The sequence below is a fragment of the Opisthocomus hoazin genome, chromosome 5 (assembly GCF_030867145.1).
Source record: "Opisthocomus hoazin isolate bOpiHoa1 chromosome 5, bOpiHoa1.hap1, whole genome shotgun sequence".
Classification (NCBI taxonomy): Eukaryota; Metazoa; Chordata; class Aves; order Opisthocomiformes; family Opisthocomidae; genus Opisthocomus; species Opisthocomus hoazin.
Genome location: NC_134418.1, coordinates 50736360 through 50879771, shown reverse-complemented (window position 1 = coordinate 50879771; position 143412 = coordinate 50736360). Strand labels below are relative to the sequence as shown.

At 44.5% G+C, this 143412-nt stretch overlaps 4 protein-coding genes and 1 pseudogene across 5 annotated transcripts; all 5 read left to right on the top strand.

Moving 5' to 3' along the window:
- Positions 1-54345: 54345 nt before the first annotated feature.
- Positions 54346-72841, top strand: LOC104331656 (helicase POLQ-like; annotated as a pseudogene).
- Positions 72842-77570: 4729 nt separating this feature from the next.
- Positions 77571-91220, top strand: HPSE (heparanase). The gene is made up of 12 exons (XM_075421249.1): positions 77571-77773; positions 79338-79483; positions 80801-80926; positions 81317-81490; positions 81984-82155; positions 82497-82544; positions 84585-84678; positions 85266-85372; positions 86304-86418; positions 88268-88386; positions 88541-88687; positions 89289-91220. The coding sequence occupies exons 1-12, from the start codon at positions 77601-77603 to the stop codon at positions 89446-89448; spliced, it is 1581 nt and encodes a 526-aa protein (XP_075277364.1). The 5' UTR covers positions 77571-77600; the 3' UTR covers positions 89449-91220.
- A 3070-nt stretch (positions 91221-94290) lies between these two features.
- Positions 94291-101322, top strand: COQ2 (coenzyme Q2, polyprenyltransferase). The gene is given in 8 exon segments (XM_075421246.1): positions 94291-94514; positions 94799-94965; positions 95966-96087; positions 96321-96406; positions 97288-97421; positions 97871-98059; positions 100799-100907; positions 100910-101322. Coding segments are annotated over 8 exon segments (1059 nt in total). The 5' UTR covers positions 94291-94306; the 3' UTR covers positions 100954-101322.
- An 8381-nt stretch (positions 101323-109703) lies between these two features.
- On the top strand, positions 109704-114247 carry LOC142361423 (placenta-specific gene 8 protein-like). Of its 2 annotated transcripts, XM_075421248.1 has the most exons (5): positions 109708-110202; positions 111987-112115; positions 112334-112458; positions 113722-113825; positions 114088-114247. In XM_075421248.1, coding segments are annotated over exons 2-5 (345 nt in total). In that variant the 5' UTR covers positions 109708-110202; positions 111987-112000; the 3' UTR covers positions 114089-114247. The 2 variants fall into 2 exon arrangements, with proteins under 2 accessions (XP_075277362.1, XP_075277363.1); XM_075421247.1 differs by lacking the exon at positions 114088-114247 and having other exon boundaries at positions 109704-110202; positions 113722-113829.
- A 15-nt stretch (positions 114248-114262) lies between these two features.
- LOC104331589 (placenta associated 8) lies at positions 114263-119635 on the top strand. The gene is made up of 4 exons (XM_075421245.1): positions 114263-114326; positions 118641-118785; positions 119025-119149; positions 119496-119635. The coding sequence occupies exons 2-4, from the start codon at positions 118680-118682 to the stop codon at positions 119601-119603; spliced, it is 339 nt and encodes a 112-aa protein (XP_075277360.1). The 5' UTR covers positions 114263-114326; positions 118641-118679; the 3' UTR covers positions 119604-119635.
- Positions 119636-143412: the final 23777 nt, after the last annotated feature.

Here is a 143412-nt window from a genome sequence, read left to right as displayed (position 1 = left end):
TGTGCCATCATGCTACGTTCTGGTGGGGGGGAGCTGGGCGGCAGGAACTCACTCGCGGCTCGGGAGCTCGCAGCGCCGGTTCGGTCCAGGAGAACGGCTCTGTAGGTCGTGCGGTTTGTGTTGTGTTTTCTCCTTATCTGTATCATAGTTGTTCCTGTTCCCTCTGTTTGCTGTTCTGTTAAACTGCCCTTATCCCAACCCACGAGTTTCTGCCTGTTTCTTTCCATTCTCCTCCGCACCCCGGTGGGGGGAGGGGCAGCCGCGTAGCGCTTTTGTTGCCGGCCGCAACCAAACCAGAACAATAATAAAATGCCATCAGAGTTAAGCGTTCCCTTTGCTCAGTCTTATGAGGATGATTAATCTGGTAAATGCCACCCACTGCCCCAAGGGAACAGAAGGATCCTCAGGTTCTATGGCCTGCTTTAAAACAAGTCAGGCTGCACACTCATAGCAACAGTTGTTGTAATTAATTCAAACATTAGGAGCATGCTCCTTGACAGACCTGATACAGGGACAGACAGGGATGCCCCTTCCTAAAGATATGTGTGTAACAACCCTATTAACCCATTCCCTTTCATTAAAGTGTGTCCAGGGGAACTATTATAACCAAAAATCCCAGACCTGTGGCTCGACACATTTTTCAGTGTGCTCTGTGGCAGCACAACCGCAGCAGCCATTCTGGTTGCAAATGATGGAGGAAAAAATAGTTTCAGAAGAGAAAGTCAGGCAGCTGTGAACTTATACAAAATGTGCTGCTGCACAGCTTGCTTGTGTGTTTCCATGCCCATGACATAAAAGACTATGGGCTTATAAATCATAGTGCTGTGGTATGTTTTAGTGTAAAGCCAATGCCAAAGAGAAAGGCTTTTTTGATGCATGAAGTTTCTAGAAGCTTAAGAAAATGCTGAAATTCCATCTTAAAAAATGTCTTCCAAGTTACTACACCCTGTAAAAACTACTTAAGTGCAAAGCACATGCTGAAAGGTTTCCTCAGCCAGAAATCACCAACTGATCCAACGCACAGCCAAGTCTACCAAAAAATTTCCTGATGAACGAGTGGATGCCACATTCAACCCAAAGAAAGGCAAATGGAAGCAGAATTCCTCTGTGGTAGAGGTCTTGGCCTTTGTCTTCCTTTTTGAACACATGGTGTGCAAAGGACCCCAAGGCATGTCAGAGGGCACCCCTCAGGGCTGAGAGATCACTTGACAAGCTTAACTTAGCAGACAGGAGGAGGAAGAAAGAGGCAATAATCCCGCAAATGTCTGCTTCACCACAGCTACAAGACAGAGCTCTCCAACTCATCTAAGGACCCGTTTGCTCAAGGCTAACAGCAGATATGTGTCATATCTTCCTAATAGAAGAAAGGCTTTCCACCTGCATGGGGTGGAGAGACAAGCGTCAACTCAGTTCTACTCAATTGCAACCATGTACAGAGGAGACTTAACTGGCCAAAACTGAGCAAGGGAGGAGGCTTTTGACATTGTCTGTAAAGACAGGAAGAAAGACAAGTGTTATGGTTTGGCCCCACTCCCAGCAAAGGACCACGGGGCCACTCTATCACCCCTCCCCTCAGTGGGGTGGGGAAGAGAATGGGAAGAAAAAGGCAGAATTCCTGGGCTGGAATGAAGACAAGTTTAACAGAATAGCAAAGGAATTGAACAATAATAACAGCAATACTGATAAGAAGAATATACAAAACAAGGGAATACACAGGGCAACTCTCTCACTGCCCAATGCCCAGCAGCTCCCGAGCCACGGTTCACCTCCCTCGTGGCCAGCTCTCCCCCTCAGCACCCAGCATGACAGCACATGGTACTGAATACTCCGTTTATTGGGCCAGTTTGGGTCAGCCGTCCTGGCTGTGTCCCCCCTGGCTTCATGTGAAAATTTACCCTATCCCGGCCGAGTCAGGACAACAAGTGATACGCCTGCAAGATAATTCCTGAAATGTGACTTCAGGGGCAGGCTGTTAGGAAACAGGCAGAAAAGCACTTAGGGAAATGGATATGCAGATTTAGGTGTTTTCAATGGGTAGCATGTGTTGATAGTGCTTGCCCCCACTTGGATCCATGTTGGGTTGTTCAACTTTGCGTTGTGAAAGCAACCCCTTTTCCTGCCACCATGAAGTGAAGTAGCTGACAGAAGATCTGCAGTCTGTCACCTCAGTGCTTCTCAGCTGCATGTCCAGGTGTGAAGACAACCCATATTTGGATGAAGCATGACATAAAAAGTCCCTGAGCACAGGAAGAGAAGTACAGTCTAATGCTTATGGCAAGAGGTTGAAACTCAGGCTACGTACTTCCTGTTCACTGTTACAAAACTCTTCTGAACATCAGGTGGGTCATCTGATTGCCTTGTGCAACCTTGTTCTCACTGCAAGACTGCAAGCAAGGATATCTGAAGGTGCATCCCAAAAAGGCTTTGCTTGACATCATAGATAGAAAAAGAAGGGCTGGTTTGTCCTTGTTCAAACTCTGACTTTGCTGGAACTATGCCTGATCTAAAGCACCGGTATGGAAGTCACATCACGACTGAGGACATCCCCAGATGTGTGACAGAGGCTCAGAGGCAGAAACCTGTCACCCCTTCACCGCTGAACACCTCTTTTCTCCCAGCCTGTACAACCAAACTTAAAGACTGCTCCTGCAAGAAGAGGGACTTGCATCTGCACACCAGGAATGGGTTTCCCCAACAGTGGTTGGGCTCTGCTTCTGCTGGCACCCAGCTACCATTTGTGTGGCTGCAGAAGGAGCCATTTTGTCAGGAATTTACAGCAAGTTTCATCTCTTGCCAGTCAGCCCCAGCTAGCTTTCATGTTCTGACCAGGCACCGACAAAGGTTCCCACTGGGTTCCTGGTTTCTCTGCTACATACTTGGGCAAGGTCTAACAATAATTAATAAGCAATAATTAAGAACAAATTAAAGACAGTAGTAGATAATCTGTGGTGTTTGCCTGAAGCTGCCTCCACCTCTCAGAAATGTGCTGAATTCCCATGACGAGATGTGGAGATGCCCCTTGCTTTCCCATCCATTGCACTCCTCCTCCTTGTGCTCCAATTACATCAACTGTCCTGGAAAAGCAATAATTCAGCTGCTGCACACTCAATGAATACAAAAAGCCCTCAGTGGGTGATCATTTGATCAATTCACAAGATTAATGCAAGGAATCGTATGTCGGACCAGCATGTTAAAATTTATCATCAGAATTAGAGCTAAGTTCATGGACATGTCTCTGTAAATAAATGAGAAATCAAATTACAGGCCATACAGAATATTATTATGTAATTTGTTCCTGGAACATATGTAAAAAGTTTATACCTTCTTTCTGGTGTGAGGAGAACATCTAAATGACCCAGCTCTACATCTTGCCGCCTAACTCTCCCAAGGAACAGATACTCAAATAGGTTTGAAGAGTGAAAGTGTGAAGGGGAGCAGCACTTCATTTTATTTGTTTGTTTGTTTAAAAATTAATATAGCTTGAAGGTTTGTTGAGAAACAAACAACAGGGGGAAAAAAATCAGAAAGCCAGTGAGCACATAATTTTTTCTTGTGGAGAAGCGACTAGGGGATACGATTCCTCCACTTGAAAACACAGACTCTTAGGAGCTTTCTGGTAATTTTAAATAAATCTTGAAGTCAATAAAGACAGGTTAGCTATGAAGTTAGGCTATTTTGTTCCACATCTCCTCTTATTCCTTACTTGGCCTACAGTGGTAGAGGCACTTGGCACCTTGTCAGGGATCCCCAAAGGCAACTGTATGGTCACCAGTAAACATTACCAGGTGATTCATTCTGCCACCTGTGTGGAGAGCTGGGACTATTTTGGCAAAGAAGCTCAGCAGAAACTGAGACACTTGGGTGAAAAGAGGATCAGGCTAAGGTCAGACTTCAAAGGCCTGCTACAGGTTTAACTGTTACACTAGCTAGAGAAATGTATGGGTGGAAATGGCTCTTTACTAAGAAGCCAAGGATGTGCTAAAAAGAGAGAAGGTCTTAAGCTTGTTGGGCAAGCAGGGATGAATAAGACAGGATTTTTTGCCTGAAAAAGGCCAAGGGAATCAAGCTTGGGAAGAGGAGTTCTAGGATGTGAGCTAGAAATCCCCACTTGTCTTTTGCAGATTCCTGTAGTTCCTTGGAACTTGTTTTCACCCATGTAACTTCCCTGAGATCTGGCATAGTAGATATAGTATATTTGGGGGAACATGTGTGCAGGGTCTAGAGAGCCAGATGTTTTGGGTGGGGACTATGAGAGGGGATGCTCCAATTCCTCTCTCTTTCCAGTGAGTGACCCATGGGAAGCTGGCTACTGCTAGCATCTCAGGATGGGAAGGGCTGAAGACAATTGGGCTGAAAAGGCCTAAATCAAGGGGTTAGCTCCTTCACTGTGAATATGAACAGTCAAACACATACCCTCAGAGATGGACTTGCAGGATTGGGCTTTCAGTCTGCAATACCTTACTCTTGTGACAAATGGCTCTGAGCTAGGATGGTGCTATCAAATGTCCCTCACCAGAAACACAGACAGTATCAAATCAGCATCTGAAGCAGCCACACTTTTCTGTGGTAAACATTAGAGAGAAAGGACCCAGCACCAAATAGGTGGAGGCTGGAAGCCACACACAAACTTTTAGAATAAATGTAATGGACAGAAGGAAGAGGAACAGACATGCTATGAAGTACATCTGTGTTCAGGATGCCAAAGGTTCCAGTGGCTCCATCTGTCTTCCATGCTCTGTTTCTTGTCAGTGACATTCCACCTGTGGCCAGCCCCAGGTTATTTCAACTCTAAAATTCATTCTCCCAGCTCCAAAGAGCACTGCATCACTCCTTACTCAACCAGACACTTGTAAAGGCTGCAAATGCTAATAAAAGTTGTGAACAGAGGCAGACATAACAAAACCCTGACTCAACACATGTTAAAAACCCCACAACACCATGTAAAGCAGTAATTCTAGTTTGAAACCTTCCTCAAAACTCCTGCTGAGCCAAAGGCAAACTTCTGAGCTCTGAAGAAGCACAGATTATATTTATTTGTTGCCTTAATTATTTTCACACTCCTCTGCCCTTGCTGGTTTCATCAGTCAATGGCAGCGGAAAAGCACTGCTGAAGAAAACAACACAAAAGTCTGTTTATGCCATATGTCCAGCTAGTCCAAAATAAGACATGCTAGAAATCTCTCAAGAAAGACTGATGCCACAATATTTCCATCTCTGCTTCCAGAACAGGGAAGATCACATTTCTTCTGCTTCAATATCTATGGGAGGTCAGTGTGTAAGAAAAAGGTAGCTTCAGTTTTCCGTCACAAGAGAAGTAGCACAGTGGGTGAGGGCACAGATGTGGTCTGAACAGTAACAGAGTCTGACAACATGATATGAAACAAAGCTTCCCTGAAGCAGTAGGAAAGACAAGCCCGTATGATGACTAACCCGATCACCGGAAGCAAACATAGGATCATAAGTGATGCCAAGGCTCCAGTGGACTGCCAGGAACTTTTGGTGCCCAGGTCATCTAGCAGCAACAGCCACTAGTGCAAATGCCTTCTGAATGTGGGTAAGAGTCGCTGCTGCCCCTTGGCTCCTCCAGGGGTAGTGTGATTTGAGAGAATCACACCTTAAACGAATAATGTGGGCAACATCCTGCCTACACTTCTGTATTGGGTTTGTGTGGCAAGGTTTTGGTAGTGGGGAGGCTGCAGGGATGGCTTCTGTGGGAAGACACCAGAAGCTGCCCCCACATTGAAAAGAGCCTGTTCCAGCTGGCCCCAGGCAGAGCTGCTGCTGGCCAATGCTGAGCCAACCAGAGGCAGTAGTGCCTCTGTGACATCATATTTAAGAAGGGAAAAAATCCCTGTGTAACAGGAGCTGGGAGAGAGGAGAGAAAATACATGAGAGATAATTATGCAGATACCAAGGCCAATGAAGCAGGAGGGGGAGAAGGTGTTTGAGATGCCAGAGTAGATTCCCCTGCAGCCCATGGTGAAGTCCATAGTGAGGCAGGCTGTCCCCCTGAAGCCCATGGAGGTCCACGGTGGAGCAGATCTCCACCTGCAGCCCATGGAGGACCCCACTCCAGAGCAGGTAGATGCCCAAAGGAGGCTTGATCCCATGGGAAGCCCGTGATGGAGCAGGCTCCTGGCAGGACCTGTGGACCCATGGAGAGAGGAGCCCACACTGGAGCAGGTTTTCTGGCAGGGGGACCCACACAATGGAGCAGTCAGTTCCTGAAGGACTGCAGCCTGTGGGAAGGACCCACGTTGGTGAAGTTTGTGAGAGGCTGTCTCCTGTGGGGGAGACACCACGCTGGAGCAGAGGAAGAGAGTGAGGAGGAAAGAGCGGCAGAGACAACGTGTGATGAACTGACCCCAACCCTGTTTCCTATCCCCTTGCACCATTCAGGGGAATGACATAGAGAAGTTGGGAGCGAAGCTGAGCCCAGGAAGAAGGGAGGAGTGGGGGGAAGGTGTTTTTAGATTTGTTCTTATTTCTCATTGTCCTGCTCTGACTTAGACAGGCAACAATTTAAATTCATTTCCGCAAGTCAAGTCTGGTTTGCCTGTGACAGTAATTGCTGAGTGATTTCTCTGTCCTTCATCATGACCCACAAATATTTCATCATATTTTTCTCCCCCTGTCCAGCTGAGGAGGGGGAGTGACAGAGCGGCTTGGTGGGCATCTGATGGATAGCCAAGGTCCGTCCACTAAACCTGCCCATGTCATTCAGGGGACAAGGTGTCAGAAGTCTGTCTACACTGCCAATATTTGTCAAGGGGCAGAGTGTCAACAGGCCACCATGAGGCAACCTGAAGGAGATTCCAGCCTTTCTCAAGAGAGTAGTCTATTGCATCAGTCATTTCAACATTTGCATGTTAAGAACATTTCGTTGTTCCAAAATGCTACTTCTGTGCTTGATTAAAACCTAGAACCCACTGGGAAAGTTTTGGCTAAGTTCAGGGATACTTTTACCTGAGGATTAGAAGCCCTTCTTTATGTGGGGCTGCTCTGCAGCCTCTTGTCCTCCAGTTTGTACGTATAACCAGGATTACTCTGTCCCAGGTGCAGAATCTGGCACTTGCTCTTGTTAAATTTCATACAGTTGGTGATTACCCAGTTCTCTAGTCTATGCAGATCTCTCTGTAAGACCTCTCTGCCCTTGAGGGATTCCACAGCTCCTCCTAGGTTAGTATCATTGGCTAACTTAATGTGCATTCAATTCCTGCATCCAGATCATTTAGAAAAACATTATAAATGTTAGGAACATTACCTAATTTGCTGGTGACTATTTTGGCATCAAGAAAAAACAGTAGCACAAGCCAGAGACACATACACATTTTTGGCGTGAATAACAAATACACGCCTCTCATATGTGCGCATGATGAATTTTGCTCTCTGCGAACAACACTGTCTAGGGCCCAGGTTGGGGCTGTATGAGAGCAGGTACGAGGAATTAACTTTGGGTAATAAAGAGGTACACCACAACTCCTGACTTGCTGATGAATTCTGGATGACTCTCTTTTTATAGCATAACTCCAAACTATATTACTTCATTAGACCATGAATCACAAATGCCACAATGCAAATAGTCCAAAGACTGAATAAGAACATCTGTTCTCCCATATGCAACTACAGCTCCTGGAGCTCCAGTCTGGAAGCATCTCTAATATTTAATTGCAGAGGGCTTGCTTTCTCTGAACACTGCCCAACATGGAACATTGAAGTATAAATCAGTGTTGATATTAAGCAAGCTTTGTGGGAGCAAGCCTACAGACTTTTGCATTCTTCTGGGGCAGGTGCCTCAAACACTTTGCACCAGGATTGCATCCCAAGACACTGCTTGATTTAGGTATGGAGTGCTATTGACTAATTTCACAACAGCTTTTGAGCTTGCCACAGTTACTGATGGAGTAGAAGGGACCTGCAAGCTGGAGCTAGCTGCTGCCAAATTCACACCCAGAATGCCAGGGAGAAAGCAGGGCAGGCTAAGGCTTATCAGCTTGTTTTTTAAAGCCATGCATTTTGCAGATGGTCCCCCAGCTCTGTATTTCTGCACTTGGAGTTCTCATTTTGTTAGGCTCACAAATGACTTTGGGATTTCTGAAACCTCTCTAGGCCCCAGCAGCCAGGGAAAGATGGCTAATCTGTCAACAGACATCACCTTAAATCAATCCTGCTGCTACAGGACATGTGCTGCAGAGGTTACAGAAGCTGATAGCTTTTGCTTGTTCTCTGCAGCAGATAAACAACAAAAGCATGACATCAGCAAAGTAACCTGGTTGGCTTTTGACACTCACCCTTTGTGCCAGCATTTACTGATATTAAGGTGTAGCTGTCAAAGCAAGGAACACCCTCTGCCCTGCCAAGGTTTTGCTCTTTGTTCTGTTAGCACCTGCTGCAGCAGTTGCACAAGGCCCTTCTCCAGTGGCTCTGGGTCAGATGTTCTGACATGCCATGGAATATGCCATGGGAGATGCTGCCCCGCAGCTCTGCAGGATGCTTGTTCTGCAAGGGGAGACAAAGTTATTGGGTGAGAAGATACAGCGTCCAGATTAAGCCCATGGGACAGCTGCCTTACTCTACCTTTAAAGGCAATTCCCGATCCAGCATCCATAGACAAGATGAAAAGACCTCCTGTCCCCTCTCTCTGAAGTTTTTCAGAAGTGACAGAGTCTCAGGATGTGGTTTGGGAATCCCTGGGAGCTGTGGTCAGCAAGGGGCTCAGCCCAGGGGAGAAGAGGGGCAGGATACATCCACGTCTGCTTCTCCCAAGGCACTGTGCCCTTAGCTGGGGCATCATGAAACTGAACTTCAAACTTGTAGGGGAATTCTGCCAGCTGTTTCAGCAAGGCCACATTAAGTAACTACAGTCAGATATTTGGAGATAGCTTGTTTACAAGTGTCAAAAATTGAAGCGCATCACTATTTCCAAATAGAGAGATATTAGAACTGTTTGGGAGAGGGAGGCAGGTAGCAAAGGAACATAAATCATGGCATTTCGATTTTCCTGCACTATTTGAGTGTACGCTAAATATAGTGTATATAGCGTATAGACTTTTTTTATGGGCTGGAAATTCCCTCTCTTCCTCAGCTCCATTATCAAAACGCTAAAAACATAGCCAAAAGATTTGATTCTGCAGTACATTCACACCACGGTCATTGTTCTGTCACAAAATCAATCTGATATACATGTGCCCTCTTGACTATTTGTAAGTTTGCTCTAGAAAGAAAATTTTCACTGTCCTTTTCTATTAAAAAACAAGAAGAACTTGCAGTACTATGATCTATTTCTGGGTTTCCTCTCAAAGACGAGTTGTGTGTTATACTCCAAAAGAGTATGCTTTGTATATAGAACAAGGAAAGAAGGGTTTTGGCACCCAGCTTAACTGCTGACATTTTTATTTGGTGGCTGTGTTAAGAAAACTCCCAAACACAGACTGTCAGATCCCAGTATACAGACTGTCAGATTCCAGTATACGTTACCTTCTGCTAGCAGTTCACAGATGCACTGATTTCCCATCCTAAAGAGACAACAGTCAGAGTCAGGCTGAAGAGCTTGTGTGGGATTTAATTACTGCTTTCCAGAAGTCATGTCCTAGAAGGTGTACCTGTATCCTTCCAGAGAGCCAGGGCCAAAGATGGGAAGCAGACGATCTGCACAAAGCTGGCTTAAAGCAAGTTATTTACTCCCATCTTTCCACTCACTTTGAACTGACATACTACCTATGACAAGTTATATTAGAGGAATGTTACAAGAAATGTAATTAATGTAAATAAAATCCATTTTGCAAATATATCTTCCTCAGTTGCTGCTTAGACCTTTTTTCTTTTATGATTAAGAAATGTAGTCTCTCACTCTCCCATGGAAAGACAGATTGATTATGTTTATGTTCTAAATTGTGCTGCTATACCACTTTAAAAGAGCGAAAACTCTCTCTCGTAAATCCTGTGAAATATTCTCAATTTTGCTTGCTCCTCAGAAAATAATTCTTTCCTAAAAAAATCCCTTTGTTTAAATTTTAATTGTTTCCACATCACCATCTTGACTGCAGTTGCTCTGAATGATAAAAGACGTACAGAGAAATCCATGTATGCATTATACATTCGTTCCCAACAGGGGATCTGTTCTTTCATCATGTTAATGCTAAACTGAATTATTCAATTAATTCAAACATCTCTCTGAGCTTCATTCCCCAATTTCTCTTTTGTCATATCAAGAGTCAAACCATTAATTGATTGGATGCCTTTCTCCGGCAGTTAGTAAAATAGTGTGCTTAATTGTATTTGTTAAGCATTTCCAAGCCAGGAGAATTAGCAATGAGCTGTAGTTATATAGAAGCAGGTTTAAGTTTCTCTGTGTTCAACCCAAGAGTTGAAAGAGACAACAAAATGGGAGGGGGAATAGGCATACAAAGGGAAATGTGGCCACTTGCTTCTGCATGCTTTTCATGAGCTGGACTGTCACTAACATGCATCAGACACTGGCAATAAAGACATGATCACTCCACAATGCACCATAAGATCTCTATTTTTATGAATGCAACTAATAACACAAGCCAAGTAGGGAAAGACAGAACACTCTGTTCACATCACCAGCTGATAATGCAGCCAAGTTGCAAAATCTTTGTTTTTTCCTTTTAAGTAAATGTTAAAGTTCTGCACAGGCCTTTATAGAGCAGAGCCCAGTACCGGAACGCATCTAAGATAAAGAAAAGGCAGCACTAACTTCTGCCAGAGCAAGGCCAACACATTAGACTCAGTGACAGATGAATCATTGATGAAGAGGAAGAAGTTTCCTGCTGAGTTAGCCTCCTGTCTGCCCTGGAGCTTAGTTTTCAAAGTTTCTTAACTCCAACAACACAGCCCAACATCAGTGGGAGTAAGCAGGGCTGTATAGATCTCAAGTCAGACCCAACATATTGACTTGGCAGACCTTTCTCATGTGAGCTTCAGTGAGCAAAGTGCAGCATTGCTGCTCTCCAGTCTCACAGACTAATTGCCCAACATTTCCTGCATGTTGATCAGCATCTATCAAACACAAATAAGGACTACCTCCACTGCATTCTCAAAAAGGCATGCCTCATGAAAATTGCTTTAATTCCACGATGTTTACCATGAATAGACTTTAGCAGACAGCATTAGTGTTCTGATCCTCTAATGCGTTTGCTTCAATAAACAGACTACTAAAAAAAAATTGTTAAATGGCTCTAGATCCATTAAGAAAGACATAATTTTTCAAAATTGCCATAATTCTTATAACAGTTATTTATTATTTGACATCTTGGTTGATTTAGTGGCCTGTTGTTCTTGAATGCACACATTTCTGTTCTTAAACTCTCTCGCCAATAATTTGGAGATAGGCTCCAAAAGCTCTGACAGAAGACAGATAGTGATTCTACCCTTTGACAAAACACTGTTAAGAGATCAATAGTCCAGAGAGCAACACATGCTGTGTTAAACCACATGCTCTATAATTAGCTCATGGTACAAGATGACCTCCCTCACAAACATCCTGTAACATTCTATTTCTCCTCTGCCATCTTGCCAGAATAAAAATGAGTGTGGAAAAATATGCTATGTCAGATCTCAGTGCATTGCAAGTGCTGGCAAACTCTTTCTTTCCTAGTGTACCACTGCATTCCCATCTGCAAGCAATACCAAGAAATTCACGGTTTGGTTGTGTGAAGGAAACTACAAGGGGAGCACAGATGCGCAACATAGAGAAGATGTGAGGGTGCTATAGCAGAACAATACACTGTGTTCAGTTTCTTTTATAAAATACTTGCCATAAAATTCATCCTGTGAGCATACAATAGCTGCTAGTCGTTAATTTTCTTATTCCAAAAGGTTATTATAAAATCAAACAGTAGATAAACAAGTGAGTTAGGCAAACCACATCTTACAAATATCGTCAAAGCAAGCAGGTCATGGACAATCATCTCAGTTACAAAATGAGCCACAGATAAAACTTTTCTTAATGGCTATGAACACAGCTACATTCACAGACAAATGCTCACCAATGCAAAGTCTCAAACTGCTGTTCAGCTGCACCTGTTGGATCTCCTAGTTTTAAAGTGATTCGGGAGCAGCTCATTGGACACTTCACCAGGTCCACAGTCCAGTCAATTCAACAGCACCGCAGCCCTGGATATGGACAGGGCTGCAGGTCTGAGGCCACATAGCTTCCCCCTCAGACAGGCTGGCAGCCAGCACAGTCCCTAAGAGCACGAAAGCCCCCATTTGCTGGCATGCTGAGGTCCCTTAAAATCTTGCTGACCCAAATCCTTTGCAGTTCCCTGCCTGGCAGCCTTGCTAAGCTCTAGGGACTTGTTCAGGACCCAGCACAAAAGCATTCAACAGCTCTGGCTGTGACAGTGTCTCCTACACATCAAACTTCCCCTGTTTTTCAAGGGACAGCATCCTTCCTCCTACCTGTCCCACTATTGAATTTTCTCTCTTTTTTTTTTAAATATTCCATTATTCTTCTTATTCCCTGGTGCCCACTAAGTAATTCGTAGTCCCCCTTCATGTTTACAGTCTTTCTTCAGATATGTGGAGATTAAAAGTTTCTTTCCTGTTAGATGACACGCACATAATATATCTAACTCCTTTAATCTTTCTTCAAGGAGGCAATCCATCCCAGTTCTTAATACTTTTGGGTGATCTCTGAACTTCAGCACATTTGTCTCTATCTCTCAAACACTTAAATACTCCAGAGTGAATTCAGTTATCTTGCTGAAGGAAAGTTAAATCATCCCACCTACAATTTAGACACCTGCCACTTACTGCAATTAATCTTCTCATTTGTTAATATTGGAATCACTGGAACAGCCCATCAAGAAATTACTTGCTGCTACTGAAAAACCCAGAGGGATACTAGTCAGGCAGTCCAGCAAACAAATGATGCATTATACCTATAATACAAACCAAAGATCTTCGACTACTCAGAGATTTTGGACAAAAGAAAGACAGAACTTTTAAGGTAAGAAACTTTCTATACACGTGCACACATAACAGAAATAAAAGGAGTACAGTGTATACACTGATGAGGATTAAGACAGGAGTATTTCCCTCTATCAGCTTCAAGTAGCAGTAATGGTGCAGTGAAGGACAGCAAAATCCAGGTGAGATTCTCAGTTAGGTATCAGAGTGGCAAAACTTTGCTCACTGATGCCAGTGAAGCTCCCACTAGTCACAATGTAAGTGGTTTACACTGGCACATTACAAGATCCCCACTGCCATAAAACTCACATACATGCAAGAGCTAAGATAGATGCAGTCGACCAAGATTAGGTCAGAGAGAGAGAGAGTAGCAAAACTTGAAAAATTTAGTATAACAATCTTCTCTGGATCACTCTTGTTTCAGCATTTTTTCTCATGCCCAAAGGGGGTATGAATGACAGCACAGAGCAACTACTTGTTGGCTAATAAATACAATACCTAGGTAAGACCAACCTACCTTAGCTTATCCCCTTAGCTGGGGATACTCAGCTAAGCATTAACGTACTTGCCACCCCACCCTAGATATACACTGAGTCCCCACCAAGGCATTCATCAGCCAGGAGGGGATGGCTTGGCTTCTACTGATCCTTGGAGCAAGCTGGTCCTTGATCTTTCTGAGTTGCTGTCTCCTAGCTCTCTTCATTATTTCTTTCCTTAGGATTTTATACCTTTTTGCAGCAGTATTTTTCTCTTGAGTCCCTGAGTTACTCAGTACAAGGGTTTCAACAATTCCACTTCTCTCTATGCTCGTCTTGCATGTCTTCTCTCACTTAGACCTCAACAGCAGTTTTCTCCATCCAGCTGAGACAAGCTCTTACGGCTGTGCAGCAGAGGTACGAGAAGGACTGGTAATTACGTGCATGCACAACTGACCCAGGAGGTCTTCCTAGCTGGTAAGACAGAAGGAGGGGAAAATAAAGACTGTGGGATAGTGGCTCAGTTTCAGGAATGGCAACATGGATGGCAACTCTCTCAAGCCCCATAAGAGTCCCCTGCACGCCCACATGGTTGAGGAAGAAATGAGAAATGTTCTTTTTGGGCACTTTCAAGCAAGCAGGTGGGTGGACAGGAATCAGGTTTACATGGTCTACGGTATGCCCTTTCTCCCATGCTTGATCATTCTTTCCAAAGAGTCAAGAGGGTTGATAATGGGAACTTGCCAACCTTTTTGCTATTGCCTTCAAGATAAAACCCCTGCAGTTCTCTGAAGGAAAAAAGTTTCAGTGAGATTTCCTACAAGAGTAAAAATGGTTTGGATGCACCTTGGACTGCAGTGCAGATCCTCCCCTGTTGCAGCCCCAGCCACTGCACTCCATCAGTGACATTTATCCTCACCAAGATGCCCTTCCTATGCACACATTGCAGATGGAAAACCAAAGCAATTCTAGGATGAACAATTCATTTGCAGTCTTACAGTCAGTCCAGGAGCTGAATGCAGTCTTGTGTGCCATAGCTACATGACCCTTTTTTTATGCTCACCACACACACATATAGGGAACATGCTGTGTTTTACTGCCATCCTGTGGAGGCTCACTTCTCTTTTCTCTCTCAGTAACTGAAGAACATTTTGACCTAGGGTATCTTTCAGACAGATAAGAAGCTCATTGCATGAGGCAACCTACGCATGTCTTGTCCTCCCTCCCTGGCATTACGTAGTCTATTAAAGATTGGTCTAAACCAAAAGACCACATGCAGCCAGAATGAAGGCTGGCTTCAGTACTCAAACCAAAATGGTTTAAATATTTCGTGACTGCCTGTGTGGTCCTTTCTTTCATGTAATGGTAAGCATTGCTTACAATTCACTACCTTGGCAGTGGTCTCCCTGTTTTGCCTCGTTTAGCTTAAAAATGGGTATGGCTCAGGCTTTCCTGCCCACCTCAAATGATGAGAGCCTGCCACATACTGAGCCACAGAAAAATGGGGACACAGAAGTATATTAACGAATCTTCTGTTTCTTGACTTGACACAGACATTTACTATCCCGGAGCGAGGAGGCAGAGATGCCCTAGTAGGTGCATGTTAGACCTAGTAACAAAGCATGACTGCACCAGGCTTTTTTTCTGACTTTTATGCTTCCATTGTCTTTCCACTGGAGGTAGCAGGCCACACTTACCACCAGTTAAACACCTTCTGTTTCAGCAGCATGGAGAGCAGCAGCTGGTAGTCCTTACATTTCTCTCTCCCTCCACAATCCAGAAACTCAACATACTTCCTTGGCGTATTTGTAGAATGGTCTTCAAATTTGTTGCCGTATCAGCAGCTCAGAAAGGGAATTAGCTTAATACTTACTCTGCAAGAAATTCAGCAGGACTTTCCCTTAAAACCTGGTGAATTTGATACATTAAATGATACCACTTTGACTGTCAGTGGACTTGAAAACAGATACATATATGCAGTGAAGTTACCTAAAGCAATGCATTTTAATACTACAAACAGGCTGGTTTCTCTTGTGTATATTGAATGAAAAGCTTCACTCTATTTCCTTCTGACTTTTTTTAATCCTGGGGCAACCTGAATTCCATCCTGAAAATGTTGCACATGTTAGCTAGTTACCTGATTTAATGTGCCCACCAGCAGTTCTTAAAAGAGGACAGTTCCTGAGGGAGGTATGTCTTCCATCATAAGAAAAAGATTTGGGAAGGGCAACATCCCATTCCTATTGGCCTGACATGCTAGACAATGGCTGCTATTTCTATATGTTTGTCCATATGGAGGATGGAGCAAAACTTGATTTAGTGGTCCTCTTACCTCTACTCATTTTCAGTCCTGCTCCTCAACTTATACTTTTAGGGAAATGTTAAAGCCAGGATCAAACATATTCAGAATTACAGGCTTCTGCATAATCATTCCAGCTCCCTAATGCAATTTTTACCAAATTGTTAGAATAAGCCCCTAGTGCTGAAGTTCCTTACTATAGGAGCTGTTTTGAGAGATGGATTTGTTGTTGTAATGGGATATAAACCTGCACCATTAGCTAAAGAGTTATAGAAGAAGCTCTTGTCAATCTACTGTTGTTTAGCAAAAAGGTAAGAACTGCCAACAGGAAAACCCCTACTCCTCTTATCTTCCAAGGAGACAATTTACTTCTCTTGCATGACTATCTCCATGGACTCCATAAGGATTATGCAGATGCAAAGCTGATGCATAAGGGATGAGGAGAATAAGCCCATTATCAATAATGAAATGTAGACCAAGACCTTCAGAAGAGGACATTATATTGAAATTGGAGATTCTGCCTGTCCACAGAATTTTACACTTTAGTTTTCACCAATGACAAACAAGTCAACTTAATATTTCCATATTTGCACATACTGAGACATTTGTTATCATGGAAAAGGAGATTTTTCTTTTTAAAGAAAACCACCTAAAAGAAATTTCTAGTTTCTCTGTGAAGCCAGAAAGCAGTGACAATGCACCCGGAAAAGAACATTCCTATCACAGAACAATGAGGACCTAATCTCACCAGCAACTACTTGGTCAAAAATGGATTTAAATTGATCTGAGTTCTCTCAGACACTTCCCAGCAGTCCTCTGCTTAAGAGCAGCCATTGATGTCTCCATTGACAGGACTGTTTGAAGTTTCACTGACTGGAGATTTTCTTCCAAAACCCAGTTTTGAAAAAACGCACAATCCCAATACCAGGGATTTTGTCACCAGACTCAGGTAGTGTCCAGAATTTTTAATGCACCCTGTCTCAGAGACATCCATGCTCTCCTCCCATGTCCTAAGAGATATGGCATCCCTGTAGGGCACTGTCATGTCAGATCAGCAGGTTGTTGACAGCCTCATGCCTCAGGCATGATGGGATGATCAGTGACTGTCCAGGAGTTTTGCCCATCCACAGAGCTGGTGACATTCATAGTCTGTCAGTCATGGAGCAGAGACACCCTTCATGTCGGAGGCAGAGATACCCCTCTTCTGATGAAGTCACTGGTTCTACAGAGAACAGAAGAGCAGAGGATGTCATTTACCCAGGCCTTAGCAAGACTTTTGACTCAATCTCCCATAGCATCTTTGTGGCCAAATTAGGCAGGTACAGCCTGGATGGGTAAGTGAAAAACTGGCTGGAGCACTGGGCTTAGTGGTGGTGACTGAAATGCCAAAGTCCATCCCGTAGCCAGATACCTGTAACATTCTTCAGCAGTCAGCACAGGGACTACTGCTGTGTGATGTCCTCATCAGCTGCCTGAGGAATGGAAAACAGCACACCCCCACCAGTTTGTAAATTCCACCAAATCGGGGGAGGAACAGCTGATATTCTGGAGAGTAATGCCAAGGGCCCTTAACTGAGTAGAGGGCTGAGCTGGCAAGAAACGTCATGAAGTGCTACAAAGGTAAATGCAAAGCCTGCAGCTGCAACTAAATAATCCCATGCACTAGGATATGCTGTGAGAAACTGGCTGTAGCAGCTCCGTGGAAAAGGACATGGGGATGCTGGTAAATAGCAACCTGAATATGAGCCATCATGAATGGAAGCTCCACTTGATTTGGTTCTGAAATGTGAATGAACCTCTGCTTTTGTGTTTCCAAAGAACAAAACCATGCTCCTTTCTAGTACGAGTGTGAGGTACATTGAGAATTTCCCTGGGTGTATTAGTACAGGCTGTGATCAGCTGGAGACCTCATCTCATGGTTCCCTTTTCTAGTAGGTAACCACCCCATGAGGATATCAGCTGCCAGAAGAAACAGGATTAGGGAAACTAAAGTATACACATGTGTTAAAGCACGTTACAGGGAAGATGATGCTCCATTTAAAGCATTCATCTGAGGCACGTGAATTCTAACATATCCTAGATACATGAAGTGCAGAAGTGCATTTTCCAGAGAAGGAAATTCCTTATAATTAAAGCCCAAACAGAGATGGTTGAAAAGCTTTACACTGCAGTGCTGCCTAGCACTGGTGGTTATGCTATGGGCACTTAATGATCTGGCTTTGTGCAGGCAAACCAGGGACTGATTGTCTGGAACAGAGCTTCAGCTGAGGCAGTGGGAGCACAGACACAGGAGCCAGCTTGCAAATAACCCTAGAGCTGATGGAAAAACATGTACTGGCAATCCATTCAAAGGCTGACCTGGAACTGGAAAGGCTGTAATTAAAAGCAACACTCAGCACCTTGAAGAAGGAGGGATGACAGGGCTTCTCATCAGCCCCCCTGTCAGGCTGAGAAAGCAGCGCTTGTGTAAGCCATAAAACAATGTCTGCTGTGTGCCAAACTGGCGTGTATTGCTGATGTCTCAAGCTTTGGCAAGGCACGGTACCACACTGTGCAGAAGCCCAATAGAGCATCTCTGCCTAGAGCTTCTCTGACTGCTGGTGCCTGGCAGCAGGCTCACCTAGGCATTTGCATTGGAAAGAAAAAAAGCACATCTGCAGTTATGTAAGAAATATGTCAAATTTGCATTAGAGCCTCCACAGCTCAGGACACACACACACAAGAAGAAAAACCTCATGGAAAACCAACAAACCAAAATGCCTGGCTTCTTCTAGCACACATATTGGAAACAAATACTGGAATATGTTCTTTCTTATAAAGGCCAGAGAGCATGTTGTGATCAGTAAAAGTGTTTAAAATAACAGTTCCACTTCAATGACAAATAAGCCTAAGTGTGTTAATAAAGCCCACGTGCTTTTCACTGGTGGTACGTGAAATTAAGGTAAAGACTGCCCTCTGGAGCAGATCTGGAGAAAGATCAGACCTGAAAAGTCCACTCATATGCTGCAAAAATTACCATCATTCCTATTTCTATTACAACCAAGGAGCCAGGTTGTAAGATTTTTGGTTTAATTGTTATTTTCACATCTGTTTTGCCTCTTATTAAATCATATTTTTCCATCTGCAGACCCAACAAAGTACAACTACCCTCCAGTGACGGCACTATTTAGCACTCATTATGTCAACAGTCTGGCTCACCACCATGTATGTTTTCTGCCTGTATTTCACCCAGAGCTATCACCTGTCAAGCTGCAAGACAGTCTTAGTGCTAACTCCGGTGGGCACTCCCACTACATACAAGGCAAGTGATTTTTCCTCAATCCTACCCCCAGGCTGAGAACAAATGTGTGGTGCGAGTTATAAAAAATAACTAAATTGTTGGTTCGGTTAGGTTTGAAAATGGAAACCTCAAAGACACTTTCAAGATCTGAAACAGATAAATGAAGAAAAAATGTGTTTCTGAAGACATACTTTGGTTGTTTGGCTCTCCAGAGAGCATTTAGGGTTTAATTTACTATCTTCAGTCTTCGGCTTCATAAAGCTTCCTTTTACAGACCTTGGCAGCAATATGGCTCGAGGTGTGGCTTTACATTTCTGGCCTATACATTTAGGGCTACAGCACTTCAGAGTCAGATCAGGGAATTCATCCTACTTTAAATAAAATATGAAACACTCCCTTTCCTTTGGTAATGTTTTCTTCAAGACAGGTTGGATCACTCATCCACATCAGCATGAGATTTTGGCTGTGTCACCCCAACTGCCTGGGGCCATCACAAGACCGACAGAGAAGACCCACCAGTGAGATCCTCTAGCAGTATCCCTCTCAGCTCACTCTTGGACACTGCTTTTATCTTGATGTAAACATTAACATACAGAGTCATTCACCAACTGTGTTGCAGTCAAGCCTGGGGGCCGTGGATCTTCTTGATCTGGACCCTGACCCACAGAAAGACTTCCCAACTTGACCCCAGACTTGCCCTGTCACTTCTGTGAAGGTCACGAGGCTGTATCTGACCTGGGATGCCATCACTGGTTGCAGTCCTGACTTACAGACTACACTGCTAGGTTGGCCTGGACTTGCTCATCATCACAGAGTCGTTTGATGGTCTGGGCACTTTGCTGATACTGGCTGCCATCCCCAGGCTGATCCTGCTCCCCTGACTTGGGCACTGTGGGACAGTCCCTGACTGGCAAGATTGCCCTGCTAGTCATGCTATCCCCTGTGGCTCCTGGCTCCCTGTTCCTTACAGAGCAGCCAGTCCCAGCTGCTGTTTCACAGTTGAGAAGTAACTGCAGTGCTTTCTGTGTAGATAGAAGCCAAGATCTGATACTTTCTCGGATGAAGACAGCAAATCAGACAATGATAGCAGTCCGAAATTAAGCACAGTAGGCAGGAAAATCCTGCACAGCTCTCCAGTGCTCATGCAGTTTGGACTAAATGGTAGTTCTTTCAAGTACCTGGCCTGGCCATGATATGCAGACTTTGCAAATGCCTCCAGTCCAAATTCTCTACTATGTGACACTCATTCTGTTGGAAGAGACCTTTGGAGCAACTGTTTGTGACAAAGCCATCTTTGTTCAAAGCAGACAACATGCAGTCTGCTGAACACTTCTCCATAGGATGGCAGTGAATGTACATGAATTCATGTCACAGCCCCTTGCCTTTGCACCATTTCTGATGGTTTTCAGACTATCCAGAGCTCTGAATGAGGATCCCTGTGGCGTCAAGGTAACACAAGATCTAAACAGTAGACACTCTGCAGTCCCAAAAATATTGCAGAAGACCCCAAAGACGTTGTTCGACACCAATGTTTCATGCTGCTGCCAGCAGAGACCAAAATCTGCCTCCAGGGGCACTGGATTTTACTTCATAAAAACAAAACACTCCTTGGAGAAGAAAGTACTTATTTTCATTTCAGTCCCAAAAGATGAAATATGCCATTATCTTCTAGAAAAAAAGACACAGCTCAGCTACTCTACACTTCAATTAAGCACGTTGATTGGGAAACTTCGCAAGTTTGAAAGCATTTTCATTTCAGGCAGTACTTTTGTTTTACACCGTTTTTATTAATATGATACTTGCACTCTTTGTAATTCCCTTACTTTTACTGTCTGGATGATAGGACAAAATACAACCATTATCTCTGCTTTTCTCCACCTCCATCCCTATCTTGGGAAAGGTTAGCAGAAGTAAAGAAAAGACTTCCATTATATAATAAAAAAGATAGTAGTGCAAATTGGAATAGAGTGTGATCAAGTAGCACCACTCGTAGCAGGAAACACAAAGAAAAAGTAGGGGAAAAAAAAGGCTGAACTCACTCATGCTCTTCTGGGTATATCGTTATTTCTCAGACTTGAATACATAATAAAACCCATGCATCTGGTCCATGCACCTGATTCCTTGATCTACAGCAGTTCTGGATGTCCGTGGTAGAGCTCAGAGAGACCTCTACTTCTCCCCAGAAATTAAAAGCTTGCCAAGCTGCTAAAATACATCTTGCCCAGTAAAACTGACAGAGGCCATTACTGCTTCAGTGTTTTTGCCTAAAAAACACAGCTGACTTTCTGTCCACTTGTGACCGGCCACCAATCGAATTTAACTCCATTCACCACAACTCTTGGGCTCACCCATCCAACCATTTTTTTTACCCAGAGAAAAGTATGCCCATCCAGTCCATGAGCAGCCAGTTTCTCCAGGAGAATGCTATGGGAAACAGTGTCAAAGGCTTCACTGAAGTCCAGGTAAACAACATCCACCGCCTTTCCCTCATCCACTGAGCACATCATCTTGTCATAGAAGGAGATCAGATTAGTCAAGCACGACTCTTCTTAACTTAGATTCAAATATTAGTTAGTGAAAATTAGGTGAGAGGATTCACAAGCCTTCACTGTTTGAGAGATAGGGCCAGAAGCAATGAGAGAGGCCAACAATCTTTCTGCCTCCAAAAACTCTTCAAAGACCCGCAACAGTGTTGGGTACACGCAGGACCTCACTCCAGCTGTGTAAGGTAGAAAGCACAAATCCTACCTTTGCAAGACAGAGAGAAGAGCTGGCAGTTGTTTGATGGTGGCTTTAAAATACCAAGCCTTCATATAAATAAATGGGTTTATTCTATCTGCATTCAGTTTCAGAGTTTTTTAATGCTCTTAGGTGATGCTTTATGGGTTTTTTTCTGCAGTCAGGAAACGAAAACTTTTTCCTTTTTTTTTTTTTTTAAAGTATGAAGTCCAAGAATCCCATGTAATCATGGAGACTCAGGATGCATGTTTTAGGGACATTAAATATTACTGAGGTCACAGAAATATCATGACAGTTGATGCCACTGATATTACAAACCAAAACAATATTTTTTTCAATATTTGGCATTTTACAGCGCAGTTCAGCAACAGACTCCAAGCCACACAGCCAACACAGGGTGAAATCCTGTCTTACCTTTCCCACTAGAAGAGCAAGCTCTACCTAGATTCTGCAGGTTGGCCTTGGATTCAGTGACAGACCACACCTCAAGTACAGAAGAGAATAAACACATTAAATCTTCACTTTAATTAGCTGGGCTATATCATTTTATACCTCTAATTTCATTGCAGATTTTTCTTACATGCTAAGAATCAGGTCTGGGGTTTGTATATGCTGCAATAACCATCACCTGTTTATGGCATTCAATCAATACGTCTATTTTTCCCATATGAGATTTAAATTGTTAGCTTTTAGTTTACCTTTCACTTTCTTAATTAATTTTAACTTACATTCTAAACAAGGTCTAAAGTAGTCCATTTCCTTGCTCATTTCCACCTCCAAATAAATGTTGCTTGCACTGTTTACGCAGTCTCAGCCATATAACTTAGGAGGTCTCTCTCACCCTATACAGCAAATGGAAATCCTAGGAGAACAAACAAAAATGTTCCCTGTGGTGGTGCAGCGCCCCCAGGGCTACCTGGTGATTTCAGGATAAGCCAACATTGTTTTCTTGTCTTGGTGACAAGAGCAGTAAGCTGGGATGATCAAGCACTCCATAACCATACCTGGAATTCCTGATGCCTGCCTCCATCTGGTAAGACACCAGAACTGTACAGTCTGGAAAGTACTGGAATTGTATGGTTGCTGCTAAGATACCACAATCACCTAACACAGGTTGTGGCCAGAATGGAAAAAAAGCACTGACCAAAGTCAATCATCTTGCGATCCTATAAATAGCGATCCTAAGTGAGCCCTTTTGTGCTTTCCAGAATTGCAGCAGGCTGTGACCCAGTATCTCCCCCTGAACTGGGACACCTCTCAGGGTAGATTTTGCGAGATTCAATGATCATCCTCTGGTAGATGCTGACGAAGGAGAAAAGTGAGTACTTGAGTACATTTGCACAAAAGGGAAATTTTGGTCATAGATTAACATCTCTAGCTGTGTCTGTGTCTGCCTGTGTCTGTGTGATTTGATGTGAAATCCCTGCTGTAGGTCTCATGTGAACCTTGCCATTTTCACACCTTTAACCAAGTCATTGTTTCGATTGTAACAAATTTTATTGAATCACTCTAATAATAAAATCTATTTGCAACAATTTGCTGTAGTCAGCAGGATCCTAAATTGCTCATTCGCAACACCCCCTAAACCTGGTAGTGAAAATAAGAATAGTACTCTCCTTTCCTCTCTGCTGGGAAGGCAGAGTATGCTACTGCTAGGCCACAGTCAGTGGGAACAGTTAAGCTTCCCACTTTTCTAAAACACTGTTCCTTTCACCACTTAGCACATGTGATATACTCCTTTACATGTCTGCCTATTATAACTTCAATTCCTGCTTGCAATTCACATTCTGTATTCACACTCAGGCTATTATTACATAAGGAGGGAAAAAAAGGACACATAACACAAGCACTGTAATTATGGAGAAAGAGTGGATTGTAATTCCTCTTCCCTGGATCAGCTGTTCACTTTTTAGCTCCAATAGCCTGTTAACTTCATTACACAGAGTGTTTTCATCATCAGTCACCACATATGTAACTGTGGAAGTCAATACGTAAAGCATGACAGGGACATCAGTAACGATAAGCCCTTCTCACTTCCAGCAAAGTCTTCTCCTGTAATCATGCCAAGTCTAATTTTGGGAAAAGCTGACCAGACGGTGGCAGGTCTCACCAGTATATGGGATGGATGAAGGAGGTGACATGGGAGGTACACAGATAGATGGAAGCACCAACACTTGCGCTAATGCAGTCGCCCTGGGCAGGTTTGCTTACTGTTCCACACTCTTGCAGGGAGATCATTCTTCCTCCCCTGGCAGTCCCAAGAGGCTGCCCAACACTGCAACCCCAGCAGCTCATCTAGGCATAGTCAACCCACATACCCATCAGCTGGTGACACATCTGGAATCAGAGGCAGAGAGATGTCACAGAAAGTTGTTATAGGGTTAGTGGCCTGAGGAGCCACCTGCCTCCTCTCCTCTTGAGGTGTAATGGGTCTGAAAAAGAGCAGGAGGTGTCTGAAGGTGAGCACGTAGTTGTTAGCTCCTATTACCGCAGCCTTTGCCTAGAGAAGATTAGTCCTCCCAAAAGAAAAATAAACACTTAGTAGGTTGAATGACAGGCCCAAGAACATTGCTAGCCCAGGAATTAATGCCATTTAATCAGGTACTTGACAGGGTAATTGCACTCAGCTGGTAGGCTAGGATGCCGGCGCTGTAGGCAAAAGGGAGTTTGGGCTCACAGGAGGAAGCTGACACTTCCAGCCACTTGACTCCTTAACTAAACTGATAGTATTCTGGTACAGGCTTCAAAGAAAGTAAAGGTCTAAACTGTAACCAGGCCAAGACCTTCTCTAGTTCCAATCTATTATCTGAAAAGCCACAGAGAACAGAGTGACACAATCAGCATCGATGCACACAAGCTTGGAACACTGATCATGTGATTAATGCATGCATAGCAGGTGGCTTTTCCAAGACTCATTTATCAAGGAAGAAAGAAAGTTGTGGGTACAAGAAGCCTCATGCATACCTTTTGCATTGCATGTAATTCATCTACAAGCCAACCTCTTTATTCCATAATTATGATGGCCTAAGTGGGCCTGCTTTGAACTCTGCTAAGCAACTCGCTGCATGGTGGTGATCTCCCCTTGAGCTGGGATGCCTATCAAGGTTGCTCCTCGAGGCAGAGAAACCTCTTACCAACTGCAGATGAGGTGATACAGGTAAGTGAAACAGCTAAGTGACCTATATCATGCATAACCTTGTATTGCTGTGCAGTACGATTCTGTGTTGGTAGCTTTGATTTTTGTCGGTAACCTTGATTCTGTCTTAGTAGTTCTGAATTATTGTTATATCCTTTGCGCACTAATAGAGTGAACCTTGCCATCAAACTTTGTTAAGTTGCACTTTTACAGCATCGTATTTCAATAAAAACACTTTTGCTGATACCTTTGAAGGTGGTTCTTTAAGCGGTCTAAACCAACCATTTGCAACGCCTCTTTGACAGCAGAGAAATGGTCCTGGAGGGCTGGCTTAGCCAGGGCTAGCACCACGAACTCCGTGGTATGAGATGGCATCAGTGTCTGCAAGCAAAAAAGAGCAGCATATAGTGGAGAGGAATACTTCAGCTGCTCAAAAAATTCTGGTCAATTCCTGCAAGTAATGTTTTAAAAGAAAAAGGATCCCTTCCCTCCCGCACCCCAAGTACTTTCTTTATTCATTTCATTTTCTCTTGGTTTATTTCCTCCTCCCATCAAACTTTCCCTTCAGCATGAGGAAAGCAAATAAATGAAAGAGGAGGCGTGGTTTCTCCCATCTCTCCCCCCCCCCCCCCCCCCCCCCCCAAGTTATTTGGACATTTTAAGCTTCTTCATGGAGGGGGAAGAGGAATAAAAAAAGAAAGTCTGTATTTCTGCAAATGTTTTCATTTGGCTAGAAAAAGGTCATTTTTTGATCCCTCTCCCTCTGTTACCCTCCCATTAATGAAAAGAAAAACCTCAACCACCCAGTTTCAGCCAGCTCTTTCCCCCTAATCACTTCCCTTTGAGTTTAGAGTTGAGTTATTGTTAGCAGATTGTATTGCCATGCTGTGCCTGTGCAGTGGATAAACAGGTAAAGGATGCACGGATTTCACAATGGTATCTGGAACAACCCTAAGACACTGAATACATTGCAAACAAAAAGTTTCACTTTTGCCTCATTTGATTTCTATAAACAGACAGGTGATATCTTTTATACATGTTGGGCAAAAATTTTTCTATTCACCTCTTGTCCATTTCTGAAATGTTGCTTTTGCTCTCCATGAAATAATGTTGCTGCATTTCACAGGGTCCTATCAGAACAAGTTTGGAAAGCTGCCTTTAACCCTGAAAGGTCCCAGGACTCAAAAGTGTGTTGTGGGCATATGGGGAAATGCAAGCTTAGGAGTAGAAAGAAATGTCAAGTCCAGCCCTCCCCAGCACACCTAAGTAAGGAAACTATATTAGTTTGACAAACTGTGCCCTTGAGCCTATAGCAGAAATTTTCTAACTGTAGTATAAACAGGTTAAGCAAAGGGAAAATCATATTTTTGCCATGGTAAATGATCTCTCATAGAAGGGTTAAATAACCTGACCTTTTTGCGACTTTGAATTTCCTTGTGGCAGAGGAGTGCTCTTCATCATCTCTTTTCAGTGACGGGAGACATGTCTCAGACAAACTAGGTAACTCATCCAGGATCTAGTAGGAACTCTAGGGAGGGGCAGGACTTTAACAGAGACCAAAAGGTACTTCCTAATCAATGACTCCGTCTTCTCAGCCCAGACCAGTGTCCGAGAAATGAGAAACAAACTCAGCAAAGAGGGAAAAATTGAGACAAAGCCACTCACCTCATGAGCTGCAGAAAACCCTTTGAGAGACACACAGAGATCTGCTAAAGAGATGAGGGGAAGCACAAAGTTTATGGGGCAAAGCTCCACACAGCTAAGGCTGACACTCCACTGTGGGCAAGCTACAGTAGCCCTTATGTCTCAGTCACTTGTCAAAGCACATTTTAAAGAGGACTGTGTGATACTTGCTATAACTTGTTTCCAAGGATGACTTTCATCATCGCATGTGGTAGACTGGGAACTGAAAAAAGACCCATTGTAATAGCATTGTACATTCTGTCATCCCATCCCAAACCATCATGCTGTATTTCCGTGATGTCAGCAGCTCTGAAAACTTTACTGACTTAAAAAGCACCATTCAGCTTTTCTGCACAGTATCAGCAGCAGCAACGACAAAACAACCCTGTCCAATTACTTTTTCTTCTACATAGAAACAATTTGTTAAAAGCAAAAACCTTTGTACAGTGATTTGGAGGATGAAATGAGTGAGAAGTTTTTTCTTCTCTGAAGAATCCTGTGCAATTATCTCTGATGATGAACCATTAAGAAATAGAGGAGGCACAAGATTATTCAACTGCAAGGAAAGGGAGGTTTTTCTGAGGCATGAGGGAAATAGAGGTATTTTCACCCATCATGTATGTAGCTTTGTGGAACTGCAGGAGTGATATGCCATCTTGTGGACAGATTTGATGTGAAGTTTTGCTGCTTTGTATAAGGAAAAAGATGAAATACAAGAATCAGAGCAGATGTGACACCCAGCTAACACTCTCATGAAAATGCAAAGCTGTGGGATATGCTACCGTGCACAGTAATCATCAGCAGGCAAGGTCCTTTCTCTGGTATGGCAGCTTTCCCCTGCTGCTTCTAGGAGGAAAAATAAGTGTTCTACAGCGAGGGAGGAGTCTTCAGGGAAACCATGTATCCATAAGTTGTTCACAGTAAGAAGTGAAAACTCTTATACCAGCCCTCAACATCCACCAGGAATACAAGGAAGAGTAAGAACTCCACTGCATCCTGAAAAACTTACTCAGTGGTGTTTGCTTGTGTACATATAGCCTCTCTCTCTCTCCATATGCATCTTTTTCTTTTTTTGTTCTTTGTTCTTCTTTTTTTTTTATTTTACACCAATCCAGCCACTAACAGGCTGAACAGAAGCTAGGGATAGCGACAGACCTATCAGTTAAAAAAACAAAATACCACTTGTATCATTTGGACTACAACTCCAAAACAGTATCAATTTTGAGAGCAGCCCTGGCATACAAAAAAGAGTAGGAATGGGAAAGAGTAGGCAAATTCAGAGTTAGTGGAAAGTCCTCTTGGATCATAAGAAGTTTGGGCAGATTCATTTTATATGAACGAGCTGGTAACCTGTGTGATAATCAAAGTGAAATGCAGATTACTTCTGACAATGAAAATTGAATGGATGTGACAGATAAAGGAGTGACATTTCATGCCACAGTGGATAGTGTCCTCTGTCCTGAAGACACTGACATCTATGTCCAGCTATACATCTCCAGATGATACCTTTTTTGCTTTTAGTTTATATTACTAGTAGTTAAACCTGTTCACTTGTCTCGGTGCACTTCAAAACATAGTCCTTAGGGCTGAAATGCACTGAGTGAAAGGCTATGACAGGATTAAATGTGATTATTTTAGTTATGATTGATTTAGGAGGCAAAATAATGAATTTTAGCTAGAAATCTTATTTCTTTTATCATTCCTTTTTTTCCCTCTTCAGAGACTCCAAGTGTAAAATTAAAATAGCACAGTTCTTCATATTTGACAAAATGTCTTCTGTATGCAACATGTAACGATATCTTTTACTATCTAAGAGATTAAATCTCTGAGTTAAATTTTCCAGTTACTACCTGTCTCATACAGATGCAGCAGGACCATATCAAGTATGTGAGTTTTACTGGGGAAACATAATTACAGTCTGGAAAATGATGTTGAATGCATTCCTATCACATCCTGACTAGCAGTTTATATGCTAAAAAGAAAAATGCTTAGGGCTCAATTCATAAGAGCTTTATGCTTAATTTACATTTTTCCATGGAGTTTACTTAGAAAAGTGCATAAACAATATGTGCCTTTGAAGTAACAGATTAATTTTGTTCAGCCATTCGACTTCTCACTCAATATACAGAGAGAGGCATACCTTGATCACCTGAGTCACTGAGGTAAGTATGGAAGCGCTGTCTTCCATACAAAATTCACCAAGTAAAAGCAAGACCCATGTATCATGAAAGTCCCACTTCAGATCTAACTTGTCCATAACTATCTGGACGTCATCCCCCTAGGGCTCAATGTCCCTGCAGCCAAAGTTTCCAACAGCTGTAAGAATTAGGGAGTTGAACACTGACATGATTTGGGAAGTTATATCTGTTAGGTGCCTGTAAATATTTGTGAAGCTCTCCTTACGCAGTAAAACTCAGTAACACTAAGATTAATAGAAAAAATCAACCTTTATTTTGAATGTACACTTGCCACTGCGTTGCTGGTGACAGGAGTTCAAAAATAACAACTTGCACCTCCAAAGCAATGACTGTCACTTTGCACATCAAGCCTTTGGCAGTCGAGACCATTATAGATGTGTGTATGTCTAAAAAATCCAGTATCTGCTGAGATTCTCCTGAAATACCTCCAGCAACCAGGGCTTTAGGAAAATCAACCACTATCCGAAGATTTGCAACATAAATTACAAGGCTTACAAAAAACTACAAGAGTACTAAACTTCTCATTATTTTTTGTTGGCTGTTATTTGGGGGTTTTTTTAGTCATCTTAACACTCTTTTCAACATGAGGATACTAAACAAATCCTGTAGCACCTGGAGTTCAAGGCATGTCTCAGCTTTAATAGAAGAAATTCCTAGGAAAAAAAAAACATTTAATCTGTATTCTTAAAATATTTTGTCTTAAAATTTGTAATTTTGCCCTATTTAAACAAATTAGCGTGGCCAATGAAAGTTGTAATGAATGAAAAAGATTTCAAGGTGTAGCTGTTTGGTTAGAAGGTGGTGATCTTGAAAGAAGAAAATGTCTCTCTCCACTGCAATGCTACAATGATAAATGCTATATTTATTATAGGACAATCTGCCTGAAAGTTCCCATCATAAGCCTGTTTTAAACTGTTTCCAGCTTCACCAAATATAAAGCATATGGCCAATATTTTTCAGGACAATTGTCCGAGACTGCTTATTTTGGGGAGGAAGGTGAATCATTTGGGCTGAAGTTATTAATCCATTTCCAAATACAAAGCTAAGGAAAAAAAACCTACCATTTTTTTCTCCATTTTAAGTGATGGAATCATCTGTTCCTTTGAGAAGCCTTTGTATCTCTGATGTGAAGTACAGAGAGCTTGGGACAACAGCAGAAGGACGGCACATGAAGAACATCACTCTGGAAGGGAAGATGAAGATAAACACAAAAGCATTTTTAGCACAAAACATCTCCTCTTTGCCAAAAAAGCAGGGACTTTTTGAAAACAAATTTTCTGCTAAAAAACAGCTCTGAGAGAAAGAGTTCAAGACGTCCCACAAATACAGAGCAGTGACAAAGCCAATTCTTCCTTGAGCTACGCAGAACATGTAACTCCCTTACAATTCAGCAGCACACAGTATTGACTGAATCCCGGTCGTGGAGGAAGACTTGACCATTACATCTCTCCTTTTCTATCACCACTACCTAATTTCACCAAATCTCTGTAGTGCTGCATTTAGAACAGCATCTGGAGAACAGCTAAACCAGAAGTGCTGAGTGCCTTCTAATTCGTGTGGAAATACTGGCAGACATGGCAAGGCAGCCTGCTTGGCTTGCAGCTTAGCTACTCCTCTGCAATTTTTAAAATAGGATGTTAGGCATGACAAACTACTTCTAAGTAAAATAACAGAGGCAGTATCTAGCTGAGTCTCCCAATGCCCAACACTCCATGCCTATCTCATCCAAATACAAACATTCCCATAGCTTCAGAACACCCCACTGTTAAATTACGGGATTATTAAAGCAGCTTTTCCAGATTTTCAGGGCTCCTCTTCCACTACCTAAACACAGACGTGCACAAAGTACCCCTTTTAACAAATGCGCTGTTCTTTGCCATCTAAGTTGCTGAACTGCAGTACAGCAATAGGAGCCCTCCAAAGTGTGGGTTTATAACCAGTTCTGGTAGGATCCTAACAACATCAATGTGAATGGCAGCACTAAAATTAATGGGCTTTTTTATGCATGTGTGAGCAGTGGTGATTTTTTGCAGAAGACGGATGCAAAACCAGAAACCTGCATGAGATGAGTGTTTCGGAAAGTCAAAAGGAAGATGCCAGTCTCATGTGAAAGACAAGGGAAGACCACACCAAAAAACTAATCTGTTTTAAAATGTACTTTCCACATATATCACTGAAAACACATGACGCTTACCAGACACCAAATTTCTGATTGAACTGGTGACTAGCAGAAAATACGGCACCTCCTCCTTTCTATCCCTGTTTCTCTCAAGTGTTACTTTCTCCTTCTGTCTCATGACAGTCAACGCAAGGCAGCATCAGAAAGTTGATCTCTTTGAAAAGAAATAACTAGAAAGAGAGAGGGAGAGGTTATTGAGAGAGCAAATTCACCTGGAACAGGGAAAGTCAGAGAGACCTCAACAATAACTACCACACAGGGTACTCGTCTCCACTGCCAAATGGAATAAAGCCCCATTTGATTCACAGAGGCATTTGAATAAAGATGGCTTATTTTCAAGTAATATTTTTAGATACTCTTGCCTAATTTGCCCACAGAAGCACAAAGGCTGAGGAAGATCTCAGAGCACTGTTGTTCCACATGACAGACACAGTGATTTGTTAAAGCTGCTCACCACAGGCAGTGAGTGATACTTTGGAGGGCCACCTGATAAGTGCAGGGAAGGTGAATATCATCACTCAGTGCAAAGGAACCCTGCGGAGCTACCACAGATTGTGGAGTCCTGGCTGGACGAGAGGGGACATAGTTTGGTGCGCTGAGCAACCCAGGTTCTGATCCAGAGGTGAGCCTTGGGAGCGGCTGACACGGAACCCTGCTGGGAAGGCAGAGCGACGAGCTCGGGACACTGGAGCAGGGGGAACATCACCGTTTCCTGCCACACTGTCACTTCCTTCCTGCCACGTTGCTGTTTCCTGCCACAGTACTGTTTTCACTTCGAGATGCAGCTCTGCACCAATCACAACGAGTTGCAGTAGTTTTGCCTATATATGGGTTGGGGCTTTAACCATTCAGATGCTGTAATAGTTTTGCTATATAAACCTTGTTTTGCTGACTAATAAAGCTGTACGATCATACTCATATTGGGGTCACATCGTTACAACGGTCCGTTACCCACGCCTACAACAGATAACCATCAAAGCTGAAGGAGCTTGGGGACACCTGCCTACCAAACAACTTACACTAGACCACCAGGAAGCCAGCCCACCGCTCCTGCACAGCAGAGACCTGCTTCCAGTGAGCATGCAGCAGAAGGGAAGGGAAGACGTAGTGGAGCAGAAATACAGACGTGCAACCCAGCATAGCAGCCTGGCCCCTAAAGAAGTCTCAGGGCCTGAGATACCTGCATGAAAACTGGCCTGACAGCAAAGAATTTTCTTCCTTAGCTAAACATATCAGCTTGAGGTGTAGAAGTAAAAAATTTTGACAAAAAGAAATAACTTTTTTTTCCCCCAATGGGAGCAGGTATTTTCCTTGAACATATCTTGTTTATGAATGACAAACTTGGATTTTGCCTCCTCGGTTCCACCTAAGTCCTGCCCTAGCTGGAGGTGAGTGCTTTTTATGACCGAGTCTTTGTTTCCAGGATTTATCAAGGGTCTCCAGGTACTCCATCAAGGCATATGAACTCCAGGTTTAGCAATATCAGAAAAAAAAACCAAAAATAACATGTGAGAGAACAACACTCCATCAAAAACATTCTGTTTGATTGGGCAATAATGTGTCTTTTAACAAGAAAATACAATTGTTGCCTTAATGTGTGTAGATGACTCTGTGACAGTGCTCTTCCCTTTTATTTACAGGCAGAACTGTCTACTTTTAATAATTTTCTCTCTCATTGCTCTGCCAGCTTTAGGAGTTCAATGAGGGACTATTAATGTTGTAAGCACAAACCATTCAGAAAGGCCACTGCCCAGAAGACTGGAGCTTCTTATTTTTTCTTTCTTAATTTTTTGTACTCTTTTGAACCTTCACCTTTATAGACATCAGTCTTTTCTCAGAGGTTTTCTCTAGAAAGCAAAGAGTTTGTGTATGCTCACTTGGCAAAGTATATCCAGGAGAAACAATGAACACTAGCCAGAGCATAACCCAAACCTAGGTGTAGCAGTATTATGTCTGTAGCTGGTATAATTTTATTTTCTGGATAAAGTAGCAACCAGCTTCACAGATCACTACAGAATAACGGACTGTACTGGTTTTGGCTGGGATAGAGTTAATTGTCTTCACAGTAGCTTGTATGGGGCTACGTTCTGGATTTGTGATCAAAACAACATTGATAACACACAGATGTTTTAGTTATCGCTGAACAGTGCTTAGACAGCATCAAGGCCTTTTCTGCTTCCCATACCACCCCATCAGCGAGTAGGCTGTGGGTGTACAAGTAGTTGGGAGAGGACAAAGCTGGGATGAATGGCCACCAAATGACCAAAGGGATATCCCAGACCATATGATGTCATGCTCAGCAAAAAAAGCTGGGGAAAGAAGAGAGGGGAATTCAGAATCATGGCATTTGTCTTCTGAAGTAAGTGTTACGCCTGATGGAGCCCTGCTGTCCTGGGAGTGGCTAAACATCTGCCTGTTGATAGCAAGTAGTGAATTAAATCCTTGTCTTGCTTGCTTGTGTGTACAGCTTTTTCTTTACCTATTAAATCGTCTTTATATCAACCCACAAGTTTTCTCACTTTTCCCTATCTGATTCTCTCTCCCATCCCATTGGAGGAGAGAGAGCAAGCAGTATGGTGCTTAGCTGTCTACCAGGGTTAACCCACCACACAGAATTTTGCTTGTTGGCTACAGTATGCACATAGAGATCTGTCATGCTGTTGCTCTCAGCAGATGTCTTCCAAATATTAAGCAACTTCCCAGGTTCTGAGGGTACAAATTTTTGCATTTGGGCAAAGGTAACACACAGGCATGCTGTTATCTGGTGGAAAAATAACAGCAGTGATTTCAAGCCAAGCTGGCAGCACATGAGGCTCTGGGGATGAAAGACACCCTGAATAACCATGTTAATTTCTCATCTCTTGGAAACCCTCTTGCACTGAATTTCATAACGGTTACTGTTTTATTGGAGAAAAGTACTCTTGACAGAAGGGCTTATACTGCTAAGCAACTGGTCAATGACCCGAGATCATATGATGGCGATGGAGGTGGAACTCCATCCCTTTCTCTGCATCCCTTTGCAAAGCTGAGCTACTTCGAAACCTCATTCTGTTGCAAGGTGTTTGGTAGTGCGACCGCAGGTCACCATATTCCATACAGTCAGCAACAGAAGAGGGAGAAGGAAACAGAAGAGACAGAGGGATACCCATGTTGGTATTACTAAGTGGTCTCTCCCTATCTGCCTTTGATGTAACAGATGAGAGAGGTCTCCAGAGATGAACAAGCTGGCAAAGTGTTATAGTCTTTCAGGGCTAAGTTTAAGAAGCATTAATTCAGAAGGGCACTATAAAATGTAATCTATCCCCATGGAAATGAGAGAACTGCTGTAATTTTGTACAGAATAACAACCTAGCAGCAGTTTTTACACCACCTTGTAGGATTTTATGATCTTCCATTGAATTCTAGAAGATGAGTTCAAGCCACTGAGGCAGATTATTGCATGCCCTTTTCTGTGGGCCTTTTCCGTACATGCAGGACCAAAAAGTGTGTAGAAATCAGCTACCTTTGATCTCAATTGATTAGTCATTCATGCTGCCAGCAGCAACTGAAAGACACTAAACGAATATGAATTATCCATGGAAAGCTACCAAGTATGATGGAAACTACTCCTTCACTAGTAATACTGTCTGTTGGGGTCAATGTAGTTTGAGAGTTAGCATGATTAGGCCGCTTAAGCAAAACAGTTAGCATAACTGGACAGGCCGCTGGAAAGGACAGCTAAGAATAAACATGATGTGGGTTAGCAAAAATAAGATGTGTTCAAGGACATGGAGGCGGTCTGTTGCTATTAGCGTTAGTGCATAGTTACCAATCATAAGGGAATATGGGGTGCGTGAACAGCGCATGATTTATGTCTGTAGCCTATCCGAATAAGCATGATCGCGTGTGCAGATATGAAAAATGTATATAACCACACAAGCGGACCAATAAAGGGGAATTGGCTGTGCATTGTATCAATGTGTGAGAGTCATTCCTCTCCCTGCACGGATGCTGAAACTCGGCATTGCGGTGACCCCGACGTGACACCGCAGCCGAAGAAGGCAGAGGACTGCCGGCCGGCAAGGTAAGCCGTGCTGCCCGAGAGAGGCAGGAGCGGATCCGTGGCACACCGGGGGGGCGTGAATATCGGCAGTATGGGTTCCACTGTATCAGTGTTGGAAAAGGCGGCGCAGAAAGCCTGCCGAAATTGGCAGATTGAGCCAAGGTGAAGTTACCTGAAGGAGAGATATCGGAACTATTATTGTGGTACCGCAGACGAAAGCTGATAGCAATGACAGATCGGTTGTTTGACTTGGATGTGTGGCAGAGAATCGGAGACTCTGCGCAGGTCAGCAACAAAGAGGAGCGATTATTAGCCCCTGTTTTTCGAGCTGTCAAAAGCGTGATCAGCTGAAAGGAACGAAAGCTCAATTGAAAGATTTTACAGAGAATTTTGAAAGAACAAAGTCTTGCAGTCTAAAATCCTTGAGGAAATCATTACTTGGAAATCAGTGCATACAGCTTTAAATGCTCTAAAACTCGCAGAAACTATCTTAGAAGTGGCTGCTACTCCTCCACCATTATCTCCAAAGCAAGGACAGAGCTGCAGTCTTTTGAAATTTAACTCCACATACGATGAAATTCCTAACCCAACACGAGAAATGTGGGAGGTAAATCAGCCAGAACCTGACTGTGGGGGGATGGCAAGGCTCGACCGAATTGCTTGTTGTAGAAAATCCATTTTAAGCTTAGCATGTCCTTGACAGAACAAGGAATTTAACAAATCAACTCTGCGGTTAGCAAGAATGTGAAAAACAGGATGCAGCTGGAGAAGAATGAGGGAGTATGGGCGGAGTTGACAATTAGCTGGCTAGCCAATAATGAGCTCTAACTTTGCAATATGTAGTAGCTAATTAATCACTCTATAAATTGTGTAACCAAACTGTAATAAACGAAGCTTGCTTATCACTCACATTGAGTCGGCTGCATTCTTCCGCCGCTTCTCCAGGTTCGCGACCCTCGGGGCAGGACTTAGCCGATCGCCCCGACATTTGGCGCCCAAACAGGGACCTGGAGCAGCGGCAAGGAGCGGGGCACTGGGAGCAGCGACCAGGGGGCAGAAGCGACCGAACACTGCGCTGTGGTGTGTCGACTTAGGAGCCTGACTACGCGATCTTGCGTACGCTCGCCACCGCAAGGGCTACAGGTTAAGGGCTGCAAGGATATTGCTTCGGCAGGTATATGTTTTTAATTTTTATTAAAGGATAGAGGATTATTGATAAAGGTATGGATAAGGAAGTAGCCCTAGAATTATTACAGCGCTTTTTAGAAAAGCGGGGAGTAGAGCTTGGTTGTATCAAACAGCTAGCGGGTCTAGTGGCAACCGGTAAGCTCAAAGGGTTTTTTAAGAGTCCAGATTCGGTGTTTGAGGAGAAGGAGTGGAGAGATTTTGGAGACGTGTTATGGGATATGGTTATTGATGACGATAAGATAGGTAAGAAATTAATGAAGCCGTGGCGGGAAGTTATCAATTGCATTAAGAGGTATAAGGTTGAGAAAAATCTTGCGGCCGTCGTTACTCAGAAGTTAGAAAAGATAGAGCCGTCTGCCCCCCCGCCGGAGGCGGGATGTTCCTCGTTTTCTAGTGGAACCACGCCACCTCCTGGAGACAATGCCTCATTATTTAGTACAAGTAAGGTCCTGGAGCCTCCGTGCTGGGAAAAAGTGAAGGTGACGATGGAAGGGTCTAGTAACAATCAAGAGGCTGAGGAAGAAAAGGAGTTAGGGATAGGGCGGAAGGTGGAGCAGCAAGGGATGGAGCAAGGAAAGGGGGAGCAAGGGAATAAAGAAACGGGAAAGGATAGTGGGACCTGTAGGAGACCGATGGGTATTAATTGGAGGAAGGTGGCAGACGAAGCGTCTGAGGCAGGGGAATTTCTCCCTTTGGCCTTTCCAGTAGCGTTTGAAGAAGATGCGCAAGGGGATTATCATGGTAATCATGCTCCGTTAGGCTGGAAATTGTTGTCACAGTTACGGAACACGGTGAATGAATCAGGTTTGCACGGCGAGCCATCTAAGCAGATGTTGAATTATATATGGGGGGGTGCTGTGCTTTGTCCTGAGGATATTAAGGTTATTATGCGAATGATTATGACTCAGTCGCAGTTATTGTTGTGGCAGGCCCATTGGCAGCGATATTGTGAAGCGTCCGCTCAAACGCCGCGGGAGCAGGGCGATCCGCTGCGAGGTGTAACAGTGGAACAGCTGATGGGGGCGGGTCCTTTTGTCACTATCAGGGCACAATTACAGATGGGGCCGCAGCGATGCTTGGAGGCTATGCGTACAGCTAGAGCTGCTCTTGAACACGTTAAAACCGCACAGCCCTTGCCGTCCTATATGGGCATTAAGCAAGGAAGGGAGGAAACTTTTGCTTGCTTTATTGATCGCCTCACTAGTGCCATAGAACAGTCAGATGTACCGGAATGGATGAGGGCAGCTTTGCTAAGGCAGTGTGTTATTCAGAATTCGAATACTCAAACTAGAAACATCATAAGTTCTTTACCCGCTGATGCCACAGTAGAGCTAATGTTGGATAGAATGAGTAGGGTACCGGTAGGACCACAAGCTATGTTGGTCGAGGCTATGAAACAGTTAGGAAGCGATATCCTTCAAGCCCAACAACAGGCCTTCACAGCCCAACAGCAAATCCAACAGCAAGTGTTCGCCGCTCTGCAACCCCTTCGAGTTAATGCTGCGGAGGCACGACCGAAGCCGCCACGAAACTTTAAGTGTTACCAATGTGGGCGAGAAGGACATATGAGACGTAATTGTCAAGCCACCAGGGTGTGGTGTGAGAACTGCTGTACGAACAATCACAATACTGAGATATGTCTCAAGTCGGGAAACGGACGGATGAGCGCGTCGAGCCGTCGCGCCCCGACACAAGTAGCAGCTCCAGCAGTGCAGCAAGTGACTGCCAACTTATAAACGCCCACAGCGACATCAGCAGCCAGTTACAACCAGCTGCAGCCGGCAGCCTCGGATTGGATGTGGCAACGACAGTAGCTGTCACCCTATTGGATCAAAGACCCCAACGAGTACCAAGCAATGTAAAGGGACCAGTGATTATTAATAAACAAGCATGTGAATCGTTATTACTCGGCCGCTCGTCAACAAGCCTAAAAGGTTTGACGGTCATCCCAAGACTCATTGACGCCGATTTTACCGGGACTATTAGCATCATTGTCCAGACATCGTTTCCGCCAGTACATATTCCAACAGGCAGCAAAATTGCCCAATTGGTACCGCTGCCGCACCTGACTGCGGGTATTTCCCCGAAAATCACCACCCCCCGGGAGGACCGAGGATTTGGCTCAACGGGAGCAGGAGTATTTCTGACCATGTCTATGAACCGTCGACCGACTACGATGGCTACGCTAGAGGCCCGGGGTCAACAGATCCACCTCTCGCTGCTGTTGGATACAGGTGCTGACTTAACTATTGTAGAAGAAGGGGTCTGGCCTAAAACATGGCCTACGAAACCAATGGAGCGAGGAGTTGAAGGAGTGGGAGGATACACTCCGGTACAACGGAGCGTGGACCGTATTTTGATAACGATAGACAACAGGCATGCGACAGTACCAGTCACTGTCATGCCCCTCCCGACTGGAGTGAATGGTCTAATTGGAAGAGATGTTCTTGACCAATTGGGGGTGGTGCTAACCACCGAGAAGGTTTTTCAGTAACGGTCACTGCAACCTGGGCTTTCCCGATCCCATTGCAGTGGATAACGAACGAACCAGTGTGGGTCGAGCAGTGGCCGTTAAAGCAGGAAAGCCTCGCCGCCGCTCATCAAATAGTGCAAGAACAACTAGACCAAAAACATCTGCGTTTATCGACAAGCCCTTGGAATACCCCAATTTTTGTGATCAAGAAAAAATCTGGAAAATTTAGGCTAGTACATGACTTAAGGGCAGTTAACACTCAAATGCAATCGATGGGAGCGCTGCAGCCAGGACTACCTAACCCCGCTATGTTACCAGAGCATTGGAGACTGTTGATAGTGGACTTAAAAGATTGCTTTTTTACTATTGCATTACACGAGCAAGATATGCAACGCTTCGCGTTTACTTTGCCCTCTGTTAACAAAGAGGCGCCAGCACAGCGTTTTGAATGGACAGTATTACCACAAGGAATGAAAAATAGTCCCACGCTGTGCCAGTTGTATGTGGACAATGCACTACAACCCTTAAGGAAATTATGGCCACACACGTTAATTTACCATTATATGGATGACATCCTACTTGCGCAAGAATCGGAGTTCAGTCCAGAACAAGTTCGGATATTACATACAAAGCTGAGAGAGAATGGTTTAGTAATAGCCGTGGAAAAAATTCAAACGAAAGCGCCATGGCTATACCTAGGCTGGAAGATTTCTGACTCTCAGATCCACCCACAAAAACTGCAACTCAACACGTCAATCAAGACACTGCATGACGCCCAAAGGCTGATGGGAGACATCCAATGGATCCGTCCTGTCGTCGGAATATCCAACGCACAGCTGGACAGCCTTCGACCGTTACTACGTGGGACAGACCCAACCACACCGGTGCAACTTACGTCGGAACAGCAGCGTATCCTCTCTCAAATTGCTGACCAGATTACCTCACGTTTCGTTCACCGTCGTGACCCCGACCTCCCTATTGACCTTTTGTGTATTTTTAACAAATTCTCATCTGTTAGGAGCCCTATTGCAATTTAAAAAGAAAAAGGGGGAAGTGTGGGGGGATGGCAAGGCTCGACCGAATTGCTTGTTGTAGAAAATCCATTTTAAGCTTAGCATGTCCTTGACAGAACAAGGAATTTAACAAATCAACTCTGCGGTTAGCAAGAATGTGAAAAACAGGTTGCAGCTGGAGAAGAATGAGGGAGTATGGGCGGAGTTGACAATTAGCTGGCTAGCCAATAATGAGCTCTAACTTTGCAATATGTAGTAGCTAATTAATCACTCTATAAATTGTGTAACCAAACTGTAATAAACGAAGCTTGCTTATCACTCACATTGAGTCGGCTGCATTCTTCCGCCGCTTCTCCAGGTTCGCGACCCTCGGGGCAGGACTTAGCCGATCGCCCCGACACCTGACGATCCTTTAAATCCAGAGAAATGTGAAGTGGGGTGCAAAATCCGGCACCCCGAAAGTGTACAACAGGGTCCCTCTACAGCAATTGGCATACCCGACCTGAGATCAAAGCAGGGTGAATTCCAGCATAAAACCGCGCAGTCCATCAGACATAGCACAGCCCGCAGCACCAGCAACCACCACACCAGACGGGTCAGCGAACCTCACACCTGGTGGGGCACATGGCCCCCCCCGGACAACCGGCGGCGCGGTGCAGCTCGGACGCCCCCCAGGCCCCCCCCCCCCCAATCCCAGCGCACCAGCCCGTCCCAGCCTAACCCAGAAGCAGCACGGCAAGAACCATCTTCCTGACATTCAAGGACTTGGTTGGAAAAAGTGTGTATAATTCAATTACTGCAGTAGAATTCCTTGTATCCTTATCACTGCAAACTGTTCTAGCTGATTATGATATTAATGTATGCTCATGAGTTCTCAAGAGTGCCTGCTTTCTAGGGCTCTGGGGTTAAGTTTTGGAGAGTGAATTATTTTGCTGCTTTCTAGTAATAGATTTTGGGTACCCAGGTAGGACGCTGCTCTTGAACTTCAATGGTCCGAGGGATTGCAGGACCTCCAGCCGGCACCGAGGGATTCTCGGGGAGAACCTCTGATCCCTGGACCAAAAAGTTCTGAGCAGGAACCATAAATAAGACAAAGGCATTCTTGCAGTATTGTTTCTTGTTGCCTGCCTGGTAGTCGTAGTGAAAGCTTCACAGCATTAGGCTATATCCCTGGGGAGAAGGGAAAGTGCCCTTCCTAAAACAGAATTGAAAAGAGAGTACTCTTCCTGAAACTGAGGCTTGGGAATTTGTCTGTTAAATGTTGAATGTTACTGTAAGTCCTTGTCTGTTCATAGGTCTTTGCATTGCAAAAAAAAAAAAATTAAAAAAAAAAAATCATAAGTCTTTGCAACATTTGGATTTATGTTGAAAACTTGGTGTGCTTGTGCATGTGCGGTCGTGACTATAAACGTGTGATTTTATGTGTTTGTTGTCATAGTGTTTGTATTTCTGTGTTCTGATGGATTTATTTGGTTTCTGTGTTCTAACGGATTTGTCTGGACTACGTAACTGCCTTTGCGTCTTTGGTGAGTTCTGCAGGTATTGTATATAGTTAATGAGTTATACCCTTAGATACATTGATTTTAGCCTAGGTGATTAATATGAATACAGGTTATGGTATGCACTTCACATCTATATATCTTCTTATTAGCATTTGTGTTCTTGTGTTTGTTTTTAGTATTGCACAGTAGCGGGGCTGTTACTGGACCATAAAGCCAACAGTGATGCTTAGGTGTGTCATTGTAGCACTTGCTTTAAATTCATTAAATAAAAAAGGGGGAGATGTAGAGTAAGCAGTGATTATATTGGTTCCGTGTATAATACGCATAACACAAAAGGCACTAGAGGTAGCTGTGAAAAAAATTTTTGTGATGCAGCTAACACCAATTGAGCAAATGTTTTTAAGGCAATGATAAGATAGCTTAGCTTTTTTTGAAAAGAAAAAGGGGGAGATGTTGGGGTCGATGTAGTTTGAGAGTTAGCATGACTAGGCCGCTTAAGCGAAACAGCATTGCTGGACAGGCCGCTGGAAAGGACAGCTAAGAATAAACATGATGTGGGTTAGCAAAAACAAGATGTGTTCAAGGACGTGGAGGCAGTCTGTTGCTATTAGCGTTAGTGCATAGTTACCAATCATAAGGGAATATGGGATGCATGAACAGCACATGATTTATGTCTGTAGCCTATCCGAATAAGCGTGATCGCGTGTGCAGATATGAAAAATGTATATAACCACGCAAGCGGACCAATAAAGGGGAATCGGCTGTGCATTGTTTCAATGTGTGAGTGTCATTCCTGTCCCTGCATGGATGCCGAAACTCAGCAACTGTCTTTGCAACACATTTGAAACAAGCTCTTTTGGAAACTGCAAAAAAGAGCTTCTTCCTCCCACAATTTTATGTAAGTACCACTGAAAAATTATGGAAGCCAGTCCAAGCCGGATTTACTGTTTCAATCAACAATTCTCTCTGTATACATGGCTGGTTATTGTCACTGCATGCCAGCACTAAAGAGTTGGGAAATTCCTAACGATCATGTTTTTTTATTACTTTGCTTACTTTTGCCATGGCACAGTGGAGGAAGAAGCTCAGTTCTGATCCAAAATGAAAATTAGCTGCTAATGAGATTCCAAAGAATGAATCTGATCACACTACATCTGGGAGAAACCACAGTACCTCACAGAGCTTGATTACATATTGAGCCATGTGAAGTAAATGAGTCTTGAGAAATATTAGCAGATGGCTACTTTATTTTGACATTCCCCTTTCCCTTGATGTCTGTTGGATTAGATGCATGCTTTTGTGGGAACTCACTCTTGAAATGCCTACAAGTGTCAGAATCACAAAGAAAGTCAGTAGGTGAAGATACAGTAAAATACCATGTCTTGGTTCCCAGCACGACTTTCTGACATGTTACAAAAGAGAAAAAATATTTTGTCCTACAGGGTAAGCTAGCATTTAGTTGAACTGTATGCAAATAACTTCAACCCTTCTTTTGTCTTTTCTTGGTATCTGAAAGGCAGATCTCACTGTAGATTAGCCAGGATTTACAGATTACTTAAGACGTGTTTACTTCCGTGCATGAAGTAACAGCCAACCTGATCAAGTGTCCCATTCTGCTTCCTGAAAATAACTCTTTCCAATGAGAAGAGACTTATGGCAAAGTATTTGAATCAGGTGTCCCACAGGAAAGACTGGTGAGCCTACTTATGGGGTAAATTGCCAAAGTTGAACAATTGCCTTCTCCCAACATTTTCTGGAGATATGATTTTCACAGATCACAATTCAGCAGGTTATGAGGGCAATGACCTCAGAGAATGTTTCTGAGGACACTCTCAGATGACATTACAGTGTTCTCAAAGACGCTCTCTCAGGTCATCACCTTTATCACTCCCCATTCACCTGGTCAAACATATGAATAGTCTGATTTGTACCTAATTGTGGAAGTGTGATAGGGACTGATAGATGCTTACAGCTATGGTCTTTCTGGTTTTGCATTAGAATCTGACTCATGTCACATTAGGACACTTCTCCAGACTTACAAAATTTCCTTCCTCTCTATCTCTGTTGTGTAAGTCCATCCCACTTCCACAAAAGTGTCAGAGAATCTGAGAACTCCAAGTGATAATAACACACATACAATTTAGGACAGGTCAGACAGAAGCTTTACTAATTATTATCATAGTGAGAGAACATTTGGACAACTTCTCACCCTTTGCTCCCTGTTCTAGACCAAGTGATTATAGAGATCTATACACTACTTCAGAAAAAAACAAAGAATTGAATAAAACCAATCATTTCCATGTTAACAAAGCCAGGTATAGATCACCATGAGGCATGGAGCTTGCTAACTGCCACAATTCTAAGGAATCAAACAGTAAATAAGGTGACAATATGGAGATGACTGTTGGTGGAGCCTATAGGAGTGGCACATCCAGCACTATCCCAGAAGTGAGGAGTTGGAAACTATCACAGGCTGTTAGCTTTTAGTTGAAAGGAATGTTATTTTAGTTACAATAAACTTGTTAGCCACACCTCTCAATCTTGGATGTTAAGAATTTTACCAAGAGTTTGGCCATTGCCTTTGCTAAGCGCTGAAATTTCCACCCCCACCCCCAATCAGTCTACATTAAAAGAAGCTAGCACAGACTTTTTCTAGCTTAGCTCTTTATCATCTAACCTCTGGCCTGCCATCGAGAAAGACATATTTGAAAAAGGATTTGACCAGGGAAGTTGCCTTCTTCACCCTGTTGCCACAACTGTAATCTCTGACAACCCTTACCAGAACCCAGTTTGTAAAGCAGGAATTCACTTCATTGTAGTCATGTTGACCATGTCCAAGTAGATTATGTGTACCCAAGTGTTTACTAGTTGTTCTGCCAGTTTGCCCAATACACACATCAGGCTCACGCTTGTATTTGGTAACCCCCCATGCTGAGAGCCTTTCTAAAATACTGGCATTGCGTTTGTCACCCTCTAAACATCTGATCTCAAGGCAGCATAAATCTGATGTCCTGGACTGAACACTACCTGGTTCTACCTGGTAGCATGGTACTTGCAAATTTGATGTTGAGTCTAGGTATGCTGCAGTCACTACTACAAAGCACCTATGCAACTATATAATTTTGATCTTGATCACACAACTGTTCTATGGGGCAAACCACATTTCTTTAAATGAATATTCTTTGACAACTCAATGAATTCAACCTCATAGTCGTTGCAGTTATATTCAATGATAAAACAATAAATGGTATTCAGAGATCAGCAGACTTCCTTTCTGCCAAAGAAAACACAGTCTACTTCTATACAAGAACCATAATGGAAACTCAGCACATGACAATGATTAATGATTTTTCCAGATCAGTAGTAACTAAGACTAATGATTAAAACTGTTCCATAGAGAAAAAAATAATCAGACTGCATGCTTTGCATTGGAGAGCTCAACGAGAATTTGCTAGGGAACTTGCTAGTTTTCTGATGCTAATGTCTAATAAATTTGAATTAGCATGGAATTTCCAATGAACTAAATCAGAAAAACAGGCTGTGCAAACTTCTATTAAAATAGAAAGAATCATATATAACATCCATCTTTAATAAAATAATGAGAAAAACTGACATGAAGGTTGCATGGCTAAAGAACAAATGGGTGGGAACAGGATTAATATCATTTTAACACAGTTTATAGAAAGTAGAGATGATCAGGCAGATCTAATTTGGATTTGGTAGATAAATGAAATTACACAGGTGCGTATACTTTGATCTCCCACTGAAGGACATTCTGTTACTAAAAACAGTACTGTCTAACACCAACAGAATACAATAGATAGATTAGGGACTACATAACCAATCTCAGAGGGAAGCTTTTGTAGAGGAACAGTTAACAAATGCGGACATTTCCAGCATAGCTTCACAGGGACCATCCCTAAGCATGCTTGCCTTTAATATTTCTATCAATGAAGCTGAAGTTAAAATGAAAATCACTGCTGGTACATTTTGCTGGAAAAAAAGACTGTAAAGATGAGGAAAGAGTACTTCTTCGTAATACACGTTTTAGCACTTCATGACAGAAGAACAGGCAGAATCTGTGGAGAGTGTGAATTTGAAAAGGCTGCTACGCATTGGATGACAGATTGCCCCAGGATTTTACAACAGTAGAGAAATCCTGTTGATTCATGCATGAGTAAATAGACTAGTGTAAAAGAACCATTACAGTCCACACTTCTTAAAGAATGTTAAAAAGCTGGAAAGCAGAAAGGGAGCACAAATAATCTGGTGAGTGTAGAGAAAACTCTTTACAGCAACAGACCAAAAGAGTTCATTCAGGCTTAGCATAAGATGACTAAGAGATAGATGACCCACAGAGGTCCCTTCCAACCCCTACTATTCTGTGATTCTGTGATTCTGTGATTGCAGTATCTAAATCTCTTCAGTAGGAAGAATTACACAGAACTCTACAGTCTAGCAAAGAAAGGCATGACACAAAGCAATGACTAGAAGATTGAGCCAGACAAATCCAAACTGGGAGCACTTTTAACCATTTCCAAAATCAGATATACTTAATTAATCAGTGGGGATACCTTCCCAGGAAGTCTGCTTTGGCCTAGTCCAAGTTACTCTGCTCCAAAGTTACCGGGATCAGCGCAGGATTTTCTATTACATGCTTTCCCTGTGTATCTAATACAGCCACCTTCTTGGACACAAGGTACCAGGCTACACAGTCAGGTCCTATGCAGTTGTATTTATGTCAAAACACATTAATTTATGAGTATGCCCTGTCAGTCAGTTTTGGCAGTCCTGCCCAAAGAAGCTGGTTGTGACAAGGGAGTAATTGTTCACATCTAAGTTCTTACAGATTGTGATTGGGGTCACCTCTTCACCTTCCCAAAATGCCCTCTGCTAAAACACCCTTTCCAGTATTTAGTACATGGAGACAGCAAGACTGGCCCCTGCCTTTTGCATTTAGCTTGGAAAGACCAAGGAAGGCAAAGGAGAGTGAGCCAATTAAGATGCAGAGGCTGCAAAACCACGCTCAGATGAAATGTTGATGACCGAGGCTTGGATGAAGTCTTACTACCAAACTTAGCTTCAAAACACTCCACACAGCTCTACCTGCCCCATGGCTCCCCCCATCCTCAGCATAAGAAGTCCCTATACCTGTACTCTCAGTTCAGTCCTGCCCTGAAGTTTGTCATTTGTGATACAGGCTGGACAGGCCTTATGGCACTCCTGACCTTACGAAAACAGACACTTCTCTGCTGCTGGTTTGAGTGGCCTCCAAAGAGGTAGGAGAGATAGGGCTTGATCTCTCACCAATAACAAAATATAATACATCTGTGTGAGCCTTCTACTACCTTAAGGTTACATAGATCTCTCTGTCTCTCTTCACCATGCTGAGGAAGAGGAGTGGGTTCAGAGCTATTGTTTTTATGGGGAGCTCAGAGGGTTTCAGGAGAGTCCAACCCATATTGAGAGAGCTTTTGTGAGAATACTGTGTAATCTAGCTAAATTCTGTCATCTCCAGGTTTTAGATAAATACTGTCTTGCCATGGCTTTCAGCAAGGTACAGCTGGCACTTAGGAATCCTGTTCTGAGGCACCTAGATCCTTCCAAGCCTTCTAAAAGAAATTTGGCTTCCAGTAGGAGCACTAGGTGATACTGCTTGGATCAGAAGGAGTAATATGAGCATCTGCCACAAGAACACTCATCTCTCTTTTAACACAAGTGAAGCAAATTTTTACCAAACATTGAGTGGATTTGAACCTGCTAGGAAAAAATGTAAAGAACTTCAGTGGAAATTTCTAACAAGATCAAAAACGACAAGATTTTCTGTCCAAAAACAGTGAAATCTAAAGGAAAGAAAACATTTCCATCACTGAATATAAAGCCCATCTTTAAACAACAGGAAAAACTCAGAACAAAATCTTTCCAACAATAATGTTTTGGCCCAGCCTAATAAGAACTCATTTTGCTTGGAAAGGATTTCATGTTCACCCCTCACAAGTGCAAATGATAATGCAAACTGTGATGTTGCTTTTTTCTGGTAATTTAGCAATGTCATTTTCAGCCATCTAAAATAAAAATCACTGCTTATAAGTATCAGGCCTGCATTCATACACAGTTGTTGATAGCCCAGCCTGGAGCTCACCACAATTACACCATCACCAATAACTTCAGGCGCACAACAAAATCCAGGGATAATTACTTCTAACTCCTTATCTGAGAAGCTGAGTCCAATATTGAATTTGCTAATGCTTATGCACTACTGTATTGTACTACCTCTGCATCTTTTAGGGTAATAAATACCAACCCACATGCAGCCATAAAAATTACTTGTAATGTGTTCTTCCACTCTTCAAAGGAACCAGCTACAGGAAATGTTAAAAAGGTCTACCTCACTGCTGATATAACAAGCATGTTGAGGAATTAGTCCATTTCCAAAACAAAAGGTCCAAAGCATGTTCCTTTTCAATTGTAACTGTAACATCTGCAGTGTCCTTAAAGGCGTTCTGAAAAAGTATATTACTACTGAGAACATACAGTTACAGTTGTGTCAGAATCTGATGTACCTTGACAGAGAGAAGTCACCATATTAGTTCAGTCCAACCAAGAGCAGTGTCACCACCGAGTGAAATAGCCTGAAAGCATCCATTTGCCTGGTGAAAAAGATTGGGAGACCTCCTTGATAGCCAAACCCTCTCAAGAACATCCTGGATACCATGCCACGCTGTCTTTGTTAGGGTTGAATGCCACTTTTTTTGAGACATAATTCTCCCCTGCTATCCTCTTGAGAGGTATGTGAAGGATGTGAGGGTTTTTTGACTGTATAATAGATATTGCTTTTCATCTTTACATTTCTGTCTCTTTTACTCAGTATTCATAGAACCACTCGACCTAACTCTTGACTCCCAGGCTTTAGCTGAAGCAGAGCATACATGTAAAAAGGTCATGAATATTTACTGCACGGCATAAGGAAAGAGTTTAAATGCAACTTTCTTCTATTTCAGGGACTTTCCTTTTTCACTTGAATTATGGGGATGACACTGCCTTCAACCAGCAAGGCTAAGCACTCGTTCACACGCATCTCTCTAAAGGGCTTCCATCCAAGTCTGTTGCCACTGTAACAAGTCCCTTAAATCAGTCAGATCAGAATTCTCACTGGTCTCCATTTGAACAAGACACATGCTGGCTTGAGGTTTGACTCTTGCTGATCTGACTTTGGTGTCATTTGTACTTATTCACCGATCAGCTTTCTGTCCTAAAACAAAAATGTTCTGCAGCCCAGCAGAAACCAATACAATACCACAACAAGTAGCAGGTACTGCTTTCATCAAGGCACAGCTCAATGTTTCAAAAGCTAGAAGTGCCATTCAAAATTAGAAGCTTGCCCTGAGTTACCATCATACATCATATATCATAACAGGCATGCATTTCACAGAATCACAGAATCTCAGAATAGTAGGGGTTGGAAAGGACCTCTGTGGGTCATCTAGTCCAACCCTCCTGCTGAAGCCCAGGACATCTGTCAATCAGGTCTAATTGCTCTTTTTGTGTCTTGTAGACAATGCCTCACACCCAATCAATGCCACTACTCTTTATGGCAGCACTAATATTTACTTCTTTAAAAGATTTTCTAGTCTGCACAAAACCAAGAATGGCCTTTGTCCTCTTTTTGTGTCTTGGGTTTGAGAAAAAGGGGAAAGAAGGCCTCCAGGCAGTGCTTGCCTTGTCCCACAGCCTCTGCTCCTCCTCATGGAGGAGAGTCAAATCACTCACTTGCCACGAACAAAGTCTAAGAAGACAGACAGCTAATGCATTCTGCTCTGCAGAGAAACAGTTCACTTAACATTTCAAATAGAAAGCAAGGCACCACATTGACATTTGTTGAGAGGATGGAGAACTTAATGATGTTTGTCATCTCCCTTTTCCCAGTCTAAACGTAATATGCTGTATATACCATGATATCTCATGAAGTGCACTACTTCTACCAAATCACGATTTTTTTATGCAGACGGGAATGAACATTAAAAAGGCTTTGTAGAAGTGATAAAACCAAAGAAATTTCCATCACTGAAACAGAAGTGAAAATATTTTGTAAATAGAAATATTCAGATAACAAGGGGCTGTTTCAACAGAAGCTGTAAAGAGCAGCAGCTTTATGAAAACAGTATATCTTGTGAACTTCTAACAAAGTTCACATTTTCACCATCACAAGTTCTTTAAGAACAGATTTGTAGGTACAAATCCTGACCAATATAAGAGCAGCAGCAAAAATATATTAAATCCACAGCTTGGGAAATGGAAAGTCCCACAAAACTCAGGCCACATTTTTCACTTCATTTTTTTCCTTTGTGCAAATTGTCCTCGTTGTGCCCTTGAAGAAAATTAATTTTATTCATATGCTGCAGGTCCAAAAATCAAAACCTAACAACTTTCTTATTATTTATATTTTATGGATTAAGACATTTTAGACCTCTCCGAGCTCAATGGTGTGAAATCCTGTGACAGTTCAGATATTACTATGGATTTTATCGACATGACTTTAATAACCTTTTTATGTAATCTGTAATACTATGCTTATTTACTCTTGAGTATAACACTTGACTGAAAAAAGGCTCTACACAACTGCCAGCAAAATTTCGACCCTAGAAATAGGAAGAGCGGAATTCAGGCTGCTGAAGGAACCAGTTAGTAAGGTCCCCTGCGACTCTGCTGTTGAAGGAATTGGACTCCATGAATGCTGGTTACTTTTTAAGAGCCATCTCTTAAGAGGGCAGGATCAGCCAATTCCAAAGTGTCAGCAGTCAAGCAAGCGGGGCAGAAGGCCAGCCTGGATGAGCAGGGATCTTCTTCTAGAACTTCGGTGGAAAGGGAAAGCGTACAGATATTGGAAGCAATGACAGGCAACACAGGAGGAATATGGAGATGGTGTTCACCCCTGCAGGGAGAAAATTTGTGCAGCCAAAACTTGATTAGAGTTCAAGATGGTAGAAAAGATAAGGTGATGCAAAAGTGTGAGTAAGGCACACTGAGATAAAAGGAAGTCATCAGAAAGGAGAACCTCTTTTGTATCAGTGTTAAAATGGTAAATCTGTTGGAGTCTACTAGTTTTCAGTGAACAATTTATCTCAGTGCCTGAGTCTGAATTATGAGATGCCGGGACATTAATGCCAGCTTCAGTTCAATTTTAGGTTCAAGATCTTTGTACAATAACCCAGACGTGACTGGGTTCTTATACTGAATAGCAAACTAGAAATCCCTTTAACAGGCTGGATGATGCTATGATAAAATTAAGGATAAGATTAATGTAATTAATGTTCATACAAATTCATGTTTTTCCCTAAAGGTAGTAAAAAGTTTGCATCTCTCCAGCTTTGATTCCAAATTCAGCACAGAAGACCAATGCCTACTAGAAAAAGAAGACCTACAAGTGAAATATGCAGTTCAGTGAGTGGTCACTTAGTCGCTCAAGATCAGCTTCACAAAACTTTACCTGCCTTTGACTGTAAATACCCAGCTTCTCTAGAGTAGCAGCCAGTACCATCCACGACCAGTGCACCCTCAGCAGGAATGCTACATGCTCTGCCACCCAAGATACAGCACAGAATCCTAGTGCTCTATGAAAACTAGAAATAAAACAGCAGGCTGAGCTGGACAGCAAACTCAGGGTACTTTTATTTGCATCAGCGCACAGCCATACACAACTACCTGAGACACGATCTATGCATGTGTACATGCGAACAGCTTTACCAGCTACTCCACCTCCGCCTTACACAGGATTTATCTCTTCACACAACTGTATACATGTTCAACTGTGGAGCAGAATGCCTCTGAAAAACAAAAGTTTTAAAAATAATTTACCAGGTCAGTGGCATCTGACAAAATAATAATATGCCTGAGGATTTGATCACCTGCCCCATCTTGATATGTCATAAAGTGCAGTTCTTCAAGGTTAAGTATTGCAAGGCTACATGATTCCAGTATCCCTCAGCCACAGTCATTTGGGCCTGGAGCTTTATCCTTTACAACAAAGGTCAAAGCACTGAATTGCAGGCAGTCATTCCACGTGAAAACTAATCTGACCATGCATTTTGCAAGGCTATACTGCCTTTGGAGTCCTAAGGATTTATTCTCCTTTTAAATCTCAGTTTCATGAAAGAAACAAAATGACAGTGTGATGGAAGCTCTAATTTCAAATTTAGTTTAGGACTTCCATTAAGTTTGCTGTGTCTCTCTTATGAGGAAAGGCTGAGGGAGATCGACTTGTTTAGCCTGAAGAAGAGAAGGTTGCTAGGGGACCTAATGAATGCTTATAAATATCTCAAGGGTGGGTGTCAAAAGGATGGGGCCAGACTATTTTCAGTGGTGCCCAGCAACAGGACAAGGGGCAATGGGCACAAATGGAAGCATAAGAAGTTCCATTTACACATGAGGAAGAACTTCCTTACTTTGAGGGTGACGGAGCACTCCAACAGGTTGCCCAGAGGGGTTATGGATTCTCCTTCTCTGGATATTAAAAATGCACCTGGACGAGATCCTGTGCAGCCTGCTCTACTTGACCCTGCTTTGGCAGGGGGGGTGGACTAGATGATCCCCAGAGGTCCTTTCCAACCCTTACCATTCTGTGATTCCGTGACCTGAAAAAAGATTGCAGTGGGAAAACAGGATGAGCCATCACAGCAGCAGGCCCAGTAGGTAACTTTGTTGCAGTGGTCTTCTAAATTGAGTAGAATCACATTTTATATAAAGTCTCTCAGTAACGTGTTGGAAAAATCTCTTGCAGATTAGAAATGAAAGCAAGTCTCATACCAATTTAACAATATGTTGAAAGCAAACACAAGGACTTGTTTGTCTATAATAGAGTATAAAAGAAGCATAGAGTAAAAGACATGCATCATAGCTCCAGTTATGCAGGTTAGCCTTCTTCCCTTTTTTTACTGCCAGCTCTAGCTGCTCTGCAGCCAAATTAGAAAACCAGACACCACACTAGACTACTGATATGAAACACAGCCCATGTTTAAAACAAAACACAAAGCAAGGGTGACACTGCCGAGATAATGCACATACTGCCATTACTCAGTCCACATCCACAGACCTGAGGATCAGACAGTGCATCTCCCCAGACCTCCAACAATCTCCTTCAGCATGGAAAGGCATAGGCAGTCCTCAGACATTACGATCTTCCACGAGCTCCCTGTAGCTGAGAGCAGAACACTCAGGTTTTGACCCGTTCCAGTCTTCCCCTCCCATGGCACATTTCTGCCGTTGAGGCAAGAGCTGCTAGCTAGCGGATTCAGAAACAGCCATGTGGCCACCGTTGATGCCATCAGCTGGTCCAGAGCCCACTTGATGTATTGCATATTCCAGCTCTAAAGCCCCCTTCTACTCACAGCAGCAGTAAGACAAAGGTTTCCACAGCAACTCAATCCCACTGATGCCCAAATGAAGGGCAGCAGTGCGAAGGACATCCACTAAAGAGACACACAGCTAATATGAACAGAGTCATCATAGCAAAGGTACCTTGCAAATACTGCAGGAAGAAGCTCCCAGACATGCTTATACAATTTTATGCTGAGACATCACGCACTACTGCTGGCAATGAAAATAGTTCCAGTGGGCAGAGGTGCCAGCCAATAAAGTACTCAGTATTTAAGGACTAATAATTTAAAAGACCATCTAGCACTGACACTTGAATCTGGAGCTCAAAGCAGCGTGAACTTCATGGGAATGAAACACAGAGCTCCACCAGAGAAGACATGAAAACCCATTGCAATAATATAACCAAGCATGCCCTGGGCTAAAACAGGTAAAGGGAACTGACAGCTGCAAGGGAAGACCAGAGGAAGAATCCCTGCATGGAGGGAAACAAGAATACACCCTCTTCTCCTCCAGGAAAGGGAACATCAACAAACAGGGCACTGGTAGTAGTTTGCTGCTCTCAGACCAACCTGCCTCTCCTCTTCAGCAAGGATGTACTGAAAACTGCTGGTGTACAATCTTGTAAAAACTGGCAAAGCAAATTCAAAAGAAAGTCATGAAGTTGTCAAGCAAGGCAAGTCATCAAGATATATGGTATATGCAAAAGCCATTCCTAGCTGCCATGAGAAGACGCACAGAGGTTCTGCATTTGCTTCACCTTCTAATGATCCGCTCCCTCCCTATCTCTAGTTAGAGCCCAGCTCTAATATGCAAATCATCCAGCGAGGGCTCCCACACAGAAGGTGCCAGCACTGAAATCTGTTGCTAGTCCTTAGCTTCCCATGCCAGCGTCTTGAAAGACCCAAATGCACCGGAGACCTGCTCTTCCTTAGCCACATAACCATGCCCCTCAGTCTCTCACTGTACACAGACCTCAACTTCAAACACAGAAAATGTCCAGCAAGGGCTCCCACACAGAAGGTTCAAGAACAGAACACTTCTCCTTGCCCTCACTTTCTTTTGGCCACCTCTTCAAACCTCCACCAACATCAGGGCTGTGCACTTGCTTTATCATCCTTTCAGTCTCTCATTCCAACTAGAGCCCAGCCCCAAAACAGAAATCATCCAGCAAGGGTTCCCATACAGGAGGTGCCAGCACAGGAAGCTGTTGCTGGCCTTCATGTTCCCCTGGCAGCCCTTTCATGGGCCCACCAACACTGCGGTGCCGTGCTTGCCTTGTCACGTAGATGTCCCACCACAGGACCTCTCTTTCTCTCACTCCCGCCAGAGCCCAGCTCCAAATCACAAACATCCGGTGACTGCTCCCACGCGGAAGATGACAGCACTGGAAGCTGTCGCTGGTCCCTGCCTTCCCCTGCCCGCCCTTTCACATCCCCACCCATGTGGGGCTCTGTGCTCACCTTGTTAGTCAAAGGTCCCCACAGACTCACTCCTTCTCTGACTCTCACCGGAGCCAGAGCTGGCGCTCACCTTCCCCCACCCGCCCAGAACACCAATGCGTCCCGACAGCCACGGGCACCCTGACGCTACTGCCTGTACCGCAGTGATTCGCTGGCCAGTGGGCTCGCAGCCCGCGCTGCTTGAGGCAGGCAACTGGCTGCTGCCCGGTTTATGGTCCCTGTACTTCAGCAGCTCGTTGATGGAAGTGGTGTTGGGAGAGCTCCGCTCTCCTCATGGGGGTTCAGCTGGCACTTGCCGCACTGTGCTGCGCCCATGACAGTCTCCGCACTGCTTCCTCGCAGCCCCAGTCTGCCCCGGGACGGCAGCGATGGCCAAGCCCAGCCTCGCCATGGAGAGGAAGAGCCGCCCGGCTCTGTCAGCAAGCAGAGCCAGGCCCTAGTGCGGTCTAGCGTCTTCTGCTCGCTGGTGGCTCACAAGAAACTGAGCTGTGGTGGCGAGGTGCCCCTGGTACAGGGCCGGTGGGGCACGGGCGGGCAGGCTCCCATAGCCAGGCGTAGAGGTTTGGGGGACTCAGTCTGGGAGGGTGGGTTGGCCTGGCCCTAGTCTGCTGATGCTGGTTGGGGAGGGCCTTGTTTTGTGTGAGAGGAGGTGCGTTTTGGCTTATGCTGACTCTGAAAAAGTGTGTGACTACTGAGTAGCTGCACAGGCATCATATCTACTTGCAGGTCAGGTTTCACTGAGGTAAAGCACGTGTTCCTTTGGAAGTCAAACTAAGTTGTCCTCACAAAAAACATCAGAAAAACACTTAGCTTTCTTGTTAAGTTGGGGAAGACTTAAATGACTTGCACATGATGTGTGTGCTGTACAAGTTGTGCTTCCTGCCTTGGTGTTACTTTGGAGCATTATTACTTGTTTTTACACATAGTAATGATAGTGAAGAAGAGATGTTTGGCAGCTATGACAGTTTTTATGGAAATAATTTTTTGCTAGCTCAAGTTGGTACAGAGCACAAACACCTGCAGGATAAAAATATGGATACTAAAGCACCTGGAGACATCATACTTGGAACCTTCAGTCAGAATTTCACCAGAAAAAAATAAGATAATTTTTCTACTTCAGAAAATACGGTTGTCCTTAAAGGTGACAAAGAGGATGCTTTCCATATGAATGAAACTGACCTCGTGGATAGCAACCAAGAACTGATATTGGATCTATTTTAGGTGACTTGCCATCATGACAGCTTTTGTATTTTTAGAAGATGGATGAACTTTCTTCTGGTTATAGAATATCTCCAGTCTCAGAAAGGAGGAATGAATGTGTGAATTCTTCCTTGGACAAAATCAGGAGTCCATCAACTTTTTGTCCTGATGCTGAACACAGGAACAAACCTACTGACTTTTCCTCAGACGCTCAGTGTAACTTCTTTGAAATGGAGAGTCTTAAAGATCGTCTGAAAAGTGCTATGACTGGAAATGCCAAAGCCAAGACTCTGCAGGTGTCTAAGACCAAGCAGCTTAAAGAAGCTGTTTTATTTGAAGAGATTTGTGTTGCTAGGAAAACTATTGAATCTTCTTCTGTTGATATACGCTCTTTTTATGGATTACCTAGCAAAGTTAAAGATCTATTCAGACAATTTTGGGGAATTGAAACGCTTTACGGTAATGTAACTAATGGTTTGTTGAAAAAAAAAATAAGTTGGTAGTGAAATGTTGCCTGTTCTACTGATTACACTGTAAAAATATTGAAGTTAAGGTAATATTTAACGTAAACCATGTTGGAAAGCAGATGTTTTAATAAGTGGTTATTTTTGGGTTTTAGATGAGTGAGAAAAGTTGATATGGCTTATAGAACACTTCAGAAGGCTCAATCACTGAAAGCTTTTAGTGATTTATTGAAGAAAAACTCTCAAACACTATGCTTAAAGTATTTTATATGAAACATTGGCATTTTGATATTGATTAACATGCCCCTGGCTTGTTAATAATTCTTTTTTAATTTTGCAGAATGGCAGTATGATTGCTTAATGTTAGAATCTCTATAGTAAAGAAAGAATTTAATATACTCATTACCAATCAGTGGTGGCAAAACACTTGTAGGTGAAATATTAATTCTCCAAGAACTACTCTGCAGGCAGAAAGATGTTCTGATGATCCTGCCTTATGTTGCCATTGTCCAAGAAAAGGTCTGGATACAGTGTCTCTGATACTGCTTATCTTTTCTGACATGCCTTGTTACTTGGCTGGTTTTAACACTAATTTTAGCAAACTATGGTTTTCATAAATATATGGTGGTGAGTGACTTGTCTCCTAAATGCTGCTCTGAGGTTTAGTAATTTCATAATAAAACAGACTTAAATTATGAGGTGAAGATGTTGAGCTATAAAGAGTGCTGAATTTTGAAATAATAGCTTTTTGCAATGTTATGTATAGTTCTGCAATCTTAGATCTGTACTGCCAAACTTGCTAAAGAACTGGTCTTGAAATAAAAACTGAGATTTTTTTGATATCATGGAAAAGTTAGTTTTGGAGAACAGAAGTAACCTAAGCTCAGTAATATCTGTCAACACTTTCGCTTTGCAATTAAAAGGTAGTCATCACTAATATGTTTTCACTAATTCAAACAGTTGACTGGTGTGGGTTGGTGATAAGTATGTTGAGTTCTTGAGACAGCTCTGAAATCCAAAATGAGCATGAGTTTGTTCTCTGGTTGACCTTTTTTTTTTTACAGGTTAGATCTTTATCAAGTTCTGGGATAGAATTGGGTTTGCTGGTTGAAGAATACGCAGAAAGTAAAGGAAGATTTCCACCAATCAAGAGGAGAATAAAAAAGTCTTTTTATATGGCTAGTACAGAAAAAGGACATGCTCTAGTGAATTCCTAAATTGAAACACAAAGAATTGGTGACCTCAGCCTGGTTGTAGTAGATGAGATATGCTACAAGATTTACTCAGATTTATAACGTGCGATTTTTTTATATAACGTAATTATTAGCAAAGAGCAGGTTCTTTATTACCTGTTTTTGCTCTGAGTGTTTATCATTAAATTATTACTACTTAAATAAGGTTTTTCCGCATTGGTACATAATTTTGTAATATTGTAAGTTATTTTTCTTTAATCAAAGCATTCGTTGCTACATCAGGACAATTGATTCTATATTGAGAGATCTACCAGGTTAGTGGTTGATGGTGAATTACTTTGAAATTACTTGTTAATTAGTCACCTCTAATAGATTAGAAAAATATAAATAATTTTAATTATATGGAATGTATTTCATGAATTCCAGAATTGAACTCCTAAATGTGGAATTGCAAGACTTTGTGTCTGGTATTAATAATGACTAAATGAAACATAAAAAAAGAATATTAAGTAACATTTGACTGTGAGAATTGCCCATTATTCTGCTCTTTAGACAGGTGGCTGAGTTGTGTTACTAAGGGTTGATTATGGGGTTAAATCACATGTGTAACATCTAACAGGGATGTTTAATTCACAGAATGCTTCAGACTGATTGATCTTGTTTTAATACAGTAGCTTCTAAACAGAAGGCAGTCCAAGAATTAGCTTCTACTTATTCTGGTATTAGGTAGCTGCCAGAAAATTTTTGATATTAACTTCCACTGTAAGTGTTGCTTAAAACACAGTTTGTTTAGAGTTGCTTTAGGCTGGTGAATACAAAGATATCCACACTGACTGTTTACTGTTAGGAGTTAACAGTTTGTGTCAGTTATGGTCTAGTTAAATGGAAAGTGAATCTTGTTGACTGTGTTTGCTCTGAGGTCGGTTTCTCTGTGATTCTAACATGTTGTTTCAGTGAGGCTATACTTCTGGAAGGAGCTTAGCAGTCAAAATTTACCAGAAGGGATAAAATGAGGAAGTCCAACAAAGACATTTCTGTAATATTTGTTTAGGACTACATAATTTGATTTGTTTTTTTTGTAGAAATGCTCAGCTCAGTAAAATTCTCGCATTTTCTTTTTCCTTTCTGTGCACAGTTGCATATGCTTGGTGAGGGAAGTCGTGGAGCTACGCTGGAAATTACTCTTGTGAAAATTCTTTACTCTGGTAGTAAGTCATGGCTGCAGTTAATGTTATTAAAATATTGTAGTGATGGCATCTCTAGACAGAAGTCGTACTTCTGCTTTCTGGATTTGTGGTGTTCTGGTTGCTTTTGAAAAACATGGCGTTAGTCAGTTGACCCTGTAATGATGGGCTGGTTGTTTTTGAAGCTTTTTTGATAACACTTCTCTGAGGAATCACGAGTGTTGTCAAATGTCTTCCATTTCTTTGTAGGAGCCCCTGAGCCATTGCAGTTAAATGCTTCTATAGAGAAGGATTCCTTTTTTATGTTTACATCTCAGGCAATATTTCTTAGCTATATTCCCCTTCAAACCTGCTACTTTGGCATTTAAAAAGACTAATGATGGAGAAGGTGGCTTATGAATTAAATAATGGACAGAAGTCTTAAAAATTGTGAATGTGGCAATGAATTAATCTCCACTTCTGTTTTGCAGAAAACACACAAATTATTGGAATGAGTGCAACTTAAAACTATGTTGGAGACCTGCAGAAGTTCCTGCAAGCAGACTACTATACTAGTGATTGTAGACCAGTCTGTATACACAGTACCATAAACTAGTAAAGAAGATATTTCCCTTTAAAATCATATCATATCTCTTCAGTGTCGTATCACAGCTTTCGTGCTTAATTTCTTGGTGTAATGTGTTAGAAAGCCTGCTACTGCTCGCAATTGTACTGATACAATAAATAACACTATGCCCTTATAAATGCACAAATGCTAGTACCTTATATTGTTGTGTTAAGCTATTTCTGTCATTTTAACCAAATTTCTAAATTACAGATACAGTGATAATTCATTACAGTTCATTTGATATAACTTGAATCTAGACTACTTGTACTTGAAGGCTATCATGACAATGGTTTATGAGTATTTCATGGGATACAGCATGTTTCATATTGTTTGTTATAATTAGACCCTTTCTCAAGGCAAAAATTAAAACAATTAACTTTTTAAAAAATTCTTGACGTGTGCATGTGTGCATGCAAGTATATAGATGAAATGTGATGCTTAGAAAAAAAAATTAGCCCTAGATCAGTAACAGCTTACTCTTTCGAGAGGTCTTGGTAATTTAACTAAAGTTTCTGTTTATAGCCTCTGTGTCCCTAGGTAGAATTAAAGGAATACGTAAAGGTACGAGACACCAGTTACGTAGCTGACAGCAAAAAGGAAAATGGCTTTACTTTTTCAAGTCTCCTTAATTTCAAGGTAAAACTGGAGTGCTCATAGTTTATTTGAATTATAGCTAAGAAATGTGTTACTTTATGCTGGTTTGTTTACAGAGCTTTTACAAAAAAATTACTTAAACATGATAGTTCATTTGTAATATCTATGTGGAAGAAATGGTAGGTTTGGGCAGGAAAAAGGCCTTTAGAGTACTGAACACTTATCTTGATTTTCACTCCTTTACTGCTTTTTAAGGTCGAGGTTTCTTTAGTATTTTGACATGTGAACAGCAATGGGTTTGAGCATTCCAGATACCCAGTGCTTTATGGTTTTGGGTAGATATTTTCTCAACAGTTGATCACCCTTAGATGATACTAAAAGTCATCTTTTTTGGGTTTTTTGTCAGCTTATTACTGCCTTGTAGGGAATCATTTCACTCTTTAACAAGAAAAATGTGTGTTATGGTATACTGCCAGTAGCACAAGTAACATCACTATGGTGTCACTAAAGAAAATGGAAGTATTAAGGGAAAAAAGCAAAGCATTCGATTCTTGCATCCATGTATCCCTCAGTTCAAGCTAGATGTGTTAATAAAACTCTGTCAAATGAGGGACTGGGAGAAAAGCTTATCCTACATCTTCTTGTAATTATGTCATGTTAAAGCAAACGGGAGTATTTTGGCAAAGGTTGAGAACAAATCTTGGATACTTAGTTTATGACTTAATTTCTAAGTTTAAATGTTTGTCAGCCTGTGTTTATGATGGTACTCCAGTAATCTGGCAAAGCAGATCCTGACCACAACATTGCACTTGTTTCTAGCAATCGGCTGGGCCCTGGGCGGCCTTGATGATCTTGATGGATTAGAGCCATATCTTTGAGCTAATTATTTTGTGCACCTGTGGCTGAAAAACAGGAGGAAAGGAATGAAGAAACAGGATGGGAAAATCCAACTCTTCGATAAGCGTGAAGGTCGTGTGAACGAACGCATGATGACCAATCAGAAGAACAAAGGAGCTGTATGCCAAAAGACCCTCACCGATGAGACTCTGGGGGTGGGGGACAAGGGGATATAAAAATCCTATGATTAACCATTAAAGTGCTTCTGCTTCTGCTTCTGCTTCTGCTTCTGCTTCTGCTTGCTTTTGCTTGCTTTTTCTTGCTTTGTGACTGCCGTAACTTATTGTGGCATGCTGCCACACTGGTTACTGAAGTTATTCCTGAATATTCCTGCCTTGTCTTTTTTCCCACTAAAAAGAACTGTGAAAATGTGTCTTCAATGGTGTGTAAGTTATAAATGGTGTGTAAGTCCATAAATTATATGGAATAATTGGTCAGAACTTAGGGTTTATCTTCATTAATTTGCAAGTGACTTTCCCTGGTGACCAGAAGTAAATACTTTCGGTATGGAATCATGTAAAGTTGTTAACCATGTAAATGATAGCAAACTGCTCTAAGGCTCATTAAACAAATGTTTTATCAAAAAAAAAAATCTTATTTTTTAAACAAACTAGTTGAAAAAATGGTTATTGGAGGACAAATAACGAAGAAACAAGGAAAAGCATACTAAATTAATCTAACCTTGTGTCTCTTTGGCACTGGTTTCTGCGAGCTTACAAAACAAGCATTTTCTCTCTAGCCCAATATTTGGTCAAGTGTGTTACTAGTTAATTGAGTATCTCTCTTCCATACCTACTTTGTGAATGTAAGTATTAAAATCTAAACCAGGCTTCATTAAAAAAGAAGACTTAAGTTTGGTTTCACTTAAATCTGAATTGATCAACTCATAATGGTCTAGCAATGTTTAATTTTAGGTAGGAAGAAATTACATTAAAATGGATAAAAATTCTCCCTTGATATCAAAATTAAAACCATTTTTGATGTACCTATAATCTTCACTACGAGCTGATCCTTGCCCTATTGCCTTTCTTCAGTGCATTCAGTACCCACACCCAGTTAGCATTTGATCTTTTCTGTACCTGTGCTTACAAGAAAAGAGTTCTATTGCAACTTAATCAGTCTCCTTGTGTATTATTATTTTACAGTTACTGGAAATAACTATTTCTCCAACCTAAATGTTAGAGGAATGGATAATGAACAGAAATGGACAGTGAGCATGTCTCTTGATTTTAGTTTTCTTAAAGTAGTTAGTGATTGGTCAAAGCCGAAATAAATGCTTTTCCTCCTCGAAGAGAATTTAGAGCTCACAGGGAGAAAGAGAAACAAGATCTCATCAAGAATCTAAAGAATATTGGAAGTGGAAGTGTCTGACCTGTTCTGAAGCAAATAATGACTTTTGGTATTGCCTGTCACCATAGTGGCCTTACAAATGATGAAAGAAAAAGCACAGAGGAAGCATATTCTGCAGGTGTCCTTTGTCTATTTACTTGCACAGCTACTTTAGCTGCTGGAGTCAACCTGCCAGCTAGAAGGTTAGCAACTGAAACATATTTCATTGCTGCATTGATTTTTGCTTTGTAAAAAGAGTGCTTTGACAAGTTCGAAATATCAGTGCTGTTTAACGTATGTTTCTGCTTTTACTAGCAAATTGGAAGCGCAAAGGATTTTCTGTTGAACTCGGGGCATGACTTTACATAGGAAATGTGAATCAGCAGCAAGTCCCCCAGAATGCATAGCTGAAAAGCACTTGTCTAAACGGATTAAGAAAATGTTTATAAATTGAGGAAATGCTTCAGTATTTTAGCAATGTTATCCAGACGAATAAGGAATTAGTGGTTTCTTTAGATACTGTCCTAGGAACAGTGTTTAAAACGCAAAATAAATCCTTTCTAATGAGATATCATTTGAATATAATTTAACACAAAAATGTGTTATCTTTTCTTATACAAGTGCTGATAATATGGCTGCCATACTCTGTATGACCAAAGACTGTTTGCTAAGAATCCAGTTTTGTGTGCATGTATGTTGGAATAACGCATCTATGGGGAGAAAAATATTCAGAGAGGGAAGTGTTGTCTTTCTAGCATAACTGATGTATGGTCCGTATTGCTTATGTTTGCTTCTCTCAGTGATTTTCACTCTTAAACTCAGGCCTTTGAGTAGATGTAGAGGCTAGTTCCAAAGGTTCTGCAAAACAAAATAAATATAGCTTATCATTCAATAAACCCTAAATTGTTGAATGTTTTCCTGGTTAATTTACACATCTGTTCAAACAGGTGCATTTGATTTTTATCGGTACTTAGCAAGGGGCGTATGTAAAGAACGCATCTGTAAAATTTTATTGCTGCTTTAGTAATTTTAATGTAAAGCATAGCTTACTAAAGACTTCTTTACAAGGTTATTCTAAGAGCTTCTTATATTGCTAATGACTTCCTGAAGAAGAACCAGTACAAATAAATGACTGGCAGAGCTGGTCGAGCTAGTCTTGACAGTGCTGGAGAAAGTGTTCTCATAACACAAGAAAAAGACAAGCACTTAGTAATTTTTACAAAGCTGTTGGTAATTTAAAATGTTGGATTATGCTGTTGGCTGAACTGGAGAAGCTGAGCTGCCTAGCTTAATTTTTGTTTACTTCTTAATGTTGCAAGTATTTGACTTACGTAGTAATACCTATGAACTACCATCATGTGGTTTGTTTTCAGATGTGAACTCTAAACTTTCAATGTCTACACTTATTTTCTTTATAAGCTCAATCATGTGTATCAGTATTTCGAAAAGTGTAAAACTAATGCATAAATATTTTCCCCAAACTAATATATTTCTTGCTTTTTTTAGGTTCAGGATTTAGTTAAGAGTCCTCTGGAGAACTGTTACAGCAATCTTCTGCTGGAATTGACCAAGTGAATGCAGAGCCTGTTGTCATCTTTGGTTGGACTGAAGGTATCAGTTAACTCTTCTCTCTGAGTAACTTAAGTGTTTGGGTATGCAAAGAAAATCTTATCTGTTGATAGTACAGAAAAAAGGGACTTATTAAACAGATTTGCTACAAGTTCAGGACAGCTTCTAATCAGATAAGAAGGACAAAGATTTGATTAATCTGTTTATTTAACTAGCTTCTCAAGTAATCATGGAACTTGACTATTTCTTTATATGTAAAAGTAAAAAATGTATCTACCTTATGATACATTACAGTATTAATAATATTTCCATTTCTGATGCTTGATTCAAAATACAACTAGAAACCATGGAAACAACACGATGCAGTAGCTAGAATCATAGAACAGGGGGAGAGCAGTCCCATCAGATCCATCATAGGCTGTTATCATTCTATTTGTTGTCCTGGATTTCTGTAGAAACACAGCAGCAGGATATCAAACTGCTTCTCTATTCAGTAATTTTTTTTCATATAGCTTATGAAATGTGTTATGTGAAAGGACACCTTTAAACATGTTAATGACTTGCAAAACTGATGCAGATAGCAGTTATCCATGAAGAAGTCAATGATTTTATGTGCAGTACATTTCTGGGCGTTCAGCAGCAGCTGCTGTCTAAAAAGAAGAGCCTCTCAGAAATAATGAAAGATGGGCTAGAAAATATAGTAGAAAAAGGACTTCAAAAAGGAAGAATATCTGAGAAGGACCACAATTCCAAATGTGCGCTAACAATCACACATTTGGGTAAAGCTACACAGAAAGGTAAGGCTTTTTATTTATTTCTATATAATCTTTATTTCAACAAACCCTTTCATCTCAGCCTTATCTCAGTTTGATAGGTTTTCCCATCTTCAGTCTGAAACCGCAATGAAAAAGAAGTTGTAGAGAGACAGTTTTGGTTACTAAATGACATGCTGGACTGAAAATGGGGATGAACAAGTAGTGCATGACTGAACGCGATGGGAATGAAGTGTAATAACTTTGGTCACAATGGGAGTAAAACCAGAACTGTACCCTCAAAAAAAGATTTAAAGGTTTGATTTAGTGATTGTAATCAAAATGGCTCACAACCTGGTTTTATAATTCATTGTTATGAACAGGTATTGTGAACAGGGGATTAATCAGTTTAACTTCTGATGCTTGCTCATTTAATCTGTAGTTTAAGGAGCAAAATACACAAAGAGTGTTAAGTCTTAATCTTTGTTTGACATCTGAGTCTAATGCTTAACTCCGGCCATGATTGCAACTGTGGCCATTGCCTTCCTACAGACTACTGTGCTGATGTCAGCCTTAGCAGCACAGCCCTTACGCACAGTCTTGCACATTCTGTAAGATCCACCCATAATTCAAATACTCCCTTTTCTGTAATGTGTTGTATACTAGGGGTAACACTAAAATCTGTTGAATTTTGTTAAAATGTGGCATTTGGAGATGGACAGTTACAGATAATTCAAACAAGTAGGCAAAGAAGCTGCAGATCTGACTGTGTCTAGTGACTATAATACTGGTCTAGTAACAGAGTGCTGTATAGGGATACAGAAAAACATTTTTTCGCTTTGAGAAGTAGACTTGTATTTTCTAAGAAAATATTAAGAGAACTACAGATCTGAAAATTCTTTATAAAACTCTCCTGGAGTCTGCAGAACAATTGTTAAGCTTGGAGAACAGCCTTTGATAACTATTTGGAGAGGAGTATCCAGGAGATACTTTAAAGTTGATGACATTTCTTGGAAAAAATATTTGAGCACATAGAAGTGACATGGTTCTCCAGGGTTTGCTCCAGGGTCATCTTGAATCCTAAATATACAAGTAGACATTTTTACCAAGGGATGTGAGAAACATGATGATGTGTGGGCTACACATTTATAAAAAGAAAAGCTGCATATGTATGCACACCATAAGTTTATCAGCAGAACACATGTGAAAATGTGTTTCCACACAAGTGAAATTCAAGGTGAAAAAGAATGAAAGCTTGTCATTCACAGAGCAAAAGGGAAAGCAAATTATCTGTCTGAAGGTGGTATCATCATTATACAAACTTGATGTGAATTATTTTTTTACAGTTAAATAGAGTATATTCACATTGTCTGAAGCTCTTCTGATTTATCACACTTGTAACTTCTAATGAGTTGTTAATAAATAATCTTAACTGTACTCAATCTTATTTTAATTCAATCAGCTAAGTGCAGCAGAGCAAAAAGTAGCGGATATTGTGGGAGCACCTGAAAGCTTTACTACAAAAAAGGCTTCTGGTCAAGCCATCAGAAAGGTAGGCTGGAGATTTCTTATACCTATGGTGACAGTTCAAATTCTAGATTATATTTCTGCTAGTGATTTTTACTGTTCTGCTTATTAAGGTCTTTTAACCACATTGGTTGATTTTCTTAATGTTGTTTGGTGTCTTTGGATGTAATACAGCCATGTTTTAGAGACGTGAAGGAGTAGAGATGAAAAGAATTTCCTTGTAGCACTGAGTATCTTGAATGGGATATTGGCTCTGAATTCCACTTGTTTTCTTCCTAGAATGTGGACAGTGCTGTGGTGAACAGGCTTTACCTGTCATTTGTCTTTTATACCCTACTGAAGGAGACTAATATATGGAGTCTTTCAAAGAAATTTAATATGACCCTAGGATATGTGCAAAATCATTCACCTTCTGTGTTCTACATTTCTGTGAAGTAGTGTGTTTAAATGAATTTCAATAAATTATTTGGGATTGATTTTGCAAAATCTGGAGTTTTTTTTCTTATGTTAAAACTGAACACATGTGGTGTATTTCACCTATCCTGTGCAAAACTCCATTTTTTTCACCTTTCCTGTTCAAAATTGTCTTTACTGTTCAGAAAAGCATGCTTGTACAGAGGTTATTTCTTACATTCAAAGGAAGCTTTATGCACTGTGAATGTGAAAGTATACAAACTGAACAGGGCATTGATCACTGTCAGCACTGTTGGTGAAATAACTGAGAATTTTACCTTTCTCTTGGAAATAAGGCCGTCTAGCTGTGGAATGTCATCTCAGGGAAAGAGCTGATTTGGTTTGTTCTCTTGGTTTTATTCCTCTTTTGAAATAACCCATTGCTTATCCTTCAGAACTGCCCCAACTTTGGGATGTTCAGCTGAAGAGTGCTGAACACAACTATGCAACTGGCTGCAATGATAACTAGAAATAATAGTGCTTCACATGTCTAATAGCCAAATAGATGCTTGTTGCTGTAGCAGAGCTCTTATCAGTTGTACCCCCAAATACAGAACTTAGGATCTGATTTTTAGTGATCTTTGTCTCTGCAGGAACTGGAAGAATTCTGACTTTATAAAGCCTTACTGACAGAACTTACTAAGCAGTTGACATACTGTGTTAAGACAGAACTCATCCCTCTGATGGAGGTAGCAGGGGTTCTAGAGTTTAGTAAAACTTGGCTTTGACATTTTTCCATGTAAACTTGTATGCTAAATCCTTCTGGGTCTTTCAAGTATATCTGGTAGACTAAGCTAGTGTTGTGTTGAGATTTTGGAATAGTGCAGATATCCCACAACAGTCCTGGAGGCTGGGGAAAAAGTGGTCTGATGAGGAAATGTGAGCTGCAGCCAAAAATGTTTTTCTTCTGGCTGCTGCCACAGCAACAGTGAAAATGCTGTATTTGGACAACAATGTAGCTGCATACTCAGTTGGAAAACAGAGTCCAGGTTTCCTTTGTGGTAAGGATTATTCAGTTCACGGGAATGAAGAGGAGTAAGAATTTACATATTTAGTTAAATGAGACGATCCTTATAAACATGTGAAGTCCTATTGGGAACTTAGGTTTTTATCATTGCTTTCAGTGCTGCGTGTATTTTAAGAAACTTAACTGATCTCTGAATCAAAGACTTCTGTTAAAGTAGAAAATCTTTCTGGGCTTCAAACTTGCCTGTCCAGCCTATTGTAGAATCAGTTTGTGAGCAAACTATTGAATTTAGTGGCAGTAAGGTTTTATTCTGAGAAGCTAAACAATTATGAAGACTTAGAGCGTAATGGGTTTTTTGTATATATCAAGTTTTCTGAACTGACTGTAAAAGGTACATAGTCTTTTTTTCACGGCTCACTCCATATGGGAGCACTTCTGTGTAACGGCAAAACCAGCCTGGACAGCATGATTCTGCTGAAGTTGCATTTTAAAGATGGCTCTTCATAATTCTTGCTACCACCAAGGTACTTCTGCATCGGAGTTAAAACTATACCGACAGCTGATATTTGTAGCAGGTAGACGACAATCATGAACAGAAGTAATTTGCTTAGATTTCTGTGGAGGAAACAATAAAATCAATCTTTAGGTTACTGTAGTAAAGGAGAAAATTATTTTCTGCCCCCTTACTTGTACAGTTTTCAAAGAGCCGTCTAAAACCTTTTCATGAGATCTAAATCATTAGCGGGGAGAGATTCTGCATCATCTGTCATACTGTGCATGTAACAGCCAAACAGAGTACAGAAAATATTTGCTGGCAACTAGTGGTTATTTGTGCTGAGATTAATGACACCTCTGTCACATTAATGAACCTGCATAGTCCTCAATTACTATGGAGGAAGATAATATATTGTAACCCGTTACATGTTGGATACTGTACAACCAGATGTGAGTACCTCTACGTTTGCTTTATTGACAACTCACAGTTGGGCCATCACCTTAATGAGTGGCAAAGCTCAACTTGCTAGACCAGTTTATATACATTTCTTAAACCAATTACATCAAGTGTAGAATCTTCATAAGTTTCTAAGCAACGTCCAGTTCCTTAAATGCATCATTTATTAAGTTCTCGCTATTCTTCTGTCTTAGCAGAATTCTCCCTCACTGGTTTCAGGTCCCATTGGGTTTCAGGGTCGTCTTCGGGTTGTCGTCTGTCCTTTACCTTCTTCTATGAATTCTGCTTGGTACAATTCTGAGAAAGACTTCGAGAGGCTTCAAGACGTTCTCTTAAAAATTTAGTTAAAGCAATCAATTTTCTCATACAAATAGTTTCCTTCTATACTGCGATAAACCTGATTTAGATAATCAGCATTTGTTAATATTGTCTTTGTGTGATTAGCTTGACTGGGTTTTAAGCCAGCCTTGGGTGGGTCTGTACAAGGGACACGGCTGAGAACAACATCTCAGGCCTTTCGAGCGGCATTGTGGTTGCATTTAGCGTAATACTAATTCTAACCTAAATTCTTAACCTTTTTGAGTAAATACAAAATTTTCTACAGATGCAGAGGTAATTCACCAAATGTTTGGGGGCGTAATGCTTGCTCATCAAATGGGTATTATTCTGTAACTCAGGATGCTAAAGCCTTGGGCATACTAGATTACTCTCCACTACTAGTGTAGAAATGCATTTTAATTTAAACTTTGTAAAGTTCTAGCAGTATTTGATTAGCAAAGTAGATGTTTGCCCAGAGACCCTCTATTAAGCAGATACTGCTTGGCTACCTGACATAGCAACAGGATCAAACAAGTTCAGAGCAGCTGACAATCATAGAATCATAGAATCATAGGTTGGAAAAGACTTCTAAGATCATCAAGTCCAACCATCCACCCAACACCACCATGCCTACTAAACAATGTCCCGAAGTGCCACATCTACACATTTTGTGAACACCTCCAGGGATGGTGACTCCACCACTTCCCTGGGCTGCCTATTCCAATGCCTGACCACTCTTTCAGTAAAGAAATGTTTCCTAATATCTAATCTAAACCTCCCTTGAAGCAACTTGAGGACATTGCCTCTCATCCTATTGCTGGTTAGCTGGGAGCAGGGACCAACACCTGCCTCACTACAACGTCCTTTCAGGTAGTTATAGAATGCACACTCGCTAACATCAGTGACAATCAAATGCCAGAGAATCTCTCCTGTGATGTGTTTATCATCTCCTGTATATATGAGCTCACAGCCATGACTTCGCACAAAACCAGAGAAATTAAAAAGATACTGTGATACTAAAAGAAAAAATATTTATAAGCTTGAAACAGGAAAGTATAGTCTTTTCTGGAATTTTGTGAAAGCTCTGCCTGTGAAAACTCTGTGGGCAAAAAATGAAACAGATAAAATCGGCCCTCCTTTCACTTAGACGCCTCCAAAGAACATGAGACAGTCATTCCTGTCTGTGACAATGAGTGCAGAAAACATGGTAATAGAAGAGGATGGCAGAGTTGGTATCATCCAGGCTCAGCGAAAATAATGACAAATAGGTTCCTAAGAGCTGGGTAAGATTGTATGGGGAGGTAAATCTTGGGGGTACTTTAGCACACGTGGCTAATGCAAATCCAGAAACTCTGGTCAAGATGATTGAACACTTGTCACGATGTCAAGCCAAACAAATTGTTTCATCTGCAAAGGTAAAGGAGGAGCCAAGGGAATAAAAGTACCAACTTTGGGGTTTATGCACTTAAAAGGTCGTTGCTGTTTAATGTTGTTGCAGGCTCCTTACTGCTTTTTTTACTGCTGTGTGAGCCAAAAGAAAGGGGTATATGCAGATTTCTCATCTACATCAGTGCCAAATCCAGCAATCCAGTTTACTCCCGTGCTCAGATATTAAACTGGTGGAGTTTTCTCTAGCTGGGAGGTTAGAAGAGTGCTTGCATGTGTTACGCTACATATGCTGCTGGGGGACTGTTACACAGCGACTGCCAGCAACAAACAGTTCAGGGCAGTAGATCAAACAGTTGCTAACATCAGGAGTCCCATATGTCTGATGTAAAATGCTATAGTAATCAATTTTGTGTAAAGCAAGAAATAGGCAACTTGGCAGGCACAACTTAGGAATGTTTATTCCAACATGGAAAATAAATGTTTAAGGTTAAAAATGCTTGTTAACAGTTCTAGTCAAAACTGTTTATGTTCCGTTGAATTTTGTGTATTATGTCATGGCAGAATAGAGAAAATCAGCTGTGTACTGTATGAATTTTTGTATTAGTGTTTTTTTCATATATATATATAGACTAAACAGTCAAAAATGTTGGTCTTTTGAGGCAAAGGTACTGTGGTTCTGTGAGCAGCAGCAGAAGTTTTTTACAGACCGTGTGTAAGTTCAGACACGTTGGTGTTTTAACCTGTGTAACAGTTATAGCTAATGCTTGTATTTGTTTTGTAATATTTTTTCCATTACAGATGCTGCCAGGTGAAAAAGCTGAGGCTTTACAAGAAGAAGTTGAAGAACTCTTAAAGGTGCCTACAGATATCCCAGGGACCCTACTGACCAATCGTCATAAAGAAAAATCATGAACCAAAAATCGGGTTATTTTTAAACTTTTAACTTTCATCTGTAAAGCTCCTGCAATTATAATAAATGTTTAATGTCTTTTGTATACCTCAATTTTGTGTGAGTTCTGAGTTCAGATTGTTTCCTGGAAAGTTGACTTCATTTTAAGATTTTGACTATGAACCTCTTGAGCAACAGCCTAGGATCAAAAGATGTGATCTTCATTCATTCATTCATTCATTTTTAGACATAGCCCTAGGAGTGCTTTGGGGACTGAACTAACTGGCTGGTGTGGACTTCTGCCTGGCGCTGAGGTTCATAGCTGACTTAAATAATGCCCTTACATTGGATATTCCCTTTAAGGACATATGTGTTTGAGTGAACTACTCCAAAATTCCTACTTGCAGGAATCTCTGTACTCTAGCTGTAGCTAGTGGAAGGAGAGAAATAGAGTTGCAGTTCATAACAAAGAAGTTGTCCCAGAGTTCTGTAAGAAATTGTAAATGATGTCTAGTTCAAGCTTTGTTAAAACATGCAAATATCAAATTTGTATTCAGTCTCAGGTAATTTCCTGAGAGAGAATTCTTTCTGAATCTTTGTACAGCAGTCTTCCAAACAGAAAGTTTAAATTTTTAAATGTTTTTAAATTTCATGCTTAAATGTGAAGACTAGTAAAGACGAAGGCTTGAAGAACTGATTTTTGAGAAGCCATATTAAGTTCTGAGACTCCATGGACACGTGTCAGTCACACTAGTTAAGATTTTTAAAGGTATCTGAAACTGATTTGCCCTGTCAAAAAGTTAGGCTTTAACTACTTTTTTTTGAAGACGTGTGAAACTTCTTCATTTGTGATACAGTAAACTCCTTTTTAAAGCTGGTGCATAGTACATGACAACATTAGAGCACCGCACATTAAGAAGAACTTGAAAGCTGTGACAGACTGCTGGGTTAAATCATGGTAACCAGTATACTGTCACACTTAAATATGGCTTTTCTAGGTAAAATCAGGTGTCCCTTCTCAGTAAAGGAAAAGCAATATAAACCTTAGTTAAATTGTGGTTTTTATTCAATTTATGTTAATGGTGTTAAAATTCTAGAGATAAACAGGAATGGTTTTAAATCCAGTGGGGCTGTTAGAGACTGAATACTTGGCTGAAAGGGGTTATGGTGAAAGACTGATGAAAAGGCTAGTATTTTGCTGATCATTTTGTTGTTACATTAGAGAAATCATAGGTAGCAATTGAATAAATTCTTTATTAACCCACCATTTAGCAGAAACATGCCCCTGACACCATGATGGTGATAATTCGTAGTGGCTTACAAAGTCTGGATAAGTGAAATATTTGAGTGTATTTGGTATTAAACCAGGTCAAGAATTTACAATCAGCACTTTACAGAGGCAGCATGATTCACTCCCACTGGTAGATTCAGTGCCTCCAGGGGAATCCTGTTACTGATACTTAAGTGCCTAAAGCACATATGGTTTTGGAAGCATGAGAACATCTTAAATTGGCTCTAACAATAAGGTATAATTGGCCATGACTTGAAGTTATCTAAGTGTACCTCTTAATGCCTTGCCCTTTTAACTAAGATACCTTTTTGACCAAATCATAGGTAACATGAAATTCTCTATTGGTTTGTTTGTGTTATCTTCAAAAGACAGATGATGCTCACTCCAGCATAAATGTGAGTACCTCTGTCGCACACATGTAGGAAAATTTTAGTGATGTCTTTAAGGCCTAACCAGTTGCTCTAAAGGTTTACTGGTGCTTGATGGTGTTCCTTCAAAGTTTGAAACGGTGTTGCGTGGATTTCGGGGAAAAAAGAAATGGAGCAAATTACTGTAAAATTATTCACTCTGAGTACTAAGCTATTGCAATAACTGATGTTGTGGAAATAATCCATTAATTGCTTACAGGAATAGTTAATGAGCCATTAACCTCTGTCACAATACTTCCCATGATATTTGTACTTGTACGTTAATTAAAAAAACATTACATTTTTATCTTTATATTGTGGAGGGGAACGGCAGGAAAAAAATTACTTCTGCCAGCTGTCTTTTGTCGGGTCGCTAACTACCCCTCCTCACACTTGTACACCACCATAACAACCAGCACTGTTGCAAGATCAGGTTTTGGTGAGATGCAGGTTTAGGAATGAAGTCAGCTCTTCCCTACAAATAGTAGCAAAAGCTGGCTTGAGATAAGTGGGTGGTTTCAGGTCTGCACAAAGCTGGTCTGGAAAGAAAATGAGGTTGACAATTGTCGTCTCTGCTGCCCTGTTTACACAGGCTGTGCTTTGCCAGATGGGTGAGTGCAACTCCCCCAAGGCTTTCTGTGTGACCTTGGATAACATCAGAAGTCAAATAAATGATTTGCACTAAAGCTTTGTGTTTTGGTTTCAGCTGCCTCTGGCAACAAAAGCGCCACGCAGCCGCCCCTCCCCCCGCCGGCATGCAGAGGAGAATGAAAAGAAAACAGGCAGAAAGTGGTGGGTCGGGGTAAGGGCAGTTTAACAGAACAGCAAACAGAGGGAAACAGGAACAACAACGGTACAAATAAGGAGAAAACACAACAACGAACCGCACGACCCAGACAGCCGCTCTCCCGCACAGCACCGGTGCCGCGCCCCCCAAACCGCGAGTGAGTCCCCGCCGCGCCGCCCCCCCCCCCCCCCCCCCCCCACCGGAAACCCAGCCTGACGTCACATGGTATAGAATACCGGGCTCTGTTTGGCCAGATGGGGTCAGCCCCCACCCCCCGGCTGTGCCCCTTCCTGGAGTCCGGTGAAAATTAACCCTGTCCTGGCCAAACCCAGGACACTTTGCTATATGTAGCTTGTCTTACTTTTCTGAAATCAAACTTATTGAGCAAGGCAGTACACATCGTTGATGTTGCTTTTCCTTTCTACAGTATGTATTCATGTACGATTAAATGCTCTTTGCAGAAAGCTTTCCTACCTTGGACTTTCACCTGGGCGGAAAGAGGAGAGGGGAAAAAAGTATACAACAGATGTTGGTCACAGTATTTTTGTGCTGCTGGATGATGCTGAGATGCTTCTGCGTGCAGCACAGTACTGGGCTCATAAAATGTGGTATAATGTGCAGGTGTCAGAATGGGTATAGCTTGGTTTGGTGAATGTCTGTTACGGGTGGTTGTGCTATGGCAAAGCTTGTGCTAAAGATGCCTTCGGGACATTTTTAGAAGGCAAAGATTTCTCACTTGCTTCAATAAAATGTTTATATCCTAAAACCTGTGTTGAAGGGAAAGAAGCAACAATGATCAGCTTATCCGATAGACGTGTCAAAGCTAAGGTAGGTTGTAAAAAAATGCTCTGTAGGAGGTTCCTGCCAATTTCTTCATAACCCACAGTAAACTGGGTGTGTCTAAGTCTCTTCGGGTTGCAACTAGTGCAGACTAAGTGTTCAGACCGAAAACCTCGGTGCATTTTTCTTAGTCTTTATGCATATTCACTCCACTTTCGAACTTGCCTGTGTAGACCAGTTCTGGAGTTTGTGCAGTTCCCTTCCCTTCCTTCCATCAAGTCCATAACTCTGTGCTTTCAGGAATCCCTGTACAAAACTTACTGAAAACTGTTTCTCTGGATGGACTGGTAAGAGGGTCAGGCTTAGGTTAACATTCAGCTGTTAATTCTCATTGTGTGAATGAGACCTATTGTGTTCCTGAATTCTGGAAAGCCGCTTCCACGTGAGCTAGTCCTGCCTCGGCAGCTCTCCGTACGTCCTTCCTTTGAAAGTTTTGTTTCATCTCTTCCAGCGTGGTGGTCCAGCACTGAATATTGGTTGTAATGAAAGCAAAATATTATTACTTAAAAGCTTTCTATTCTCATTGGGAGAGAGGCTGAGTGTTTTCGTGGTGCTGTGTTTGGTGTGCTGGAGCTCAGCAGCTCCTGCAGTAACTGAGTTTGTCAGCTGCAGACTCAGTGGAAACAAATTCTTCTAGCATTATCTATATAGCTGTGAGTGCTTCGAAGAGAACTGCTGAAAACAAGACCCAAAGCGTCACTGCCATCTCTGAATAAACAAAGCATGTGCCATCTGAGAGTCTCGTATTCAGCTGGGTTCAGAAACAAAACCAGCTGGGAGAGCTGAGAGCCGTGTGCTGTGTTGGGACAAGGTCTGGATGGGGGTTTGGGGACAAGGAGTAAGGACAGCTTATGAAAACACCTTGATAGGCATCTCTCTGTGGATTTACAGTTTCCAAGCTTTCTCGGTATCAGGTTTGTCTTAGTTTCATCTTCTGGAGGCTTCTTATATAGAAACATAGATTAAGTGCTACTCTGACAAAGATCAGTTCTGTTCATCCGCCCAAACACTGCCGTGTCACAACAACTACTTGCCTTTTGTGTGGATAACTCTTCCTTTCTGAATCCCTTTTTTATATGTATATTGGTGCTTTACCTGTGCATCAGCTCTTGGTTCTTGCCCAGGAACAGCGCTGGGGTCGCTGTTGGTGATAGCGTGGTGCTTCTACTGTTGGACAGTTGAAATTCCTGGGAAGTTTTATTTTTAGTTCTTCCTAGTTGCAAAACCCTAGTCGGCACAGAGTGTCTGCTAAGGGCGTCGCTGGCGTGGGAGAAGCAGAACTGCGTGACAGGAGCTGTGTGACCCAAGCATTTGAATACCACAAGGCAGGGGCTAGGCTTTCTGTGGAGCGAGGAAGCAGGATGGGGTGCTGCTATGGAGCTGGCCTCTTACAACACGCAAGTGGGTTTAGGCCTAGCCCTGGTTCTGACGCCCTCCCCTTGTAGCTCACAGGGCATCACTCAAATTCTGCCTAATTTCCACGGGAGTCCAAATACCTGTGTATTGATCTCCCTTGGTTTGCAATATTTTAAAATGGGTATAATACAACATGAAAAATGCCCAGGCAGAAGCTACCAATGCCTGTTTAATACCTGTAGCTCTTCCAGGTAGTAATGCTGGAAGGCATTATTTTCCAGCTACAAGGTTTTGTGGACTGCTAAAAGCATAACACAGGCTAGACATTTCGTACCCACACCTGCACACAGTGATTGAATCCGAAATGTGAATTCCAAAGGAAAAAAAATCATCCACAGGCTGCATCTCACCTGACGGCTATCAACATTTCCTGTACCTGTAGTAATGACCTTGGTCTGTTCTGCAGTGATACCTGTAAATGTAAAATTTCCACTTAGCAGAGTGATTGTAATTAAACTAAACTAGATCCTTGCTGTTTTGAGAAGACAGGAAAGCTTTAAGATAAAGAGGCTCCTCAATAACACTACTTAGACAAACTTGACTTGTTGTTTTGAGAAGACAGGAAAGCTCTAAGATAGAGAGGCTCCTAAATAATTCTACCCCAGACAGCTCAGCCTTGGGAGGGCAGATGCAGCAAGCCACAGAGATAAAGATGCACCAACAGGGCAACAAGACCGGAGCAAAACAACCTGGAAGGACACGGTATACGTAATCTTAGAACTGAGTCTGCGCAGAAACAAAGGTCAACCAGCGGACACTGTGATGAGAAGTATAAGCCTTCATCTTGAGACCCCCAAAGACCACCCGAGGACACTAACAGACATGCGTGAAAGACATTAACATATGCTAATTAGTTCTTGGAGAAGTCATGAATATGCTAAGCATTTCTCAGAAATATAATAAATATGTACATTTTTATTGTATTTAACCTGAAATGACAGGGTGTTTGGCGCGCATGTTTGGAGGAGAGATCCCTCATGTGCCCGGCACTGTAATAAAGAATACCTGCTTAATAGTTTTCTGACTATTGAGTCTTCAATTCCAGCTTTTCACGGCATCAGCAGCAATGTTTTGTCACACACTGAGCTGCATTCTTAAATCCTGGGTTCACTCGTGGGGCTGGGTAGCTTGCATGGCGCTCTAGTCATCTACTGATTGATAGATGAATTATTCCTCTGGCTTACAGTCACCCCAGCCCTTCCTGCGGGTGTAGGCGTATAATTGGTGGTGTACCCCCGAAATGGGAAGCCTTGCCCTGACTAAGATACTGAGACAGTCAGGAATGTCACTGATGTTTCCTTCCTGGCAGAGCCATGGATGTGTTTATCAGAACCAGGGTTAATTTGGTCTAGTTCTTCTCGTTCTGGCAGCGAGTTGCTTAATAGTGCAAAAACGTAGAGCAAGCAGGAACAGGAAGGGCCAGGCAGGCGAGCACTCAAGCCGCGCTGATTAACGTCCCGAGTTCGGTAAGCGTGGGAAGTGCGGTGCCCGAATAAGCTCACAGATAAGGGTTGGACAATTCGTGGTGTGTTCCAGCAGGCGACTGTTTTGAAAACAAACTTAATAAGAAAGATGGATGTTTCAGGAGAAAACTGATGCAGGTGGGAAACATAATGGTGATGTTAGGTATAATAGTTTAAAAACTCTGCAGATGATTAAATAGTGTGTATATTAAGCAATACCTGCCCCGTGGCTGCAGCTGGCCGTTTTCTGACAGAGCTCTGTGGCAAGTCCAGCTGTTGCTAAAGGAGGAGTATTGGCACAGGCTGGACTCTGCAGGGAGCAATGAGGGGGAGCAGACCCAGAGGGTGCTTGAGTCTTTCTCGTAACAGCAATTCCAAGTTGCATGTTGGCTGTAATTAGCAAACACCCTTGTTGCAACGGTGTCGCAGCGTGGGGAAGGTGGGTTCAGCCTGCAGCAGCACTGATCACAGGCTCGCTGCGTGCTGCTGTGACTCAGTTTCCCACAGTGGAGAATCATGCAATCATCAAGGTTGGAAGAGTCCTCTAAGATCATCAAGTCCAACCGTCAACCCAACACCACCGTGCCTGCTCAACCATGTCCTGGAGCACCATATCTACACGGCTTTTTGAACGCCTCCAGGGATGGTGACTCCACCACCCGCCCGTGGCTGGGATGTCAGGCTGACATCTCGTCTCGTCTCATCTCGTCTCGTCTCGTCTCTTCAGCAGCAGCAGCAGCAGCAGCAGCAGCAGCAGCAGCAGCAGCAGCGCTGAGCGTGCAGCAGCTTTCCAGCCCGCTGTCGTTGCACGCAGCCGCCCAGGGCAAGGCGGGCGCGTTCTGCAGCGGTCGAGGCTGCCGGGGGGTGACGCCGCGCCTCAGGTGCCGCGCGCCGGGCCGAGGGGCCGCGGGGCGGCCGGGGCTCAAGGCGCGGGGCTGCGCTACAAGGGCGCTGTCGCGGCCCGAAGCCCCCTTCAGAGGGGCAAGAGAGGGTCTCGGCGCCGGCTGCTCGCGACGCCCCCGCCCTTCGCGGAGGGGTGGGGGCAGGGGCTGCGCCCCCGCCCCTGGGCGCTGCCCGCCCTGCGCGGGGCGGTGCCGGTGCCAGTGCCGGCGGCGCGGCGGGCCGGGAGCCGAGGATGGGGCTGCTGCTGCTGCCGCTGCTGCTGCTGGCGCTGACGGGGGGGCGGCGGGCGGCCGTACTGCAGCTGGGGCTGCGGGGCAGCCCCCAAGGGGAGGTGAGCCCGGCTTTCCTCTCCCTCACCCTGGACGCCAGCCTGGCCCGGGACCCGCGCTACGTCGCCTTGCTGAGGTGAGCCGCCTCCTTCCCTCCCTTCCTCCCTCCCTCCCCGTCGGTTCCACACATAACCGAGCGGGCCCCGGAGAGGGGCTGCAGGGGGGTTTCCGGGGCAGGGGGAGAGGTCCGCAGCCGCGGAGAGGGGAGCCCGGGCATGCCGGCGGGGAGCCGGCGAAAGCTGGGGGGGCGGGGGGAGCCGAGGAGCGTGCAGCAGCTTTCCAGCCCGCTGTCGTTGCACTCTGCGACCTGGAGCGTTGCACGCAACCCCTGGAGCCGCGGCTGGGGCAGGCTGCTGCACGCCCTCTGCTCCGGGATTCGGCAGTTTCACCCCTCCGGGGCAGCGAGGCGGTACCTGCCGTTGCTGGCCGAGTCCTCGGGCAGCTTTGCAAATGTTTACTGGGGCAGTGTCAACGTAAAGTCAAATAAATGCTGAGGAAGGTCTGCTGCCATCAAAACTGAATCGAGAGATCGTAAAAACGAAGACGTTTTCCCTGCTTGGGTAACACTGAACAACTCTGGACTGCCGAGGGATGGCGTTCCCTGACTGTCCGTTTGGCTGCGACTTCTCTCTTGCCCTTTCTTCCCTGCTTTTGCTTTGGGTTTTTTTTGTGCTCTGTTCCTTTTGATTCTGCCTTTTTTGGAAGCTTAGTTCTTTCCTTTTCATCTGTGTGATCTCATGTTTTAGCCCCTCTGTATTTTTCCAGTCCTGATTTCCCTCCTCCCACCATTTTTATCTTTTCCTCCTCACCAAGGTGGGGAGAAAGGTGACACCAGCTTTACTGCAAAGAGCTGAGGTCTCAAACCTCCATCCCCAGCCGCACACCCTGGGGTTCAGTATGGGGCCAACCTTGCTGCCACGAGAGGAAGGGGAAGTACTTGGTGGCCCCTAATCTGCTGCGTGTCGCCACGGAGCAGATAGTGCTTCTGCGCCCAGCATCCTCCGATGCCTCGCGGTTTCCCCAGCCAAGACCAGGTGTCGGTGCTGCACGTCCTGCTTGGGGTGCATGCAAGTCGCAGGGGCAGAGCTTACGTTATTTCATAAACCTGCTTCACTAAAGCTAATACTTGTCCCAACATGGACTCTTAATCTCTCTTGGGTACAAAAGCGATCGCTTTGGCTGTTGTTGATGGAAATTGGGACTGATGGTGTAAAGTCAGTTTTACGTCCGTCTTCTCAAGGTACTGGTATGTTAGTTTTGTACAAAAAAAAACAAAACACCAAAAAATATAGGGGAACAGAATTTCTTGAAAAAAAAACCACCTTGTTTTGAAGTATTCCCTTATTTTGCCACCAGGATTTGACTCCCCATCTGTGAGCCTGTTTCCTGGGGCACATCTCCCCCTCGCTGCCTCACCAACGTTCTCCTGGCCTGCTTGGCCAGCAGCGTCTCTGATGCACAGTGCAGCGGGCTGGGGCGCAGGTCCAGCAAGGGGTCAGGAGTGTCCTGAGGCTGCTGGGTACACCAGATCACCTACTGCAGAACGTCCCTCCGAGCACTTGCCGTGTTTAACCTCTACACCAAAACCATAGTCTGCATGAATACAGATTTTATTCTGTTTCTTGACATCGTTTCCTCAGCAATCCCAAACTGCGTGCCCTGGCAACAGCTCTGTCCCCAGGTTTCCTGAGGTTTGGCGGCACCAAGACGGATTTTCTCATCTTTGATCCCAACAAGGATTCAACTTTGGAAGAAAAAATCCTTTGGGAACTTCAGGCCCAGCAAGGTAAAACATGTTAGACTCAAAACCATCCTGGGTTTAGGAGGTGGCTTTGATATAGGCTGGGTATGTCACAAGGGCATGGCGGCAGCCCTGGGGGTCCTCCACGGGTTCGGGATTGCTCTCCTCAATGGAGAGGAGATCTGTGGACCTTCAGCACGGTCCATGGGAGGAGCTGTGCCAGCCGTGGAAAAGCAAGGAAGGGCACGGGGGACCTCACATCCACCCCGACACCTGCTGGGACTCTCTCTTTGCCACCCCACACTCCCTGCAGCAGCCTTGGGAGCTCTCACGATGCCTGGGAGGTGGTCAAGGTCAGCTCAAAAGTTGTGGTTTCATTATGAAAATTAAGTAACGGATGGAAGAAATAATCTGATGAGAAGAGAGTGTCCATTTTCTCTACCTTGGCCAAAGCCAGAGCTAGCCTTGCTCTCTGGTCACTTTGACAAGTGCAAACCCACCGGACCACTGCCAACTGCTCAAGCTTGGTTCTGGTGCATGGGTTTCCCACTGCATCAAAGACCATTTCGTCTTAAAAATTAGCAAAAGCACATAAACCCTTCTAGAGGTGCTTCAGATTAAAAAAATCCCATCTATTCCTGTGTTACATAGCACAACAGTGCAATCATACATCACTGTCCAACCAGTGATGCTCGGTTTTGAAGTCGAGTGGTACTTTTTCCCCCGTACTGCTTTGCTAAGCTGCCACCTCCTCTTTGGGTAGCTGTGACTCTGGCCTTCCACTCTGGTTATGGCTTGTTCCTGGTTTGCATGCCAAGAAAAAATACGAGCTTTGAAGAAAAAGTGTCATGAGTCCTGCCAGCGTTGCTGTTGGAGCCGTGCGGGGCAGTCAGCGCTTTTCCCTGCACAAGACGGGCAGCACAGGAAGCATTGCCCCATATCTGCCCACAGCCATGAGCCCTGCCGTACCGCTGCACGGCGGGGTGGCTTATTGCTACTTGAGCACCACAGCCTGTGCTTTGTCAGCTCACTGGAACCAGGGTTTCTGGATGGCGCTTCAGCTAAAATAGTTTATTGGGGTGTGATCATCCTCCAGAAGCACAGCTCAGTCCCATCTCCATCACCTTACATTGGGAAATATACGTTATATATATAATACATATTTGTGCACCAAGCTAGCCCTCTTTTTCTATGTGGTTAACACTGTGAAAGTAGGGCAGCGTCTCACAGAAGTGCACGACTGGTGCTACGCCTGGCACCAAGCAGTTGTGATTCCTCCTGAGGGATGCAGCGCTTTGCAAGCTGGACCCTGGCCATGAAGACAAGGACTTTAATTGCTGTCAACCTTCTTTTGCCCTACAGAGGCTTGTGGCTCGAGGCCTGCGTTTGCTGCTGTTGAGAAGCTGCTGCTGGCCCAGTGGCCCAGCCAGGAGAAGCTGATTCTTGCAGAGCATAACTGGAAAAAGCACAAAAACACCACCATTACAAGTAAGACTTTGATGGATTTTTCTGCTAGGGTTTATAACAAGGGGGCTGCAAATCTCTGCCCTGCGCTAAAAGGGTTGTAGGCTGTTAGGAGCTAAAACCACTGAAAATTAATATTTTTCTAAGTGAGTGAAATGTTTCTAAGAAATCTTTTTCTACTGTCTGCCACCTCATATTTAATAACATTCAGCTGCTGCAGAAGTTGGGAGTATCTCAGCACCTTGCAGTATGGTATGTAGTAAGGTCTGAGCTCTTTTGCCTGACTGGGAGAGCTTGGCATATCTGCAGCACCAGGCTAAATAAATACAGGCAGTAATGATTGTCGCTTGGCCAGAGCTCAAATAGCATGCTGTAACCTTGAGATAAACATCCTCCCCTCTCTCCTCTGAGCAGGAAATACACTGGATATTCTCTACAGCTTTGCAAACTGCTCAGGTTTTCACCTGATCTTTGGGCTCAACGCATTGCTGCGGAAAGATGACTTGCAGTGGGACAGCTCGAATGCCCAGGCGCTGCTAGGCTACTGTGCCTCGCAGAGGTACAACATCTCTTGGGAGCTCGGGAACGGTAAGTGCAAAGCCTGCTTGTGGGCCAGGCCAGCAGTCACCTGGAAAGGTACCACCGCAGGTGGTAATTTTGGTGGCTGTGGCTGGCAATTTTGGATGTTTTAGATGATGGCCCGTAAAGGCAAGGTGATGTTTTAATAGGAAACATTAAGGTCTTAATTTGCAAGGAGGGATTTCATGGAAAGCCCAACAAATGAGCAAATTGAGATGATTTTGATGCTCCCACCAAGGCTCTGAGATGAGGTGAAGGATGTCTCGCGAGGTGCAGGATGTCACCTATGGGGACTGGCTGGGACAGAGTGCTGCAGAGCACCACGCTCTGTCACCCGGGCTTTCAGTTTTCGTGCTCATCGCCTTTGAACATCTCACCCATACCATGCCAAACCACGTGAAGCCATAGGGGGTTGGTACTCCCTACGTGGAACAAGCTGTGTATTTTGTGCCCCGAAACTCGAAACTGGAGCAGGGTGCTGATGCTCATGTGTCTCCCCCAGAGCCCAATAGCTTCAGAAAGAAATCTGGTGTCTACATCGACGGCTTCCAGCTGGGGCAAGATTTTATTCACTTACGCCAACTTCTGAATAACTATGTCCTCTACCGGCACGCGAAGCTCTACGGTCCCGATGTCGGGCAGCCCCGAAAGCACACGCAGAGACTACTGAGAAGGTAGGGGAGTGGGACCCCGGCGGCACCCCCCAGGGTGGGCAGGCATGGATAGTGGTGGCTCATCTGCACCCAGATGCAGGGGGCATGGGGAGGCAGCTGGGCAGGGTTTTAAGGATTTTTCTGCTCCAAATCAATAGTAAGGATGTACAAATGGATACATCCAGCCTATTTGAGCCCATTTAAAAACCATTGCAAGCATGGCCCCAAAGCAGTTCACTATCACTACTGCCAGCCAGGGGTAGAGGGGAGGGCTGTGCATGGCAGCTCACTTGTGGGCGCCTGTGACCCATCACCGGTACCTGCTAACACACTGCTCTCCACCACATCCGCTCTGGTTGCAGTTTCCTGAAATCGGGAGGGAAGGTGATTGACTCTGTTACGTGGCACCAGTAAGTACTGCTCGGATACCATCGTCACTCTGTTTATCGCTGTTTTCTTTATAAAGTGTCAATTTGAACATCTCAGCAGGAAGGAGGGCGTGAAATACCCATATTAGCAGTTCCTGTGGTGCCTTTCTGCAAACTGCTTTACTAAGAATAAGAGATGAATTGAGGGAGCATGTTACAGAAATGCACAAGGTCTCCAAAGAGGCTACTTGGTGCAGAGACCCAAAAGCAGCAGGCAGGGGTTTGTAACGTAGGCATAGGACCGGGGAATGCAGCATGTGCAAGACGGTCATCTTGCTTCCTAAATATGTGCACTGAGAAAAACAGAAGTGGGATGTGGAGAAATAGATGGAACGGATGCTTTATTTCTTAGAAGAGCATGAGGGGGTAGGTCACACTCTCCCCTGCTCGAGGAGAGTTTCTGCAGCGGTTAAGCTTTTTTGCATATGCCGTGTTTCAACATATAGTAAAAGCTAGTGAGATCTGAGCAGCAGTCCCAGTTGTCTCAAAGCTTCAAGCTGCCAACTCTTGCAAATAAAATGTACTTTCCCGTGGGAAGAAGGAGGTGTCATATACATGGAAAAGAAGGTAGCTCAGACTTACTCTGCAGAAATGCCTGTGCTGAACTTCTGCAACAGAAGAAGGTTTTTGACATAAGGTTTTAAACAACCTGTGGGTGGCTGGGCTTTGAAACAGCGTTAGTACCCCTGACATTGGTGCCCTCCTTGGCATTAGAAAGGCTGAACCGGCTTGAGTGAAAGCTTCGCTCCCTGAAAGCAAATTCAGGGAGTTACTGATGACCCTGCTGGCAAATGCACCCAGCTTCTCGTAAAAAATGCAGCAGAGGCTTTGTTGGCTGATGCGTTCCATGCTGGCTTTTTTCTCTATTAATGTCAGTTTGATATAAGTGAAAAGCCCTCCAGGTCTGGCTGACCTTTGTCCATAGAGAAGTGCTACCAGCTTCTCCTGCTCCCTCGCATTTGCTCTCCAAGTCAGTTCTGGCTGTGTGCAGGCAACCACGCTTGGGTCCCACCCGCAGTGCATACAGCACCAGCACAGTCCCAGCCCTTCGCTCTCGAGCCAGGGCTTAGAGATACAGTTTTGAAGTGTTCAGGTGGGCAGCGCGCTAAGCTGGCCCTGGGGCACAGGCCATGAACTCCACATTTCAAAGTGATTTCCATGTCAAGATGGTTTTTTTTTCCTGAGTTGAATGCAGCACGGTGACATGCAGCAGTCAGATAACAGTGGGAAAAGATGCACATGCTTATATTGTAGATATGTATGCATACATGACTTATCTATGTATTTTGAGCTGCTAGCAAGGCATACAATGCGTCCTTTCCCCTTCCTGGGCTGTTCTTGCCCTGTAGCTGCCTTTGCTTTAAATGGGCATGCATTGTTTTCTTTACTAATTTAGAATTATCAGGTTTTAGCTTCCTCTTGTGGCTGGAAGACCTCAGCTAATTCTGGCAGGACTGAGTGATAGCATGATGAAATGCAAAAAAACAGAGGGATGCCAGTATCCTGTTCTTTATTTGGACCAACAAGACTTGAAAGCTCTTCTGCTTATGGTGGAGGGCAACCTTCATCCCATAGGGATGCCTCCATCCCGTTCCTCTCCAGGTGGCCAAAATACTCCAGCTGAGAGACAGAAGCTGGCATCTGATATTTTCAACTTGATACAGTAAAGCAAGTAATGACATAGGAATGTCAGACTGCTCAGCAAGAGAAGATTTACGGAAGCTGGCTCTTATTCAGTAATATTTTCCTCATTCTAAGTAAGCAGATGCAAAAACACCCTACTACTGTTGATTAAAATTTCTGTGACATCATGCCTCCAACAAGGTAATTATACCTGATAGTCCCTTAAATACAAACAACATACCTACACATTTGGAAAAAAAAAAAAGAAGAACTAGACAGAAAAATAGCGCTGTGGATAAATGTGTCAAGCGATTGAGTACTTCTGGTGGTGTTTTGTATCAGTGGTGGTATTTTCCCTGAATTTTGGCTGTGGGTTTTGTGTTTTTTTTCCATTTCCAGTTACTATGTGAATGGACGAAGTGCAACAAGGGCGGATTTCTTGAGCCCTAAAGTGCTGGATACATTTGCCACAGCTGTACGCAAAGTCCTGGAGGTGCCTTGTCCTGTTCAATCATTCCTATGTTCAGTTTCCCAGGGGGTTAGCAGAGAATCCAGAATTAAGTACAACTTCTTACTAGCCATAAACAGGGATCCTCAAAGCTTGGGTGCTGCTGTCATTGTAAATAAAACAAAAAAAAATAGCAATGCTAATAATAAATGAGTTCCAGTAGTTTGCCATGCAGCACGCGTGATGCCAGATCCATCACAAACCTACAACATTCTCATTTATCGATGCAGTTAACTTCTTTGTATTTTAAGATACTGAGAACGGTGTAACTTAGAGTATACCACTACTCAGCATGAGAAGACTTACAGGACCTGGCTTTTAGTGATGCTTGCTTCATTCTACATATATAGATGTGATTTTTTGGGGGGGAAGGAGAGAAGTAACTTTGTTTCTAGTCCTTTTGATCAAAATTTCTGTGACATCCCGCCTCAGTAGCGGGATGTTAGCCTTTAAACATAAATGTTGTACGTAAGCATTTGGCTAAAGCACAAAATTTAGATTGCCCGTTATTTCAGTAGCCAGAAATCGTAACTGTTGTCTCTTTGTGTTCTTCCCTACATGACACCGGCCAGATTGTTGGTGGGACTGTGCCTGACAAGAAGATCTGGCTAGGAGAGACGAGCTCTGCCTATGGAGGTGGAGCTCCCAGGCTGTCCAACACTTATGTTGCTGGCTTTATGTGAGTTCTGTGTCACAGGTGTGGGGAAATTACACATTTTAGCAGCTGAAGGGGGTATATGCACCACGGGAGGAAAGTCCCCCTCAGGCTTCCCGGGAAGCACAGGCAATGGATGGGTTGAGGATCCTCGCACCCCTCCCTGCGCGCTTCTCCCATGCTTGAAGTTCAGTGTAGGCCCAGGTAACAGCAGATTCCTGTGGGAAACAAGGGATGAGAAGTGTGAGAAAGTTGTATTTCTGCCCTCAAATCTGCAATGCTCACTCTATCCTTTTGTGCGGACAGAAAGTCATTCATGAGATGGGTGTCCTTTTCCAATGTCATCCTTCAACCACCATGAAGTAGCTAACCAAAGTGAAATCTAGTCATGAAAATAATTGTCTCCAAGGACTCCAATTGTAGTATTTCATTTAAATAAAAAAATTCCGGCTTTTCTGAGCATTTTTATCAATTTGTACATTCAGGGAGATAAAGTTGCATGGGAATGTGTGGTTCACACTTTGAAAATTAACCAAAAACATGGTCGCAATGTATTTTTTTCCCTCCTGTAAGGTATGATGACCTTTTCATCAGGGTTTGGTGGGTCAGCAAGTCAAAGCTTGGTAAAGGCAGGCAACCTGGTCGTTCGTGTGATGATTTCTCTCAGCCTTCAGGCCCTTAGCCAGTTCAGCTGCCGCTCCTAGTTTCCACCACCTGCAAACAGGGGAGTGGAGCAACTGTTCCCACCAGCTTAGACCTCCATAGGTGGTCTGAAAAAAATTTTTAAGGTAATCAGTGCAAGACTTGAATTGAAATTAGTTGTGTGGTTTTAAGGAAGTCAGCATCATACTCTAATTCTTGCTTGCCTACTTCCCGAGCTGGTTGGAGAGGGGCAACAGTGTATGGTTGAGATTGGCAATTTCTTCTGCATGTTTTTTGCCTCATTTTTTGGCAGGTGGTTGGACAAACTCGGGCTTTCAGCCAGGCAGGGGATTGACGTGGTGATGAGACAGGTTTTCTTCGGGGCGGGGACCTATCACCTGGTGGATGCCAACTTTGAGCCTTTACCGGTATGTATGCAACCCTGCTAACACCGTCTGAATGCTGCGTGTATTTCTGCACAGGCAACACTGGATGTGGAGATACAAGTCAGCTATTTTGAAAAAACAAGATAGCAACAGATTTTGTAGGATAGTCATAGTTATCCTTGCACCTAAAGTTAGCTCATGTTTCATTATGGGTTCCTGTATTGTGTATATATAGATACAAGGTATTTACTGCAACTGCAGGGATGCAGCTAGTCTTTAGCACAGCAGAGACTGATTTCTGGGACATGAGGCTTTGATTTGTATGCAGATGCTTCTGGAGTTCACAAGGCTTTTCTGGATGGACTGTTTTGGTTTGAGTACTCTTCAGCTGAGTGATGAGTAGTTTTTAAAGAGAAGTGATACGAGGTATTATAATAAACAATAAAGTGAAAACCAACAGAAAGTCAAGACTCAAGCATTTCTTAGGTCATGAGCATATTTAGCCTTCAGTAGTAGCTGAAGGATAATTAAATGAAAACATGCATTTAGTATAGTTGGATTTGTTAGGAAATAACATTCTGCTGTGATGGAACATCATTATTTGAACTGTTTTTCTTGCACGTACAGAGTGTTTCTTTGTGCTAGTAGCACTTACCTTGGAGTGAGAGGATAGCATCTTTCTTTTTAGCTTTGCTCTCATTTTTCTGCTTCCAAGCTGTGATTTTCACAGGCTCATAGAGACCATCTGAGAGGAAACCCAGCACAGAGGGTTTTTCTGTCCTGCCTGTTCAGCTGGTCCCTGTACCAGGGGCTGCGTTGTCAAGCTTGTTGCGTTGGGCTTTTTATTTCCTCTATTTAAAATAGGTTTAATTTGGACCGAAAGTATGTGCCTTGGTCCTCATCTATAGGCAGTACAAACACTAATCAAGCTAATAATGTTTTAGAGGCAGGAAAATCCAAACCCAGGTCCCTCAGTTTTAGTTAGCCTGGAAATGAAGAAGCATAGCAGTGTCAGAAGGCTGCACCTTCTTGTAGAGGTGCTGAGCCTGCAAGCCGATAGGAAAAGTCACCTCCCCAGGCTCATGGAGAGTCAGGATTGAAGCACAACAGTTTTCCTTCTAGGAAAACCTCAAAGACAGACAGATGAGCTGGGAGCAGCTCTTCGAAACCCGCCAGCTGGAGCACATCCTCCCCTGGGGCTGCACTCAGAGAAGCGATGCTGCAAAATGCAGTCTGCCTGTGGCCTCCCAGCCCCAAAACACTGCTGCACAGACCATGCACTGTCTTTGGTACGGTCATGGACTTCATTGAGGAAAAGTAGCGGTCAAGATGCAAGAAAAAGCAGACCTGGAAAAAAATGAGTCTGCACTGGGCATCATCCTGGGGTGTCAGAGGATTTACTCTTGACTGGCATTCAGAAATTAATCCCGAGACCTTCCAAAAGCTCGATGTTAGTGAAAGGCATAGAGCTTGTCGGGGGCTTCTCCCCGGTGTTGTGCCTGTGGATGGGGCAGAGGCTTTCCCACAGGCAGGGCAGCTCATCCATCCCCCGCAGGCTCAGCCGTGGGTTGCTCTGCACCCTGCAGAAGGGCGTTGCCAAAACGAAAACAGTGTCTCCACCACAGAAAGAGCTCTGAGGTTTGCATATAAAGGGGAAAGTGACTCTAAGGTACCTCATAAACACAGCTGCTCTGCAGCTTGGAGGCAGGGTTTTCTCTTAGCTAATGTTGTTTGTGGGAATTTAAATAGATATGGTGAAAAACTTGGTAAAGCAACAAATTGTGGGGGGAAACATACCCTGAAGTTACCAGCAAAATGGGTGTTACATTAAGCACCGTGTGGAGTACCTGGCATGTACACAAGTGCTTACGTGTGTGTTTGTGCCTCCCAGGACTACTGGCTCTCGCTGCTCTACAAGAAGCTGGTGGGTACCAAGGTGCTGCAGGTTGGCCTGGCAGGAGCTGATGAGAAGAAGCTCCGCGTCTACCTCCACTGCACAAACACCCTCCAGTAAGCCTCCAGAAAGGGTGAAATATCCCAGAAACTGAGCCCACGGCCACCCCCAGGCCAGCAAAAGCAACGTGGGACAGCGCAAGGATGCGCGTTATTTCTCTGAAACTTCTTTCTCACCCAATCCCCACCATTATCTTCTCTTGCCTTGCAGCCCAAAGTACAGAGAAGGGGACGTGACGCTGTTTGCCTTAAACCTCTACAACATTACCCAACACTTACAGCTACCAAATTACTTATCGAGCAAGCACGTGGATCAGTACCTCTTATTGCCTCATGGCAAAGAGAATGTACTTTCCAGGTAAGCGTGCAATTCCTCCTGTCTCTGTAGAAAGGATTGTGAGTAGAGTTAGATGGCCTCTAAAACCTCACCTTATGCAATTTGCAAGGTGGGGAGATAGGTTACCATTCTGTCATCTGGGTTTTTTTTCAGTGAGGCCTGACTTCTGTCAAATTAAGTCTCCTAAAATCAGGCTGCTGAAAGCTTGCTAAGGTACAAGGACACTTGTTCAATGTTAGTTGGGAAGCTTTTTCCTAGCATGCTTCAGGGCTCTGGACCAGCTGCTAAAGTCCTTTTTCTTTTGCACAAGCACAGGTATAGTGCTTTCACAAGTGCAGGCTCCTGATTTACAGCAATACGTTCAGGCTTTGTATGGTTTCTTTTGTCATTATCGTTAATGCATTGGCATGGGAAGGATCTGCTCTGTGGGCATAGAAGTTACCTTAATATTTGCAGGAGAAAAACCAATTAAAATTTGTACTTTTCAAAGCCTATTCTGCTGTTAACCTCACTAGGGAGAGTAAGAAACATGTACTTCTTAACTTGCTTGTGCTACAGAGCTGTTTGTGCTCTATGGCAAGCAGAGCACAGCTGCCCAAAGAGTTTTTCTGTCTCTCCACAGGTCTATTGAGCTGAACGGCCATGTGCTACGGATGGTGGATGACACCACACTGCCAGAGCTTATTGAAAAACCCCTTGGTCCTGGCAGCATACTCGGCCTTCCAGCCTTCTCCTACGGCTTTTATGTTATCAAAAATGCCAAAGCTATTGCTTGCATTTAAATGGTTAATATACACACATGCAGGATAAATGTAAAGCACTTGGCTAGCAGGGAAGTTTAATCCTAGAAATTCATGTTTCTACCATGAGATTTAATTCTAGCAAGGGATGCAAATGTAGCGGCACTGGTACGATGTGTGGGCCGGGGAAGACATGAGCTCCCACTAGGTAAGATGGATGTGAAAGATGCTCATTAAGCTCCCGGGAGAATTATTCAGGTAGAGCAAGCCCAAGCAGGTCCAGCCTGGGTCACTGCTTGAGCAGGGTGTCCCAGAGCTGCGTCAGCTTCTCACACTGCCCTTGGGGCTCTGCCAGCTGGGAGCTGCAACCTCCCCTCTCGCTCCTGCAAGCATGGCTCTTGGAGCAGTTTCTTCAAAAGCTTGCCTTCAGAAAGGATGAGCAGGGTTTTCATTTTAGCTGTACAGCTGTGATTTTGCCTGCACCATGTGATGAAGCCTGAGGAGGGGTTGTGGTTGCTGAGGGCATTTTGGGGTGGAAAGCGGGGACACACAAAGCAAACCGAGGTCGGGGTGCCTGCAGGGGAAAACGCCTTGCTGAGAAACCAGGTCCTCCGTAGGATTTGGGGCAGCACCACACATTTTTCCCAAGCTAGGAAAGTTCAGTCACAAGATGGAGCTGTGGCCACATGCTTGCCAAAGATGGGTTTTCGACACACGAAATGCAGGCGGTTCCTGCAGGGTGGTCTACCTCTGCCCTCACATACTTCATCCCCGGGAAGAAAGGAGAGAACCCCACTAGCACCTCGGTAAACCCTCCGTGGTCAGTGGGCTACACAGTGAGGGCTCACAGCTCCTCAACTTTCACCACTCTGGAGGCGGTTGGGCTGGAAAGGACTTCCCTGAACCTATCTGCAGGTGAAGCTCTGCTTTACGCTCCCTAACTCGCTCAGATCTCTCCTGTCATCGAGGAAGCAGAAGAGTAAAGAGATGGAGCAAACCACCCACCCCTCAATGATCAGAGGGACGTCAGTGGCCTTACAGCATCCTGGAGACAAACCTGGCTGCCCAGGGTGACATCCCTTCTGCAGGGTAAACAGCCATTTTGGCCAGAAATCTGCAATGGCCGTGCCTTTTATCCCCGGCCGTGCCTTCCCCGTGTGCACCTTGCTGTGGTTCGGTGTGCTGCTGGCCGCTTTTCTCAGGCACATGGGCTGCCGGTCTGCAGGGCAGCAAAACGCCTCAGTGAATACCTGTGGTCTCCTACATGTGTTTATTTGCATCTACTTTTATTGAAGACACACAATCCATGCCACCGTCAACGTCTTATGACATTTTGAGCACAACAGGGCTAAACACCACCACTATTCTACTGTATTTCCCTTTCTAAGGTTTAAAGGGGTGCTACCAGCTACATGGGGTTTCAATGCAGGGCGGGGGGGGGAGAGGACCGTTTCTAATGAGAAGACTTTAAAAACAGGTACTTTTGAAGCTGTGATGAAAAATGGTGTCAAAGGAGTGTTTGCATTCACAGCACAGACGTATTCTGTGAAGGGTTATGTATCAGGGGTAATATAGATCAGAAATGAGAATAAGGAAGGCTTATCGAAGTTCAATAAAAGAAGTAAAGAGAGCATAAAGTAGAGTGGAAAGTCTTACATACGGCCAACATAAAGTTAATAATATGTTATTATTATAATAACATAAGTTACAACTAAGACATCAAAGTTATTGTTTGCCTGGTAGATTCTCTTTAGAACTTTTCTAACAGTTTTGTTTATTCCAATGCTTGTGACTTTTATATTTGAATATTTTAATTAAAGTGATTTATACTAGCTTTTGGCAATCTTCCTTTTTTGTAAGACTCCTTTTTGGCATACTGATGTCACGAAACTCCCTAGATTTCTTCTGGTCATATATCACCTGTACTTTGTATGATTCCCAGGAAGAGTATCCAAGTAAATAAAAACTGACAGAAAGCTGTCATGGTTTAACCCGGCAGCCGGCAACCAAGAACCAGACAGCCGCTCACTCACCCCTCCCTTCCCCCCCCCCCCCCAGTGAGATGGGGAGGAGAATGGACAAAAAGTAAAACTCGTGGGTTGAGATAAAGACAGTTTAATAATTAGACAACAAAGGAAACAGAAATAATAAAGAATATGCAAAACAAGCGACACACAATACCATGTTCCTCACTGCCCGACAACCAATTGCACAGCCTATCCCTGAGCAGCAACAGTGGAACTCGCGGATTTCACAGAGCTCACCAAACCCACAGAACAGCCAAACTCACGGAAAAGTTCAAACTCCTGGAAACAGGTGTTCCTGCCCTGCGGCCAGCCCCCATTTATATACTGAGCATGATGCCCATGGTATGGATTATTTCCATTGGCCAGCTTGGGCTAGCTGCCTGGCTGCGCTCCCTCCCAGCTCCTGCACACCTGCCGATTAGCCAGACATTGGAAACTGGAGAGAAGTCCTTGATTTCTCAACAACAACTAAACACAGCAGTTTATTATCAATATTCTGCTCACACTAAATCCAAAACACAGCAGCTACTGAGAAGATAATTAACTCTGTCCCAGCCGAAACCAGGACAAAAGCGTATCCAGGTTGGTGTTTCAATTGCAGTTGACCAGCAGCTCAGAAGCCCTCCACACCACTGTTTGACTCAGACACAACACACAGGGTGATGATCGGCACGCAGGAACTACTCAGAGGAGTACAGGGAAGTTTGGGCATGCAGACAGCACCTGCTCTGGCTGCACCTCCCAGTCACATCTCCTCTGAGCCTGGTTCTTTATATGGTGGTGGGAGGTATGATTTACAACTTGCGTAAACGCTTTCAACTTAAAACAGCCCCAGATGACTTCTCTTTACAAAGTGTTGTGTATTAAGATGATAGCTACTGTCAGCTCTGTACAAAGCAGGAGGGAGAGGAGTGTAGGAAACAGCATGCCGGATCCCAGCACACCGAGACAGGTACGGTCAGAACCAGAGGCGAACACCGCCTCACAGGACCTTATCTCTAGGGCTTTTTTTTCCTCCATGAATGTTGTAAACCTTGAGGTCTCGACCTTGAATGTCAAAATATATATAGAGAGAGAGAGACACACACACTTATCTGAGAGCAGGAATGACGATTATGTCTTGGGCATGTTCCAATTTATGTTTGCATTTTTGACTCTGGAGCTTGGATTACTCACCTTGGGTTTACTGTAGATTACTTCCTGGAAGGTGGAGTAGGTTGTGTCACAACACCTTTGTATAGGGAATCATTTAATGTATGTGAAAAGAAGGAAACTGATAATCTCCTTAGAATCACAGGCAATTTGACCATCAACTCGGATTTGAGTCAAACCAGACAGTGGGGTCTTAATAGCTTTTGGTGATATTTCAAAGTCTGAAATGTGCTATTCCCTAGATTTTTTTTTTTTTTTCAGTGAGGGGCCAGCCCACATATAATGAATATAAGTCACAGAATCACAGAATAGTAGGGGTTGGAAGGGACCTCTGTGGGTCATCTAGTCCAACCCTCAAATCTAGTGACAATAAATTTGCTTTTCTGCCTTACTTTCACGAGCTCCTTAAAAATTGTCTGCAGATGGTCCAGGGCTTGCTCACCACACCACACATAAAAAACCCCGCCCACAGTGTCTACACAGGAGCACCCACCCAGTGAAAATCAGCGTACTGGAGCTCCTACGGACACAGCAGGCAGGAAGGCTGTGGGCACACGTTGCCGGGGACTCACTCGCGGCCCTCCAGGATGCACTGTTGGAACACGCCTCGGGCACTTGTCCATGTACCTGAATAAACGATGACGGACCCGTCAGCCTGAAACAGAGCCAAGGTCACATAAAAATACATTGGTCAAACTTAATCAGATTTGAGTGACTGTTTCTTTTATGGTCCTGTGCATATCGTTTTACTGCTGCGGAGTACTGCTCATTAAAACAGAGAATGGAAAAATGTGAAAGTCACTTCTACATCATGTTTTTTTTACTTCCTCCTGGTAGTCAACATTCTGGGAAATTAAAACTTCAGAATGGTTTCCTCTGTTTTTCATCAGTGCGTCCGTTGCTCAAGCTGAAAGAAGTGTGGAACGAGACAGAAGTTACACACTACAGGGACACTGAATTCTCCAAGAAATGTTTCAGCAGCAAATGTGGGGACATTTTTTCACTGGTACCATGCTATGCAAGATGAAGTTTTTATGGTTCTGTCCAAAGCTCCCCTCTCTCCCCAGTTTATGCAATAAAGATGGTTCAAGAACCGAGTGAATGAGAACAGAGATCCGAAGGCCGTTTATGAAATAATAAATTTTTATTAACTACAGTCTGGAAAGCTTTGGGAGACGAGACATATGCTGACACACGAACACGCATGTCTCGACAATACACAGTCACCTACGGGATTTCAACAAACAGGACGAAGACTCTGAAGAAATTCAGCCGTGAAATCAGCACACGTGCTGCCAGCGAGGTGCCGAGGCACACTAACTAACGACCACCGCTTAAACCTGCGCACCCTGTTGTTTCGCCACCGGTCCCGCCCGGGTGCTCTGTCAGCGCTCACTGCCCGGAGCCGACGGCGTGCGCGGCTCCAGCCTCCCTCACACCCCCTGCCAGCAGGCCTGGCTGTCGCCCTCCGCTTCCACACCGCTTCCTGCCGGGCCTACGGGGAAACGCCCGCTCCAGCACCGGGGGGGGGGCTCCGCCCGGCCTGACCCGCAGTTTCGATTCCCGGGAAGCTCCAGTCCACACACGCCCCGGGGACCCGGGCGTGGGGACGCGCAGCCCCGTCCCCGGCTCCCTCGGAGGGGGAGGAGGGGAAGTAGGGGGGCGCTGCGCATGTGCGGCGCAGCGTCACACCGCGTGACACCGCCACACCCGGCGGCAAGATGGCGGCGCTCTTGGCGCGACTCTGTCGGGGCGCGCCCGGCCTCCGCGCCGCCCGCCTGCCCCTCGCTGCCCCCCCGCCGCTGCGCCACCTCTCCGCGCCGCCGGGAGCCCCGCGGCCCCTCAGCTTTTCGGCGGCCGAGCTGGTGCGCGCCGCGCCGGGCCCGCTGCGGCCCTACCTCCGCCTCATGCGGCTGCACCAGCCCGCCGGTGAGCGGGGCGGCGCGCCGCCGTGGCGACGCGGCAACCATGGCGACGCGCGGGGCTGGGGCGGCCGCTGCGGGTCAAGGTGGGCGGGTGCCAGCCCCGAGGGGCGGCCGGGGCGCGGGGGGGAGCCGGGGCCGGCGGCCGTAACTCCCCTCCCTGGCCCCCGCCGCCCTCGCCAGCGGCCCGTTCCTGCCGGGCAGTGCCGTTACTGCGCTACGAGCCGCCGCCCTGCCGCGCCGCGCCTCGCCCCCCGCCTCAGCTCGCCCGCCGGCGTTGTCTCCCCCCAGGGACGTGGCTGCTGTACCTGCCGTGCGCCTGGAGCATCGGCTTGGCGGCCGAGCCGGGCTGCCTGCCGGACTGGCGCACGCTGTCCCTGTTCGGCGTCGGCGCGGTGCTCATGCGCGGAGCCGGCTGCACGGTCAACGACATGTGGGATCGCGACTATGACAGAAAGGTAGAGAAGCCCCCGTGGGCTTGCAGAGACCCAGGGAAGTGAATTGCTGGTTAATTAACCGAGTATGTGTCCGCTGGTCTCCCAGCATCGCCAGCAGTTCCTTGCTGGCATAGCACTCCGGGTTGAGAAATTTTTTATTATTTTTTTTTTATTATTTTCAGGAGCAAGGTTTCCTAAAGTATTGTTAATCTCACCATGAGAACGGCTGTTAAGAGTATCATGCCCAACTCTGAGCTAATCCTCTTCTGTTATGTTGTATTTTTCATCTCCCTTCTGTTCAGAAGAGGGAAATAAGCAAAAGGCAGAGCCTAGTGTCAGATGTTGAAATGTGCCCAGGTGCAGGCTTGGAGGGGAGTATCCTGGCCATGCATCGCTGCTTGTGCTGTTTCCTCTGCTTAGATTGTTCCTCTGGTTTGGGGGTTTGGGTTTCGGTGATGGCAAGAGACAGGGTAATGAGCCAATCTGACGTGAAGTTCTTCTTACAGCATTGTTGTGCTGTTGGGAAGGCAATGAGTCAGTACAGGTTTGGTGGCAGCTTTGGGTGGTTTAGGGTTCGGAGATTATTAACAACTAGAGAAGCCCTGCATCTTTACAATATTTACATGGTAATCACTTTCAAGCGTTTAAGCACAGAAATGCTGCTCGAAATTGGGATAGTTAGCTCACAACTTTTTAAGTCTGATTTTTTTTTTTTCACCGAAGTAGTAAAATTCATATATAAGATGTCTGCAGTGTTTCTAATCAGCCACATTGCACACAAGTGGCACTTTATTTCTGCTCTAGTTTTTAAAGCCTGCATGCTTCTATTATAAGCGCTGCTGCTGAGGAATGCAGCTCATGTCCGTGATGATACGCTAGGTTTGCGTCATTGAAGGAACCCCGTCTCATACATTCTGTGCCCTATTTCTGTTTATTTTTCCGCATATATGCCAATTGGTGTGACTTTTAAGACATGTTGGAATGTGTTACGTTGGGTTAATACTATTATTTCCATTTTTAGGTTGCAAGGACAGCAAGTAGGCCCCTGGCAGCTGGAGATATCTCCACTTTTCAGTCCTTCGTTTTTCTTGGGGGACAGCTTAGTTTGGCACTTTGTGTGCTTCTGTGTCTGAATTACTATAGGTAATGTATAAGTTATCTTTTGTTTTTTGAAATTTGATTCCGGGTCTGGAGTCACGGTGTTACTGAGATTTTCAGTAGAAAAGGTGTTGGGGGCAGAGGGAGGAGGTTATTAGTCATGGAATTGTATCTGAAGGTAAAAGAATTAGTTCAGTACTGTGTACAGCTCCTGTAATGCTGCACCATATCTTGTGATCTAGACTGGCAAACAATAAACGTCTTGGTACCTTTTACAGTATTGTTCTGGGAGCAGCCTCTTTGTCTCTTGTGGTCACCTACCCTCTGATGAAGAGAATAACATATTGGCCACAGTTAGTTCTAGGTGAGCTGGAAATATTTTTAATATTTTTGTCTTCAGATGTAGTTTTTGGGGTGTTTTACAAATTAGTAATTGAACTTCAGCGATCTGATTTTTTTATAACTTTGTATTAAAATAAAAATACCTTATAGACAAAGTTCTGTTGTGCCAGAAGCTTCTTAAACAATTTGTAACACGTAGAAGAGTTGATATTTGGGTTTGGGGTTTTTTTTGTTAAAAATCAGTTCCTTATTTTGATGGAGTGAAGGGAGGGAGAAAATAAGTATTTGTCATTTGAGAATCAGCTTTAGGGTTATCTCGAAACATTTCTTAAACATGTAGTTGTCCTGCATTTCAGTCTTCAGCCTCTAAACTCCTGCAGAAACTGATGGTGCTTGTATTTCAGGTTGAGCAAACATATCTTTGTATTTTGGCCTTCGCATTCCAGCTGCCTTCAACTTTTTCAGCCAAAATTGTCATTTTCAGCCTTGGAGCACCATAGTTGGCTGCTGTGCACTCTTTTGCAGTCAGTTACACTGACATCTTTTGTTACACTGGCATCTAAGCATTTTAACTTCAGAGTTAAAATTTGAGTTGTTTGAGTACACTGGAATAGTTCTGTGCAAGTGCTTCCCTATGCTAATGAAATCAAGTTTTAGTTGGGGAAACATACAGGGCTACACGTATTTCTCCTTGTATGTCCAGAGTATTTAAGGTCAAATTACTTGTATTTATTACATGCCTGAAATTAAGTGGTAGAAAAACAGAGACGGCAATATTGTACAAAAAGCTGCTGATATGATATACACTTAAACAAGTAATTTTTAGTTCTGTACATGTAATTTAGATTGCTCCTGGCAACCTTGTAACTTTTTTCTGTTTTTTTACTGTCTTTATGTTTTTAGGACTTACATTTAACTGGGGAGCCCTTCTTGGCTGGTCTGCCATCAGAGGGTCATGTGAGTGGTCTGTGTGTTTGCCCTTGTACTTAGCTGGAGTAATGTGGACGCTGGTATACGATACCATTTACGCACATCAGGTAGAGTAACAGCAGGAAATTTTAGATATCTGTATATGTTTGTGTGTTTAATTTACAACTTTGTTGTCAAACAGCAGTACTAACCTGTTGCAGTTCTTCACCCTCAGCTGAGCTAAAACAGCACCAAAGAAAGCCCAACCCTTGCACTTTTTATTGCTGTTTGCAAATGTTTTCCGTGTCAGGTGGGAAGCTGAAAGTGTAATGCAGTTTGTGTGCTTATGCATTTGCACTGTGTCAATAACTTTGACATTGGTATTAGCTCTTGGCTGCTAAAGCAAGTCTAAGGAAAAGCCTTTTAATTTAAGTTTTAATGTAGGGACCTACGAATGCACTTAAACTGGGTTCCTAACAAGAAGTATTGAAAACTTAAGCAAGCCATCCCTTCTTATTTTCCTTATGAAGTGGCAGTTGGATTGTGGATTTTTTGCTAATTCATCCTTTCATTCTAGGATAAGAGGGACGACATCGTTATCGGTGTGAAGTCAACAGCACTGCAGTTCAAGGAGGATACGAAGCAGTGGCTCAGTGGCTTCAGCCTTGTAATGCTCCTGAGTTTGTGCATGACAGGAATGAATTGTAACCAGACGTTCCCATATTACTCAGCTGTGGCTGCCATAGGGGCTCACCTAGCGCACCAGGTTTGATGGATTTATTTATACTTTTTTCATGTGGAGATTCTTGATAAGACATCAGAGTGCTTTTCAACCCCGATCAATTCGCCAACTACTGAGAAAAACCCCAATTCCTGTAAAGGGAACTGAAGTCTTCAGAAAGTAAGCTTGCTCAAGAGAAGCAAGAGTACCTTTTAAAGACCTTTTGTTTGAAGAGACCTCCAGTGGTCCGCAGACTGCAGAGCGCTAGTTTTCAGTCTGTTCCTAAGCAAAAGAACTGCCTCGTGTTAAGCTGTGATCTCAAGGGAATGATTTTCTTCTCGCTTCTAGTAGCAGATGCAGCTACATCTACCTCAATATCCTGCAAGATGATGCAGTTTTTACTGTTCTGATATGTAGCTCTTCCTATGTCTGTTGCATATGATCTGAGACTGCAAATGATGTATATAATGATCATTCACTTACTTTAAAAGATCATATGGTATACAACATCAAGGACACATGCAGGCTTTATTTTTTTTGTTTTTTTATGACATGTTTTATTATGACATGCTATACAGTAGCTATATGAAAATGAATGTTGCATGTTCTGTCTCTCAGAGATGGTCAATCTTATATCTCATTATTCAGTACGGTGATCTGGAGGTTCAGTCTGGGATCTGACAGTATAACAAAATTGTCTGTGGCTTCTTCACTACCACCTGTAGCAGATGTTAATATTATACTTTTATGGTAATTGACAGTTCTAATTCACAGTTCTCTTTATAGCAGAGAACAATCCAGTTCAGTCTTGTATTAGTTTAGAAATTTTAATGACTAACAGAAAGACATTAGCTTTGTGAGTAAAGGAAGCAGATGGGATCTTGTTACCCTGTTCTTTCTGAATCCTAACAACTGTGTTGCCCATTCTTGCAGTGACGAGCCAGTCTATATGAAAATTAATTTCTGGTCTCGATAGGTGAGTGATAGCAAAGAGGTTTGTGTGTTGCAAGTAGTAAAACCATTGATGATCTGAGAAGTCTGTGGTTCCCATGAAACTTGTTAAAGCACATTAGACTTATGCTACAACTTTAATGAGGGGAGCTCATGCAGGTGATGGATATTAAACATGCCTCTGAGTAAGAGAAAACTTGTGTATTTTGGTACTTGTCAGCCACTGCTTTTCGTAGCAATTGTGCTTGGAAATCTATGAGGGAAAGAGTACTGCATTCCACTGCATAATCGTCTACAGTTTGAATTGTCAGAGAATTCTTACGTTGTAGTTTTGGCACAAATAGAAATTGCTTTCCTGCAGAGAGGGCTTTTATAAGTGAGAATGCAGACCGATTTAATGTAAGTGGTGAAGAGTGCACAACAGTAGCATAGATTGCCAAATTCACAAGAGCAGCATTGTTCTGTGTATCACAGGGTAGCTTCTTTTTGAGTGAATATTTTAGTATTAGTTCTGCCTAAACATTCTCATGCTTATCTTCTTGTTCAAGATTTCTGAACATGTGCTTAACTGAGTTTAGAAAGCTGAGTAAGCCGCATGAGGGGTACGTTTTCCTTGGTTCATTGAATGTGTGCCTGAGACAGGAGTTTGGGTCATGAAGATGTCAAACTTCTGTCCCACTCAAGAAGTTCACCGATAGAAAAACAACATCTTTTTATTTGCTTTGCATTTCTGAAGGTATATCTCATGGCTTGGCTGCTTTTGGGTTTTATTTGTCAGTTCAGTGTTTTCAGTTCCTTGTGCTGGAGGGACTGGCAGGTTTTTAAGGGTGTGGATAACACCATGTCTTAGAAATTTGTGAACAACGTTTCAGATTATTTGGTCAGAACTCAGCCCTGGCCTCTGTACAACTGCAGATGGCAGAGGAACTGGTTTCCCAGGGAAGGTTTCACTTCTTTTAGTCGGATGTGTTCTGTTTTGACTTCTTCAGACGCTGAATAGCAAGGTTTGAGATTTTTTGGGGGGTACTTTTCTATTAATCCTTTCACTTGTTTTGCTTAATATTTCCTCTTGTCATCCTTCTCAAGACTTTTGCACCAAGTTTTGTTTCCGGAAATATTTTTCAGTAACTTTGCTCTTGCTGCACTATGTGGGTTTTTTTCACCTTTAGTTGTGACTCACTCACAGCAGACAGCTGCCAAGCTGGGCAAGCCTTGCTTCTAGCTCTTGTTGCAGGTGTCGCGGTTCTGTTCTGCAAGAGAATTGAACGGACATGGCTAGGAGTGACTGGAGTAAACCAGCCCTGTGTGAGTAGGCAGGGCCGGGCACCTTCCTGTGCCGTTCCAGTTAGCCTGGTTCACTGCTGGGTCTCCAGTGCCTTGTCTCTACTGAAACACGCAGCAACACCTTGCAGCAGAGATTTAAAGGTGCAGGCAGGTTTGAGGGCTTTTCCTTTTATTCAAAGTTCCCATTAAAGAATTAGGTGGCTGCCTCCTGAGGAAAATCTCAGAAAGACTTATTTACATGCACAGATACTTTTTCATTTTTACATATCAAACCAAACGCACCCAATATCCAGGCTGTTTATATGGTCCTTCATTGGGAGGATCCGGGAATCATGTTCATATGTGATCCTTGACTTTTCTGCTGTATGTTGAATAAATCTGCCAGTTACGCAGAGTCCTTTGTAAGCGCAGAGTATTCCTGTTTATTGTGGAAGTAAGGGTAGACTTTAGAATTTGAGATTCAGTTTTTGAAGTGTCTTTTTCTGATGTATCAAATATTTATGCGTCTGTAGAATAATAATGCTAGAATGTTATACCATGCTTTTGCAGATTTACACGTTGGACATAGACAAACCTGAAGACTGTTGGAAGAAATTTGCTTCAAATCGTACTGTAGGAGTTATGCTCTTCACAGGGATTGTGCTTGGAAATCTGTGCAAATGAATAGACTCAAAAACGTAGAAGAGCCTTTAGGAAACAGGTAGTTGAAATTACTGTAAATACTGATACTTTAGCTAAAATGTAAGTACTGTAAGAAGGAAAACACTTTTAACATTACTGTAGCTGCTTTGTACTGTTTATTTATAAAAGCTGGTGAAAACATGCTTGTTTCTAAAAATATGCAAATGAGATTATCCTACAATGTAAGTTTTGATTATCCTTTAAATGACTTCAGCCTCCATAGAAGCTTCAACATGTGAAGCTGCTCTGCTGGTCCTGTGTAGTATAAACAAATTTCTGTTAAGCTCTCAAGACTATGACCCCAAGATTTTATACGAAACAGATATCTCTTAGTGACAGCACGTGGGAAAATGCAAAGTGATTTCAGGATGTAAATAAAATCTGGCTGTATATGTTTGGTGTTCTGATTTATTACATGAATATTTTTTTCAGTTTGAGTTGGAGTTTGTTGTGTGAAGGAATTGCAGTAACAATTTTTATCCTGAGATGTCTAGAAGCAGTTGGGACTCTGTGATTGTGTGAGGTCCAAAATTAGAAGTCAGCGGGGAAGTATTTAAAATTACCTTTTGCTCTTGCTGTGTGTTCGTTGGCAGTGGTTCCTTTTCACGTGAAAAGAACAGGCTTCTGCAAAGTTGCCTGCACAGAGTGAGCTGAGCTCGTTTGGCAAGAACAATTTGAACACAGACTGCTGACATAAAAAAAACAAGGGCAGCTCAGAGCTGTTGCCAAGTGTGCATGACTGGTGGTTGACCCTGAGCTATAAATTCATCCTGCAAAGTGGTGCTTATTTTTTTATTTTTATTTTTTAAATCTGTTTTGACTTATGCCCACTGTTTTTATTTGTAGTCTTACAAGAAGAACTTGTTTCTAGGAGGGCCCCTGTAAAGAATAAAAATAGCAACTGCAGGCTAACAATTATATTGCTCCAAACCATTCATGTTTTCAGCTGGTTTATTGTCTCTCAGTTACATGATTTGCATAGTAGTTAACCTTTTCTTTGACGTATGGTGCGAAAGAGCTTATTTGGTGTGTTCTGGAATTCATTTCTGTGGAAGGAGGAGAGGACACGCCTGTTCTAGGAAAATGATATGGTGGAGTTTATCTCGATTTACATACTGGTAGGTAATGTAAGCGCACTTTTCTCCACAGGTGGCTTTGCGTATGCCTGCTGCGGGGGTGTGGTTCAGTGATGCGGCGCGTTTGGTTGCCAAACTCGTTATGGTATCCCAACAACCTTTCCTGATGTCCACTCTGCTCCTTGAGTGGTTGGGCACAACTGCCCATGCAGTCGCGCCAAAAATAAGGTTGTGTACTGCTCTAGATCTGAAGATGGATATCATACTTTAAGGTTATTTAAACCAATGTGTCTGAGAGACATTGCAGTCCAGAGCTGTGCGTTCAAGGCTTGCTAACTAGTTTTGCATTACTGATGATGGCGAACAGGTGAAGAAGTCCCTGTTCCAGGGAAGTGAGAAAGCATGTAGTGAGTCAATGGCTTTGGTCACAGAAGATTCTTTTAGGGGCTGGAACAGACTTCTGTGGGTTCTGAACACTTCTTTTTAATGTACACCTTGTAAAGTTGTTTTTTTTCTTTTATTATTTAAACAAGTAATGTCGAATATATTTTGAGCAAATTCGAGTAGGTTTTTCAGCCTGACTGCATGTAAGATTGCCATGGTTTAACCCCAGCCAGCAGCTAACCATCAGACAGCTCACTCCCCACCTCCACCCCATGGGAGAGGGAGGTGGGTGGGAAAAAGTAAAAACTTGTAGATTGAGATAAAGGCAGTTTAACAGTAAAGCAAAGGAAGAGATAATAATAATAATAATAGTAACAATAATATGTATACAAAACAAGTGATGCACAAATGCAGTTGCTCACCACCTGATGAATGATACCCAGCCTGTCCCCAAGCAACAATTGCTGCTCCCAGGCCAACTCCCCCAGCTTGTATACTGAGCATGACATATGGTATGGAATATCCCTTTGGCCAGTTGAGGCCAGCTGTCCCAGCTGTGTCCCCTCCCAGCTTCCCGTGCACCTGGCAGGCCAAGCCAGTGTGAGCCAGCTAAAAAAATCTTTGATTGCCTCATAACAACTGAAAACATCAGTACGTTATCAACATTATTTTCATTCCACATCCAAAACACAGCACTATGCCAGCTACAAGAAAGAAAATTAACTCTATCCCAGCTGAAACCAGGACAAAGATAGAAATATGTGAAAATGTCAGGAAGCGTTAACTGCTTTTAGTGCCTCCTTGGTCCCTACACAGAAATTGTTCTTAGATAGGGTTTGTAGTTTTGGGGTGGAGAAGTATTAAGCTGAAAAAAAGCAGTTTATAAATGAATAAGTTTCTGAACAATTGTGTGATAAAGTTGCACTTTGTAGAGTGCAAATTGGATAAATCCAACTTCCTGTTGAACTTTGGTTATAAGGCATTTACTGGTAATAAAAGAGTCCTGTGGTGTAATTAGTTTGGATCAGTTTCTTAATACTTGTGGTGTTACCTTAGAGAGGTTGTGGCAAAAGTTACTCATTTGTCCTTAACACATTAAAGTGTCTTTAAGCATCTTAGATTTGGGAAGAGGTCACATTTTGTAGTGGCTTTGAACCTACTGGTGTCCTTTGATGATGACTTGTCACAAGCAAGTGTTTGTCTTGTAATGAGAGGAAGAAGAAGGTGTAGCTAAAAACAGTAAAACATTCAAGTTTCAAAACAGTCCTCGTGTCCTAAACTTGAAAATCATTGCATGTTTTCTGTGGGGATTTTCTAAATTCAACTCAAAATGCGCTTTACAAAGATAAGCCATAGCTGTATTTTAGGTTCATTGAAGAAAAGAAAGGTTTAGGTTCTAGGCTGTAATACTGTGTTATTTGTGTGAGCATTATATGATTAATACACAGAAATAAGAAATAACTTTTTAAGTGCAGAAGAGACAAAGGCTGAACTACTTCCTTGCTAAAACCCTGTTTGTATCTGCTGGCAGGTATATGTGCATATCTTCTGTTCCCCTTCCATTCTCAAGCTATTCCATTCCAAATCTTCACAAAGACACTCTCCGCTGTATTTAGATACAGTCTGTTAAAAAAATTCTCAGATACACCTATCTCTAAGCAGCAGCTTCATTATTAGCTAGTGTGCTTTTGCACAAACAGTGTCCTCTGGAAGTTTCTCCTCCAGTGTCAAATGTTGCCTTTCTCCTCCCATCCGTTTCCAAATGTTCCTGCGCAGGACATTGAGATAAGAAATCCTTTTAGAGGCAGCAGGAAGGTCAAATGTGCCTTGCTAAGGCAATCGTGAAATGCTGACAGTTGCTTAGCGAAACAGAAAGCTCTGTAACCAACACAAACACTTGCATTTGTGTGTTCTCATTGTACTTTGTAGAAAGCTGTAGCAGAGCAACACCAGTTCTTTGTCCAGGAGTAGCTGTACCTGCATAGGGGTGCTAGTTCCTGCAGGGGTACAGGGAGAGGTTGCCTAGGCATCAGCAGCCCTTCATGATGGGGCTGGATCTTTGGTTCAGAAGCCGGCTTGGGACAGTGGCACATGGCAGCTTGCACGTTCACCTTTGCCAGGGGGAGCATTTCTTGGTAAATACAGTATCATTAATGCAAGGGGGTCAGATTTTTCCCTCCCTCTGATTTCAAGAAAGTATGCGCCACAGGCATCTAGCTCAGGAGCTGTGGTGTGCAAACAGCACGGGCTGGAGGACACGGGCAGCCAACGGTGGCTGGAAGACAGTCTGGCCACAGGGGATCACCAGGTCAGTAGGTCAGGCGTAGCACCAGCCACTGGTAGTATAATGTGGGAATGAAAAGGTGGCTCGACTCAAAGTCAGCAAGGTGTGTCAGTATGTGGAAGGATCGGACCATCCTGTGGGCTGAAGTCACTAAAATGCCAGCTGAAAATTACGGTAACCCATCACCTGTACCAGCATGGCATTGTGGTTAGCTAGTACTCGGGGAAGACCCTGAAAGCACTGCCGGTGTGAGGAAGGACTGGTGTGGTAAACAGAAGCAGGAGAATATTTTGTGGGCATTTCTTTGTTTTTAACGTTTGGCAAAAGCAGGGAAAGGGCCATTAATTTGTTTCTAAACACATCGCAGTGCAAATACCAGGAGAGAAGATCCGTTTAAGCTTCAAAATGAAGCTGTCAAAAAAAGGTTGATGTTAATGATCCATGGATAATGCGAAGTTCCGACACTAGCTTGAAGGCTCCTGGCATCCTGGAGAGGTGAGTTTCCTGCGGTACCTCCCTGTGGTTTGTGACAAAGGCAAAAGGCCAGAGCAAATTTTAACAGAATGTGTGCTAGATACAGTACCAGAATTACAAAGGAGATGCAAAAATCTCCTTGGTTTCACAACACTCTTCTTTTCCTGCATGGTGGTGGTTAAAAAACACCACCCCTACCCCAGCCAGGCAGCTGTACGCGTGTGGTTTTGTCTGCTCTAAGCAGGAAGAGGTCTAACACAATTAAAAAACCAAAACAAAACCAACAACAAAAACCAGTATTCAAAGGCCAAGTTCAAAACTTTTTAAAATACAGCTTTAATTTCTGGAAGAGTGAGCAGAAATCCCTGCCCTGATGAAAAAAAAAACCCAAAACCAAACACCCACCCCCCCCGAATGTTTGTTTACACCAGCAGAACACAATTCCTCCAAATTGCAGAGCTTCCTGGCTATGACAGGTAGAGTAGCAAGGAGAAGTATCTAATTTACAATATGTTGCTTCAGCTGTGTGAAGAACAGAACCAAGCCTATAACAAGCTGTGAGGGCGGGGGTGGGGAAAAGCAACTGCATGCCTATTCCACAGTACCCTGGGTTTTTTTCCTGGACTGCCTTAAAGTATTGTTCAGCTCTCAATGAAAAGTATACTGAAGGGAGATAAGATTGCCTGCCAGTGTAACTTGGAGATAACAGCACATGCATAGCAAGAGGGGACTGTTTTGAGGAGAAATTTCAACAGTGTGAAGTGGTTGCTTAGTACAAAGATTGTGTGCGTTTTGTGTTGGCTGTCATGCTGTAGCATGGCCAAGTATTTGTCAGACACATTTTCCAGCTTTATCAGAGCTTATTTCCCCCAAAATGCTGTCATGCTGTTAACCGCTTATTCAGAAAATACATGAACGAAAATAAAAGTACTTCAGAGAACAATGAAGGACAGCACAGACTTTATGTACACCACAGTGTGTCTTTTGGCAATACCTGCACTGCTATTGTGCTTTACTTAAGCATTGGCTGGAAGGCACCTTGAAGAATTTATATATTTGGCGTTGGCATGATGCTTTTTTTCCCTCCCCACTTCCGCGTGCGTGACACCACACAGTGGACACAGTAATGCTTCCAGAGCCAGACTGGAATAGCAGCCAGGCTGCTGAGGTTCTCCTGGTTCCCACTGCCGTGTGAGGGCGGGGATGGGTACAGGAGAACCCACACTCGCACCCTCTGGTAGCTCTTCTGCTTGTGCGTGGGTGCGAGTTGGTGAATTTGTGAGTTAGGGAATCAATGAAGTAGCAGATTACAAAATTAACAAATTGGACTAGTCTGCTGCAAAAGGGGTTGATCTGAGTGTTGATCTTTGCCTTAGTTGTTTTTTACCTTATGAGCTCCTGCGATGAAGTTTGCTTCCCAGAGGGCATTGTCCTGCAAGTCTGAGTGACCCAGAGGAAAAGTGGCACAACTGAAAGGATGGTAAGAAATAATAGACAACGAGCAGGGGAAGCAGAAGCTCAGCCAGGCTGCATGAAGCATCTTGTGACAAACCTTTCCCTAAGCCGGCATGTGACCACAAGCAGATGTGAAACCATTTCTACCACTACTTTCCTTCGGGTGTGACGTGCTGTCGCCATGTGCTGTTGCAAAGCAGATGATACCCTTGGCTCCAGCCGGGAGCTCCCTGCTGTGCCCTGCACCTCGTGTCTGGGTGTCTGCAGCACGAGGGGTCTGAGCAGCTTGCCTAGGTGGCAATGGATCCTCCCAGTTGTAACCCCAGTCCCATTTTCTGTCTGATCAGCCAGCCGAGCAGACCTGCTCCACCGTGTGCAGCATCCCTGGCACTGGAGGGGCGAGGGATGTGCAGGTGTGGGCAGAGAACAGCGCTCTCCTCGTACCAGCTGCAGTCCCTTTGGTTTCAGTGAGATGTGAACCTGACCCTTACCTGCATTTCTAAGTACTGTGAAAACTTCCCCTAGCACTTGCTCCACTCCTTTCTCATCCAGCTTTTGTAGTCACAGGGATTTTCATTTCGCCTGAGCCATTCCAAGTGGTGGGAAGGAGGCAGGGTTTGGGGGAGAGGTGCTCTTCCATTGAACCAGCTGAGACATTTGGAAAAAAGCAAAGTTTCAGATGAAGAAGGCCTTCTCCATGTCTGAAACAAAACCATGCTGAAACCCTGAGGTTGGCACTCTGCCTCTTGCAAGGGCTGGTGGGACCAGAGCTTTGGAGAGAGGCCCTCAGGCACCCTCCTCCACCAGACAGCCCCCCAGACCTGCACACCAGTGGGCTTACGGCAGGCCCTCTGTCAACGAGCCCACTACTCGCCACTCAAGACACCAGGGTTTGTGTCACAAGGAGCACGAGGCAGCGTGCTGGGGAAGGTGGCTTTGCTGATTTGTGGTAGTGTTTTACGTAGAATGATGGAGTTGTTTCAAATGGTACGGAGAACAGGTGGGAGTATTTGCATGTGGATGGCATCAGCATAAAATGGAATAAACTAGTTTCTGGTTGCCACTTCTCTGTAAAATGCAATGGTAAACTATGTAATTTGTACTTTGTTCTTTGTAGAGAAAGCAAAAATGTGTTCAGGGAGGGGTTTTTTTGATCTGTACTCCTGCATCTTTATCAAAATTGCATTTACTGTAATACAAGTTAAATTGACGAATATTAATTTCAACTGATTTTTTCTATTGTCTGCTTAGAAATAATCTTTTATTCTTACTACATGGAAAAAGGCGTTAAAGGTTTGGTTCTGTTAGCATGTTCCCTTTCTTCTTAGCTATTGAGATGTTTTGTTCTTTGTTGCCTTGCTGTGGCTGAGAGAGGGGTGCTTTGCAGCAACTGCCTGTCTTCCTGCAGTGCCACTTTGCAGACCTGGAGAAGCCACACGTGAAGGGGACCGTGGCCGCCAGCCATCGGCAGAGCCCCGGTCAGGGCATAGGGTGAGCTCTGGCCAGAAGCCATGGCGGGGGCTCCGGGATGGTGCTGGGCGAGGGGGATGCTCTTGCTGCGAGTGAGTTTCAGGAGCTCGTGTTTTGATTTTGCTGGTGAGATTTTTGCAGGGTTTTTTGTGCGACTTAAACACCGGGTAGAGGGAATGAGCTAAGGCAGATGTTTGTGGTGGTGTTTTCTCGGTTGGCATAGGGCCGTTACACTTTGATGCACCACGATTGAAGCTAGAAGTGGTCTGCTTTTCTGCAGAAGAAAAGCACTTGCAGGGCTTGGTTGCTCAACCAGTCAGCATCACCCCAGCTCTGAATAGAGGACATACTGTTAAAATCCTTAAAATGTTGCAATTAGCTATTTTTTAATCTGTCATCTCTGATACTGACTGTGCACTTCAGCTTCCTGTTTCCCTCCCTGCCCAGCAGACATCTAGGCTGGGGGCCTCCTCTAGCCAGGCAATGGGACGTCAGGTGTCTCGCCTTCTAGAACGCATCTGCTGAACTGCAACTTTTTGCAGACCTCAATTCCCGCAACCTCTTGCAATGTTTTTGAAAAAGTGTATGATCCAGCCAAGGGCCAGCCAGGCAGCCCCGACACAGAGCAGGGACAGCTGCAGTTAAACTTTGGAGCTGTTGGAAGCCAAGGAGAGTACTTCAGGGCACAGCTCACTCTTATCTCAGCAGTGCCATTGGTAAAACGCGATGCTTAATGCACCATAAATCCTGGCCTGTTCGCAAAGCTGGTAAGCTGCAGTTTAACCCAAACTTCCCCTTCCCCTGTTCTTGTCAATGGCGAGAGAGAAGAGGAACACACCATCAGCACTTCACCTGGGATGCTTTCAACTTGTGATGTTCTGGGCAAGCAGCTGCTCAGACCCACTCTGTGCTCTCTGCACACTCTGTGCATCACGCTAGGAACCCAAAACCGCTATCCTGGTGTCACAGCTTCGCTATGAAATGTGGAAGTGCATCCAAAACTGTCAGTGACTCGCACAGGGCATAAGCAGTTAAACAGTTGGGGTGTGTTAGCAGAGAAATGGTAAATATCAGTATCTCACAGAGGGAAATGGATGCATGTATGGTAAGGACTCAGTTAATTTTACAGTAGCTGGGCTACATGACGTGTGACAAGCACTTAGGGAATCAGCCTATTTTTTATAGAAAACCTCCACATGGGGTATAATTACCAATTCAGAAATGAACACCCAAATGCATCCCTAAGAAGGAGCTGGGAGCACACTTTCTGCAGATGGAGGAGAGGATTGAAAGTAAAAGTACCATCATGTCCTGCTGCTGCCTTATCTGCAGTTGAATGGAAGTGGAGGAGGACGGTCGGGGTTGGGGCTGCCCCGCGTCACCGTGTTGTGGTACAAGGTGCTGAGCTGCAGGCACACACACCCTGATGCAGATGGGTTTAGCTGTTGCTGGCTTTGGCTCAGAGCACAGGGCTGTTTTGCCCCCTGCAACAGCGGGCTGGGGTTGTTCTGGGCACCGCAGGGACATTTCGGGCACCCAGGAGCCCCTGCCACGGCCCCCTTTCGCTGCCCTGCTGCTCACCCGCCATTGCCCAAGGCTGGCTGTGAAAGCAAGCAGATCTGCAGAATCTCTTTTGTCTGCAGCCTTTTCCTTGAGGAAAGGGAGAAGCTCAGAGTGAGGCATCCTGAGGTGCTCTTCATTTAGTCTGGTCTGGGATCTGAGAAGTATGCTTTTTCGTGGGGGAAAATGTGGGAAAAATGTCTATCCTGACAAATGCACATCATTTGGAGCTGTTCTCCCTCAAACAACAACCACATGTACGCAGATTTAAGGGAAGAAGACAGTATACACGCAATCGTTTTTTAAAAAGATGAATAGGAGTCAGTGATTCAATTCTAGGAAAAGGAAAATAAAAGTAAAAATGTGCTCTGCACGTGCGTTAAGCCTGTAGTCGTACCAAGGGAGCACAGAGCTCCTGACCTCCCCCTCCAGTTACCTCCCACCATTGTACTTGCTCACTGCTGGCTGCCAATAAGAGCCTCCAAGAGTGAGACAGTTTAGTTTCATCTTCCCCAGAGCCTCTCTGCGCAGGGCCCCAGCCGGCGAGGAAATCTGCTGCTCGACAGAAGGTTGGTTCTCTTAAAGCATGGAAATAGTAAAAAATTGTTAGCCTGAGAAGAGTGGGATAATAGTGCAGAAGTAGAGGGTTTGGTTTGTTTTTTTTTTCATGCTCAGCACATAATTTAGAGAAAAATATATGGCAAATCCTGCTTAGGGAAGGGGGGAGGCTTTTAAAAAGTTATGCACAAAAGCTGGATTATGGAGAGGTTACTTGTTCTTTGCTGCTTTCTCCTGCTACCAGAACTGTATAAGCATGTTAAAGGAACCTGGCTGGTACTTCGCTTTCTCTTTAAATTGGGGTCTCTCATGTCTACATGGATGCACAAGACCAAATTCCTCTTAGCAAGGCTGATTAGCTGTATGTGTTTTCTGGTAGGCTTTGAGGATGTGCTGGATGTAGCTGTTGTCCTGACAGAAGCTTGGATGTCAGTCACTTTTGTATGTTGCTCCCTTGTCTCCCTGTGTATTTGCTGTCCTTTTCAGCGGGGTGTGGTGTTGGTGACAAGAGCATCTTAATGTTGCAATCTCTTCATTAATGTTTGCGGCTAAGAAAGTATGTGAACAATACTCGTACACAGAATACTGTGTGTTTGTAAAAGTGTAGAAAGTAGAGAGATTTACTGTGTGTCGGTAGTCTTGCTGTGGGTCAGCAGAGGGAAGCGCTTGGAGGTAATGCACGCTCACTGTTTCCCTCTGAACACATTCCTGATGCTGCCTCTGGCTGCATTCACGCCGGGCTCGCAGGCTGGCGTGTGCTGCCGGGTGAAGCCAGGAGTGGGCCTTCTGGAGGAGTGTGCATTACCCCAAAGTGCGGAGAGGGAAGGTGCCCCTCGCCTCAGCATCGCCTGCTTCATTTCAGTTTCTGTTCTGGCTTCTGAGCTCAGGAGCTGTGCAGGGAGGAGCCCAATCACCCAGCAGCAAGGTTCTGCCTTTCCCAGGCTGATATTGCTAATAAGGAAAAAAAAAAGAACAACTCCAATTTGTAGCAAAAAGTGTCAACAAATGTGAGCAGGCAGTTTATCTTACTTGCTTTTCGCTCCCGTTTCTTCTATTTGTGCATAACTAGAAGAACTTGGCCTCAGGGCAAAACTTGCTTTTAATTGTTGTCTGGGAATGTTTTGTGCTGTCTTTTACTTGGCTGGGAGAATAGGAGTGCACAGATTTTCATGGGCTTTTTTAGACCTGAGGCTTACTGGTTTTCAAGGTTTACGTGCTTGCTTAACCACAGGAAGGCAGGGACCAGGGTTCAGCCTTGGGACATAGTGCGGAGTTTCTGCCTTTATGGCTCTCTAGGACAAGAAACCGGAAATACTAGTTTTCTGCAGTATCTCTTGTGTGAAGCCCAGCTTCGTTACAAGGAAATGCAAGACCATGGTTGCTTCCCACATGCTTTGTACCCATGTCAAAGCGATCTTGTGTAAAACATGCCAAGTTCAACAACCAAAATGCCTGAGTCACTGGCTTTATCCTAGGTTCGCTGCCCAGCCCTGCTTGGCACACGGGAAATAGGTGAACTGCATCTAAGCACTAGCAAAGCCTTTCTGGGGTGGAGTGGGAAACGTCAGTGGCCTGATGCTATTCTGAAGGCTTGATAAAAATGGCAGAAAAGGCAAAAACTTTGAAAAGGCAAAAATGAAAATAAGATACAGTTATGCTTTGTCACCTCCAGTGGCAGCAAGGGAGCTGGGCGACAGGCTGCCAGCTGAAGAGCGATGGCGACCAGCTCAGTTGGAGCATCAGACCGACCATAGTTTTTTCTCTAATTGCCCCGTTGCCTTCCTGTCTCTTTCAGAAGACCAACTAGAAATGGCTGTCCCCTCCGTCGTGACAATCCAGCCGCAGTACGGCATGGCCGTGCCCGCTGCCTCAAGGAACATGTGGCAAACGGGGCTGATGGACTGCTGCACCGACTGCAGCGTCTGTGAGTGCCTCAGGTGGTCCTGTCTCTCAGCCGTCGGCAGTGACGTGCTGTGGTCGGTCCCATGCCCTCTTGGGACACTTTTCTTGCCCCTGCCACTCGGGTTGGTGGTGCCATGGCTACAGCCATGTAGCCTGGTTGTCCCAATTCTTACCCTGATGCCAGCGGTGCCAGGCAGGCAGGCAGAGCCTCACCCACCACTGCGTTTCTCTCCCTGCCAGGCTGCTGCGGGATGTTCTGCTTCCCCTGCCTCGCCTGCCAAGTGGCCGGGGACATGAACGAGTGCTGCCTGTGCGGGACCAGCGTGGCCATGAGGACCCTCTACCGCACCAGATACAACATCCCGGTCAGTAGTTAACCCACCCCCTCACTGTGCTGCAAGGCTGAAAAACGAGGAGACCCCAAGGCTCCTCTCTCTGCACATCAGGGATGAGCATGGGGTAGCAGTGCTCTCCGCTCGCCCTTTTCTTCACTTTCGTATCCTGCAGGATGCTGGGAGCACAGGACAGGGATTGGGAAACTCTCAGCCATGCTGATCCCTGGGCTGGTGTCCAACAACACATGTTAATCAGACACAACTCCTTCCCAGCGCCCTTCACCAGTGGCACGTCCTGCCTTCCGCTGCCACTGGCCACAGCAGCTGGCAGAATCATCGTAGAATCATAGAACAGTTTGGGTTGGAGGGGATCTTTAAAGGTCATCTAGTCCAAACCCCCTGCAATGAGCAGGGACATCTTCCACTAGACCAGGTTGCTCAGAGCTCCATCCAAACCAACTTGAATGTTTCCAGGGATGGGGCATCTACCACTTCTCTCGGCAATCTCTTCCACTGTTTCACCACCCTCACTGTAAAAAAATTTCTTCCCTGTATCTAATCTAAAAAGCTCTAGATGCGATGGATACAAGGGGTATGTCCAGATCTTGGTGCAAAAATAATGAAGGGGAGGAGGGGGAAAGAAGATACTTCCTTTTACCAACAAAGGCCTTCAAGAGCAGACAGAAGTCTCCTTGCTTTTATGGGTGTCAGCACTCCCATGGCACCTGATACACCGCAACAGCGTCACATTAGTCAGTGGACAGATGTTCAGACAGCTGTGGTCCTTGATCTTGCTTGCTGCATCATCCATAAACTGATCTGCCTTGCCATAGGAGTGCTGAAACACTACCACCACCCTCAGCTGACAGCGGGTATCTCCTCTAACAGCTTGGGGAAACTTTGCTTTAAGTCAACTAAACAGATAAATATCTTGGATGCAGGAGAAAGGTGGACTTTTGGAAACAGTACATATGTGAAATGGTTTCTTCCCACTGGGGGTTAGTGCCATCCCCGGTGCAAACCATGACAGCCCAAGTCCAGTTCACCCAAATTGTCTTTTTCTGTGTGCGTTTTTCCTCCCAGTCTTAACCTCGAAAGCTGAAAGAGAGGTAGCTATCTGCAGCCTGCAGAAAGGGCTCCCTCTTTCTCTTCCACTGTGTGGGGTTCGCCAGTCCCAATTTTTAGTGTCTGCAGCCAGCCAGGAAACACATGACGTGGAACGTGATTAACCTTTTCTTGGCCAAAACATGGCTTTTGGGAAGCCTATGTCCCTAACCAATTTCTTCCTAACAGGGGTCCATTTGCTCTGACTGCTGTGTCACCACGTGCTGCCTCGTGTGCTCCGTTTGCCAAATTAAGAGAGACATCAACCGGAGGAGGGAGATGGGCATATTCTGGTAAGCTTGGCGTGCTGGTGCTGGTTTATCAAGCCATCACCACACGCAGCCAAGCGGACTCTCTCCTGCCAACACCTGACGAAAGACACAGGGTTGCTGCAGCAGGGAAACAGCCATGGACAGGTGACAAAAGTGACCTGTCCTGCAGCAAAATGTTGCTGAGACCCTCATGCAGGACAGGAGGGGAAGGACTGGGGGACACACACATGGTGTGGCAAGGCACAGCCCCACTCCCTGACCCTCCTTTCCCATCTCATTGCAGATGCCGCTGTCCTTGCTGCACCCTGCTGAGCTGCTGTGGGCAGGAGTCGCCGCTGCCCCGGCTGTTGGGAAATGCACCGCAGGGGATTTGCCTTGATTACGGTTGATTCTCCCTTCCCTGAGTAATATCGTGAATAAACAGCAGAGTTTGCTTTCTTGCCTCTGTGTGTGTCACTCTTGCGCTGCCTGGGAGCACCCATCCTTCTCCTGCTCTGCCCATCTTGGCAGCCCCTGGTGCAGGTGAGATTTCCCTGCACCCGCTGCAGAGAAAGATTGTCACTAGTGTTTCATTATTCACTCAGCTTTTGGAAAGGGTGTTTAATACATGGGGGGAGTCGTTGTTGCCCTCCAAGCTGTAAAATTCGGAAAAATGACTTCTGCTTTAGGGCAGAGCTGGGGCTTCCCACAGGCAGGTGATGGCTGCAGGCCACCAAGTGTCAAATCGCCTGTGCTGCAGTGGCCTGGGTGGCTGTCCAGGTCTGCTGGCCAGTCCCACCTTTCTGAACATAAAGCCTCGGGGATTTTTGGCTGCCTGGCACCAGCCCACCTCCTGCACCGCAGAGATGTACTCCCCTATGACTCTGAGCATGAATTCCCACCCGCCTGCAATTAAAAACCTGCCTGGGCCATGGGCTGGCCAAGTCCTCCCCATGGGCAAACCCTGCCGTCTCCCAGCCAGAGCATGCCTGCCTGCGCTGGGCTGTTAGTGATACGCTCCCCATACAAAAGGCAGAGGTTGCATCCACCCTCTCTCTGTCACTCTCAACGAGATGCCGAAGGATTTTTGATCCTTGCAAATCTCCCCCAGCTTCACGCTCTAAGGAAAACACAGTATTTTCTTTCCCCCTCTGCCTACGCCTTCACCACAAACCTTGTAAAGGGCAGGTGGAGGCTCTGTCAGTGCTGCGGGGTGTGTCTGCGTTGCAGCTCTCCCACCTGCCTATACCCCAGACAGTCCTGTGGATGATCTCTGGAAATACAAAAAACTGCATTTTTAGCCTGAAAGGGGTAAAAGCCGGGAATGTGGAGAGGGGGAGTGAACAAATACCATGCTGCCATCTCATCCCAGCACAGCATGGTATGATCTGGTAGCTGTACCTCAAGGCAGCACCTGTGTCACCCAATGGAGTTATGGTCAGTTCTTGCTTATGTTCAGGCTTGAGGAAGGAAAGGTGCTGCACCTCCAGCAGCAGATCACTTAAGGCAGCGCAGGAGCCCAAAAACAAACTGTCCTTGTCTGAAAACCGCTTGCGAAAGTGAGGTGTCCCATCGGGGCTCTGGGCCTGCGGGATGCTGAGGTGGGGAAAGGGGGTGGGGGTGGGGGCAGCAGGCTTGCAGCCAGCTGCCTTCAGCGGTGAAGCTGCAGTTACGCAAAGCAGCACCTAAGCCAGCACCTGGTCTGTTAGTCAGAGGGAGCAGAGGTCATTTGCCGGGGAGCACCCAGAGCATATAAGGCATGGGAACCAGGAAAAGGATACGCGTCTCCTGGGACACGGGCAGGTATGTACGCCTTGGCTTTGCTTCAGCGAGAGCTGCGGTGCAAAACTATGGTAACTGCTCGTGGCTGAAGCGGTGTTGCTGGGGAAGGTGAAGGGGTGGAAAAGGAGGGGAGACTTTCTACCTGCAAAACTACTTCAGAGCTAAATCAGAGGGTGCTGCTGATGGGTGGCTTGACAGAAGTGGGTGGCAGAATTAAAGGACAGCAGCTTTGCACTGTGTTGTTCATTTGTGCGTATATAAATGTGCCTATACACAACAAAGCACTGCTTTATGACTTTGGTTATTGGTGAAATGCAGCTGCTCGCAGTTCAGGGTCTGTTTTGTTCCCATCGGCTGTTACAACACTGCTGATCGTGCCGCGGAGCTGCAGATTTGGGGGGCATTCGAAGTGATCTGCTGGGTGTGCTGGGCCCAGACCACCTCTCAGGAGGTGCTCATGCTGCAGAGTCTTCTCCAGGCTGCTGCCTGCTCCACACCACAGCCTTTGTCCGCGCAGGAATGTGGTGTGCTCGTACGTGGGCAGAGGAAGGGAAAGTCCATGCCCCACCTGCAAAGGGCACAGGGTGGTGGCGAGCAGCGCTCGACCGCATCCTCACCCTGCGCTGCTGTTGGTCTCATTACCTGGCGGTGGGGGAGACCCTCCTTGGTGTGGGAGGCTGGTGGAGGGGTTGCCTGCGCTCTCTCTAAAGGTCCCTGCTGACAGCCAGCTGGCTTGCCCCAGCGAGGCCACAGCAGCATTTTTACTGCTCAACAGCCCTGTTCAGTGGCAGCAGGAAAACAGCCTTGCCTCTGGGCCCCCGGCGGGGGCTGGTGACTGAGACAATCGCACCAGCTGTCGGTTCACCCTTCATGGCCACTGGTCGTCTAATGGGAGCAGATACTAATGTCTCAGAGAGCATCAGCCCAGCCATGCTTCTGCTGCTTGCAGAAAGCTGCAAAAAGTCATGAGAAGATCACGTGGAGACTCTTTACAAGCTTTCTTCCCTCTCACGGCGTAATTCAACATCCATTCTTTCTGCATACTACCAGGGCACAACGGTAGGCCATACCACATCAGGCGGTGTCTGACAGTAGAGACATTCAGCCTGGAGACCTTAGAGCAGCCTTCCAGTAACTGAAGGGGGCCTACAAGAAAGCTGGAGAGGGACTTTTTACAAGGGCACATAGTGATAGCACAAGGGGTAATGGATTTAAACTGAAAGGGGGTAGATTTAGATTAGATGTAAGAAAGATATTCTTTACTATGAGGGTGGTGAGCCACTGGAACAGGTTGCCCAGAGGAGCTGTGGATGCCCCCTCCCTGGAAGTGTTCAAGGTCAGGTTGGATGAGGCTTTGAGCAACCTGGTCTAGTGGAAGGTGTCCCTGCCCATGGCAAGGGGGTTGGAACTGGATTAACTATAAGGTCCCTTCCAACCCAAACCATTCTAAGATTTAATGATTCTATGATTCCATTCTATGTGTCCAGGCCAGTCTGTAAATTATGGGGAGCTGCAGGAGGTGCCAGCAGAGCCACCGACCACTTTTCCCCCTGTTGACAGTAGTCAATATAAATGCAATGCCGCAGCCTGTGTCTCTCTGGTGTTGGACGTGGGTAGTGTGCTCAATGGCATCACCTGAATGCTGGGCATAGTAATATATTTATTCCACCATATTCCTTGTGTTTAATACGTAAGCTCTGTGTGAATGTGTAATTCTGACATGAAAATGATCCCATTCACTTTATAGTGCTTTAACAGAATTTACAGGGATTAATGCCATCATCCCCTGCTTCAAAATGTAAATACTTCCCCTGTTTTTCTTTTTGCTCCTCCCAGCATCCCGAAACTCAGGCGCTCCCTTGTCACACAGGGGCAGGGAGCCGCAGGGCAGGGAGGGGAAGGCTGCTCAGCAGGCACCCCCAGCCATCACCCCGACAGGCAGCCTTGCTGCCTGCGCAGGCAGGACAAACGTGTCAAAGATGGGCAAGGGCAGGTCGGACACGAGCTGTCCAAACAAAGCTCAGGCTGCTTCCCCGCTGGTGATTTCTTTGCTGAGGATGTGTGGCTGTGCGTTAGGAGTGGGAGAGAGCCATTGTAGCTCTGAGACCATAGGAGCCTTTGCATCTCATCGCTGTGCTGCTTAACAGAGTGGTGCCAAGCTTGGGCACAGGGCAGGGAGTTTGTCCGTATGCAACTTCCTACGGGAGCATCCTCTATTTTAATTTTTTAAAATTAAAGCTTGGAAGCTGAAGTGAGAATGGCAGGGCGTGGCAAGGAGGGAAGGGGTCGCACCTGGAGTGGAGGTGCAGGTGCAGTGGTTACATGGGTCAGGTGGGTTTGGAGACAGTGCTGTGAGCAGGACCTCTGCTACTCTCAGGGTCTCTGGGCCCTTGCTGGGAAAGGATGGGCAAGAGTGGGGGTCTAGGGCCTGTGGTGGCCCCAGGGAACTGAGGAAGAGGAGGATGAGGCACTGGCACAGACAGGCAAGTGGAAAAGGGATGGGAACTGGTGACTGGGCTTAGGGTGATGGAAAGGGACAAGGAAAACCCACTACCTTGAAGCCTGCGAAGAAAGCAGGTGAAGAAGGAAGGGAAAGGGAGAGGCAAACAGGCTGAGATTCTCAGGGAAAAATGCAAAGATTAAGGTGACTACTGAGAGCTCTGTAAATCTAGGACCAAGTAATAGTAGCTTTGGGACACTGTGAACATAAAAAAAATACAATTTTAAGCAGATAATAATGAAAGATTAATTGGGGATGAGAAGAAAGGAATGAAGCGTTGAAGCACTGAGGCTCTGAAGCAGAAGGACCTCTGTTTTGCTTGCATAGGCAGGGGGAAAAGGTGCTGCTGCCTTTGGTGTGGGGTTGGTTTTGGAGAGGGCTTTGCTGCGAAAAGGACAGTGGCAGCTCCTGGCAGAGTTGTGCCCCCCACTCTGCAGTGGGGGTGGTGTTGCCCTGGTAGTGGGGACCCCTTAGGGACCTGTGCTGCCCTCTCCGTCTTCAAACACAGGAGCCTGAACAAGACACCCTCTTCAGAAACACCTGCAGCATCTTTCTCTAATGGTTTTTCCTTCCAGACCACAAACTGCCCAGAGGGACGCGACCCTGTGCTGGCAATGGCCTCTCAGCAAGTCATTACAGTCCAGCCCCAGTTTATGACTGCCCCACGGGTAGGCGAGTGGCAGTCGGGGCTGATGGACTGCTGCTCTGACTGCGGCGTGTGTGAGTACATACATACCCCTCATTCCTGGTGTCAGCTCACAATGTGTTTCTGGTGTTTTCCCCGCTCCTTCTGCAGCATCGCCCCTGCTGCAAACCCCACTCTTGTGGGTACCAGCAGCAGAGCAGCTCCTCTCTGAGGTTAAGAGCCATGGCTCCCACAGCTGCATCCCCAGCCCGCTTTCCCCCCTTTTCTCTTTCCTTGCACCCCTCAGCCGAGCCCATGTCTCACTGTCCCACAGGTATTTGCGGAGCCTTCTGCTTCCCCTGCCTGGGGTGCCAAGTGGCCGGGGACATGAACGAGTGCTGCCTGTGCGGATCCAGCGTGGCCATGAGGACCCTCTACCGCACCAGATACAACATCCCGGTCAGTGACCAGCCGTGGGCCCTGCCCTGCTGGCAGGGGATAGCTGTGAGCTGGGTGCTGGGGTGCAGGCTCAGGGAAGGAGAAAGGAGTACCCGAGGGAAAGAGGGGTGGTGAGGAGTTGCACGGGCAGCCCCGCAGGCAGGGAGCCAGGGAAAGATCTGCATCCCCGCTGTGAGCCGGAGGTAATACCATTGCACACCGCCTCATCCCAGTCCTCACTGGGCATGTGCAGGAGCGTGCTGCAGGGCCAGGGGTGAGCTGCCCCGGGGTGATGACAATGAAAAATAGGAAGACTTAAAAGCTAACGTGGGGCAGGGTTATTCATACAGTGTCCCTTGCTCCGCAGGGCTCCATTCTGAGTGACTGGATCTCCTTCATGTTCTGCCCCATGTGTGCCCTCTGCCAGCTGAAGAGAGACATCAACCGGAGGAAGGAGATGGGCATCTTCTGGTAAGCCAGGCGTGCTGGCTTATAAACTCACACACACACAAGCGCGTGGTGTGGCGAGGCACGGCACTGCTCCCTGACCCTCCTCCCCTGTCCCGCTGCAGATGCCACCGTCCTCGCTGTTCCCTGTGGAGCTGCTGCGGGCAAGAGTTGCTGCTGCCCTGGCCCTTGGGGGGTGCACCGCGGAGGGTTTGCCTTGATTGTGGTTGATCCCCCCTCCCCTGAGTAACACCGCAAATAAACAGCAGAGTTTGTCTTCCTGCCTGTGTGTTGTTATTAATTTTTCTGTGTCTTCCTGCAGCACCAGAGGACAGTGTTGTACTTTCATATACTGTGCAGTCAGAGCCATGCTGTGGTTATCAGATAAAGCAGACTTTTGCAGTCCCACACTGGGATGAGACCAGACCACAAAGCTCAGTGAGAAGATAAAAAAATAAGACAAGGAAGAGCTGGAAAAAGTCCAGCAGAGGGCTATTGTCGCATTAATTTGGCAGAAAATAAACCCCCTCGCGTTCTAACTCTCTTCACCGGAGTGAGAGGCTAGGTGCAGCTAGGTTTAAATTCTGAGTAATGTCCAATTTGCCACTACCAGTCCAGTCACATTTAATACGTATATTAAACTACCACGATTCTGGATACACTCATAGCAGTCTGCACCTTCATTCCAGTCGTGCTCATGAACTAGCACAGCTGCATTTGGTCGTGTTCAGTGAGAAACTGCGACAACTGGCTACTTAAACAGTGCAGTTTGATTTGTGCAACAGGTATACAGGTTTTTTGAATTGCCAGTGATAGTGACTGTCTGCAAGAAAGCACGTGCAAATATAAAACCCGTGAAAAGGTTATAAATAATACAGCCTGGCTATAAACATTAGGGAGTAACTATTCCCGAGAAAAAGCGCTTAAAGTCTCACCCAAGGCGTCCCAAGGAGGGGAGAAGCAAGGCTCAGCCCATCGGCCAGTCCCGGTTGTCGGAGGCAGTCTGAGGTGGAGTTTCCCTTGACTTGCTCATGGTGTTATCTTCTTCTCCTCTGAAAATCTACAGTGTTATCTTCTTCTCCGAAAATCCCCCATTTCCCTGGCTATTTATATATCCTTTCTACCTTTAAGGTGGAGTTTGAGTGACTGTAGTCATACATACCTTTTATCATCATTGGTGTAAAATTCTCTTGCTTCACGTTTAAAGGTATAGTTTACGAAAAATCGAGAGTGCAGACTCGAAGAGGCGTGGTCGCACCTTGGAGGCGGGTAGCCTTCGGGATGGAGGTGTGTTTTGGTATTAAAATGATATTAAAAGGAGCAAAGTTCACAAGAAGATAGCACTTTGGCAAGGTTTCGAAAACCTGTTGGCTCAGGGGGCCAGATGAGCTGCTCATCAGTTCTAGAGAACCATTTCTTCCCGCTTTGTCATCATGGAGCATGGCCACGGAGTCTCCACTCCATCCTCTATGGTATGTTGCAGGGAGTTGCTGTGTTAGTGGATTCTTCGCATGCCTTCTGCAGCTGTGTCCCATCCTCAGAGCTCCTTTTGCTTTTCCTCAATGGGTGAACACTGCTACATTTTCATATAAACCTTCATTTTCAGATGTAAAACCTTAATTTTACTTATAATTCCACAGCTATGAAGATGATGAGGGGACTGAAGCATCTCTCCTACAAGAAAAGGCTGAGGGAGCTGGGCTTGTTTAGCCTGAAGAAGAGAAGGCTGAGAGAGGGTCTTATAAATCCCCATAAATATCTTAAGAGAGGGTGTCAAGATGATGGGGCCAGACTCTCTTCGGCAGTGCCCAGCGACTGGACAAGGGGCAACGGGCACAAACTGAAGCATAGGAAGTTCCCTCTGAACATGAGGAAGAATTTCTTCACTCTGAGGATGACGGAGCACTGGAGCAGGCTGCCCAGGGAGGTTGTGGAGTCTCCTTCTCTGGAGATATTGAAAACCTGCCTGGATGAGATCCTGTGCAGCCTGCTCTAGGTGACCCTGCTTCGGCAGCGGGCTTGGACTAGAAGAACCCCAGAAGTCCTTTCCAACCCCTACCATTCTGTGATTCTGTGAAAACAAAACAAAAGCCAAGCCTACTGCAGACAGGTCAGCTTCTCCGTGGGCACTGGCAACATGCAGAGCTGATGAGAGCATCACGCTGTGCTCAGAGAGGCCTGAGAGCACTGAACCTGTTTCTGCCTGGACCATCCCCAGCACCAACACAGAAGGCAGCAGTGAGGAGTGAAGGTGACGGTGAGGGGACCGCAGTCCCACTGCCTTCCTCCACACAAACCTTGTTAGAAGCCTGTCACATGGGAGCTGCTTGTCTGTGAAGTGAGACCTCCACAGCTGTGGGTGTGGGTGTTGGATGAATATGCTGTGGTGGAAAAGCTGGGACAACCTGCACCTCTCTGGGGTTTGGTGGTGCAGGGGTTTGTCCATTACCTGACATGGTGAAGAACAGGGAAGAAGTAACTCTGGGGCTGGGGTTGCTCTGCAGCCACCGAGCGCCAGCTTGGATTGGTTTAAGCTTTGTTGCTTTTAGCAGAAAAAGGTGCTTTTTACCCAGAGTGGGCTGGGTCTGCATGGGGCCCTCAGGTTCTGGCACGTTTGTGCTTTTCTCCTGGCACCTTCAGAACAGGAGTAGGTTTTATTCATAAGTACCTCCCCCCTGCCATTTTCCTCATTGCAACTCCCACTGCATCTTCCGCAGTGGCCGCAGCACTGTGCCATCCCTGTTGTGCAGGGGTGAGGCTGTGCCTCTGATGACAGCGCATGTGCATGCCATTGTACGCTCAAAACGTGTGTGTACAGAGAAGCCGCAGAAGGTGGTTGTGGCAAGGTGACAGTCGGAACTGGGAGCTGACAAGTGTGTGGGTCTGCTGCATACATCAGGGACAGACATCACTGTGCTGGTCTGTGCGTGGCCCACAAGCGTACTGGGTCACATCTGCCCACTTCTGACTGCTGGTCCCAAATGCCCATCACCCACAACCTGCAGGGGCGAGGGGCTGTGTCTGAGCCTCCCCTTGCAGCAGAGGCAGCTGTGTGATTTGGGGTGGCCAGTTCAGCGACAGCCATGCTGCTCTGGGAGCTCATGGATGAGCTGAGAGCGCCCAGGGTCAAGGTCTTCAAAGCCCCCCAGCCCTGAGTGCTGGGGTCCCCCCTTTCCAGTGACAGGTGAGCCCTGTGTCCCCAGCACGGGGCTCCTGCAGACCACCTGCTCCCATCTCCCCTCCCAGTGTGACTGCTGTTACAAGGTCCCCTGACAGTCATTCCTGCTCAGGACCCTTCTGCGCCTTGGCCCATCCTGGCAGGGTCTGCAGGGACTGCACAGCTTTGCTCATCCCTGGTCACGGGATGTCCTCTCCAGGCCTGTTTCTCTGCCGACACATACAGAGCTCGGGCCACTGGGAGCAGGGACTGGAGCTCTGACCCCCGCAGGGACCTGGGTCCTTGTGGGGCTCTTGTCCTTGCAGGCAATGCTGCAACAGTGCTGCAAGGAGCCAGGAGCAGCCAGCCCTGAGCCTGGGTGAGGGGCACCAGTGCCCACCTCGTCCAAGAAGTGTCGCGGGACGTAGGAGCTGCAGGCAATGCCTGCTGAGTGCCCAAAGCAGGGGCCAAACAGTCCCACACCCGGCCATGCCGCACCTGCACCAAGCAGTTTCCCCCTCCTCTGGGGGCAGTTTCCTGGTGCAGGGCTGGCCCTGCTGGGGCCCCCCCATTTGCGGGGCTGCAGGGTGGGCACGGTTGGGCTGGGCTGAGCTGAGCTGGGTGACCCCAGCCCAGGGCCTGTGTTCCTGCAGAAGCCCCAGGCTGTGCAGGTGTCACTGCCGAGACCTGTGAGGACATTGTGACCCTCAGGTATGTGAAGATCACAACAGCGGGTCTGTAGGATGCTGCAGTACACAAGGACATGGAGGCTTTGTGTCTGTGAATTTATTACAAGTTACTACAAGTTACTAAAAATGACCATGAGTAAAGCAAGTACGTACCTATCATCACCTACCTATAGGCACACCTATATGTATTATTTGAGGTATTACTGGCATGAAACTTGCCAAACCACTGCCAGGAGCAGGGATGATGGAAAAGCCACTTGTCACAGGTGATCCATGTCACAGAGCCAGCAGCTCTGCTTCCCCGGCTAAGCAGCCAGGCAGGGATCAGGGTGCAGGGCAGGGGCTTCCTCTTGATTTCCACCTAGCCCAGACACAAACCCCAGCTGTACTAGGGTCAGGGCCTTGCTTGCAGTGACAGTACCAGCTCCCTGCCCTGAGCCACTCGTACCCCCCAGACACTTACCCACAGCTGCATTTCCCCTGTTATCATAAAGGCCTTAGTATAGTCAGAATAGCAGGACTGTTTTGCTTATTTAGGAATGCATTTGAAACCTTTGCCTTCAAGCTGCCAAGAAGATGAACAAAAGGAGCCTTTAAATCAAGGGAACTGTTCCTGAAGGAGATAAGAACACCCCAAGAAGCATGCTTGTTAACGCCTGATTGGTTTTAGCTGGTTTTGGTAAAGAAGTGAAGTCCGAGGGTAACCTGTCTTTCATGATCATACAAGATAATTCTAAAAACCACATCCCCTGAAAGGAAGACCCCCCAGACCCCTGCTCACTGAACATGGGCAGTGTGAAAATGCTGACCAAGCATTGTGTAGATGATGTAACCAGTCAGCAGCATGGGACTGTCCCGTGGGCTGAAACTTATTGGTAAGAAACTGAATAAAGGAAAGCCTGCTTCGATACGTGGTGTGCACGCTAGGAGGAATTATCCCCTGTGCATCCGGCGGTGTAATAAAGAATGCTTGCTTTCTAAAATTCCCAAACGAGTTTTAGAGAATGTTTGGTTTTGCCGACGTACGGTAACATTTTGGCAACCCAGAGGGGACTCTGCTTCTGACTCCCTACGGATCTGTGGGATCATGGGACCTCCAGCCGGCACCAGGAACTTCTTGGGGAGACCTTCTGATCCCTGGACTGAGGGACCTGAAGTAAGTGGAAAAGCATTCTTTCTGGGCACCCACCTGTCAGATGAGGGCAAGAAATTAGCCATGCAGGATGAGGCTATTAATCAGGTTTTGTGGCCATCAGGTTCTGGTTCTAGAGGTTTCTACCCCATCTGATTTCTGCTTGTGGGGTTCGAGTCCCCACCTGGGTTTGGGGTTTTTACCCCATCTGGTTTGTGGAATTAATATTGAGTTCTCATTCTTTTAGACCCAGTTTTCACTTGTATTACAGTTGAGACTTCTGGTTTGTGTTACAGTTCCAGTGATATTTGGTTCTGAGACAGATCTGTTGGTGTTAGACTTTTGCCTGTTAAAAGACCACATAATTACCTTCTGAACTTACTTCATTGATGTATATTAAAGCATTGGGGAAAGATTGGGGAGGGACGCCCTCACTTGATTAACAGCTTAATAATATATGGGGTTTGATTTATTAAAAGGGAATTGGTACTATTTGGGAATTTTGGTTTTGGGATACTTACAAGTCGGTATGCGTTGTGGGGTTACAAGTTCTCTGGTCATTTGGCATTGACCGATCACTTTGGGACTCTGTTTTGGGGTTGTGTGTTATATATACAGTATATATATATATAAACCTATTGTTTGAGGTAGGTTGGTTGTGTGTTGTACATATATAGTGTTGTACTGAAGTGATACACAGATTGTAGCCAGCGGGATTTTAGAAAGATCCCCCCTATGATATGTGTGTGTGTTGTGTTAACCGATCAGTCAAGAAGTAGAGAGGTTATTTTATTGTAACATGGGTTCTGGACAAGCTTCGGAGGGAGGAATTTTAAAGAAATCACCTTTGGGGTGTTTATTGAAGCATTGGAAGGAGGTGGGAGGTGATCCCCTCACAAGGAAGTGATTAATTGAATATTGTAATCAGTGGTGGCTAATGTATATTTTGGAAGATCAAGAGAAATGGCCAAAGAATGGAACTTTACAGTATAATGTTGCAATCAATGTTGTTTTGCTGGTGCAAAGGGAAATGGGATGAAGTGCCGTATGTTGATTTGTTCTATAATGTTTGGTGAATTATATATGATTTGGACAATGGCAAGAAACAGCCTGAAAAAGGAACTATGAATTATGATATGCTGTTACAGTTGATGCTGTTTTGCAGACAGTTAGAAAAGTGTGATGAAATGGTGCATGTTGATTTGTTCCTTAAGTTACAAAATTACTATAAAACTTGGAAGGACTGTAAATTGCTGATGCCTGATGGTGATGGTATATTTGAAGTGACAAAAAGAAAAGGAAAAACAAAGTATGGTTGTTGTAATGGCTGTTTGAAGTGAAAAGAATGTCTCAAGACTGGTGCAGAGTACGTGTAATTGTTGGTGAAGAGGAAGTGATCTTGGAGCAGAAAAGCATAGGAGATGAGAAGTTTAGCCCAGTATCGGGAAAAGACAGAGGGAATGGGAATGTGTCTAAATTGTACAAAGTATGACAGGAGCCAAAGGAAAATCCCTCTGGATTTTATGAAAGGTTGGTGTTACGGGTTTGCGTGGCAGGGTTTTGGTAGCAGGGGGTGCTATAGGGGTGGCTTCTGTGAGAAGCTGCGAGAAGCTTCCCTCATGTCTGATAAAGCCAGTGCCATCCAGCTCTAAGACGGACCCACCGCTGGCCAAGGCCAAGCCAATCAGTGACGGTGATAGCGCCTCTGTGGTAACATATTTAAGAAAGGGAAGAAAAAAAACTGGGCGTTGAGACAGCAGTGAGAGAGAAGAGTGAGACTATGTGAGAGAAACAACTCTGCAGACACCAAGGTCAGTGAAGATGGAGGGTGGGGAGGTGCCCGAAATGTCGGAGCAGAGAGCCTTCCCTTGCAACTTGTGACGAAGACCATGGCAAGGTAGGTTGTTGCCCTGCAGTCCATGGAGGTCCATGCTGGAGCAGATATCCACCTGCAGCCCATGGAAGGGACCCCGCGCCGGAGCAGGTGGATGCCTGAAGAAAGCTGTGATCCCATGGGGAGCCCACACTGGAGCAGGCTGCTGCCAGGACTTGTGGAGAGAGGAGCCCACACCAGAGCAGGTTTGCTGGCAGGGTGTTTCACCCCATGGGGGACCCACACTGGAGCAGCCTGTTCCTGAAGGACTGCACCTCGTGGAAGGGACCCACGGTGGGGCAGTTCGTGAAGAGCTGCAGCCTGTGGGAAAGACCCACACTGGGGAAGTTTGTGCAGAACTGTCTCCCATGAGAGGGACCTTCACACTGGAACAGGGGAAGGGTGTGAGGAGTCTTCCCCCTGAGGGACAAGGAGTGGCATAGACAAGGTGTGATGAACTGACCATAACGCCCATTCCCCATCCCCTGGCACAACTCAGGGGGAGGAGGGAGAGAAACGGGATTGAAGTTGAGCCTGGAAGAAGGGAGGGGTGGGGGGAAGGTATTTTAAGATCTGATTTTATTTCTCACTATCCTACTCTGATTTGATTGGTGATCAGTTAAACTCCCTTTTCTCCCCAAGTTCAGTCTATTTTGTCCGTGACAGTAATTGGTGAGTGATCTCTCCCTGTCCTTGTCTCGACCCTCGAGCCTTTCATCATATTTTCTCTCCCCTGTCCAGCTGAGGAGGGGGAGTGATAGAGGGGTTTTTGTGGGCACCTGGCATTTATCCAGGACAAACCTAAACAGCTGTGTAAAGTGACTAGGAAAGAAAGGTATCAAGCTACAGGCTTCTTTGCTAGCTGCTGCTTTGAATGGAAAAGGTAGACGAGTACTTAGAAGTCAAAAGACAGAAAGACGGAATGAAAAGAGGGGGAAGACAGGGTAGTCTTACCCAACAAAGAAGGGCATTGGAAGACAGAGAGCTCCAATTAATGGGGCAAGACCCAAAGGGGGGTACAGCTCCTGAAGCTGATCTGCTTATGTTAGGTTTAAGAGGACCAGGGGTGTCTTCGAAGGTATCCCCAGCAGATCCCCTGGATCCAGTTAAGCTGGGGAATGAAACTGTAGATTTTTGATTGATGCAGGAGCATTTTATTCTGTGGTAACTACATGTAAAGGACCTTTTAGCAAATTTAATGTGCCAATTGTTGGGGCAACGGGAAAAAGGAAATAAGGCCATTTTTTGCAACCAATGAAATGTAAAAAACTCTAATGCAATGATTTCTATATATAACTGAGTGCCCAGTACCTCTCTTCGATTGAGATTTGTGAAATAAATTACAAGCTCAAGTAATATTTGCTGAAAATTCAATAAAATTGCATATTAAAAAAAAAAATTAATACCTGGAAGGCTCAGATTTGTTTGTTACAGAAACCAGAAGAACAGAATCTCAGTATTCCAGCAGAGATTCTAAATGCTGCCATTCCTTTGGTATGGCCAACGGGAATCCCAGGAAGAGCCAAAGAGCCAAAGTTGACCCTATTAAAGTGGAACTGAAACCTGATGCTAAGCCAGCAAGGAGAAAACCATATCCTATGAAAAAAGCAGCTAATGTAGGACTGGAGGAATCGATAAATAAATTTTTACACTATGGGCTTTTACGAGACTGTCAATCTGAATAGAATAGCCTGATTTTGCCTGTTAGGAAACCTCATTCTTCAGAGTATTGATTGGTGCAGGATTTAAAAGCTATCTATCAGATTGTAATTGATGTGCATCCAGTGGTACCTAATCCCTACATGTTGATGACTAACATTGCTGTAAGTAATGTTTATTCTTTCAGTTCTGGATTTGAGAGATGCTTTCTTTTGCATTCCATTGGAACCCGGTAGCCAGGAATTTTTTTGCATTTGAATGGGAAAGCCCTACTACAGGAAGGAAGATGCAGCTATGTTGGACAGTGCTTGCCGGTGCTTGCAGGGATCCAAAAATAGCCTGACTCAGTTTGGTGATGTATTGGCTAAAGAGCTAGAAGAACGGCAGGGAAGAAACTTAGAAGTGACTCTCTTACAGTATTTGGATGACATATTATTGGGTACGGAAACTGAAATGCAGTGTAAAGAATGCCTCTACTAGCTTGTTGAACTTCTTGGGCCTAGCAGGAGATCAAGTGTCACAGAAAAAGGCCCAGCTGGTCAAAAAAAAGTGACTTACCTGGGTTTTCAAATTTCTCAGGGGGAAAGGCAATTGAACCCTGATAGACAAGAGGCCATTTTCAGAATCTCCCCTCCCAAGACAAAGAGAGTTAAGAGGATTTCTTGGAATGACCGGTTAGCATTGCATGTGGATTCCAAATTTCGGCCTAATGGCTAAACCTCTGTATGAGGCAGTTAAAGGATCAGAAGAAATATCGGAATGGACTCCTGATTGTCAAAAAAGATTTGGTGATACAAAAGTAAGTAAAGGAGCTGCCTGTCTCTGAGCATTGGCTGCAAAGGTATTTTTATTCCACGAAGCCAGAAAGCTAACCATGGGTCATAAAAAACCTGTTTATATGCCTCACGCAGTGTTGGAACAACATGGACACCACTGGTTATCTCCTAGTTGGGTGGTACAGTATCAAGCCACATTGCTAGAACAGAATGGCATGAGTATGAGAATTTCCAACTCTTTAAATCCTGCCTCTCAAAACTCTAGATCATACATTATATACTGATGGTAGCTGTTTTGTCATCAAAGAGGAACGGAAATCCAGATATGCAGTAGTGACTTTGGAAAAGGTATTGGAATCAGGACCATTACCACCTAACACTTCTGCTGAAAAGGGTGATCTAATAGCATTAACAAGAGCCTTGGAGTTACCAGAGGATCAACAGGTAAATATTTATCTAAATATGCATTTGGAGTGATCCATGCTAATGGAGCAACCAAAAAGACATGGAAGGATGGTGGATCACCAGTAACAAAAAAATATTTGGTAAGTGCTCCCATGATGAGAAAATTACTGCAGCAAATCCATGAAGGAAGTCATACAGAAGCTGAAGCTTTAATTGTTAGCATAAAGGATTACACAATTGGAACTAAAATGAGAAGTTATGCGATTCAGGTAGTAAAGCACTGCATAATTTGTTGTAAGAATAATCCAAAAATGGAACCTAGACCTCCACCTGGAGAGGTAATACGGGGAAATCTTCTGGCAAATTGATTTTTCTGAATTACCACTATCTAATCAATGTAAGTATCTTTTCGGTCATACAGATACATTTACAACATGGGCAAAAGCCTTTTCCCATCACACAAATCAGGCTGGAGAGGCAATTAAACTATTATTGGAAAACATAGCTCAAGAGCATTAGAGATAAGGTGGAAATCCTGGTTCCTGTTTGCACCAGTCGGCAGTGTGGGACTACCCTTTGGGCTGAAACTTATTGATAGGAAACTGAATAAAGGAACACCTGCTTCGATACATGGTGTGCGCGCTAGGAGAAACTATCCCCTGTGCATCTGGCGGTGTAATAAAGAATGTTTGCTTTCTAAAATTCCCAAACAAGTTTTAGAGAGTCTTTGTTTTTTGCCAACTTACCGTAACACCCTCGGGGCACCCAACCCTCTGCAACCCCATGGGCTCCTTCCCCACCTGGGAAGGGGGGGAGGGGAAAGAGGGCTCACACATGAAGCCCTGCACTTTCCTGGATGGGCACAGCCTGGCTGTGCTGGAGTCACACTGCAGGGCCCAGGAGTGGGGCCCAGGGACACCCCGGCCCTGGTACGGGCACCCTGCCGGAGGTCGTGCACAGCAGCCCGCCCGACAACCAGCTGTGCATGCGGGGCTTCCTGTGCAGCTGGGGGGGCTGGAAGTGTCTCCCCGCATGTTGTGTGCTTCCATGCATGGCCCGTACCATGCTGCTGGCCCTGCCCTGCACCCTAGAGCTGGGAGAGCATCCATAAGAGCACACAGAGATGGTGCGCACCTCTGGAAAGGCTCCCTTTCAGGCAGGGGAGCCGCATGCAGCCTCCACAAGCTCACCCTGCTGTCACAAAGACCTTTGTACAAACCCTTCAAATGATGACCAGAGCACAAGGATATTGTCAAGGTCAGGAATGTGCCTCAGAGACTTCTTATCCTTGGGCTGAGAAAAAAAAGGGATTTACGAAAGGATTCTCTAAATCAGAGGACTGTCCTTGGTAACATAAGGACATTCTGAGAAATGTGCTCATTAACACTTGGTTGGTGTTTGGCACAAACTCGATATCCAGGAGTCTGAATATGCATCAGCTACCTGGGACTGCCACAGGAGCTGAAACCCATTGAGAAGGAGTTGTATAAAGACTGATGCCTTTGTAAAACCAGGTATGCTAGTTTTACCAAGCATCCGAATCTGCGCAGCTTTGTAATAAATCAGTATCTCTTCTCAGTGTGTGAGATGATTGGTTATTGCACACTGGGCATGAACTCAGTTTAGCAAAAACAGTTTGGTAACCCAGGTAGGACATCGCTGGAAAGCCTTGCCCGGATCGACTTGTTGCAGTCAGCGGGGAGTTGGATCAAGTGGACTCCAGCACACACCGACCCTCTTTTGATCAGGGACGCCGTCAGTTCCTCTCCCTGGCTGGGTGGTAAGCGACTCAAAGGTGCAACCCTAAAATCGAGGTATTGAACTGGTTTATATTTACATTTGGTTTTGCTTTGAAACCTGGTTTTGTTTGAATTTGGTATTTGTATAGAGCTCTAATACATTTGTATTCTCTCAACGTAAGTCACTCCATGAAGGACTGCACTGAGAGATTCTCTCTACAGAAGTCATTCTCTGTTAAGAACCGCAGAGACTGGTAATTTTGCATGCAATCTTGGATTAAGAAATTTGTCTTAGGAAAAAGTGCTATGGGTTCTAATGTTTCAAGTGAAATATCTCCTTGTACCCCCGTTGGATGCATCCTAAAATATTGGAATAAATTTGTCGGGAATCCCCTTACAAGGAAAAGATTAAGAACATACAGTACTCTATGGCAGTCTCTGTATAAATTGGAGGATGGGGAAGCATGGCCAGAAAATGGAACCTTAAATTATAATGTAATTTTACAATTAATGTTATTTTGCCAGGGGCTGGAAAAGTGGGAAGAGGTTCCATATGTGGATTTGATTTTTGTTTTGCGTAATAATCATGAGATAAGAAAGAAATGTAAGTTGTTGACGGAGGATTTGAATGGAATATTGGTTCTGGCGGATAAAAGGAAAAAGAAAGAAAAGTGTTGTGAAGCATGTGAGATAGATAGGAAGAGGATGTGTTAAATGTGTCAGAAAAAATGAGGAGGAAGATGTTCAAATGCTGGTGGGAAAGAAAATTGTGAATCCGGAGGAGGACCAGGAGAGCAATAACCCTGTTTCTAGTCCAGTGTTGGGCAGAACCAGGGCTCAACTTCTTAAAATACAGGCTCCCCTGTGACAAGCAGTAGGACCTGAGGGGCAACCTATACTTATGCAGGTGCCTTCTACTACTACTAATTTATTAAATTGGAAAGAATCAGTAGGATCACATAGAGAACATCCAGGAAAAATGCATCATATAGTGCAAACTGTTGTTTTAAATCATAATCCCACGTGGGGAGATATGCAGACCTTGTTAAATTCTTTTTTCACACCTGAAGAAAAATGGTTGGTGTTAGATAATGCTCAAGAGGAAAATGAGAGATGGAATGCTCGAGATGATCCTACGCTATTCATGCTTAAATCAGAACTCAAATGGGACCCAAATACCGGGGCAGGACATACATTTATAAAACAATATCAGGAAATAATTTTATATGGGAATCAAAATGGGGTATCAAAGCAAACAAATATCTCAAAGTTGTATGAGATAAAACAAGATCTTAATGAAAATCCCTCAGTCTTCTATGAAAGACTGTGTGAAGTTGCCAGAAAGTGGACAGATTTAGATCTAGAAAACAAAAACAATAGATTAATGTTTAACATGTTTTTTATAGGACACTCAGCTCCCAACGTTTGTAAGAAATGACAAAAGACTGAGGGGGCTAGGGATATGTCCTTGTCACAGTTAATTGAACTGGTATATAAGGTGTATAATAAGAGGGAAAACATAAAAAAAAAAGAAAGAGCAAAGAGAAAGAGTCAGAGATCAAACAAGATAGGCACATATATTGGCAGTGGCACCATCAAGGGCATTAAATAAAGGAAGAGGAGGTACCAGAGGAAGAGCAGCTCTTCAGAATGTTGGAATAAGGGTCAGAACAAATCAATGTGCATACTGCAAGTAGGAAGGATGTTGGAAGGCAGAATGCCACCAATTAAAGGGACAATTCCCGAAGGGGGGTGCAATTTCAGAAGCTGATTTTCTTGTGAGTGCTGATGACTCAGACTGAGGAGGACCAGGGTCTCTCTTTAAAGGGGATAAAGCAGTCTGATAAGTGGCAAAAGCAAAGCCCTGCTGTTGAGTCAGGAGGTTCAGAGAAGACCCCCTTGTGTTCTAAACTCTCTCTCAGAGAAGAGTCTATGTGTGGCTGGATCTACTCCTACTCCCAGACTTGGTCAATGGTTTATGTCTGAAGGGTTAAGCATGTAGCCACTTATCAAATTCAACTTGCCTGTCAGAGCCCTTCCAAGGACTTTCACTGAAACAGTTTCGCAAAGTTGAAACAATAGGTAATACGTTCAAGCAACAGGTATCACAGATTCAGGATTGCCGTTGATAAATGCACTGTCTACAAAAGTTGAGCTCAAGGTTGTGGATAGTTAGGGCCTGGCGGTCGGAAGATGTCGCGCTGTACGGAAAGGTAGGCCCCCCCCTCCTCTCCTGATAACCAGTAGCGTTTAGCCCATAGGTGTAAGCAGACGGAAGTGACGCTGTAAACCTAAGCTATATAATACCGTGCTACCCGTCAATAAACGCCATTTGCCGTCCACCACATTGGTGTCTGCGAGCTGATGGCCCGAGCGGCCAGGGGGTAGGTCGCCGTGCCGTTCCTGAACCAGGTCGCCACGCCAACAAAGGCAACAAGTGGTGCCGAAACCCGGGAAAGACTCGCCTGGAGTCGGGTGAACGGCGGCCGGAGCGGCGGGACCAGCCCGGCGGGGAGGACGCTCCCGGACCAACAAGGAGGATGGAAGCCCTTGTGAAGGTCGTATCGCAATTACATAAGCAGTGGGGAATTGATTGTAAGCCCAAAGATTTTACGCTCGCTGTTGCGAGGCTTTTGCAAATTGGGGTCATTGACCAGCCGGTGGATATTCTCCACCCTGAGGTGTGGGATAAGTGCACTAAAGCGTTGGCCGAGGAAACGATGTCCTCGGGTTGTGGGAAAAAGCTTAAGTCATGGGGGAAAGTCGTGCAGGCCCTGCAGAAAGCTATACAAGAGCAGGAGACCTGGAAGGCGGAAAAGAACTGTTTGTTAGCTACCCCAAAATTGGGAATCGGGGCAGCTACACAGACTTCGCACCCCCCAGACGATAACGGTTCTGCTGAGCCTAAAAATCAGCAAGAGGGCGACACGTCCCCTCAACTCCCGGACCCCGATCCGCTTACGGAGGGAGAGAAACAAGCTAAATCCTTCTGGGGCGGGTTAGCCGAGGAGGCTAGGGGCGCCGCGAAAGAAACAGAGTCTGATAAAGTCTGGGCCACACCACCGCCCTATGCGCCCCAAGATGGCACCGAGCACAAAGGGGAAAGGCGGGATGAAAATTCCTTTGGTGATAACAGGGAGGAAGCGCTAAAGTTATCAAGCGCACACAAAGGGGAGGCGGAGGAGAACAGGGGGGAGAGGAGCGGTAGGAGCGACCTAGAAGGGGAAAGGGGGGCCAGCGGGGGGCAGAGAGCCAACCGGCGCGTGCATTTCAAAAGATGCGCCTGTGAGGTGGGCACCCCGCCGAGCGGAGGGCGGGGCGGGCCCGGGCGGGGGGAGGAGCGGCCCGCCCATAGGGGAGGGGGCCAGAGCTCGGCAAAAATGTACTGGAGACCGGAAGTAACCAGTCAGTCGAGTTCCGACTCCAAGTCAAACACTAGCGGGGATGAGTGGCTCGTAACTAATTTAAGTTTAGAAGAGAAGAAAACAAAGATAAATAAAGTCAAGAGCCAAAATATCCCCATCCAAATTAAAGAGAAACTGCGAGGGGGAGAAATCACTCTCACGGACTGGAGGAAAATAAAGATTATGTGCGCCGACTGGACCCCATCGGCCGCACTAGCGTTCCCGGTCCGGGTGACGGACGGGGGACAGAGGGTCCACACACCGATAAACCCTAAGGATATACAAGCGATTGTTAAGGCAATCGCAGATAAAGGCCTTAATTCTGCCATTGTCTCCGCCCTCATAGATGGTGTCTTCGGGGGAGACGATATGCTCCCGTTCGATATAAAACAAACTTGTAGATTGATCTTTGACGGGGCAGGGATGATCGTTTTTAAACAAGAATGGGAGGACAACTGTGCGAGGCAATTGGCCCAAGTAACTGGGGCAGACCATCCACTGCATGGCTCCAGCCTGCAGCGGTTAATGGGCACAGATCCCACAATGATTACTCCCCAGGCACAAGCCCAGGGCCTACGGGCCCATGAAGTCATTACAACTACTCGTGCGGCCAGAGAAGCTATTCGCATAGCCTCTAGAGTCATTGCCAAACCATCGCCATGGTCCACAATTAAGCAAAGTGAGAGTGAGAGTTTCACAACATTTGTGGATCGTCTCCAAGCAGCGGTCGATTCATCAGCCTTGCCTGTGGAGGCAAAAGGCCCAGTCGTAGCAGAATGTTTACGTCAGCAGTGTAATTCGACAACCAAAGAAATCCTGCGATCACTATCAGCGGGGTCGAGTATCGCAGACATGATTAAGCATGTCGCGAAGGAAGAGCATCTAACCCCGATCCAGGTGGCTGTTTGCACCATACTAGCCAGAGTAAAACTAATGAAAACTGTGAGTTTTTGTTCACAGGACCGGATCATCGGACACCCCCGTAACCCGTATACCCCGGTGACCAAAGAAGATGACAAGTCAGCAAACGTTCTGTCCAAGCCTGGAAGTTCCTCACTATCAGAAGTTGTGTTACAAAATAGGAGGGGAATGGATATTCTTTTCTTGCGACAGGGAGGCCTCTGCGCTGCATTAGGGGAAGAGTGCTGTTTTTATGCTGATCACACCGGAGTAGTCAGAGATACCATGGCCAAACTTAGAGAAGGTCTAGAAAAAAGAAAAAGAGACAAAGAAGCCCAACAAGGATGGTTTGAGTCGTGGTTTAACCATTCGCCATGGTTAACCACCCTGATATCCACCTTGATAGGGCCGATCGCGATGATCGTAATGACACTAATTTTTAGACCCTGTATACTGAACAAGATCGTGTCATTCGTCAAGAGTCGGCTAGAGAAAGTTAACATCATGTTCGTAGAACACCAACAACTGCTTTAAAAATGTACCTACCCAGTGTTACCCTCAATCGTCCCTAAAAGTTAACTTCTACCTGTTTACTGTGCCTTATGTTTTCTATTCAAGTTTATAGCATATACTTTTTAACAGTACTGTACAATATAGAATAAAAATAAGAATAACAATAGAATTTTTAAGATTATATTTTAGCTAATTTACAAATGCATTTGTCTAAGGTACCTTATCTTTGTAATCGTAAGATTTTAATATTTACATTTTTTAAATTGTAGTTAAGGTTAAGTAAGGTTAAGTCTGGCCAGATATTAAGTTTAAGTCTTAAGGTTAAGTATTAACACTTTTATATTTTATATTAACCTATTTAGTTAAGCATAAGGAGGGGGGAAATGTGGATAGTTAGGGCCTGGCGGTCGGAAGATGTCGCGCTGTACGGAAAGGTAGGCCCCCCCCTCCTCTCCTGATAACCAGTAGCGTTTAGCCCATAGGTGTAAGCAGACGGAAGTGACGCTGTAAACCTAAGCTATATAATACCGTGCTACCCGTCAATAAACGCCATTTGCCGTCCACCACATTGGTGTCTGCGAGCTGATGGCCCGAGCGGCCAGGGGGTAGGTCGCCGTGCCGTTCCTGAACCAGGTCGCCACGCCAACAAAGGCAACACAAGGTAATGGTTTAGCACTTTAGTTAACAATGTGTTCCCAGTGATACATCTGACAAAGTCAGAGGCACGACTCTTACCAGAAAGGTGTCCCTTCTTGGGAGGAGAAGAGAGGTTCAGGCCCGTCAACCCATCCATCAGGTAAGGTTCTTGCTTGACTCCTCCTCCCAAAGAGAGTTTTCAGGTGCCAATGTTTATATGTTTGAAAATCTTTTTTGCAAGGTGGGATTAAGTCAATTATTTTATGTTAATTGGCTCTTGGCATGGAATGTTGTGTCATCACAAGCAGGACTCAGCAGTTTGACACGCTTTTGGAGCAGGCATCTTGGTATGTGCTCAAGGCGGCCATCTGTTCTTCATCCGCAGCAACCTCTGATTGCACGGCTTCTGCCATGCCCCACAGATCACTTGATTTACAGTGATGGGCTGTCCCACCTTACTTCTGTCTGATAAGATAAGCGCAAGTTAATTGCTCTGTTTGTTAACTCTTCAGCTCTTGACACCTGAGTCCGAGCATGTCTTTTGTCTTGCATTGACAAATCCAGCAAGGCCAACGATTACACAGGGGTAGCTTCAAGCATATACCCAGCAGATCCCCTGGTTCCAATTAAGCTGGGGAATGAACCAATAGATGTGGGTTTTTTGATTGGCACAGGAGCAACTCATTCTGTGGTAACTGCATGTAAGGGATCTTTTCATAAATTTTAAATGCCTGTTCTTGGGGTAATGGGAAAGAAGGAAATTAGGCCATTTTTTAAACCCATGAAATGTACAATTGGAGAAAAAAACATAATGCATGATGTTTTATACATTTCTGAATGCCCAGTACTTCTCTTAGGTCGAGATTTATTACACAAATTACGGGCTTAGGCAATATTAGCCAAAAATTCAATCCAATTGCATATTGCAAAGAATAGTGCCTGGAAGGCTCAGATTTGCTTGTTACAGAAATCAGCAGCACAAGATCCCAATACCCTAGAAGAGATTCTAAACGCTGTAACTCCTTTGGAGTGGTCAACGGGAATCCCAGGAAGAGCCGCAGTTGATCTTATTAAAGTGGAACTAAAACCTGACACAAAACCAGTAAGGAAAAAACAGTATCCTATAAAAATGGACGCTAAGATAGGATTGGAGTAATTAATTTATAAATGTTTACAATATGGACTTTTACAAGACTGTCAGTCTGAACATAATAGCCTGATTTTGCCTGTGAAGAAACCTCATTCTTCAGAGTATTGATTGGTGCAGGATTTAAGAGCTATTAATCAGACTGTAGTTGGAGTGCATCCAGTGGTACGTAATACTCACACACTATTAAGTAACATTGATGCAAGTAATGTTTATTTTTCAGTTCTGGAATTGAAAGATGCTTTCTTTTGCGTGCCATCAGAACCTGGGAGCCAGGAGCTATTCACGTTTGAATACAAAAGCCCTACAACAAGAAGGAAGATGCAGCTATGCTGGACGGTGCTCCCCAAGGGTTCAAAAACAGTCCAGCTGTGCTAATGTGTTGGCTAAAGAGCTAGAAGTGTGGTGGGGAAGAAACTTAGAAGTGACTTTTTGGCAGTATGTGGATGACACACTATTAGGCACTGAAACTGAAATGCAGTGTATGAATGCCACTGTCAGTCTGTTGAATTTCCTTGGCCTAGTAGGATATCGGGCGTCATAAACAAAAAGCCCAGCTAGTTAAGTAAACAGTGATTTGCCTCGGTTTTGAAATCTCTCAAGGGGAAAGGCAATTGAGCCCCGATCGAAAGGAGGCCATTTGCAGGATTTGCCCCCCAGGACAAAAAGAGAGTTAAGAGGATTTCATGGAATGACCAGTTGGCATTGCATGTGGATTCCAAACTTTGTCCTAATGGCTAAACCTCTGTAGGAGACAGTTAAAGGATCAGATGAACTACTGGAATGGACTCCTGATTCTCAAAAAGGATTCGGTGGTATCAGAAGGGCCTTGATGAGTGCCCCTGCTTTAGGACCGCCAGATTTAAGCCTTTTGCTTTATACATACATGAGAGACTGCATGTTCCATTAGGAGTTTTAGTGCAAATCCTTGGGGACTAGAAGAGACCAAGTGAGTAAAGGATGGCCCGCCTGTCACCGAACAGTAGCCGCAATGGTATTGTTAATCAAAGAAGCCAGAAAATTACCCTTGGGTCAAAAAATATTTGTTTATGTGCCTCGTGCAGTGACATCAGTGCTGGAACTACATGGATACCACTGGTTATCTCCTAGTCGGATGGTACAGTATCAGTCTGCCTTGCTAGAGCAAGATGACGTGAGTATGAAGATTCCAGTTCTTTAAATCCTGCTGTGCTGTTCCCCGTACAAGCTGAAGAAAATTTAGAACATGATTGCATTTTAACCATTGAACAAGTCTGTTTGAGCAGAGTAGACTTGAAAGACGTTCCTTTTGAAACTCCAGATCAGACATTATATACTGCCGGTAACAGTTTTGTGATCAGAGGGGAATGTAAATCTGGATAGGCAGTAGTGAGTTCAGAAAACGTATTGGAGTCAGGACCGTTGCCACCAAACACTTCTGCCCAAAGGGCTGAACTGATAGCACTAACAAGAATGTTGGAGTTATCAGAAGACCAATGCGTAAATATTTACACAGATTCTAAGTATGCATTCAGAGTGATCCACGCTCATGCAGTGATTTTGAAAGAAAGAGGACTTTTAACTTCACAAGGATCACCCATGAAATACGGAAAAGAAATTCTAAGTCTATCAGAGGAAGTAAGGAAGCAAAAAGAGGTCACAGTAATGCATCATAAAGCTCATCTGTCTGGACATACGGAAATGGTAAGAGGCAATCATAAAGCAGATGAAGAAGCCAAAAGAGCTGCTAGTGTTGAAATTTTGGGAGTTTTACTTCCCACGAAGGGGATTAAATTGGAAATGGCTAAGTATAGTCACAAAGAAGATAAATTGGCAGAAAAGCTGAAATGTCAAAAAGATACAGAAGGATGGTGGATCACAAGTAACAAACAGTATTTTATAACTTGCTCCCATGATGAGAAAATTACTACAGCAAATTCATGAAGGATGTCATATGGGAGCTGAGGCCCTAATTGCTATCTTAAAGGACAACAAAAAAATTTTTTTACAAATGCAGTAGCGACAAAAAGAGGGCCAAGGGGAATCTCCACCCCTTATTAGATGCAGGGGGGCACATTGCCAACAAGGATGAGGAAAAGGCTGAGATACTTAATGCCTTCTTTTCCTCAGTCTTTAATAGTCAGACTGGTTATTCCCAGGGTACTATGCCCCCAGGGCTGCAAGATAGGGATGGAGAGCAGAATAAACCTCCCATAATCCAGGAGGAAGCAGTTATTGACCTGCTATGCCACCTGGATGCTGACAAGCCTATGGAGCCGGATGAAATCCACCCAAGAGTGCTGAGGGAGCTGGTGGAGGAGCTGGCCAAGACACTCTCCATCATCTGTCCGCAGTCCTGGGTAACAGGAGAGGTCCCAGATGACTGGAGGATCGCCAATGTGATGTCCATTTACAAGAAGGGCTAGAAGGAGGGTCCCAGGAACTACAGGCCTGTCAGCCTGACCTCTGTGCCAGTGAAGATTATGGAGCGATTCATCCTGAGTGCACTTACCGGGCATGTGAAGGACAACCAGGGGATCAGGCCCAGCCAGCATGGGTTCATGAAATGCAGGTCCTGCTTGACCAGCTTGATCTCCTTCTATGACCTGGTGACTCACCTAGTGGATGAGGGAAAGGCTGTGGATGTTATCTACCTGGGCTTTAGTAAGGCCTTTGACACTGTTCCCAACAGCATCCTCCTGGAGAAATTAGCTGTCAATGGTTTGGATGGGTGTACTCTTCACTGGATAAAGAACTGGCTGAATGGTTGAGCGCAGAGACTGGTGGTGAACGGAGTTAAATCCAGCTGGCGGCTGGTCACAAGTGGTGTTCCCCAGGGCTCAGTTTTGGGGCCAGTCTTGTTTAACATCTTTATCAATTATCTGGATGAGGGATTGAGTGCGCTCTCAGTACGTTTGCAGATGACACCAGATTGGGTGGAAGTCTCGATCTGCTTGAGGGTAGGAAGGCTCTGCAGAGGGATCTGGACAGGCTGGATTGATGGGCTGAGGCCAATTGCATGAGGTTCTACAAGGCCTAGTGTTGGGTCCTGCAGTTCAGTCACAACAACTCCAAGCAACACTACAGGCTTGGGCACAAGTGACTGGAAGGCTTCCTGGTAGAAAAGGACCTTGGGGTGCTAGTCGACACCCATCTGAACATGAGCCAGCAGTATGCCCAGGTGGCCAAGAAGGTCAGTGGCATGCTGGCTTGTACCAGGAATAGTGTGGCCAGCAGGACTGGGGAACTGACTGTGTCCCTGTACTCGGCACTGGTGAGGCTGCACCTTGAGTACTGCGTTCAGTTTTGGGCCCTTCACTACAAGAAGCACATTGAGTTGCTGGAGAGTGTCCAGAGATGAGCAACGAGGCTGGTGTAAGGGTCTGGAGAACAATACTTATGAAACACGGCTGAGGGAACTGGGTTTGTTTAGTCTGGAGAAGAGGAGGCTGAGGGGAGACCTTATTGCTCTCTACAACTACCTGAAAGGAGGTTGTAGCGAGGTGGGTGTTGGTCTCTTCTCCCAGGTAACTAGCAATAGGACAAGAGGCAATGGCCTCACATTGCTTCAGGGGAGGTTTAGATTGGATGTTAGGAAAAATTTCTTTACTGAAAGAGTGATCAGGCATTGGAATAGGCTGCCCAGGGAAGTGGTGGAGTCACCATCCCTGGAGGTGTTCACAAAATGTGTAGATGTGGCACTTTGGGACATGGTTTAGTAGGCATGGTGGTGTGGGGTGGATGGTTGAACTTGATGATCTTACAGGTCTTTTCCAACCTTAATGATTCTATGATTATGCAATTGGACCTAAAATGAGAAACTATGCAATTCAAGTAGTAAACCAATGTGTGATTTGTTGTATGAATAACCCAAAAGTGGAGCTTAGACCTCCACCTGAGGACGTGAAGCGGGGAATTTCTCCAGGGGAATGTTGGCAAATTGATTTTTCTGAATTACCACAATGTAATCAATGTAAGTATCTTTTAGTTCTTACTGATACTTTCACTACGTGGCCTGAAGCTTTCACTTGTCGCACCAGCAAGGCTAGGGAAGTAGTCAAGAAACTGCTAGGAGAAATAATTCCATGATGTGGGCTTCCAGAAAGAAGACGACCACACTTTATAGCAGAAATAGTGCAGTTAGTGTCTAAATTTCTAGGAATAAAATTTGCATACACCATAGAGACGACAATCAAGTGGGACAGTGGAGAGAGTGAATCAAACTATTAAAAGACGGTTAGCTAAACTACGTCAAGAAACTCATTTGAAATGGGTAGATGTTTTACCCATCACCCTGATGAGGATCAGGATTACTCCCAGGGCAAGGGAAGAGGTAAGCCCGTTTGAAATATTGTATGGTAGACCTCATTTTGTGAATTTAACAGGATAAGCAGACCAAATGAATATTACTGGTAATAGGATGCTTACTGAATATTTGACGTCTATGGCTAGGACACTCTCATCTCTACACAGATATCTCTAGGAAAGGTTACCCATACCCTTGGAGGCACCTGTCCACTCGTTTCAGCCTGGAGACATGGTCAGTCTGTGGATGTGGAAGGATGAGCCACCACAAGAGAGGTGGAAAGGACACTATCTCGTACTACTCACCACAAACACTGCCATGAAACTCAGAGGAATAGACTCATGGATACACTATACTAGGGTGAAGAAAGCTCCATCAGAGGGGTGGAAGTCAGCAGAAATATCTCCTACAGAGTTAATATGGAGCAGAAGAAGGTAGATGAAATGTGCACAAACTGACTTGAAATCTTATTCTTGCACTGAATGTAAATAAGGTTACATTTTGATAAGTATAGCCATATTAAAAGTCTTGATTTTTCTTTCTAGGTATCTATGTTATTATTATGTGTTGTTTAATCCTGAACTCGTTGTTGCTATTGAATGGGGTCAAGTTAGTAACAACTCTGAGAAATCAGGAAAATCTTTGCACGCAGAATGTACGTTTCACAATGATACAAAAAACAATAAAGGCAGCCAATAGGTCCAATTGCTGGGTGTGTACTCATTTCCCTGAAAATTCAGATAAAGGGATAGCTATCTTCAGAGTACCAATACCCTTTAAAACATCCTGGAACAATTTGTGGATCAACCCAAAATTTACTACAGAAAATGAAATGAATCTCCAAGTACTGGCAATATGGGACACAAAACTTTCAGAAGCAAAGTGTGTAACAACAAATAAGACCAAGATGCTAGGGAAAAATCCTGTAGGACATTATCTGTATTGCGATTGGACCACGCAATTGCAGAAAAGCAAAATGATGAATGGATATTGGAATGTGCCAAAAGGAAAATGTTGGTATTGGCAGTGTGGAGGTACAGCTAGAAAAGCTCTACCTCCAGATTGACATGTAACCTGTACATTAGGAGCATTAACTCCTAATCTGACTACAATAGACCAATCTGAAAGAAACTCATGGATCCAGTCCTACATAAAAGTATACAAACGGAGCAACCTCTTAATAGAAAGGCCAACAAAGTTCCATTCTTTCATGTGATGGTTTATATCTTGGCTAGGAGTCAGTTAAATAAAAAAAAGCTATAGTGAACATTTCTGCTGAGTTAGAGGGCATTGAAAATAAAACTATAGAGGCTATAATGGCATTACAAGAAGAAAACATACAGTTAAGTACAATAGCTCCACAAAATAGAATAGCTCTAGACATGCTGCTAGCCTCAAAAGGAGGGGTTTGTACAGTTATAAACACTAGTTTCTGTGTATCTATAGATCAGTCAGGAAGAATTGCAACTGATCTACAAGATACATGGAAACACACCAAAATTTTACATGAAATACAGAAAGA

What these genes read in the sequence shown, in the direction of transcription:
- LOC104331589 (XM_075421245.1), top strand. Translation starts at nt 118,680, where the DNA reads ATGGCCTCTCAGCAAGTCATTACAGTCCAGCCCCAGTTTATGACTGCC. An exon ending in CTGCTCTGACTGCGGCGTGT is followed by an intron (nt 118,786 to 119,024) that starts GTGAGTACATAC and finishes ACTGTCCCACAG; the next exon opens with GTATTTGCGGAGCCTTCTGC. An exon ending in GCACCAGATACAACATCCCG is followed by an intron (nt 119,150 to 119,495) that starts GTCAGTGACCAG and finishes CTTGCTCCGCAG; the next exon opens with GGCTCCATTCTGAGTGACTG.
- HPSE (XM_075421249.1), top strand. Translation starts at nt 77,601, where the DNA reads ATGGGGCTGCTGCTGCTGCCGCTGCTGCTGCTGGCGCTGACGGGGGGG. An exon ending in CCAACTTTGAGCCTTTACCG is followed by an intron (nt 86,419 to 88,267) that starts GTATGTATGCAA and finishes TGTGCCTCCCAG; the next exon opens with GACTACTGGCTCTCGCTGCT. An exon ending in AAAGAGAATGTACTTTCCAG is followed by an intron (nt 88,688 to 89,288) that starts GTAAGCGTGCAA and finishes GTCTCTCCACAG; the next exon opens with GTCTATTGAGCTGAACGGCC.
- LOC142361423 (XM_075421247.1), top strand. Translation starts at nt 112,001, where the DNA reads ATGGCTGTCCCCTCCGTCGTGACAATCCAGCCGCAGTACGGCATGGCC. An exon ending in CTGCACCGACTGCAGCGTCT is followed by an intron (nt 112,116 to 112,333) that starts GTGAGTGCCTCA and finishes TCTCCCTGCCAG; the next exon opens with GCTGCTGCGGGATGTTCTGC. An exon ending in GCACCAGATACAACATCCCG is followed by an intron (nt 112,459 to 113,721) that starts GTCAGTAGTTAA and finishes TCTTCCTAACAG; the next exon opens with GGGTCCATTTGCTCTGACTG.